The sequence below is a fragment of the Triticum aestivum genome, chromosome 2B (genome assembly GCF_018294505.1).
Source record: "Triticum aestivum cultivar Chinese Spring chromosome 2B, IWGSC CS RefSeq v2.1, whole genome shotgun sequence".
Classification (NCBI taxonomy): Eukaryota; Viridiplantae; Streptophyta; class Magnoliopsida; order Poales; family Poaceae; genus Triticum; species Triticum aestivum.
This window is the reverse complement of record NC_057798.1, coordinates 353112997-353257175: the sequence shown is the minus strand read 5'-3', so window position 1 is coordinate 353257175 and position 144179 is coordinate 353112997. Positions and strand designations below refer to the sequence as shown.

Sequence of the window (144179 nt, the reverse complement as noted above, 5' to 3'; positions counted from 1 at the left end):
TACATTTGTTCCCCTAACTTGATCCCACTACTCAGATTTGCCCCTAATTTCGAAGGGTGCTCAAATTTTCCCCTCTACCGTTAGGTGTCCTTATAGAAATGCCCTTCTGCGTTGTTACTGTCTGGCCAAAGGGCTTTGACCGTCTCGAAAAAAATAGCAAAAACAATTTTAAAAATCTAAAATTTTGTGGGATCAAAGATAGTTAGGTGCGCAAGGCGCATGCAAATTTTTGTGATGTTTAGACATACCAGGAGCTCATGCCAAAAGAAAACAATAAATATGTACACCTATGAATAGTAAATTCAAATAAAATACCAAGAAAACTCAAAAAATATGAATTTTTTTGGCATGCAAGATGATGAGTTGCACAAGGTGTGTGCAAAATTTTGTTATCAAATGGCATGCGAGGAGCTCTAGCCAAAAAAAAACAAAATACTATATTTTTTTAAAGTTTTTTCCGAGCCATATTCTATTTTTTCCCCACGAGCTCCTACAATGTCCAAACACAACAAAATTTTGCACACACCTTGCACAGCCGAGCATCTTGTATGCCAAAAAATTTCATATTTTTTTGAATTTTCTTGCTATTTTTTTTTGAATTTACTGTTCACGGACGTACATATATACTGTTTTTCCTTTGCCATGGGCTCCTAGAGTGTCCAAACAGCATGAAAATTTGCACGCACCTTGCACACTTGAGTAGCATCGTTCCCACAAAATTTCAGATTTTTTTGATATTTTTTTGCTATTTTTTTCGAGACGGTCAAAGCCCTTTGACACCCTTTGACCAGACGATAACACCGCGGAAGGGCATTTCTATAAGGGCAACTAACGGCAGGGGGGCGAATTTGAGCACCCTTGAAAATTAGGGGCAAATCTGAGTAGTGGGATCAAGTTAGGGGGATAGATGTAAATGTCCCATAAATATTTACTAACTAGCAGCATCTCTTCCTCCTCATCATGCCTAATGGGTATCTCAAAATGTTTAGCAAGGCGGGAGGCATAATTACCTCCATAGGTATCCCCCTTCAAATGGTTCATGTTCAACCGTCGAGCAAAAATAGCGCCCAAACTAAAAGTTCTATTAGAATATAAAACATGGCGCAAAATAGCAAGTTTACGGGCACTAAGGCCTCCACTTTCCCCATGACCAATCAAACATCTCCTAGCAAATAATGAATAATAGCATAAAATAGGAAAATGTAAACTAGCCACTCTCGCTTCTGACACCCCTCTCTCTTCCCCTACAGTAGTTTCAGCAGTGAAGTCCTCCACATCTCTTGGACGTGGTTCACTGACGCTGCCCTCATAATGTATTTTGCAAACATTGGAAAAAACACAAAGTGACATTCGCTTAGGCACATCATATAAGTAAAATTCTACCATAGGAGAATCCTTCCTTGATGAAAGTAAACATTTTGCATGAAGGTGTTAGTGAGAAGGAGGTATTGGTCACACTTATCGTTTAGGAAGTCGGTGAGGCTGGCATTCTCCGCCAAGAAATAGAAATCATCAGAATTCTGGACGCCCTCAAGAATGTACCACTTCGCCATTCACCTGGCCAAACCTCCGCGGTGCAAGGAAGATTGTACTTGGGCTTCTTCTTCTCCTCATTCTCATTTTCATCTGAATTCTGGCTTGAGTAGCCTCTTAACCACCTCTTCATCATGTCTTCTATTTCCTCTGAAAATTTCTGAAATTTTTAGTGACTCAAAATAAAAGTGAACAAAACTCAACAAGATTGATAGCAACTACTCCCACAAGTGTTTAGAGGCTATATCATGCAACAAAACTACTTTGAACCAAATAAATTTGACATGCAAGGTCAAGAACATGGTAACCACATTAGCAACAATTTGCAATACATAAAGTAATAGAACAAAAACTAATTGGACCATTGGACGAGTCACATACCAAAGAACAATCCCCTAAAACAGTTTTGTGAATGGAGCTTTGAGCAAGGAGATTGAAAATGGCAGCAAAATGAGCTAGAATACGGGTTTGAGCAATGGTGGGATTTTTTCTGTAGGAAGACGAAGTGGATGTGAGCTGACATAAGAGAGGGGGACCAATGTGGGACCCACAAGCCCTATAGGCATGCCCTGTGGGCTTGTGGCCCACTGGTGCACCCCCCTAATGTGTTTTTCTTGCCAACTTTTTTTTAAATATTCTGGAAAAAATCATACTAAATTTTCAAGGCATTTGGAGAACTTTTGTTTTCTAGTCATTTTTTATTGCATGGACAATTCAAAAAACAGAAAAATAATAACATTTCTACTTTATTAATTCTAAATTGCAGAGAGTAAAGAGTGGGTACAGAGAGTTGTGTTTACTAAATTCATCCACCTGATGCCCGCTAAAAGGAATCCATTAATAAGGTTGATCAAGTCTTATTAACAAACTTTTTCTGAATGACATGAAACCAGAGAATCTTCATATAACTCTATCTAACCTCAACGGGGATATGCATGTCCCCAATAATAAGAATATCATATTTCTTTTTGATAGTAGGATTAGGGAATTTAAAACCTCCAATAACAATTGTTGGAATTTCTCTAATAGAGTTGATACTATTCACTTGAGGTTGTTTCTTCGGAAAGTGTATCGTATGGTCATTACCATTAGGATGAAAAGTGACATTGCCCTTGTTGCAATCAATAATAGCCCTACTGCATTCAAAAAGAGTCTACCAAGGATGATCGACATATTGCCGTCCTCGGGTATATCATGAATAAAAAAGTCCATTAAAATAGTAAGATTTGCAACTACGACAGGTACATCCTCACAAACACCGATGGGTATAGCGGTTGATTTATTGGCCATTTTAAAAGTGCAACTATCCCTGGGTTGTTTTGGTAATGATTAACAACATATAGCTCATTGAACTAATGCTATTTCAAGATGAATATCTCAGGAAAGTTCAATGATTGGCATGGCATGGATTAGGAATGTGGACACCTCAAAATGCTAAGGACAAAGGATTGGATCAAGCTCCAAAGTTCAAGACTCTACATTTTCTATTTCAGTGATCCAAGATCACAGTGAGTCCATAGGAAAGCCTATACTATTAAAAGGGGATGTGGTGTTGCTTAATGGCTTGCTTGCTCAAAATGCTTAGTGATATGCTCCAAAAGCCCTCAACCACTTTCTCATATCCACATATGTCCCAAACCAAAAGTCAAACTCGGCCCCACCAATTTGATCCATCCGACACCACCGAGTTCATTTGACATAGCCACTGCCAGAAACCCTAGTCACTTTGGTCTAACCGCTAGGGATCTGGGTCTCACCGAGATGGGATTGCAAACTCCCTGTTTCCCTTCATAACGTTTTAGTCTAACCAAGATGAGCGATCGCTTCCATCGAGTTTGCAATGCAAACTCCCTGTTTCCTTTTTGTAATGTTTCAGTCCCACCAAGACGAGCGAATTGGTCCAACCGAGTTTGCCTGACCAACTCCCTGGTTTGCTTATTACCAAAGTCGGTCCAACCGAGTTTATGTAATCGGTCGAACCGAGATTACGTTATGATATCGGTCCCATCGAGTTGACGTGTCTGTCCCATCGAAAGGCCTAACGGTCACATTATGAACTAAATCGGTCCGACCGAGTTTTCTGATTCAGTCCCACCGAGTATGGTAAATTGTGTGTAACAGTTAGATTTTGTGTGGAGGCTATATATACCCCTCCACCCTCTCCTCATTCGTGAGGGAAGCCATCAGAACGTGCCTACACTTCTAGCATTCATTTTCTGAGAGAGAACCACCTACTCATGTGTTGAGGCCAAGATATTCCAATCCAACCATATGAATCTTGATCTCTAGCCTTCTCCTAGTTGCTTTCCACTCAAATCATATTTCCACCAAAACCAATCCTATGAGAGGGAGTTGAGTGTTGGGGAGACTATCATTCACTACTAGGGAAAAGCTTATACACAGAATGTTACCAGTAGCATTGTACAAAATCATACGCTACTGCTAATTAGTAGCAACACGCGTAAATAAACCGCGCTACTGCTATGACTTTAGCAGTAGCGCGTACTAGCAAAAAGCGATGCTGCTTTGTTTGAACTGGGCGCACATGCTAGCCCAACCTAGCAGTAGCGCGTATAATGGCCCAGCGCTACTGCTACTCTCCTTAGATGTAGCACGCTTACGTGTAAGGCGCTACTGCTAATAGAAATAAAATAAAGTTAAAAAACAAGTAGAAAAGTAAATGAAAATGAAAGAAATAGAAAAAGGAGAAATGAAAAAAAATGTAAAGAAAAATAAAAGAAAAAAGGAAAAAGGAGAAAGGAATAGCAGTAGCGGGTTCAGGAAACGCTCTGTAGCTAACTTAGCTATAGCGTGTTTTCAGAAACGCGCTACCGTTATGTTTCACTTAAACAGTGGTCCCCCCCCCGCCCCCCCGGCCACCACACTTCTTCCCCAAATCCCTCGCCCTCGCTGCCGTCTCCCCAATTCGCCGTCGGCCCACTTCGCCGTCGTCTCCTGGCGGCGTGGACACCCGCAACCTCACCGTCTCCCCTCGAGGCCGCCGTCATCCTCACCGCCGCGGCCCGCGGCCGCCCTCAGCCTCACCGCCGCCGCCCGAGGCCGCCCTCGACGTCACCGTCGGCGCCCTCCACCTCACCGCCGCCCGAGCCCGCTCAAACCGCCATTGCCCGTGCCCGAGCCCGCCCTCTCCTCCCCTGCCTCCGTCACCGAGCACCTCCCCGCCACCGTCTCTCCCCTCTCTGTAAGTCCCCCACCCCTACCCCACACTCCTCTCTGTCAACATTTTAGAGAAAAAATTAGTAGATAAAAAGTTTGTTTATAGCAAAAAAATTAGTTTAGAGCAAAGGATGTTAAGTAGTAGATGTTAGAGCAAAAAATTAGTTTTGATGTTAATTAGATTAGGGCAATAGTAGTACTAGTAGTTGTTAATTAGATGTTTTTCAGTTAGGGCACTAGAGTTTTGCTAGGTTAATTAGGTTAGTAGTGCTGCTAGTAGTAGTGGTACAGTAGGTTAATTAGGTGATGTTAAATGAATAACCTATATGAATGAAATTAGTAGGTTAATTAGTAGTTAAATGAAATTAGTAGTTAACTGAAATTAGTATGTTAATTAGGTCTATTAGTAGTTAAATGAATTTTCTTCTACACTTTGTTTTTGAATTAGCTTGTGAAATTTGGACATGTGGTTGCTCGTGTATATTTGGACATGTGTTGTGGTGTCGAATAGGGATATTTGAACACTGTTTCCAGGGAATGATGCTGAGTGGCCTATGTTTTGCCGGAATGTTGATTCATTTACGTTCCGGCAAATTTCAGGTTCTCGATTTGTCCACTTTTTAGCAAAGGTCATGCCAAAATTTTCCGTGAATTTCGGCATGACTTGTGCTACAAACTAGGACATATCGAGTGCCCGGGATTTGCCGCACCAGGAAGGAGTCAACATTCCTGCAAAACAATAGGCCTTTTTATGTCATTATTCCTTTTATTAGGTCTAGAGTTAATTGACTAGATTTAATCATAGGAAACATGGCTAGCAACGATGAAGGACAGGATTCTGGTGATTGCGACGACGTCTACCGGGCGGCAGACGAATTTTTTAGCCTTACCGACAATCAACCGATGTTGTTGTTGGGCCCACCGGTGGCATCAGAGTCTGAGACCGACACGCAGACCGGTGGTGAGACTGAGACCAGCGCTATGTTTTACTACCAAGCAAGGGGTGGAGAGGTTAGGGACAAGAAGAGAACGGGCGGAAGGGGTCGCCTTCAGCCATAAGACCGACTTCTGCTGCATCCAGCAACCGAACGATTCTCCTAATGATGGATTTTATGTCCTACACCACATGCTGGAGTACAGACGGGATCACCAGAACCTTCGCATGTCACCTAGATATCGAGGATCATCGACTTCGAGCTGAGTTCTATCACATCCAGCGCGAACTTGCCCAAATCATCATGAAGGAGGTCGTCGGAAAAACAGGGATGTTCTACGGAGAAGGACAAATGTCGCGGGAAGACGTCCGAACATGGATAGCCTCTCAGTGTCTCGACATGAAGCCTTTCACTAAGCTTGGGGACTATCTCCCTGACATGGATGGATGGCACGACATGTTGGAGTGATTGTTGATATATGACAATGTGTCCGTTTAGTCCATACTTTCTGTGTGACAAAACTTTGAGTTATGCACAGTGAAACTTTATTTTGATGTAATTAAACCGTCCTCCTCCTCGACTAGCGAAAATCACTCTAGTTAGGGCATTTTGGGTACGATGAACTTTGTTATTTATGCTTATGATATGTTGTTTCTATTTTTGCCAAGTCAGCATCATTCTGTTGCTCAACTATATATGTTGCATATTATCGACTCAAGTGACGATGCAGGTGCATAGATCATAGATGGCGAAGAAGTGCTACTCCAGGAGTATATATACGACAAGTGGTCGGAGTATCAGGCCCAGGTGTACCGGTTTTCAGTTTCCGAGCGACAGGCAGTAGTTAGTTTAGGTTCACGCTAATGCGAGAGAGGGATACGAACTCATGTACTCAAAGTGATAGCTCTTCTCGCGTATATCATTGTTTAGATGGATGACGATGAATTTGCAAGTAATCGAGACTTGTATCGCAATTTTCGAGATTGATGACGAGAGACCACTTTGTGTTGGATGATGATTATGATGATTACATGATTTGATGAGACTAATTGTATGTATATGCTATGATTATAGTTGTATGTGTATGATATGCTAAAGATTATTGTATAAAGCCTATTCAAATACAAAACAAATATGCAGGAAAAAAATAATAAAACTAGTAGTAGCGAGGGGGGGAAATTTAGCAGTAGCGCCGCCTTACCAGTAGCGCTTCCCTGTAAACAGCGCTGCAGATAATATCAAGAGCGCCCTTTTCTAAAGATTGTTGCAGCTATTCATGTATAGCAGTAGCGTGGGACAACAGGCGCTACTGCTATACGTTAGCTGTAGCGCCTTATTAGTAGCACCTGTCCCCGCGCTACTGAGAGGCTCAAAACCCGCGCTGCTGCTAGACTTTTCCCTAGTAGTGATTTGAAGCACAAGAGCAAGGAGTTCATCAACAACAAACCATCTATTACCTTTTCAAGAGTGGTGTCTCCTAGATTGGTTAGGTGTCACTTGGGAGCCTCCGCCAAGATTGTGGAGTTGAACCAAGGAGTTTGTAAGGGCAAGGAGATCGCCTACTTCGTGAAGATCTACCCTACTGAGGCAAGTCCTTCGTGGGCGATGGCCATGGTGGAATAGACAAGGTTGCTTCTTCGTGGACCCTTCGTGGGTGGAGCCCTTCGTGGACTCGCACAACCGTTACCCTTCGTGGGTTGAAGTCTCCATCAACATGGATGTCTGATAGCACCACCTATCAGAACCACACCAAAAACATCCGTGTCTCCAATTGCGTTTGCACACTCCAATCACATCCCTTTACTTTCTTGCAAGTTGCATGCTTTACTTTCCGCTTCTCATATACTCTTTGCATGCTTGCTTGAATTGTATTGAGATTGCTTGACTTGTGCTAAGTTGCTAAAATCTGCCAAGAACTAAAATTGGGAAAAGGTTATGTTTTATTTGGCAAGTAGTCTAATAACCCCCCCTCTAGACATACTTTCGATCCTACAATTGGTATCAGATCTACGGTCTCCATTTGCCTTGATTTCCATAGCTTTTGGCGATCATAGCCTTGGTTTCACAACCTAGGAGAGTATGGCGTCTAGCGAGGGAAATTACCATCGTAGAGGTCCTTACTTTGATGGTACTAATTTTGCTAGTTGGAAGCATAAGATGAAAATGCATATTCTTGGACATAACCCCGCCGTTTTGGCTATTGTGTGTATTGGCTTGCAAGGTGAATTCTTCGATGGGAGAGAACCGAATCGTGAAGCTACCGCAGAAGAGTTGAAGATGCTGCAATACAATGCTCGAGCTTGTGATATCCTCTTCAATGGATTGTGCCCCGAAGAATTCAACAAAATCGTCCACTGATACATCTCCAACGTATGTATAATTTATGAAGCATTCATGCTATTTTAATATCTATTTTGAATGATTACAGGCTTTATTATACAATTTTATATTACTTTTGGGACTAACCTATTAACCGGAGGCCCAGCCCATATTGCTGTTTTATTGCCTGTTTCAGTATTTCGAAGAAACGGAATATCAAACGGAGTCCAAACGGAATGAAACCTTCGACAACGTGATTTTTGGGAAGAATATTATCCTGGAGACTTGGAGTTCATGTCAGAAGATCCTCGAGGAGGCCAGGATATAGGCCCCCCCTACTGGGCGTGCCCCCTGTCTCGTGGGCCCCTCGAGCACCTCCCGACTGACTTCTTTCGCCTATATAGTCCCACGTACCCTAAAAACATCCACGGGGAAGATAGATCAGGAGTTCCGCCGCCGCAAGCTTCTGTAGCCACTAAAATTCTCTTGGGAGCCCGTTTCGGCACCTTGACGAAGGGGGAACCCATCACCGGTGGCCATCTTCATCATCCCGGCGCTCTCCTTGACGAGGAGGGAGTAGTTCACCCTCTGGGCTAATGGTATGTACCAGTAGCTATGTGCTTGATCTCTCTCTCGTGTTCTCTCTATGGCATGATCTTGACGTATCGCGAGCTTTGCTATTATAGTTGGATCTTATAATGTTTCTCCCCCCACTACTCTCTTGTGATTAATTGAGTTTCCCTCTTGAAGTTATCTTATCAGATTGAGTCTTTGATTTGAGAACACTTGATGTATGTCTTGCCATGTTTATCTGTGGTGACAATTTGATATCACGTTCCACTTGATGTATGTATTGGTGACCAACTTGCGGGTTCCACCCATGAACCTATGCATAGGGGTTGGCACATGTTTTCATGACTCTCCGGTAGAAACTTTGGGGCACTCTTTGAAGTACTTTGTGTTGGTTGGATGAATCTGAGATTGTGTGATGCATATCGTATAATCATGCCCACGGATACTTGAGGTGAGAATGGAGTATCTAGGTGACATTTGGGTTTTGGTTGATTTGTGTCTTAAGGTGTTATTCTAGTATGAACTCTCGAATAGATTGATCCGAAAGAATAACTTTGAGGTGGTCTCGTACCCTACCATAATCTCTTTGTTTGTTCTCCGCTAATAGTGGCTTTGGAGTGACTCTTTGTTGCATGTTGAGGGATTGTTATATGATCTATCTATGTTATTATTGTTGAGAGAACTTGCACTAGTGAAAGTATGAACCCTAGGCCTTGTTTCCTATCATTGCAATACCGTTTACACTCACTTTTATCATAAGTTACCTTGCTGTTTTTATAATTTCAGATTACAAATACTCGTATCTACTATCCATATTGCGTTTGTATCACCATATCTTCGTCGAACTAGTGCACCTATACAATTTACCATTGTATTGGGTGTGTTGGAGACACAAGAGACTCTTTGTTATTTGGTTGCAGGGTTGTTTGAGAGAGACCATCTTCGTCCTATGCCTCCCATGGATTGATAAACCTTAGGTCATCCACTTGATGGAAATTTGCTACTGTCCTACAAACCTGTGAACTTGCAGGCCCAACAACATCTACAAGAATAAGGTTATGTAATAGACATCAAGCTCTTTTCTGGCGCCGTTGCCGGGGAGGTGAGTCATTGAAGGTATATCTTTAGATCTTGCAATCGAATCTTTTTGTTTCTTGTTTTATCACTAGTTTAGTTTATAAAAGAAAACTACAAAAAAATGGAGTTAAGTTTATCTCATACGCTTCGTCTTTTTAATATCTTTCGTGAGTTAGATGGAAAGGAAAATTGTGCTCAAGTGCTAGAAGAAGAATGCATTAAAATTCTTTGTACTAAATCTTTGAATGATGAGCATGATTGCAATGTTGTTAGTATGAACTCCTTGAATATCCATAGTACTAATGATGATTGCTCTAGTCATGATGAAAATATCTCTTATAAGCATGTCAACTTTTGTGGAGTGCATGTTTGCATGAACATACCAAATAGAGAATATATATATTGCAACAGGCATAAGCATTTAGAAACTAAATGGTTGCAAGAAAGGCTAAATGTGAGTGCTGAAAGTTTAAATTTCCTTTGCCGTACTTGTGAACTTTGCAATGAACGTCGTCATTTACATCTCCGGTGCAAATTGTTTCATGATCGAATCGTGTCCAAAAATTGTGATTATTTGATCTCCCTTGCTCATTACAATGAACTTAGTTTGCTTTTGGGTTATGAAGAATTGAAACATTTAATTAAGGATCTTCCAGAATTTGCCCATAAGAAATTCCTTGATATTGATCTAGAGAAGATTTATTTGTATTGTGCGGTGAATTGCATCGAAAATCCTTATATTGCCAATTACCTAAAGAAAAGGAAGCAAATAGAAGATGATGAGAATACTAATGAAAGGGAAGAGACTCCCTAATATCCTTCTATTATTTCTTATGATGAATCAGGTAACGAGGAGGAGCTTTCTATTCAACCAATCTCATCTATAAGGAGCTCAAAGAAGAAGGTTGAACCCACACATAATGTGAAGAAGAAAAGGAAAAGAAGGGGCAACAAAGGTAAAAAGGAATCCCTCCCAAATGATGTTGCTCCTACTACTCATTGTGATGATAATAATTGCTATACTATTGGTGCTATCCAAACTATTAATTATGAGAGTGATTATGCTTATGATATGAAAAGGCCCAAGCTTGGGGAAGCTATGTTTGATGAGAATGAAATATTCGAGAATATATTTTCTGAAATTAATCTTTCTCCCAAGCTTGGGGATGCTATGTTTAATGAAGATGATACTTTTAGCATCCCAAGTTTTGATATGCAAAGTTGTTATGATGATAGCATGCCTCTTACCTATGATGATTGTATTGATGAAAGTGGGTTTGGAAGAGTGTCAACTTTAGGAAGTAGTTATCCCAGTATTTTGGAGGATGTTGAATTTTATTGTGATGAATACGAAAGTGGATTTGGAAGAGTGTCAACTTTATTTAGTGATTCCACTATCTTGGGAGAGGTTTCAATCGATTATGATGAGAACGAAGTTGCTACTTATGATGATTATTGTGATGAAACTTATGCTATAAAAAGTAGTTATGATTATATTTATAAAACTTGTCATGATTATGATTACCTTTTTTCTGAATATTACTCTTTTAATGTGGAAACAATTTTTAGTGTTCAAGTCTGTTATGATACTCCCACTATTCCGAATGAGAAGAATTTTACTTATGTGGAGAGTAGTAAATTTTCTATGCTTGTAGATCATGAAAAGAATGCTTTAGGTGCTGGTTATATTTTCAAATTCATTCATGATGCTACTGAAAATTATTATGAGGGAGGAACATATGCTTGTAGGAATTGCAATAATGTCAAGTTTCCTCTCTATGTGCTTAAAATCTTGAAGCTATGCTTGTTTTGCCTTCCTATGCTAGTTGATTATTGTTCCCATAAGTTGTTTGCTCACAAAATCCCTATGCATAGGAAGTGGGTTAGACTTAAATGTGCTAGGAATATGCTTCATGATGCTCCCGTTATGTTTCAATTCTTATCTTTTATGTGAGCATCATTGTCATCATCATGCCTAGCTAGAAAGGCATTAAAGAAAAGTGCTTGTTGGGAGACAACCCAATATTTATCCTTACTGTTTTTGTGTGTCCACATGATGATGCTTGTGTGGTAATCATGTTTTATAGCTTTTGTTTCAATAAAGTGCCAAGTAAGACCTTTAGGATAGCTTACGGTGATAGTTGTGTTAATCTTGCTGAAAATCAGAAACTTTTGCGCCCAGTAAATTAGTTTTGTTAATTCATCTAAACGTGATCTTGATCTGATTCTTTTTGCTATGGATTGGTACACGAATTGCTTATGCCTTCTTAATTGGGTAGGATTTGTGGAGTTCCAGAAGTATACGTTTGGTACAAATTACTACAGACTGTTCTGTTTTTGACAGATTCTATTTTCTATGTGTTGTTTGCTTATTTTGATGAATCTATGAGTAGCATCAGAGGGTATGAACCATCGATAAGTTGGAGTACAGTAGATATTACACTAATATATATTAATAAGTATTTCATTACAGTACCTAAGTGGTGGTTTATTTTCTTATACTAATGGAGCTTACGAGTTTTCTGTTGAGTTTTGTGTTGCGGAGTTTTCAAGTTTTGCATAAAGATTCGATGTACTATGGAATAAGGAGTGGAAAGAGCCTAATCTTGGGGATTCCCAAGGTACCCCAAGATAACATTCAAGTATAGCCAAAAGCCTAAGCTTGGGGATGCCCCGGATGGCATCCCCTCTTTCGTCTTCGTTCATCGGTAACTTTACTTGGAGCTATATTTTATTCACCACATGATATGTGTTTTGCTTGGAGTGTCATTTTATTTTGTTAGTATTTTCTTACTGTTATTTATAATAGTGTTTTGCATCTTTAGTGTCAATAAGAATGTCAAGGATGGCCTTTAACATGCTTATTTTGCTAGTATACATGTTGCTGTTTGAAAACAGAAAGTTTACCGCTGTTGCAAAAATTCCCTAGAAAAGTCAGATCATGATATAATGTTTAAACCTTTTGCATAATGATCTATGATAAATTTATTACAGTGGGAATTTTATTTCATAATTTTTGCAGTTAGGGAAGTATGATGAATCTTGCATTCTTTATAGACTGTACTGTTTTGACAGATTGCTGTTATGTTTGCATTGTTTGCATATGTTTGCTTGTTTAATGATTCTATTTGAGGATAGGAGTATTAAATATGCAGAGGCATTTAGGATGCAATGTTGAACAAAATTTTTAGTGATTTGTTACAGTAGAAAATGATAAGGTTTTGCATTGGTTTATACTAACCTATCTCACGAGTTCTTGTTGAGTTTGTTGTGGATGAAGCTTTTGATAAAAAGAGAAACCATGATATGAGAGGAATTAAGGAGACACAAAAGTTCAAGATTGGGGATGCCCAAGGCACCCCAAGATAATATTTCAAGAAGTCTCAAGCATCTAAGCTTGGGGATGCCCCGGTAGGCACCCCACCTTTCTTCTTCAACAATTATCGGATAGTACTGGTTGAGCCTAAGTTTTTGCTTCTTCACATGAGTTGTGCTATCCTTGCAATGTCATTTTATTCGTTTTGCTTGATGTTTGATTAGAGTACCAAGAAATTCGCATAGTTACATAATTATTTAGCTACTCATTGATCTTCACTTTTATCTTTTTGGAGTAGTTTGTCATTTACTCATGTGCTTCACTTATATCCTATGAGTAAATTGTTGAATGAGTTCAATGTCATAAATCTGAAATTATATATGCCTCATTTGCTTATCCCACGGGGAGTAATGACTTCACATCTAAGAAGTAGAGGTTGTAAATTTATTGAAGGTTAGCAAGGTCATTTGAACAATTTCATGAAAGAATAATGAAGGAAGAGAGATTTCACACATAAATACACTATCCTAGACATCTTTTATAATTGGGAGCACTCATTAAATATGACATGCTAAAGAGTTGATGTTGGACAAGGAAGACAACATAATGGGTTATGTTTTCCGACATCTTAGTTAAAGTATATTGTCATGGATCATTCAAACATGTTGAGCTTGCCTTTCCCCCTCACGATAGCCAAAATTCCTTGCACCAAGTAGAGATACTACTTGTGCTTACAAATATCCTTAAACCCAGTTTTTCCATGAGAGTCCACCGTACCTACCTATGGATTGAGTAAGATCCTTCAAGTAAGTTGTCATCGGTGCAAGGAAAAAAATTGCTCTCTAAGTATGTATGATGTTTTGGTGTGAAGAAAATATCTTTATACGATATTGTTATGGAAGCAATAAAAGCGACGGACTGCATAATAAAGGTCCATAAAGTGGCAATATAAAGTGACGTTCATTCGCATTAAATTTTGTGCATCTAACCCTAAAAGCGCACGAGAACCTCTGCTTCCCTCTGCGTAGGGCCTATCTTTTACTTTATGTCTTTTACTTTATGCAAGAGTCAAGGTGATCTTCACCTTTCCCTTTTTTTATCCTTTGGCAAGCACCACGTGTTGGGTAGATCCTGATATATATATCCAATTGGATGTAAGTTATCATGAACTATTATTGTTGACATCACCCAAAGGTGAATACATTGGGAGGCAACACTATAAGCCCGTACCTTTCTCACTGTCCGATTGAAACTCCGTAACCATTAGTATTGCGTGAGTGTTAGCAATTGTAAAAGACTATATGATAGTTGAGTATGTGGAGTTTTCTATTCTTGAAAATAAGATGAATTGCAATTGTTTGATGACTGAGAATGAAGTTTGCTAGTTTTCAAGAAAGTTTATGGTCTATGCTTTGATATGTGAATTTCTTGTTACTTTATCGTGAGAAATTTTATGAGATGAACTACTGTTATGACATATTATCATGCTAGAAAAGGTGATTGAAATTATCATTGATCAAACCTGTGCACCCTCTAACATTCACACTTCATAAGTTCTTTCTTTTATCATTTACCTACTCGAGGACGAGCAGGAATTAAGCTCGGGGATGCTGGTACGTCTCCAATGTATCTATAATTTATGAAGCATTCATGCTATTTTATTATCTGTTTTGAATGATTATGGGCTTTATTATACACTTTTATATTACTTTTGGGACTAACCTATTAACCGGAGGCCCAATCCATATTGTTGTTTTATTGCATGTTTCAGTATTTCAAAGAAAATGAATATCAAACGGAGTCCAAACGGAATGAAGCCTTCGACAACGTGATTTTTGGGAAGAATATGATCCTCGAGACTTGGAGTTCACGTCAGAAGATCCTCGAGGAGGCCAGGAGATAGGGCGCCCCCCCTCCTGGGCATGCCCAACTGCCTCGTGGGCCCCTCGAGCACCTCCCGACCGACTTATTTCGCCTATATAGTCCCACATACCCTAAAAACATCCACGGGGGAAGATAGATCGGGAGTTCCGCCGCCGCAAGCCTCTGTAGCCACCAAAAACCTCTCGGGAGCCCATTCCGGCACCCTGCCGGAGGGGGAACCCATCACCGGTGGCCATCTTCATCATCCCGGCGCTCTCCATGACAAGCAGGGATTAGTTCACCCTCGGGGCTGAGGGTATGTACCAGTAGCTATGTATTTGGTTTCTCTCTCTCTCTCGTGTTCTCTCTATGGCACAATCTTAATGTATCGCGAGCTTTGCTATTATAGTTGGATCTTATAATGTTTCTCCCCCCTCTACTCTATTGTGATGAATTGAGTTTCCCTCTTGAAGTTATCTTATCGGATTGAGTCTTTGATTTGAGAACACTTGATGTATGTCTTGCCGTGTTTATCTGTGGTGACAATGGGATATCACGTGCCACTTGATGTATGTTTTGGTGACCAACTTGCGGGTTCCGCCCATGAACCTATGCATAGGGGTTGGCACACTTTTCTTGACTCTCCAGTAGAAACTTTGGGGCACTCTTTGAAGTACTTTGTGTTGGTTGGATGAATCTGAGATTGTGTGATGCATATTGTATAATCATGCCCACAGATACTTGAGGTGACAATGGAGTATCTAGGTGACATTAGGGTTTTTGTTGATTTGTGTCTTAAGGTGTTATTCTAGTACGAACTCGCGAATAGATTGATCCGAAAGAATAACTTTGAGGTGGTTTCGTACCCTACCATAATCTCTTCGTCTGTTCTCCGCTATTAGTCACTTTGGAGTGACTCTTTGTTGCATGTTGATGCATTGTTATATGATCTATCTATGTTATTATTGTTGAGAGAACTTGCACTAGTGAAAGTATGAACCCTAGGCCTTGTTTCCTATCATTGCAATACCATTTACGCTCACTTTTATCATTAGTTACCCTACTGTCTTTATAATTTCAGATTACAAATACTCGTATCTACTATCCATATTGCACTTGTATCACCATCTCTTCGCCGAACTAGTGCACCTATACAATTTACCATTGTATTGGGTGTGTTGGGGACACAAGCGACTCTTTGTTATTTGGTTGCAGGGTTGTTTGAGAGAGACCATCTTCATCCTACGCCACCCATGGATTGATAAACCTTAGGTCATCCACTTGAGGGAAATTTGCTACTGTCCTACAAACATGTGCATTTGCAGGCCCAACAACGTCTACAAGAAGAAGGTTGTGTAGTAGACATCAGCCGCCTTGAGAATGCAAAGGAAATTTGGGATACTTTGATTGGTATGCACGAAGGTACCATCTCCGTCAAGGAATCCAAATTGGATGTGATTCAAAGTCAACTTGACAAGTTCAAAATGAAGGACGGTGAAGGTGTCGCTGAAATGTACTCTAGGCTTGCTCTCATCACAAATGAGATTGCCGGCCTAGGAAGTGAAGAGATGACTGGTGGATTCATCATCAAGAAGATCCTAAGAGCCTTGGATGGAAAATATGATACTGTGTGCACATTGATACAACCATTGTTCAAAAAATCTTCCGATTCAGCGATTTATCATCGGATTTGCCGGTACTCTTTGGGTGACCGATAAGATTATGCCTTATCTTCACCATTAATCGTTTGGGCCAATTTATCACTATGAGAAGCGATTTATCAGGAATTTACCGATAAATCATGCCTATTCGTAGCACTATTTTTGCAAAAACTATGTTTATTTGCGTTTTGTGGACCTTGTTATGCTATATGTACTATTGTCCTATTTAGTTTTTCATTATATGAGGATTCAAAGGCTAGGAATCAAGGTAAAACTTCTTTTCAATATTGTTTTGGTGTTGAATATAGTATATTTTAGTGTTCGAAACTTGGGATTTGCAAAAAAATGGCCTATTAATAGTCGACCCATAAAATTGATTAATCGGTCGATTTCCGATTACTCTCTGATTCCCAGCCGACCGAGACGATAACGATAAGCGATATCCTCAACATTGGATCCAACACAAAGATCTCAAGCCAACGAAGGTCATTGGAAGAATTGTTGCTCATGAGATGTCACTCAAGGATAAGGAAGAGCTTCACAACAAGTCAAGTGGTGCTTACAAAGCCTCATGTGATACTCCTACATCATCAAGTGAGAAACAAACCTTCAATGACGAACTGATCCTAATGGTGAAAAACTTCAACAAGTTCTACAAGAGTAGAAGCAAGGAAAGAAGTTCCAAGTCAAGGTCCAACAATGACAAAAGATCTTCGAGTCGTGAACGTAATTTCTACAATTGTGGAAGACCCGGACACTAGTCCAATGAGTGTACGACTCCCTACAAAAGAAGAGAAGATTCACCTAAAAGAAGAAGTAGAAGAGAAGAATCACCACCAAGAGAGAGAAGGAGTAGAGATGATCGTTATGAACAAAGAACCTCCCGGAGAAGCAAGGATTCAGAAAGAAAGGACAAATCATCAAAGAGCTAGACAAAGCAAAGACATCAAGCTCATGTTGGTGAATGGGTATCCGGCTCCGACTCCGACCATCACTCCAAGAGAAGTTATCACTCTAACTCCGAATATATTCAAGATGAAGGTGTTGCCGATCTAGCACTTGTGTCAACCAACTCCTACGACATATTTGACTCACCAAATCAAGGAATTGGAAGATTCTTCATGGCTAAAGGCCCAAAGGTATCACACCCTGAGTATGTTGATTTCAATAGTGATGAAGATGACTTGTTAGGTGATGATGATTTACTTGTTGACAACTATAGTGATTAATACTATGATTAAACGTCAATTAATCATGCTAATCAAGATAAAATGAATGACAATGATAAGGAGAAGATTGAGCATCTAACTAAAGAACTAAACACTCTTAAGTTAGCTCATGAAACTACCTTGGAAGATCATCGAGAACTTTTAAATACTCATGAGAAGTTACGCTTTGAAAAGCTCAACCTAGAGCAAGAGCATGAATTTTTAAAGGCAATCAGTGATGATCTTCGCAAGAAAAGTTCTTCTTACATTGCCAAGCATTTACTCTTGTCTACTTACATGCCACAAGTAAAATCTAGCAACAAGAGTAAGAAAAATTCTTCTTCTAGCAGTAACAGTAATCATACTAAATCCAATGTTGTTGCTTCTAGTAGTTCTCTTGATTCCACTAATGATTCTCTTAGCCAAGTTACACTTGAGCAAGAAAATAGCTTATTGAAGGGAATTATAGAGAAAGGTGTTTACAAGAGCCTTGCCGGAAGCAAGCAATTTGAGGAAATTGTACGCAAGCAAGGAAGGCACTGGAAAGAATCAAGGTGTTGGTTTTGAACGAAAGTTCAATGCCGATGCAGTTGCGTGGGAAGAAGATCAATACCGCAAGACGAAGTTTGTTCCACAACAAGAGAAGTATGATCCTACTTCTTTTCAAGGGACACAAGCTCAAGATGATCTTCCACCACAAGACCACAAGCAAAAAGGCAAGGACAAGCTTCAAGAGGAAATTGATGCATTTGAAGAAGCTCCTAAGGCCTTGGTCAAGTGGGTTCCCAAGACTACATCAAGTTCTACTTCATCAAGTTCTACTACAATCCCAAGGATTCCCATCAAGATGATGTGGATCCCAAAGAAGAAGAACTAGAGAGTTCTTGAGGGTGACTCCGCCAACACACTTCACTCATATCATTTTGGCAAGGACAAGTGCAATCAACTTCCACATCTTGCACTAGTTCAAGGAGTCACAAACCCTCTTGTTGGTAAGACAAGGGACAAGGTAACCTAATGCTTTCATGGAAATCATCTTGTGTGTGCATCACTCTATGTCTATGGATATCCTTGTTTGTTCCTTGTGGGACTAACCCGTGTAGGTATTGAAATTGCAACTCACTCCAATGGATAGCTCCAAAAGATCTACATCAACATTGAGCATCCACACCTTCAACACCTACATGAAGTCATCATCAACAAAACCCAAGGTTAGTTCATCCCTCTTAGGGGGGATATCACATCTAGGGGGAGCTTTACTCTAAGAATTGAACTAAAGCAACTCTAATGGTGTGAACACAACAATGCTTTATGTAAAAGTGGTAACCCCACTTGTGCTTAAACGATGAGTATGACCTATGCTCAAATGTTCTCATTTGACTCCTAAGTCAATATACTCATATATAAATGACCTAGTCATCACAAATTGCTTGATAGATGCTAGAATGATTGTGCATGCTTTGCCACATATTTCATTTGCCATTTTATTGTGTGAGCATGTTGGTTGCATATTTTACTCATTCGAGGACATCCACTTGTTGTTTTGATTGTTTGGATATTTTTCTCTTGCCAAGTGGATGGACAAGAATGCCTCAGAACCTTCTCTAGCTATCTATGCTTTTCTCGTCTCAAACTCCATTCATGCTACATCACAAAGTTTGATCAAGTCAGATTCGAACCACTTTGTGTGAGGAGCACTCGGAGTCCCCGATTTGTCATAGACTTAAACTGCCAAAACCTCTTTGTGCATTTCGGTCTGACCGATACATCCATTTCGGTCAAATCGAGTTCACTAAGTTGATCTAGGTTTTCATCCCGGTGCAACCAATTTGAACACTTCGGTCGCACCGACTTGCAGCAACCGCTTTCCAAGGGTGAGATTTTGGAAAATTCTGTCCTGCTCTGCCTCCTCGGGTCTCCGGATCGCCTCGTCGCCGCCAGCGACCTCCAGCCGGTGGTTTCTGCCGCCATCGACGGAATCTGCTCTGCCGTCGCCGCCATAGCGAACACCCGTGGAACTAGGGTATGTGTTCGACCCCTTGTGCTGTCTACTTAACTCCGATTCCTAGCACGAGGACAATGCCAAGATTCTTGCCATGAATGAAATCGATCTATCCAGCTAAATCTTCCTTAGGCCTAGTTTGATTCGAAAATTTTAGGGTTAGCTCTCCGCAGAACTCATCTCGGATCGACCGAATCATAGAAATGGTCTCACCGATTTGGCTTAGGCCATTTCACATGCGCTTTTCGGTCTGACCGAAAACTGCAAATCGGTGTGGCCGAGTTCAATACTCTGTGAAACCCAAGCAATCTCGGTGCCACCAAACTGTGACTCGGTCTGACCGACATCACTAGTTTAGGTTCCAAGTGTTGCTTCGGTATCACCGAGTTTGTCAATTCAGCAGCTCCGAGATCATTTCGGTAGAGAACTAAAACTAAGTTTTTGACTCATTTGTTTTGCAAAACCTCTGTACTTTGTGATGCTCATCTACTCTACCTCATCTATAATCTATTCACATGGTTTGCTGTTAGTTTGCCCGCCAAGATGTCTGACCAGAGTGACAGCCAAAACAGATCTGAACAGCAAGAGCATATGAGTGAGGGCACTAGTCCCTCAAGCAGCTATGATGAGGGCAGCAGGAGCACACCTAGTAAATTGCCCAAGGTAGCCACTAGAGCAAGGAAGAAGAGAAGAACTCAGATTGTGAAGATGAAGATTATGTTGCACCTGAGGATGAGGCCATCTCAAGGAGGAAAGTAGTGAATAAGGAGTTTGTCACTGCTGCATCTACAAAGCCAGGCATGAACAAGAAGGCACCTGCTAGGAGAATCCCAACATCCAAGCCAAGAAAGATTGTGATACGTCTCCAACATATCTATAATTTTTGACTGTTCCATGCTATTATATTACCCCTTTTGGATGTTTATGGGCTTTATTTTACACATTTGTATCATTTTTGGGACTAACCTACTAATCGGAGGCCCAGCCCGTATTGCTGTTTTTTGCCTATTTCAGTATTTCGAAGAAAAGGAATATCAAACGGAGTCCAAATGGAATGAAACCTTTGGGAGCGTCACTTTTGGAACGAACATGATCCAGAGGACTTGGAGTGCAAGTCAAGAAGCAATCGAGGCGGCCAGGAGATAGGAGGGCGCACCCCCTGTCTCCTGGGCCGCTCGAGCGGCCACCGACGTACTTCTTCCTCCTATATATACCCACATACCCCAAAAACATCCAGGGAGCCAACGAAAAACAATTTCCACCGTCGTAACCTTATGTATCCGTGAGATCCCATGTTGGAGCCTTCACCGGCGCTCCGCCGGGGGGGGGGGAGGAGGAATCAACCACGGAGGGCTTCTACATCAACACCATAGCCCTTCTGATGAGTTGTGAGTAGTTTACCACAGACCTTCAGGTCCATAGTTATTAGCTAGATGGCTTCTTCTTTCTTTTTGGATCTCAATACAATGTTCTCCCCCTCTCTTTTGGAGATCTATTCGATGTAAACTCTTTTTGCGGTGTGTTTGTCGAGATCCGATGAATTGTGGGTTTATGATCAAGTCTATATATGAGAAATATTTGAATCTTCTCTGAATTCTTTTATGTATGATTGAATTATCTTTGCAAGTCTCTTCGAATTTTCAGTTCGGTTTGGCCTACTAGATTGATCTTTCTTTCCATGGGATAAGTGCTTAGCTTTGGGTTCAATCTTGCGGTGTCCTTACCAAGTGACAGCAGGGGTTGCAAGGCACGTATTGTATTGTTGCCATCAAGGATAAAAAGATGGGGTTTATATCATATTGCTTGAGTTTATCCCTCTACATCATGTCATCTTTCTTAATGCGTTACTCTGTTCTTATGACCTTAATACTTTAGATACATGCTGGATAGCGGTCGATGTGTGGACTAATAGTAGTAGATGGAGGCAGGAGTCGGTCTACTTGTCACGGACGTGATGCCTATGTACATGATCATGCCTAGATAATCTCATAATTATTCGCTTTTCAATCAATTGCTCGACAGTAATTTGTTCACCCACCGTAATACTCATGCTCTCTTGACAGAAGACACTAGTGAAACCTATGGCCCCCGGGTCTATCTTTTATCATATAAGCTTTCAATCTACTTTTATTTGCATCTTTACTTTTCTTATCTATATTATAAAATACCAAAAAAATATTTATCTTATCATACTATCTCTATCAGATCTCACTTACGCAAGTGGCCGTGAAGGGATTGACAACCCCTTTATTGTGTTGGTTGTGAGTTCTTTGTTTGTTTGTGTAGGTGCGTGGGACTTTTGAGGAGCCTCCTACTAGATTGATACCTTAGTTCTCAAAAACTGAGGGAAATACTTACGCTACTATTCCTGCATCACCCTTTCCTCTTCAAGGAAAACCAACGCAAGCTCAAGACGTAACAAGAAGGATTTCTGGAGCCGTTGCCAGGGAGGTCTTCGCTCAAGTCAAGACATACCAAGTACCCATCACCAACTCATCTCCCTCGCATTTACATTATTTTCCATTTGCCTCTTGTTTTTCTCTCCCCCACTTCACTCTTGCCGTTTTATTTGCCCTCTCTTTCCCAATCTCTCTCTCGCTCTCTCTTTCGCTTGCCTTTTTCCGTTTGCTTGTGTGTTGGATTACTTGTTGCAATGGCGCAAGATAATACCAAATTGTGTGATTTCTCCAATACAAATAATAATTATTTCCTTAGTACTCCGATTGCTCCTCTTAATGATGTTGAGTCTTGTGAAATCAATACTGCTTTGCTGAATCTTGTTATGAAAGATCAATTCACCGACTTCCTAGTGAAGACGCCGCTACTCATCTAAACAACTTGGTTGATTTGTGTGATATGCAAAATAAGAAAGATACGGATAATGATATTGTTAAATTGAAGTTATTTCCGTTTTCACTTAGAGATCGAGCTAAAGGTTAGTTTTCGTCTTTGCCTAAAAATAGTATTGATTCTTGGAACAAGTGCAAAGACGCTTTTATCTCTCAGTATTTTCCTCCAGCTAAGATCATCACTCTTAGGAACGATATTATGAATTTTAAACAACTTGATCATGAGCATGTTGCCCAATCTTGGGAAAGAATGAAATTTATGATTCGCAATTGCCCTACTCATGGTTTGAATTTATGGATGATCATACAAAAAATTTATGCCGGTTTGAACTTTGCTTCTAGAAATCTTTTAGATTCGGCCTCGAGAGGCACGTTTATGGAAATCATCGTAGGAGATGCTAAAAAACCTCTTGATAATATTATGGCTAATTATTCTCAATGGCACACCAAAAGATCTTCTAGTAAAAAAGTGCCTGCTATAGAAGAAATCAATGTTTTGAGTGGAAAGATGGATGAACTTATGAAGTTTTTTGCTACTAAAAATACTCCTCTTGATCCCAATGGTATGCCTTTGTCTACTTTGATTGAGAATAAAAATGAATCTATGGATGTGAATTTTGTTGGTAGGAATAGTTTTGGAAACAATGCTTTTAGAGGAAACTTTAATTCTAGACCATCCCCTAGTAATTCCTCTAATAATTATGGAAATTCCTACAATGATTCTTATGGTAATTTTAATAAGATGCCCTCTGATTTTGAGAATAGTGTGAAAGAATTTATGATTTCTCAAAAGAATTTTAATGCTTTGCTTGAAGAAAAATTGCTCAAGGTTGATGATTTGGCTAGGAACTTGATAGACTTTCACTTGATATTGATTCTCTTAAACTTAGATCTACTCCTCCTAACCATGATATCAATGAGTCTCTCAAAGCCATGAGAATTTCCATTAATGAGTGAAAGTAAGGAACCGCTAGATTGTGTGCTAAGAAAGATTGCTTTGTAAAGGCATGTTCTTCTAGTTTCCATGAAAATAATGATGAAGATCTTAAAGTTATTGATGTGTTTCCTATTAGATCTTTGTTTTGAAATATGAATCTTGATAATAATGGGACTGGAGATGAGTCAACTTTAGTTAGAAGGCGTCCCAATAATTCGAAGTTTCTAGATCTTGATGCTAAATTTGGTAAAAGTGGGATTCGAGAGGTCATGACTTTAAATAGCATTGAACCCACTATCTCGGATTTCAAGGAGTTTGATTTTGATAATTGTTCTTTAGAAGGTTGTATTTCCTTGTTTCAATCCGTTGTTAATTCTCCTCATGCTTATAGTCAAAATAAAGCTTTTACCAAACATATCGTTGATGCCTTGATGCAATCTTATGATGAAAAACTTAATTTGGAAGTTTCTATACCTAGAAAACTTAATGATGAGTGGGAACCTACTATAAAGATTAGAATTAAAGATCATGAGTGTTATGTTTTGTGTGATTTGGGTGCTAGTGTTTCCACAATTCTGAAAACTTTATGTGATATTCTAGGTTTCCATGATCTTGATGATTGCTCTTTAAATTTGCACCTTGCGGATTCCACCTTTAAAAAGCCAATGAGAAGGATCAATGGTGTTCTCATTGTTGCAAATAGAAATTTGGTGCCCATAGATTTTATCGTTCTTGATATAGATTGCAATCTTTCTTGCCCTATTATTCTTTGTAGACCTTTCCTTAGAATGATTGGCGTGGTTATTGATATGAAGGAAGGGAATATTAGATACCAATTTCCATTAAGGAAAGGCATGGAGCACTTTCCAAGAAAGAAAGTTAAATTACCTTATGAATCTATCATGCGGGCTACTTATGAATTGAGTGCCAAAGATGGCACTACTTAGATCTATCTTCACTTTTATGCCTAGCTAGGGGCGTTAAACGATAACGCTAGTTGGGAGGCAACCCAATTTTATTTGTGTTTTTTGTTTTTGTTTCTGTTTAGTAATAAATTTTGCATCTACCTTATTTTTAGATGTGTTTTCATGTTTTAATTAGTGTTTGTGCCAAGTAGAACCTATAGGATAACCTACGGTGATAGTTAATTTGATTCTGCTGGAAAACAGAAACTTTGCACGCACAAAATTAGTTTTGTTAAATCACAGAAACATGCTTTTGCGTTGCTTATTTTTGCTTCTGATCAATAGACAAATTTTCCAGGACTTCCTATTTTGGTAGGATTTTTAGAGTTCCAGAAGTTTGCGTTAGTTACAGATTGCTACAGACTGTTCTGTTTTTGACAGATTCTGTTTTTCGTGTGTTGTTTGCTTATTCTGATGCATCTATGGCTAGTATTAAGTGGTATGAACCATAGAGAACTTGGAATACAGTAGGTTTAACACCAAAATAAATAAATAATGAGTTCATTAGAGTACCTTATGTGGTGGTTTTGTTTTCTTTCACTAACAGAGCTTATAAGATTTCCTGTTGAGTTTTGTGTTGTGAAGTTTTCAAGTTTTGGGTAAAGATTTGATGGACTATGGAATAAGGAGTGGCAAAAGCCTAAGCTTGGGGATGCCCATGGGACCCCAAGATATTCAAGAATAGCCAAAAGCCTAAGCTTGGGGATGCCCCCGGAAGGCATCCCCTCTTTCGTCTTTGTTCATTGGTAACTTTACTTGGATCTATATTTTTATTCGCCACATGATATGTGTTTTGCTTGGAGTGTCGTGTATGATATTAGTCTTTGCTTTTTAATTTACCACAATCATACTTGCTGTACACACCTTTTGGGAGAAGCCTACTTGATTAGAACTTATTATAATACTCTATGTGCTTCACTTATATCTTTTGAGCTTGATAGTTTTTGCTCTAGTACTTCACTTATATTTTTTAGAGCACGAAAGTGGCCTAATTTTGAAGAAATTGCTAGTCTCTCTTGATTCACTTATATTATTTTGAGAGTCTTTTAGAACAGCATGGTATTTGCTATGGTTATAAATTGGTCCTAGAATGGTAGGCATCCAAGTTTGGTATAATAAAAACTATCATAGAAAGTGCATAAAACACTAGGATCAATTTGTTTCTTGATAATTGTTTTGAGATATAGAGCTAGTAATGTTAGAGTCATGCTACTAGGTAATTATGAAATTGAGAAATACTTGTGTTGAAGTTGGCAAGTCCCGTAGCATGCACGTATGGTAAAGTTGTCTGACAAATTTGTTGCATGAGGTGCTCTTTTGATTGTCTTCCTTATGAGTGGCAGTCGGGGACGAGCGATGGTCTTTTCCTACCAATCTATCCCTCTAGGGGCATGCGTAGTAGTACTTTGCTTTAAGGGCTAAGTAGACTTTTGCAATAAGTATATGAGTTCTTTATGACTAATGTGAGTCCATGGATATGCGCACACTCACCCTTCCACTTTGCTAGCCTCTATTGTGCCACGCAACTTTCGCCGGTATCATGCACCCATTATTTACCTTCCTCAAAACAGCCACCATACCTACCTATTATGGCATTCCCATAGACAATCCGAGATATATTGCCATGCAACTTTCCACTGTTCCATTTATTATGACACGCTTCATCATTGTCATATTGCTCTTTGCATGATCATGTAGTTGACATCGTATTTGTGGCAAAGCCACCTTCATAATTTTCATACATGTCACTCTTGATTCATTGCGTATCCCGGTACACCGCCAGAGGCATTCATATAGAGTCATATCTTGTTCTAGATTTGAGTTGTAATTCTTGAGTTGTAAATCAATAAAAGTGTGATGATCTTCATTATTAGAGCATTGTCCCAGTGAGGAAAAGGATGATGAAGACTATGATTCCCCCACAAGTCAGGATGAGACCTCGGACTTTAAAAATAAAAAGAAAAAGAAAAAAAGAAAAAGAAAGGAAAAAAAGAAAGGCCAAAAAGAAAAGAAAGAAAAGAAAGGCCAAAGAAAAAAAAGAAAAAGAAAAAAATAAATGAGAGAAAAAGAGAAAAGGGACAATGCTACTATCTCTTTTTCCACACTTGTGCTTCAAAGTAGCACCATGATCTTCATGATTCTCCTATGTTGTCACTTTCATATACTAAGTGGGAATTTTTCATTATAGAACTTGGCTTGTATATTCCAATGATGGGCTTCCTCAAAATGCCCTAGGTCTTCGTGAGCAAGCAAGTTGGATGCACACCCACTTAGTTTCTTTTGTTGAGTTTTCATATATTTATAGCTCTAGTGCATCCGTTGCTTGGCAATCCCTAGTCACTCACATTGATATCTATTGATGGGCATCTCCATAGCCCATTAATACGCCTAGTTGATGTGAGACTATCTTCTCCCTTTTTGTCCTCACAACAACCACCAAATACCACCATAGTGCTATGTCCATGGCTTACCCTCATGTATTGCGTAAGAGTTGAAAAAGCTGAAGCGCGTTAAAAAGTATGAACCAATTGCTCGGCTCGTCATCGGGGTTGTTCATGATGGGAGTATGTTGTGTAATGAAAATGAAGCATGTCCTAACTATATAATTTTGTAGGGATAAGCTTTCTTTGGCTATGCTATTTTGATAGGACATAATTATTTGTTAGTATGCTTCGAAGCATTATTATTTTTATGTTTCATAAGCTTTTATCTTGAATCATTTGGATCTGAACAATCATGCCACAATAAAGAAAATTACATTGAGAATTATGCTAGGTAGCATTCCACATCAAAAATTCTGTTTTTATCATTTACCTACTCGAGGACGAGCAAGAATTAAGCTTGGGGATGCTTGATACGTCTCCAATGTATCTATAATTTTTTATTGTTCCGTGCTATTATATTACCCCATTTGGATGTTTATGGGCTTTAATTTACACATTTATATCATTTTTGGGACTAACCTACTAATCGGAGGCCCAGCCCGTATTGCTGTTTTTTTGCCTATTTCAGTATTTCGAAGAAAAGTAATATCAAAGGGAGTCCAAACGGAATGAAACCTTCAGGAGCGTGATTTTTGGAACGAACGTGATCCAGAGGACTTGGAGTGCAAGTCAAGAAGCAATCGAGGCGGCCAGGAGATAGGAGGGCGCGCCCACCCCTCCTGGGCCCCTCAAGCATCCACCGACGTACTTCTTCCTCCTATATATACCCACGTACCCCAAAAACATCCAGGGAGCCAACGAAAAACAATTTCCACCGCCGTAACCTTCTATATCCGTGAGATCCCATCTTGGAGCCTTCGTCGGCGCTCCGCCGGAGGGGGAATCGACCACGGAGGGCTTCTACATCAACACCATAGCCCTTCCGATGAGTTGTGAGTAGTTTACCACGGACCTTCGGGTCCATAGTTATTAGCTAGATGGCTTCTTCTCTCTTTTTGGATCTCAATACAATGTTCTCCCCCTCTCTTGTGGAGATCTATTCGATGTAAACTCTTTTTGCGGTGTGTTTGTCGAGATCCGATGGATTGTGGGTTTATGATCAAGTTTATGTATGAGAAATATTTGAATCTTCTCTGAATTCTTTTATGTATGATTGAGTTATCTTTGCAAGTCTCTTCGAATTATCAGTTTGGTTTGGCCTACTAGATTGATCTTTCTTGCCATGGCAGAAGTGCTTAGCTTTGGGTTCAATCTTGCGGTGTCCTTACCCAGTGACAGCAGGGGTTGCAAGGCACATATTGTATTGTTGCCATCGAGGATAAAAAGATGGGGTTTATATCATATTGCTTGAGTTTATCCCTCTACATCATGTCATCTTTCTTAATGCGTTACTCTGTTCTTATGAACTTAATACTCTAGATGCATGTTGGATAGCGGTCGATGTGTGGAGTAATAGTAGTAGATGGAGGCAGGAGTCGGTCTACTTGTCACGGACGTGATGCCTATATACATGATCATGCCTAAATAATCTCATAATTATTCGCTTTTCTATCAATTGCTCGACAGTATTTTGTTCCACCACCATAATACTTATGCTATCTTGAGAGAAGACACTAGTGAAACCTATGGCCCCCGGGTCTATCTTTTATCATATAAGCTTTTAATCTACTTTTATTTGCATCTTTACTTTTCTTATCTATATTATAAAATACCAAAAATATATTTATCTTATCATACTATCTCTATCAGATCTCACTTTTGCAAGTGGCCGTGAAGGGATTGACAACCCCTTTGTTGTGTTGGTTGTGAGTTCTTTGTTTGTTACCCTGGTTCTCAAAAACAGAGGGAAATACTTACGCTACTATTGCTGCATCACCCTTTCCTCTTCAAGGAAAACAAACGCAAGCTCAAGATGTAGCAGGTTGCCACAGGACAAACTATGAAATTCACAATAGAATCTGATGAAGGAGAGGAAGCTGGTGATGACAAGAAGAAGAAGAGTGCAAGAACCACTAGAACTAAAGTTCTTGGAAAGTCAACTATGGTGAGAGATCCATCTGATGATGAAGAGGAAGAGGAAGAGGATGCTGCTCCAGCACCTAAGGTACAAAAGCTTATGGGAGATGCAATCAAGTCAGGGGATGCTCCTAAGCCCAAACCTGCTCCCAAAGCTGCTGCTCCAGCCACCAAGTCTGTACCCAAGAGAAGCACAAGAAACATCCCTACTGAAGAGAATAACAAGGCCCTAGTGCCTGAAGCTGAAGAAGAAGAAGCTGAAGTCCAAGTGCTGAGAAAGCTCAAACCAAAGATCCCAGACCACAATGACACTCATCCATTGGCAGAGGACATGAGAATTAGGAAGGATGCAAGTCTAAGACTTTGGAGGAAAAGTGACCCTTATGCTATGAGAAGGAGAACCGTTGTGGATTATAGGTTAAACATTAAGGAACAACAAGACTTTTATGAGACCATTCTGCTTGACAAGAAGCAAATTGTCTGTGACATGAGATGGGTTGACTGGACATACATCAGAGAGAATGAAGATCATTTCCCAGGTGTGTTTGATAGCTTCAAGGCTTGTGGAGTTGACAAGTTTGTTGGCCATAAGCTCAATAAGTGGAATGATGAGCTGATCATGCAATTCTACTACACTGCTCACTTGTATCCAGATGGTAGCATTGTATGGATGTTAGAAGGTACAAGGTACCAATCAACTGTTGATGAATGGGCCAAGTTGATAAATGCCCCAGCAGCTCATGAGGAGGACTTGGATGTGTATGCCAAGAAGACGAAAGACCACAACTCTATGGCAAGTATGTACAAGGAAATTCCTCATGATGCCCTCGAAACTCATAAGTTGGGCTCAGTGAAGTTTCTGTTATCTGGTATGCCTACAATCAACACCATCCTGAGGCATACCCTTTTGCCCAAGTCTAGAGATCACAGAATGATAAGAGGACATTCCATCAACTTGCTGCCCATTTTTTATGTCCCTCAGAAGTTCAAAGTGATGAGTCTGATTGTGGAAACAATCAAGAGCACAGCAGCAGATCAGAAGAGGTCTTGTGGGTATGCCCACAAATTGATGTGATCGTCAACTCAAAGCTGGGCACATGCACTTATTTGTTCGACAAGGAGCACTTACCTCTCAAGCCAGATTTTGAGGATAACACTATGGTCATGGATGAGAATGATCCTTCATCAGTGCAAGCACATGAGAAGAGAGCAAAAGCAAGGGCAGAGAAAGTTGCAAAGATGCTAAGTGTAGAAGAGGCATCTCAGGTGTTCCTAAAGAGCAAACAACATCAACTTGGATTTCTGATTCAATCCACCTTGAGGATTGAGAAGGGCTTGCCCACCCTGACTCGGAATCAGGAGAGTTTGGAGAGAATCATTGAGCAAAAGTTCTATGATCATGATGTCAAAGTAAGTGAGATTCACGATGAGTCTCGATGAGTCCCGAGCGCTCCCCTCTCCCTTTCCTCTTGCTGGCTTCCTCCTCCGTCACCCGCAGAACCCTAGCCGCCTCATCTCCTCTCCCCAGCCGCCACCGGACACCTCCCAGCCCTCCTCCTCCGCCTCATCTCCCTTGCCACCTTGAGCTCGCAGCGAGCGCTCTGCTCTGGCGGCGGCGGAGGCCTCTTGTGACGGAGCAGGAGGGGGCCTCTTGTGGCGGAGCAGGAGGGGGAAGGCGGTGGCGGGGGCACCCTCTAGTGGCGGAGGAGGAGGAGGGGGGAGATGGTGGCGGTGGCACTTGTTCGAGGACTCGCTCAAGGTGCTCGAGCCCGACATCCAGCACGCCAACAACCTATGAGTGCCCTCCCCTCCCCCCTCCCTCCCACCGAAATAATCCCCTTCCTCAATTTCTTCAATCTAGGGTGTGATGTTTTCGACTGAATCTGTCTGTCTCCTGCACTGCCGTCGCGTGCCTCTTCCTCTTCCTCCTGCAGCGGACCGACAACAGCCTCGCCGGCGCCCTCAGCCTCCTCAGGATCCCCATCTACGAGGTACTTCTCTTCTGTCTCCGGTTCTGTGGTTTTTTTGCAGAACTTGTGCCATATATATTGTGTTGACAGTGCTTGTTGTGGCTGTGTTCTTGCCGAATCATCACTCTGCTTCCATTGTCTCTGCAGGTTTATGAAACAATGTGGTGCTATTGTTATTATTGAGCAATGATGCTCTATTTCTTTTCTGAAGTAGGAAGTGATGAATCAAGCAAGGAGGAAGGACGCTGTGTTTAATATTCGACCTTTTCTTAACTCTAAAACCTAGATTAGGATTGTCCCGTGTTAAGTATATGTAGTAATACCTGTTGCTAAATTAATCACGCACGACGACACAATGATGTTTGATACTTGACTGTTTCTTGCCTCTAAAACACCAAGGGTTGTTTTAGATGTTATGTTGAACACACTATAGCTTCCAAAAGTTGTGTACTACACCCAGCCTACAGGAGACAATGGTATAGAGACTGATTGAGTATTATCCATCTCCGCAGCACTTTCCAAAGAGCAATGTCAAGAGATTTGTTTGTCAGTCTGACTCATCTTGCTACTTTTGCAGGTTTATTTGCATATGAAATCACCAAAATTTTTGCCATGGCTCTGGTTCGTGACATGGTGCTTAAAAGCACTCATCCCATCCTGATTATTCACATACAGTTTTACGTTTTTGTTTTTACTGATTCACTTATATCAACATTTTTTTGTATGTCCCTTTTTATGGCCAGCTTGGCCATTTGTTCTGGAAGGAGTCACTCAACTCGGAGAGAAATAAGAATTTGAGATAGTGGTTGTTCTTTGTGTTTTTTATTGGTTCATTTTCTTGCAATGTATAGTTGAGAGATAATTCACTTCACCTCTGGAGCCCTGTTTTTTCCATGCAAGACTAGGAGCAGCAACTCTCTTTTTTTGGTTATTTCTCCCTCACTTCAGGATGTTTGTTGTTCTTCTTACCTGCATTTCTTTCTCACTCCAACAAGACAATGGGACTGTTGACAGGATGCAAGAGCTTCTTCAAAAAATCCATGCTGATTTCTGGAATCGCAATTTTGTTCAAGGTAAAACTAGCCAAGCCGGAGACTGCTACAACCCTAATTTTTTTGCAATGTATAGTTGAGAGAATTCTACCCTGTTGTTGTTACTATGGTTGCTATTGTCAATTATAATTTTTTTTGTCATTGGTGTGCAGGATATGTCAGCAACAGAAGCCGCAAAGAATAGGGATGCATACACAAGGGGAAGGAGGCAAATTTTTACGGTACTACAGGGGCTAGGGGTCGACTGGTAAGCATATGGATGTGTTTTTCCTCACTTTGCTATATGTGTTCTTATTCAAAATTCTCAGATTATCCCCGGGGTTGAAATTGCTGAAAACTCTTTATTTCGCTTAGTTGGATCCTACAGTTTAAATAATGTACGAAACTAGGTTGTATTTGCAAGACTATTGGATTCTTTAGCACTGCATACACTAAAATGTGTTCTGGTATTGCAACTGTTGTTTTGAAGGAGAAACTTCTAGCCCTGTCTTCATCCAGAATTTTAGTAGAGCACCAACTCCAGACATAGTTTCAAGAGCAGTATTTGAGGGGTAGAATTTGGTATTTCCATCTACTACGTTACCATACTTTCTTCGTTGCACACAATATCTATCAATGGTTGGACTTCATGTTTTTCTTTTGGTTTTTTCAGCCAGAACAAGCTATAAGCTTACCTATCTCAGATATTGCAAGGAAGGCTTTCCTTCACAAAGTATGTGCCTCTTTTTGATAGCTTTCAGCTTGTACTATGTCCTTACATGTATTAAACCTGGAAAAATATGCATTCATCTGCATTTATGTTATTTTTTTTGCTGGTGAGCATTTATGTTATTGCTGTGTTTTTATTTGCCTCTTTTGTGATATTTTAAGGCGAAAACAGAATATTTATAATTATGACATGGACTACATACTTTCCCTATGTTTTTAGGTGTGACGGTTGGTGTCATGACCACTGATATATGTGTCTGGATTTAGTTGATATACGCCTATTGTGTTTCAGGCGTGGTGTTCTTTCTTAAATAAATTGGCAGATGCTTGCTTCTATTAATTAAAGCTTCTACATTAGGAGGTACTGCGTTGAGCTTGAATGCAATGTCTTGGTTTAGACAGCAACCGAGCCCGGTCAAAAATTAGTAGAAGTAGTTATGAGATAAGGCAGCGGAAAACAGAGAGAGCCAGCCGTTGTATATGCAATGCATGAAAGTGGTTGTTGATTCCATTCAAGTCACGAATAAATAGTACTCCCTCCGTCCCATAATATAAGATTTTATAAGAGAACTTGGGCAATGGGACTGTTGACCGGGTGCAAGAGCTTCTTCAGAAAATCCATGCTGCTTTTCGAAATTGCAATTTTGCTCAAGGTAAAACCAGCCAAACTAGATGCCAGTCCATTCCTGCATTGTTGTTGACACAATTAGGTTCAAACCTGTCTGATCATCTCCTATAATTTGAAAATAATATTAGCTCTTAGATCAATTCAGTTCTTGCAGTACATCATTCAAACACTTGATGATTTTCCTCTTTGTGCGGCCTTGTTTGAGGCTTTCCTAATTTTAGATCATTCACCTTTGGAGCCCTGTTTTTTTCCATGCAAGACTAGGAGCAACAACTCTCTTCTTTTATTTGTTGTTCCAACATACAATTGACTTATGCCTAGGTATCATGTTGCATTAATAGCCATCTTAGAGGATGGGTCCAGTTATTGCTTAATATGTTGGTTCTATGCTTGAGAGTCTCTTTAGAACTGAAAATTCCATTGGAAATATTTCTGTTTGTGATACATCGACATGCAACTAGAATGGGAAATTGAGTTAAGATACAGTGGACAAGGGATCAGAAATGCTGTTAGTATGACTGATGCCAGCCTGGACTCCCTGTAACCTATTTTCATCTGCTATTTATGCTTCCATGGTACTAAAATCAGTTAATAATGTTAGACATAAATTTATTTTGTCGATTGTGCCTCACTCTCTTTTTATGCATGCTCCTGATGTACTGATTAGTTGTTACAGTGCATATATTTGAGGCTATCATCAGGTCAGTGGTTATATGTTGGAAATTTTTCATGGTACTGTTGTAAATTTTTCTTTTGCCTTGCTCCTTTCCTGTCTGTTTTTTAGGAAACTATTTGAACTCTTCCACATGTCAGTGGTTATATGTTGTTTTTATTTAGAAGTTTTCTTGCTATGCTAAAGCACATCCTAGGCCCTCGAACTATTTTAGAGGTGTCATGTAGCTTGTCTATGGCAGCTACTGATGAGAATACACATCTATTTATTCCACTGATGAGACCTGTCAAATTTCAGTGCTTTTGCGTTTTAGTCCATGGAAGCTTGTTCTTTAATTAAATGTCCATTATTGTTTTTACCCCAAGACATAAATTTCATTTCATAATTTCTATAAACTTGACTGGGAATGTTAATTATCAAATATTAATTACTCTAGAGTTCTCATACTGAAAATAGGCACATGAATCCAAAATCTGAAGCAATAGTTACCACCTTAATTCTTGCGGGTCTATACGCTAGTTATGTTAGTAATCACCCCAAAAATAGGTTCTTGGATATTATTTTGCTGACAAATCTGATGTTGTTTCCTTCAACTATCATTAGGTAACACAGACAGCAATAATTGTTTCCGCCAATTAAAGTATTACAGAACTTTTGTCAGTTTACATGCTTTGATTATAAGCTTGATTACATAATTAGTTCTTTAATTAAATGTCCATGCTGCAGATGGTATGCCAGCTTCTTTGTCATATGAGCCTAGGAAGCAGGCTTCTTTGTCATATGAACCCCATGCTACTGATGCTTTATGTTTGTTGTGTTCTTTTCTTAGGGTCCGCCGCTCTTGGGTTCCCTTTTGGTTAATGGTCTAGGTGTTTCCTTGCATAATTACTCCTGCAGGGTTGTAGTCATACCCGTGGCCATGGTTATTACTCATCAACTTGGTCGTGCTCATGTGGAATATTTATTTCCAACAACGCCATCAAACCTTCAGAGGTACCGTCCCGCTCACCATGGTCTGGTTTTGTATCAGTTCACCACCCATAGAAATCATCAATTTTTTTCATTGCAGGTTCCTCTCCGGTTTCCTGCGTCTGTATGCTGATTTGGTCATGGATTTCGAGCCTCATTTACTGCACCTCTGGTTTGTCTATTTTCATGGAATGCCACTCTCAAATTAGTCGGGGGTACTGAGCTTTGACCTAAATCCCCAATCAAAACAGAGTCCCCATTCCTCAGTCCTCTCTCTGCCCAGCGTCAGTTCCTCTGTCGACTCTGACAAGCGTTCATTGACAGCTGCCGCAAAAAAGGCGATTCAAAGCCTAGCTTGTTGTCTCCTTCATTGTCTCCTTCCGCCTCACTGCAATTTCACTCTTCAAACTCAGATCCAAGGCCGTGCTTATGGAGAACATGGACATTGGTGTAACCGACGGTGAGTGGTCGAGCAAACCACCTGGACAGGTAAGGAAACAAAAAAAGAACAATGATTTAGCCCATTATCAAACAAGACAAGAGCAAGAAAATATGTAACCTCGCAGGTTGGTGGAACTTTATCTGCACAAGTTTTCTCACTCATTGCGCATGCGCAAGTTCTGTTCCTCTGCATTTTAGTTCTACCATTCGCTGTACAATAACATTATTCACCCTGCAAAAATATGTATTTGTTCATAAGCCTCTTAGAACACTTTGTATTGTAGCTACTCATTTCCATATGCTCTAATCGGTATCTACCTATTTTTATACTCACTCTATTAGTGCTTGGTTTGAATTCGCTCTTTGCGCCATCGGCGCAATGGGTCATCTAGTGATCCTATCATATTGTGCATTTGCAGTCCAAAGCAAATGTTAAATAATGCACAAATTTAGGGGGAGCTCTTGCTTATCACATAGTTCTCAAAGCGACGACGTATTTCAATCTTATTATCATTTGTCGAAGCTTTGATCTATATGTTGTCATCAATTACCAAAAAGGGGGCGATTGAAAGTGCAACTATCCCTGGGTGGTTTCGGTAATGATTAACAACATATACCTCATTGAACTAATGATATTTCAAGATGAATATTTCAGGAAAGTTCAATGATTGGCATGGCATGGATTAGGAATGTGGACCCCTCAAAATGCTAAGAACAAGGGATTGGCTCAAGCTCTAAAGTTCAAGACTCTACATTTTCTATTTCAGTGATCCAAGATCATATTGAGTCCATAGGAAAGCCAATACTATTAAATGGGGATGAGGTGTTGCTTAATGGCTTGCTTTCTCAAAATGCTCAGTGATATGCTCCAAATGCCCAAACCAAAGTCAAACTCGGCCCCACCGATTTGATCCATCCGGCACCACCGAGTTCATTCGACATAGCCACTGCCAGAAACCCTAGTCACTTCTGTCTAACCGATAGGGATCTCGGTCTCACCGAGATGGGATTGTGAACTCCCTGTTTCCCTTTGTGACGTTTCGGTCTAACCGAGATGAGCGATCGGTTCCAGCGAGTTTGCAATGCAAACTCCCTGTTTCCTTGTTGTAACATTTCGGTCCCACCGAGACGAGCGAATCGGTCCCACCGAGTTTGCCAGACCAACTCCCTGTTTCGATTATTACCAAAGTCGGTCCAACAAAGTTTGTGTAATCGGTCAAACTGAGATTACGTTATGCCCTAACCCTAATGATATTGGTCCCACTGAGTTAACGTGTCGGTCCCACCGAAATGCCTAATGGTCACATTATGAATTAAATCGGTCCAACCAAGTTTTCTGAGTCGGTCCCACCAAGTTTGGTAAATTGTGTGTAATGGTTAGATTTTGTGTGGAGGCTATATATACCCCTACACCCTCTCCTCATTCGTGAGGGAAGCCATTAGAACGTACCTACACTTCCAGCCTTCATTTTCTGAGAGAGAACCACATACTCATGTGTTTAGGCCAAGATATTCCAATCCAACCATATGATGTCCGATTTAGGGTTCCGGCAACCCTAGAGAGGTTTGGAAACTGCGGTGCGTCTGAAGATCTCAACCTACCCATCCTGCCTACTCGGGATCCTCCTAGCCTAGCGCGTCGAGCTCAAAGAGACACAAAGACACAGAGATTTATACTGGTTCGGGCCACCATTTTGGTGTAATACCCTACTCCAGTGTGGTGTGGTGGATTGCCTCGAGGGGCTATGGTTGAACTAGTATAGTGGATGAACAAGCCTGAGGAGGTGAGGTGTTCTTGAGCTGGTGTGGTGCTCTACTTGTTCTGATTTCGGTCCCCCTATATGGTGGTGGCTAGGTCCTATGTATAGTGGCCTTGGTCCTCTTCCCAAATATGAACAGGAAGGGATTCCACAATTACGGGATTTGAAAGGGGACAAGTAGTATAGTCTATCCTGACAAAAGTAGTCTTTGCCTGCGAAAAGCCTCTGGTCGTGACGTTGCGGTGGGCTCGTTGATGACCTCCGTCCTGCCGTCCTGGCGGTCTTGGTCTTGTTGCACAAAAATGGAAACCTTTGGCTGATTCCTCGGGAATCCGCGCATGTGGCTTGCCTCCCTTGCACCGAAGAGGAAACCTATGCTCTGCATCCGCCTGGCGCCTACCTGGCCTTGGTCGTCATGGCTCACGTCCAACCGAGCCTCGTGAGGTAGCTTGTATAGAACTCTCCGCCCCTCAGGAGCCCTCCTAAGGAGGCCACTTCCTTCGGGGGTCTTGGCACCGTCTTCCTCGCGAGAGTCTTGCGGTGTTGAAGTTGGGCCATACCAGGCCATCGATGAAGCCACGTGGTGGGCCGCAGGCAGGCACGATTGGATAACCCCATGTCCAGGATGCTGACAGTAGCCCCTGGGCCCAAGGCGTGCTTGGACTTGGCTTCTAGGCGAAGCCAAAGGGCAAGTGCGGAGCGCCGTGGTTCCTAACCGCCTGCGGCCTTGATGACGCATAGCGATTGATTAGACATGGGCGACTCCGTTTCCCCACGCTACCTCGGCAACTGCTCGACTTGACAACTGCATGCTGCATGCAGAGAGGATCATCATTACTGGAAATCGCGGTAGGCCGACGATTTACCTTCTCTCGGCTATAAATGTGCGAGCGGGTGGAGCCCCTGCCCATCTCTCTTTCGTCTTGCTCCCGCCTGCTTCTTCTCCTCCCCATCTTGCTTCCATGGCGTCGCCGAAGAGGTTTTCAGCGGCCGAGAAGGGGAAGGCCTCCAAGGAGGGGCCAGCCTCTCCTCCTCCCAAGAGGGGCCGTGGCTGTCCCTGCAAGCACCCTGCGGTCCCTCCGGCAGCATCCAGGGGGCGCGGCGCGCGCCCCCTAGAGGTAGCGTTGCTCTAGGCGCCCGCGTTGACACCTCCTCTCACGGTGGGGCCACTGGTTTCGGAGCAGCCCCCATGATGAAGGGAGGTGCACCGTGATCGTGCGCCCGCCATGGCCGTGCTTTTCCTCGCTGGAGGTGCTCCCTGAGTTCGTGGTGTGGTTGGAGAGCCCGGCTGGCACTTAGCTCCGGCTCCCACGCTTCTTCTCCGGCGAGGTTCCTTCTTCAGGGCTTAATGGCCTCTAGCTGCAGGCTGACGGGTGCTGCAGCAGAGCTTCGTGGGTTGGTACTGAGGTCTCCGCCTCTGGCAGCGTGGTGTTGGCCCGCAGCTGGCAAACCTTCGCCCGTGCACGTGGCCTGGGCGGAAGGTTCACCCTCCACTTCAAGTACGATGGCCTGGCAACCCTCTATGTGAGGGTGTTCAGGAGGGACGGCCGCCGCGTGGGGTGCTGCCCGGAGAACAACAGCGAGGACGAGAGTGGCGACAGCGATCTTGGCCTTGGCGACATGCGCTCCTCCTCCCGTGACGGCGGCTCTTCTTCAGACAAGAACTCGAGCAGCGATGGCTACGACCGGCCTCCGCGTCGTCGTGCTCGTGTCGAGGACGCCAGTGGTTCTTCCTGCCGTAGCGCTCCAGTGAAGCTGGAGAAGAGCCCGGCGTGAAGCTAGGGGCTGGCGAACTTGGACACAAGGCCGGTGGCCCCAGATCTCCTATGGATGAACTGGCGAAGCGTCGGGCTACCTTGAGGCACTGCTTGAGGATGCGGCGCTGGTGGCAAGCTTGTAGGCTTTCGGGACCTCTTTGTTTAGCTTTTCCTTTCTCCTGCAATCTGAAAAAAGAAGAATGTACCCTACGGGGGCGTGTAATGATCAATTGTTGCTATGCCTTTTTATGTTATAATTGCCATCTTGATGTCGTGCTATAGTGTTTGCAATTTGAGCGGGTTAAGGTAGGAAGGCTTAGCTTGGGACGTGCAGTCGTCCTCTGCCTCATGAGAGCCTGACCTTAGGTACTTGACAGGGTCCCCAGGAGACACACCATGTGCCCTCAGGAGGTACACCTTGCGCCCTCAGGAGCCGCGGCAGGGCAGAGCTATCCTTTGAAGGAAGATAAAATTTGTCAAGTGACTTGCTCCCCCTTACGCGAGCCCCCTGCCATAGGTTAGCTTAGACCTGATGCACCGCATCGCGCTGCCCGAGGGGCATGGACATGAGGGGTGCTCACACCAGTGGACTCGATCGAGGGTTCCTTGCAAGGATGAAGCCGAAACAATGGGGTTCGGCATGGTGTGTGCGCGCAAAGGCAAGCCTTGGGCGCACACACCTACCTTACCCCACGCGCGAGGAGCGCGAGGAGGAGTGGCGGGCGACTGCCACCTCTCTCTTGTCCTTAGGCCAAAACAGCTTAGGGGAAAACACAACTCGAGGAACCAGCATTCAAGAATACCAAATCCATTGTAAGACTACTAAAAAATTGCAAGCAACTTCAGAAAGCAAATGAACAGCCGCGTCCGGCACCTAATCTAGCCTTCTCACCAGCGCGGAGCTAAGTGCTGCTACTAGGACATGGGAGGGAGCCCCCATGAGGCCCCAGGGCGACTCTCAGGAGACTCCGGGGCGTGTACAGCCCCACTCATTATTACCTGAGAGTGCCACAAGCAGAGACCTTCATAGGCTGGAGCCTTGCTTCACAGACCGGAGCCTTTCTTCAGGGGTAAAACTTCCGGAGGTGCTGGATGTTCCAAGCGTTCTGGATGGGGACCGCGTCATGTGTCTCGAGGCGCGCGGCGTCAGGCCTAGAGACATGGGCAATCCTAAACGGGCCCTCCCACATGGGAGAGAGCTTATGCAGCCCCTCCCTGGAGAGCACCCGCCTCAGGACGAGATCGCCCACCTCTAACGTCCTGGAGAGGATGCTGCGGCAGTGGTACCACTGCAGTGCCTACTGGTACCTCGGTGCTCGAAGCGAGGCTTGATGGCGGCATTCCTCCCCAGCACGAGATCCATCCTCCGCGTGGTGTCCTGCTACTTTCATCAAACGCCAGGACCCGCGTGGAGCAATGCTTGACCTCGTCAGGGAGAACCGCTTCTGCTCCGTAGACGAGGAAGAACGGCGTTTCTCCTGTTGGCTTGGTCGCGGTGGTTCAGATGGACCACAGCACGGACTGAAGCTCGTCGAGCCAGCCCCTGCCACAGGCCTCGAGCTTCTTCTTGAAGGTGCGGGTCTTGAGGCCCCTCAGGACATCTGCATTGGCCCTCTCAGCCAGTCCATTGCTCCGTGGGTGTGCTACTGAGGCATAGCAGATCTGCGTTCCAAGGTTAGCATAGTATGTTTTGAAAAGGTTGCTTCTGAACTGCGAGCCGTTGTCGGTGATGATGCGATTGGGGACCCCAAATCGACTCACGATTCCCTTGATGAACTTGACAACTGATCTAGCTGGGATGCTGCACATAGCTTCTACCTCCGCCCACTTGGTGAACTTGTCGATAGCAACGTAGAGGTATCGGTTGCCCCCTAGCTCCCGAGGTTACGGTCCCAAGATGTCCATCCCACGGACCGCAAACGACCACGTGAGCGGTATCATCTGGAGACCTTGCGTGGGCTGATGGATCTACTTGGCATGAAACTGGCATGCTTCACAAGTGCGCACCAGCTCTGTAGCGTCATTGAGCGCGGTGGGCCAGTAGAAGCCACTGCGGAATGCCTTGCCCACCAGGGTGCGCGACGAGGACTGGTGCCCGCAGTCCCCACCATGTATGTCCGCCAGCAGCTCAAGCCCCTGTTCCATGGAGATGCACCGCAACGAAACGTCATTGGGCCTCCTTGATGCAGTACGTGGTGGCCTGACGGGCCACGCGCTCAGCGTCTTCCTCCTTCTCTGGCAGGGTCCCTTGAAGCAAGTACGCCTTGAACTCTTCAGACAAACACCCCTCCTGTGGCTCAAGCGCGAGCAGCAGGCGGGCTCCTGAGTAGTGACCACATGCTAGAGCGCCCATCTCGGGTGCTTGTGGCAAGTCCTCCTAAGGTGGTGCTGGAGTCGTGATGTGCGGGGTCGCAGATGGCTTGAAGAGCCGCTCCTCAAACACCCCTGGCTCCTGAGGGAGCCTACGAGAGGTTCTTTTGGCGATGTCGTCTGCTTCCTTGTTCGTCCCACGCAGCATGTGCTACAGATCCAAGCCCATGAACCGCTTCTCCAATTTGTGCATTTACTCTAGGTACGCCTCCATGTGCTCGTCCTTAGGCATGTACTCCTTGTTGGAGAAATTGACGAGAAGCTGAGTGTCGTCCTTGATGGTGAGGCACTTTACTCCCAGGGCAGCCGCGGCCCTGTGTCTGGCGAGCAAGCCTTCGAATTCTGCGATGTTGTTGGAGACCTTCTCGCCCCGCTGAAAGCAAAGTTGTACTGCATAATAAAGCTTGTCCTTGGTGGGTGAGATGAGGATGGCCCCCACTCATGCGCCTTGTCGAGCAAACGCCCCGTCGAAGTACATGATCCATCCATCCGGCTTTTCATCTCCTGGCAGGAGGGAGCAGTCCTCGCCTTCCCTGTGGTATGGAGCGTTAGTCCACTCATTCACGAAGTCCACGAGGGCCGCACCCTTGATGACCTTGGTGGTAATGAACTCGACATTGAATGCTTGAAGCTCAATGTTCCATTTGGCGACTCGCCCGGCTGTGTTTGGGCTCCGGAGCACCCTCTCTAGCTGGTACGCTAATACAACCTTGATGGGGTGTCCTTGAAAGTAGTGGCGCAATTTCCTGGAGGTGAGTAGAAGTGCGAGCAAGAGCTTCTATGGCATGGGGTAGCGTGCCTGGGCCTCCCTCAATATTATGCTGACGAAGTAGGCAGGGTGCTCGACGAGGGAGGAAGCATCAACGGAGTGTTTTTCCTCACAAGGGCACAAGTCTCTTAAGGCCTCATGAGGCCCGTCCTCCGGAGCCTTGGCAGCCACGGTGTCAATCGTGGCTTCAGGAGGAATGTCGACCACTGCGTCGGCCGTGACTTCAGATGCCTCACCTTGGGGGTGCTGCGCCTTGCTTGCCGGTTGTTTGTCCTGCTGTGGCTTCTTGGTCAGGCGCTCCTTCCTTAGCACCATCGGGGCGGGGCCGGCTGAGTGAGGGGTTGCTGCCAGATAGAGCACCTAGGGTTCGAGAGAGCGCGGTGCCACCATCACGGGCGGACTGGTCAGATATCTCCCAAGGTCTTGGAAGGCCGCGTCTGCTTCGGGGTCCACTCGAATGGCTCCTTCCTTTCCATCAACTTGAAAAATGGGAGAGCGTGCTCCCCTAGCTTGGAAATGAAGCGCCCAAGTGAGGTTGCGCAGCCAGCCAGCTTCTGCATCTCCTTCAGGGTCTGTGGGGGGGGGGGTTCATATCCTCTATCGCCTTGACCTTTTCTGAGTAAGCCCCGATCCCTCTGAGTCACACCAAGAAGCCCAGCAGCTTGCCGGAAGGGACCCCGAACACACACTTCTCAGGTTTAAGCCGAAGATCCACCGTGCGCAGGCTAGTGAACGCCTCCTCCAGATCTTCTATCAGAGTTCTGGCCTCCCGATACTTCACCACTATATCATCATCGTAGGCCTCTGCGTTCCTCCCGAGCTGCAAACCCAGGGCGATATGCATCAATCGCTGGAAGGTTGCTCCGGTGTTGCGCAGCCCGAAGGGCATGCAGGTGTAGCAGTACACCCCGCACAGGGTGAGGAAGGCTGTATTCTCCACGTCCTCCACGGCCATCTTGATCTGGTGGTAACCGAAGAAGGCATCTAGGAAGCACAACAGGTCGCACTCGGTGGTGGAGTCAACGATCTAGTCGATGCGAGGGAGCGGGAAGGGATCTTGCAGGCAGTCCTTGTTGAGGTTGGTGAAGTCGACACACATGCGCTCCTTCCCTCCTTTCTTGGGGACGATGACGTGGTTCGCCAGCCATTCTGGGTACTGCACCTCTCTGATGACCCCTGCGGCTTGTAGCTTACGGGTTTCTTGGACAATGAAGGCATGATTCTCAATGGACTGGCGGTGAGCCTTCTGCTTCATGCCGCACATTTGAGCATACCCTCAGGTGGTGCTCGATTACCCCCCTTGGGACCCCAGCCCGGTGCTTGGGTTCCCAAGCGAATACATCCTTGTTGGCTCGCAAAAAGTTGATCAACGCCTCCTAGTTTGGAAAAGTAGATACGACAGAGACGTATCATTCTGCTATAGTTTAGTGCCTTTGGAAATATAGAAATTGTATTTGATGGGGTCCTGAAATCAGGGTACCTTATGTAAGAGAGCTCGACTTCGAGCTCGACCAGGGCATACTCGGCCCAAGGTGAATCGGGAAACCCTAAGAAGGCGATGGCAACGAGCATGTTCCCCAAGATAGAGGGCAGCGGCCAAATAGATCTGACCTACCCCCTTGTGTAAACCCTAGGCCCCTCCTATCTATATAAAGGGAGGCCTAGGTTCTCATTAGGGATCCAATCTAAAACTCAACTCTCGGTAGACATCTCAAACAGCATTTTAATCCTCTGCACGAGGAATCCCCTCACCATTAATAGCAAGACAAAATAGGATGTAGGGAATTACTCTTCGAAGGTCGGAACCTGGGTAAATTATCTGTGCAGACTCCGTCCCGATACTTCCTATCTCGTCATGAACCCTACGGATGGATCTAATGGAATTTGCTCTGTCAGTTGGCGTGCCTGGTAGAGGTGACATTGACCGGAGAATTAACCAAGCATGGATAATCGTTAGAGACCAGTGATCCCTCACCAGGCCATTGCCTCATGTTCGGCTCTTTCCAGCTGGTTGTTGATGGGTCAGGGCAATTCATTGACATCTCCAAGAAGCAGAGCTCCTTACTTTTCGACATGCTAGGAGTTCCAGTGAAGATGGCCGAACACTTCCTCAAAGTCAGCAAGGATGCGAGGCCGGTAAAGCAAGCCCTACGATGCTTTGTCACAGGAAAACAGATGGCAATAGGGGCATAGATAGCGCACCTACTTGCAGTCAAATTCATAAGAGAGGTCCCGCACCCGGAGTGGTTGGCAAACCCGGTGATGGTACTGAAGAAGAACAACATGTGGCGCATGTGTGTAGACTACACTGACCTCAATAAAGCGTGCCCCAAAAACCCGTCCTATCTACCTAGGATCAATCAGATAATCAACTCCATCGTAGGGTGTAAACGCCTAAGCTTACTGGATGCGTACTCCGGATACCACCAGATATGAATGAAAGAGTCTGACCAGGAGATGACCTCCTTCATCATGCTATATGGACCCTTCTGCAACTTCAAGATGTTGTTCGGCCTAAAAAATGCGGGGGCTACGTACCAGCAGACGATGCAGAAGTGTTTTAACAAATAGATTGGAGAAAATGTAAAGGTCTACATGACAACATCGTAGTAAAATCCAAGCAAGGCTCAAGCCTCCTTGCCGACCTATAGAATACCTTCAACAACCTCCACAATTTCAGCATGAAGTTAAACCCTGACAAATGTGTCTTTGTGGTCCCTGCTGGATAGTTGCTTGGGTTCTTTGTGTCCTTATACGTCTCCATCGCATATACATTTCCAAACACTTTTGCTCTTGTTTTGGACTCTAATTTGCACAATTTGAATGAAACTAACCCAAACTGACGTTGTTTTTAGCAGAACTAAAAATAAAAGTTCTCGAAATTGAAAGGAACATTGCAGAAATTTTTAATGGAATAAATAAAAAATACTGGACGAAGTTCCATCGGAGGGGGCCCACTAGTTGCTCACAAGGCAACAGGGCACACCTGGATGCCTTGTGGGTCCCATTGGCGGCCATCTGCCCTAATTCCAACTCTATAAATTCCGTTTCCCTGAGAGAAAAAATAATAGAAGAAGTTCTATTTTGTTTTACGATACAAAGCCGCCGCCACCTCATATTCTTCACCGGGAGGGCTATTCTGGAGTCTGTTTGGCACTCCGGAGAGGGGTATTCATCGCCATCATCATCATCAACCCTTCTTCCTCAATAACATCATAATGCTCACCATCGGGAGTGAGTAATTCCTTCATAGGCTTGCTGGAAGTTGATGGAGTTGGATGAGATTTTTCATGTAATTGAGTCAATTTGTTAGGGCTTGATCCCTAGTATCCATTATGTTCAAAGATTTATGTTTCTATGACTAGGGCCCGAATGCCGTGATTTCATATCTGAACCTATATATTATGTTTTCATGAATATAAGTGTGTTTTGAATCCTATCTTTCAAGTTACATGCACCTGATAACCCACAAGTATAGGGGATCGCAACTGTTTTTAAGGGTAGAGTATTCATCCCAAATTTATTGATTCGACACAAGGGGAGCCAAAGAATACTTCTAAGTATTACCAGTTGAGTTTTCAATTCAACCATACCTGGAGACTAAATATCTACAGTAGAGTGATCATTAGCATAGTAGTATGATAATTTGATAGCAGTAGTAGCGATAGCAATGGTAACGGTAATAGAAGTAGCACTAGTTTTATAGTAGTTGTAACAGCAGCAACTGTAGCAGTAGTGACAGTAACTTAGCAAGAACAATATGTGAAAATCTCGAAAGCATTTGATCAGTTATAACATTGGATAATATTCATCATATAACAATCATAACCAAGGGCAACAGAGAACTAGCTCCAATTCATCAATGTAACGTAGGCATGTATTCCGCAAATAGTCATACATGCTAGTGGAAAAGAACTTGAATGACATCTTTTGTATTACCCTCCCGTGATAGTGGGGTCCATAAGGAAACTAAGGGATATTAAGGCTTGTTTTAATGGAGAATCGGAACAAAGCATTAACACATAGTGAATACATGAACTCCTCAAACTACAGTAATCACCGAAAAGAATCCCAATTATTGTCACCTTAGGGTATGCTAATCATAACACATAATAAGTGCATATAACTTGCAAGATTGGATCAAGAACACAAATATGTTGGTGAAAACATAAATGGTTCAAATATGAAATCATGGCACTCGGGCCCTAGTGACAAGTATTAAGCATAGCAAAGTCATAGCAACATCAATCTCGAAACATATTGGATACTAGGGATCAAGCCCTAACAAAACTAACTCTATTACATGATGAATCTCATCCAACCCATCACTGTTCAGCAAGCCTACGAAGAAATTACTCACTCCCGGCGGTGAGCATCATGAAATTGGTGATGGAGGATGGTTGATGATGACGAAGACGGAAGATCCCCCTATGTGGAGCCCCGATCGGACTCTAGAACTAGCCTCCCACTGAAGAATAGGAGGTGGCGGGGGCTCCATAACGTAAAACATGATGAAACTTCATGTCCTATTTTTTCTCGGGCAATAGGAATTTAGAGTATCCATATTAGGGTCAGTGGAGCCTCATGGGGCCCACTACCCACCAGGGCGCGCCAGAGGGGTGTGGGGCGCCCAGGTGCCTAGTGGGTAGCAGCTCCCCTCTAGTAGGTCTTTACTCCATTATTTTTCTTTTATTACAAATAATTCTCGAAAAAGTTCCATCCAGTTCCGTGAACTTTTAATTCTGCAGAAAAACTACACCATGGTAGGTCTCCTGAAAACAACGTTAGTCCGGGTTAGTTTCATTCAAATCATGAAAATTAGTGTCAGCAAAAGTGTTTGGAGAAGTAGGTACAACGGAGACATATCAACTCCCTCAAGCTTAACTCATTGCTTGTCCTCAAGCAATTCAGTTGACAACTGAAAGTGACAAAGAAAAAAACTTTTATGAACTCTTTAGTTCTTGTGTCCATATATATGCTTAAATAATACCTGGGTTTTCAGCAAAGATCATGACTTACCATGCAAATGATAAATATTAAAAATTATATTCACTCATATCAATGTCATATCAACTAGCGAGCAATAATAAAATATTTCAAATGCCGACACTTTGTCAAAACAATCATGATATAATATGACAATAATGGTATCTCGCTAGCCCTTTCTGAGACCGCAAAACATAAATGCAGATCACCTCCAAAGTTCAAGTAGGGACTAAACATTGTAATTCATGGTATAAGAGATCCAGTCATGATGCACACAATGTTAACTATACACAATGCATGAGAATGACAATAGTGCTCTCAGGACATGTGCTTATTTTAGAAGGTGATGACTCAACAAAAAAAGTAAAATAACATAAAAGTAAATAGTTAGGCCCTCCATAGAGGGAAGCAGGGATTTGCAGAGGTGCGGGAGCTCAAAGTTTAAATCGGAGAGAAATATAATTTTGGGAGGTATACCTTTCATATTAATGTTATGACCGAGAGTTTTCAATATCTTCCATGCTAAACAAATTAGCGGTGGTTCCCATGCGGTAAAAGTAAAGTTTACTCCCCTCCACCAACAAACACAAGCCATGGCTAGCCGAGTCCTCGGGTTCCCTCCATACCAACAACAGTCTGGGGGAGTTTGTTTCATTATTATTGCAATTTTGATCATGGGACATGGCATCTCGATTACCGGCCTCTCTCGTGCAATGATGAGGGAATAAACACTCATCATGAGAATAACCCGCTTAGCATGGAAGATACTGACCGCCCCCTATCGCTTATGAGCGGTACGGGCACACTAATCAAATGTTTATTTGAATATTTAGAGGTGGCACATGCAAATTTACTTGGACCAGCAAGGTAATACTGTATATAGGTAGATATAGTGGACTCATCTGGAATAACTTTTGTTTATGGAATTTGATGCACAAGCAGTATTCCCGCTTAAGGCAAAGGCTAGAAAATAGATTGAGAAGCGGCCGACTAGAGAGCCAAAACGGTCATAACCATGCATTATGAATAATTAACATTGAGTACTAACATGAGTAGTATACAAATTCCATGAACATAAATATCATGGAGGCTATGTTGGTTTTTAATCATCTACATGTGTGAATATGTACCAAGTCAAGCCACTTGAAATATTCAGAGGAGGACACCATATCATCATACTACATCATAATCATTTTAATGCATGTTGACACCCAAGATAAATCATTAACCAGTCCTAGCTACTTAAGCATGGCATGAGCAACTATAATCTCAAATTGTCATCATAAACATGTTTGATCATAATATGATGAATCATGGATACATGGTTAAACATATTTACGAAAAAAACAAGTTGAGTTCATACCCGCTTTTCTTGGCATAGTCACTTCATCAAATATCATCATTATTGCCTTTCACTTGCATGACCAAATGATATGAAAATAATAATAGTGCAAGAGTGTTGTGGACTATGCTAGAATCTGCAAACATTTTGTTCAAATGAGGAGACAAGGTAAAATGGGCTATTTGTCAGATCAACAATAATGCATATGAGAGCCACTTAACATTTTCATCGTAGATTTTTTCTCATAATGACTCACCGAAAGAAAAGGACAAAGAAACACACTAAAATATTTTTGGAGTTTTTGATTTTTCTTAAAGAAAGAAAATTGAAGAAGGAGAAAAAAATGAGAAAAACTATTTACACGGGAAAGCTACCAACAAGGAAAAGAAGAACAGGAAATATTTTTGGGTTTTCTTTTAATACTAAAACTAATATAAACTAGAAAGAAAAACCGAAAAGAAGCAAGCAATATTTTTGGATTTTCTCAAAGTTTTTCAAACACACAAAAAATAAGGAAGCGATAAAATAAATCTAGCATGGATTATACAATGACAACCCAAAAATGCAATGTGTGAACATGAATGTAATGTCGGTGGGAAATACGTACTCCCCCAAGCTTAGGCTTTCTCCTAGCTTGGTAATCACCATCTGTAGTAACCATCCCGTCCCATGTGAAAGTGCTGAGGTGGTGGTACTTGAGTGTCCCACTCCTAGGGCTCCTCCTCTGCCGCTGCCTGTGCATTTCGGTAGGCGACAATGCCCTCTGGTAGAATGGTGTATCCATTGGCATAAGAGTCAAACAAAGCAGGTGCAGGCAACAGAATAATATCACGAGTATCCTCACTAAAAACCAAATTATAACGAATGTGGTGAGGAGGCTTAGGGTTATCAACTAAATGGTGGTCGATCATAGACTGGTGATCTAAGTAGACCCTAGGCAATACATAATCATGGGGGCATATTTTCACGCCCAATATGCGAGCCTCTCCGAGAGGAACTTGAGGGTCCCACCAAGGATAGAGTCGCTTATTAATGACGCTTTTGCAAGGTGGATATCATTACATCGTACCATTACATAATAGATGGGGATACATACAAAAGGCATACAATGCCACAGGATTACAGCAACATCATACATAAGAGCAACATCCAACTACGGATGAAACACAAATAGAAACTTAAACGACATCCACCCTACTAGCCTGGGTTGCCGACCAGGAACCTATCCCCCGATCAAAGAAGAAGAAGCAGAAGAACTCCAAAACAAGCAAATGTCACTCGCACGTCATGATCATCGCATTACATGTACCTGCAATTGTTGTTGTAGTAATCTGTGAGCCACAAGGACTCAGCAATCCCATTACCATGGGTATCAAGACTAGCAAAGCTTAATGGGTATGGAAAAGGTAAGTGGTGAGGTTGCAGCAAGCGACTAAGCATTGTATGGTGGCTAACTTATGAGTACAAGAGTAAGATGAGAAGCTACACAAACAATCGAAGACTAGTAATGATCAAGAACTACTTGTGTTCAAACATAACCACACCGTGTTCTCTTCTCGACTCACTCGAAAAGAGACAGTTGAGGGAGTCCTGGATTAGGGGGTATCCGGACAGCCGGACTATATACTTTAGCCGGACTGTTGGACCGTGAAGATACAAGACTCAAGACTTCGTCTTCTGTCAGGATGAGACTCTCCTTTGCGTGGAAGACAAGCTTAGCGATCCGGATATTAGATCACCTTCTTTGTAACCGACTTTGTGTAAACCCTAGCCCCCTCCGGTGTCTATATAAACCGGAGGGTTTAGTCCATGGACAAACAATCATAATCATCATAGGCTAGCTTCTAGGGTTTAGCCTCTACGATCTCGTGGTAGATCAACTCTTGTAATACTCATATCATCAAGATCAATCAAGCAGGAAGTAGGGTTTTACCTCCATCGAGAGGGCCCGAACCTGGGTAAAACATCGTGTCCCTTGCCTCCTGTTACCATTAGCCTTAGACGCACAGATCGGGACCCCCTACCCGAGATCCGCCGGTTTTGACACCAACGTTGGTGCTTTCATTGAGAGTTCCCCTGTATCGTCGCTTCAAGGCTTGATGGCTCCTTCAATCATCAATAACAACACGGTCCAGGGTGAGACTTTTCTCCCCGGACAGATCTTCGTGTTCGGTGGCTTCGCACTGCGAGCCAATTCGCTTGACCATCTGGAGAAGATCGACAGCTACGCCCCTGGCCATCAGGTCAGGTTCGGAAACTTGAACTACACGGCTGATATCCACGGAGACTTGATCTTTGACAGATTCGGGCCTACGCCAGGAGCGTCGGACAGTCACGACGAGCACGGCTTAGACCTGCTGTCGGAAAATACTCGGGATATCGCACCTGCATGAGCTCCAGACCTAAATCCGGGGCAGATTGCGTCGTCCGGGGACGGGTGGATAGACCCTGCCTTTGAGGCCGCACACTCATCGGCGGTAGAGCCAAACGCAGACTCCACCCCAAGGAAGCCTGTGTTACCGGACCCCCCGACTCGTGTCCGGCTATAGGTTCCAGATTGCATGCCCCCGAGCCTGCCGAATCTGGTTGCGCTCCGGTAATGGAGTTTACCCTGCGGATATCTTCCAGCACTCGCCCTTTGGCAACATGCTGAACTCATTAAAATTTCTCTCTTTGTCAGGAGACTCCTGGCCGAACTATGTCCGGCTCGAGTGGGAAGCAGGCGACGAGGAAATTCGTTGCCCACCCACCACCCACTTCATTGTCACTGTCGATGATTTGACCGATGTGCTTGACTTCGACTCTGAAGACATTGACGGTGTGGACGACGATGTAGAAGAAGAACGGGAACCAACACCCACGGGGCGCTGGATAGCCACCTCCTCATATGATATATATATATATATATGGTGGACACACCCAAAGAAATCAATGGAGATGATGCAATGGAGGATAGCCCCTCAAGGAAGAAGGCGAAGTATGAACATCATTAGCGTTGCTCCAAGCCCCGCCACAACAATACCGGCACAGGAGTCAAAATCAATCCGGATGGTGCCGAAGATGAATACAATCCCGATTAGCCTACCTTCGAGCAAGCCGGACAAGCGACGGACGGATACTTGGAGGAGGACAACTTCATGCCCCCCTCCGAAGACGAGGTGAGCCTCGGCGACGATGAATTCGGCGTGCCTGAGGATCCCGTAGGGCAAGTTCGCTTTAAGCAACGGCTTATGGCCACAGCAAAAATCTTGAAAAAGAAGCAACAATGGCTCAAAGCTGATGAAGATTTGCTCACAGACAGATGGACCAAGGTCCTGGCAATTGAGGAATACGAACTCGACCACCCCGCCAAAAGGTACACAAAGCACAATTTGCTACCTTAACCTAAGAAGGAGGCCCTAAAGCCCACACCCCGATGCCAATACACCACGGTCCAGGGCAATACGCAGGAAACGAGAGGCAACATCCATAAACCTCGATGCAACAGACATAAGCATCACAAAAATAATGATGACGACCAAGATAAGGGAGTTGGTACCGAATTCTGCGACCCCCTGTCCGGCCAGCTGAAACAAAACAGCTCAGGCCCATCCGGCGCGAGCAACATACTCGACCAACCATGTCAAATTCATGGTACCCCTAGAGTGGCGGCCAAGCATACCAATAGAGAATGTCGGATCCTCAAAACAAAATGACCGGTCGGGTGCGAGAAACAATGAAAGGAGGTCTCAAACAACGAGAAGCCCAGACCACCAAACATGGCGAGGTCAAAGGAAGATCCTCTGCAGTACAAAAATACGGCCAACCATCCTCGATCACATCGATCGTCCGGACAATATCAACCATAGCAATTTAATTGCACTTACTATCAACCCAATAGTTTTTGGGTTCCATCCCACACGAGCCCCTATAGGCATAAACAGCGGCCCAAACTCGCTGCACCAAGAAAAAATTTCCAGATAGGTATTGACCGCTCGAGGATCAAACCCATTAATAACATCTTCTAAAAGATGTTGTCTCAGGTGCAAAGGCCAAGTTTTACAGGCCCACCACCCTAGAGGTTGTCTTCGGATCACCAAACAAATACCATGCGGAAGAATAAGTCTTCGGCATTGTCCCCTTATATAGTAACTACCATATACTATCGGGACGAACCGCGTTGGCTAGAATCAACGCGGTACAACATCAGGCCAAATCCACGTGACATGGTCACAATTATGGGCAAGGCCGCACTCCACCCTAAGAGTGGAAATTATACCGCCGCTGATATAGCGAGTTGTGCCCGTTTATCGAACTTCGATTCAGTAGCCAACCACCCGGACACCAATTGAGGAGTCCGAGCTACTTTACGGCATGATAGCCTGGCTCGACCAGGCCCCGATCAGGCATCCGCGGTTCAACCACCATATGGCATGCAACTACCTCTAAGCATTTGTCTTTACAGACTGACTTTTACGCAGAACAGGACTGGCGACATGGAATCAGCTCAGATGCACAAGGCGGGAACACATAAGTACCCCCCAAGGAGACAGTCCGGATACACTTCGGATCCACACTCAGCCTCCTCTAGTCCGGCCACGACAGGTTCCGCCAGCACACCTCTTTTCATAAGCATAAACCGTACTCATACGCATAAACATGTCACTCTACTACAATACGTAGACTAAAATAACACTCACCGGCCGTCGTTCCTCATTGACGCTCTTTTCTTCGTCATAACGGCACCCGCACATAGTGTCATTCCCCACTATGCCATGGGCTTCATAGTACTCATAATATGGCAACAAAGTCCGGCCACCTTTTTGGTCGCTCGGCACCCCGAACTTATAGCACTATATGCATCAACTCTGAATCATGTCTTGGGTCATTAGTTGGGTTTGCCCGGCTCCCATGTTTTGGTACCTTACGTTCCGCTCCATCGGCTAAGGTAGCGCCGGGAGAACTACTGTGATTGTGTCCCGGTTCTTCCGGACGACCACCTCAGTAGAGAAAGCCGAAAACTGACTGTCATGATACGGCGAGAGCTGGTCAGCTGTTCGAGAGGTTGTAATATCTTTAAAGATTTATTCCGCACAATGCCATAATAAATACAGAGTGCGACGGATCGGTTTTCCGATAAGGCGCCGTTAGAGCCCCTCGTACGGTCTTCCGAACACCAGGGGCTGCGCCTACCATACTCGAATTCCTATGGCTAAGTGAGAGTGATAAAGCCCTATAGTCTGATTGCCTGGTTCGTGGTGATGAACACCTCCTTAAAGGACCCAACAATGGGATAAAGAGTGTTCAGGTATGTCCCGAACACCCCCGTACTTTTTACGGTGGGGCAGAAGCCGACGACTGACCAACTCTCAGGATTTACACATACTAAACGGCCGCATAGGAAGGAAAAAACTCTCATATAACAGGCAATAAATAAGAACAGTGCCATTATCCCGCATTACAAAGGACGGCATGACTGCATTCATGGAAATATAGTGTCTTTGGTACACTATTCCGCCACAAGGCGAGCTCCTTTTAGGACACTCTCATAATACAATTCGGGCTTGTGATGGTCCTTACTCTCCGGTGGTCCCTCAGTCATCATCTTTTCAGCATCAAGTTTCCCCCAGTGCACCTTCGCGCGGGCAAATGCCATGGGTGCACCTTCTATATAGACCGACCGCTTAATGACTTCGAGCCGAGGGCAAGCACCAACAATCCGCTTTGCGAGTCCGAACTAACTGCTTGGAATCGGCTCAGCGGGCCACAGCTGGACAACTAAGTCCTTCATGGGTAGTTTGGCTGCCTAATGCAGTTCAACCAGCTGCTTTAGCTGATCGATAAAGGGCATCGGATAATTCGACGCCAAATACTGCGACCAGAAATGCTTCTCCGCAGACTTCTTCTCTTCAGTCTGGTAGAATTGGGCAGCATCAGATATGCTGTGCGGCAGGTCCGCAAACGCCCCTGGAGAAACAAGAATTCAGTTTGTTGCTTAGAGTTCCTCCCATTACTATGCCAAAAATGCTTTGAGTACAAAAAAGCCTTACCATCCGCAACCCTCCGTGCCTCCTGAATGTCCTTCAGAGCACCTCGGGCTTCTTCCTGAGCATCATTTGCGGCTTGGAGAGCTTGGGCGAGTTCGGACTCTTTCCCTTCTAGACTCTGCTCTAAGATCTCGCTCTTCTTCACGGCATCCTGGAGCTCACGCTCAGCTTCAATGACCCTGGCCTCGTGCGTCTCGTGAAGAGCCTGCTCTGCGGCGGCCTTCTTGTTGGCTTTGGCCACATCCTTCTTTAGTGTGTCAATTTCGGCACTCGCTCTAAAGCATACAATACAAATATTTTCATCAGGCACAACTACTCATTCGTGCTGAACTTAGGACAAGGTTTCGACATGCCTTGCTTGTCCACCAACTGCTTCTTCACGCGTTCAAGTTCTTCTTCGGCCCGTTCCAGACTCTGCTTTAGTCCGGACACCTCCGCATTATGAGAGGCGGTCGTCGCTACAGACTCCTGTTTTCAAACAAAGGGATATATGTCATTAACTGAGTCTCCTACGAAGTAGAAATTTGATCCCCTGTTCGGCTCTCTCTCTCTTTCACCGGAATGTGCATTAGGGGCTACTACTCATATTATGACAATCTTCAAAGGTTTCTAAAAACATACCTCAAAGCCTTTTATAAGGCTAAGGCATGATTCATTCAGTCCTCTTTTAGCGGACTGAATCTTTTCAATCACCACGCCCATGAGGGCGCGATGTTCATCGATGATGGACACACTCTTTAGCACTGTCGATAGGCTGCCCGACAACTCTGCTTGGACAGAGGTTGCTGGCGGAGCGGGCTTGCCTCCCTCCGTCAAGGGGGGCTGCTTGCCCGATCCTGGAGCTTTAAAGGTCTCCATGACTATGTCCGGCTACACGCCGAATCTAAGATCACCCCCACCGTCGACGAGCATGGGAACCGCTGCTCCCGTGTATCCGGCCCCAGAGATATGCCCTCCCTGGTCCGGGTCCCGCTGATACGACACCTCGGTGTCACACCTAGTGTCGGTGTCAAAACCGGCGGATCTCGGGTAGGGGGTCCCGAACTGTGCGTCTAGGCGGATGGTAACAGGATACAAGGGACATGATGTTTTACCCAGGTTCGGGCCCTCTTGATGGAGGTAAAACCCTATGTCCTACTTGATTGATATTGATGATGTGGGTATTACAAGAGTAGATCTAGCACGAGATCAAGGAGGCTAAACCCTAGAAGCTAGCCTATGGTATGATTGTTGTCCGTCCTATGGACTAAAACCATCCAGTTTATATAGACATCGGAGAGGGCTAGGGTTACACAGAGTCGGTTACAATGGTAGGAGATCTACATATCCGTATCGCCAAGCTTGCCTTCCACACCAAGGAAAGTCCCATCCGGACACGGGACGAAGTCTTCAATCTTGTATCTTCATAGTCTTGGAGTCCGGCCGATGATGATAGTTCAGCTATCCGGACACCCCCTAGTCCAGGACTCCCTCAGTAGCCCCTGAACCAGGCTTCAATGACGACGAGTCCGGCACGCATATTGTCTTCGACATTGCAAGGCGGGTTCCTCCTCCGAATAATTTATAGAAGATTGTGAACACCAGGATAGTGTCTGGCTCTGCAAAATAAATTCCACATACCACCATAGAGAGAATAATATTTACACAAGTTCAATCTGCTGACGTATTTTGTGGCGTGACGTCATAGCACAACCAAGCCTTTACTCGAATTGTTTTAGTTGTACCACCTCAGCGCGTTTAGCGAAGCGGTTTCCTTGGCACGTCTTGTCTAAGCAGAGATCATGTTCCCCTTATTCCGGGATTCTCATCAATATGGACGTGGGTAACCCAACCGCGCCATTGATTGCGGCGCTTGAGAGATAAGCGAGTTTTATCTGGCCGGTGGGGACGCATGGTTTCGTCCGCCCATATAAGGGGATAAAGATCCACCCTTTTACCTATGCCTTCTTCCTCCTTTGCTTATCCATCTCCAGGAACTCGAGCTCCAACGCCCAAGTCCGCACATCTCACCTCAACCTTCTCCAACTATGTCCGGAGCGGGAGGCAAGTGGATGGCCTCCTCCGTTACGGAGAGGCACATCCAGAAGCTGCGCAGCGCCAGATATCTGTCCAGCGACATTGCACACCGGCTCCCTGACGAGGGGGAGCTCATCCCCACCCCCAGGCCCCATGAAAGGGTAGTATTCCTTTCTCATTTCCTCTGCAGACTGGGCTTCCCACTCCATCCCTTTGTCCGGGGGCTCATGTTCTACTACGGCCTGGATTTCCATGATCTGGCCCCGAATTTCATCCTCAACATCTCGGCGTTTATCCTCGTGTGTGAGGCCTTCCTCTACATCCAGCCCCACTTCGGCTTGTGGCTCAAGACCTTCAGTGTCAAGCCGAAGGTTGTGAAGGGCAGCCAAGCGGAGTGCGGAGGCGCCATGGTGGGCAAGATGCCCAACGTTACTTTGGTCGAGGGCACCTTCGTGGAAACCATTAAGGGGTGGCAATCGGGGTGGTTCTACATCACCGAGCCGCGTGACCCTGAATGGGCAGCGGCCCCTGAATTCAGATCTAGCATCCCCATACGGCTCACCTCCTGGAAAGAGAGTGGCCAGACATGGGGTGATTCGGAGGAGCTGACCGGACTCCAAGCCTGCATCCAAAATCTAGTGAACAAGAATCTCAAGCTTGTCAACGTAGTCCAGGTCATGCTCATCTGCCGGATTCTCCCGTGCCAACAACGGGACTTCAATATGTGGGAGTTTGATTCGGTGCAGCACCAGACTTTGAGCAGGCTCTTCGACACTACGTACGAAGAGGCCTGGAGGGTGCTGTTTAAGGGCACCGAGGCTCCCGCATCCGCTACCGAAGATCACGGATTCAGCTCGCAGCGTCCGACTAGCGAGGTAAGCAATTTTACCCTTTACGGGACACTTGTTTTCCATAGTTTGACTCTATGCGGGATCTAAACTCCCTCTCCTTTGACAGGACTGGCTGAAGAAGGCCGAGCAGACTAACTGTCCGGCCCCTTTGCCAGAAGACCCAGCGGACGCCCGCTTAACGGGACTGCTGGTTCCGGCACCCCACGTGGTGCCGGAGAAGAAGGCCAAGAAGAAGGCCATGAGCACTCGAAAGAGTTCCCGTTTTCAGGTGTCATCGGACATATCGTCCGGTGACTCCGAGGCAGACTTCTCCCACGAAGGTGAGGAGGAGAAGAAAGAGGCCTCTCCCCCAGCGAGGGGAGGGAAGAAAAGGAAGGCCTCCCCAGCGAGGGAGGCCGAAGGGTCCAAGAAGGGAAGGACTCTTCCCCCGGACTGCTCTACCAATGCCGGCGATGACGACGAGGACTGGCCTTCAAGGGCCAAGCCCCCGGCGAGATCGTAAGTATCCGGACTCCCGAATAACTTCATGATTTTTCTTTTCGCCACATGGTGTCTATCTAATGCCGCATACAACCCTGCAGTCCGCCCAAGGATGATCTCCCCGCTTCGTCGAGCAGGGTCCTTGGGTGCGTCGGATATGGATTCCCTTCCAACCGCCTCCACCCCCCGTGATGCGGACGATGCAGAGGTGGGATCCCGGGAAGGGACCCGCCAGGAGGAGAAGGCCCCGGAGGTGCCGCAAGGCAACCTCCCGGACTTTGCACCGGACTCCGCACCAGAACCTGTAGCGGCCCGGAGTCCGGCGGGTGGCCCCTTCGTAAGAAGGGCAAGACCATGACGCCAGTGGCCTCCGTCCAACCGGAGGCGCCGGATAGCTTGCTGGAGGCGCTCAACGGCGCTTCCATCAAAGAGGAACACCACACCGTCATGAGTGCGGTGATTCAGAAGGTTCAGCTCGCCAAGAGCGGGCTGACCGAAGCCTGCAGCAGCCTTCTAATAGGCTTTGAGGTAAGAATTTTGATATATGTAAAATAGTACCGCATAGACAGTAGCCCCTGATGCTCGGTTCGGTGTTCGGAAAGAAAAGCCAGACTGAGGATCTAAAAAGATATACGCAGGAGTCATAAAAAATATGTCAATATGGGATGGCAGGCTGTGCTGCTGACCTCTGCCGCACTGACTGCGGAGGTCAATACTTTGAAGCAAAGCCTCGAGCGGTCCGAGAACGAGCTCGGCCATGCCAAGAAGCTGCTCGAGGACAAGGAAGGTGAGTAACACCTTATTAAAATTGTACCTTATAGAAAAGGATTTGGTTGCAAGAAGAATGACAAGGATAACATGGGTATTGCAGGGCTACAGACGAGGTGGTGACCTTGAAAGAGGCGGTCTCCGCGGCCGAACGTAATGCGGCCGCGGAGTGCACCAAGCAAGAGAAGCAGGAGGCGCGGGTGGCGGAGGTACAGCAAGAGCTCCAGGCTCTCGTGGAAAAACATGAGAGTTTGGAGCGCGACTCGAAGACTCGAGAGTCCGAGCTTGCATCGGCTCTTGAGAGTGCCAAAGCCGCTAAGGCCAAAGCCTATGAGGCCCTCCAGGAAATCGAGGCGTTGAAGAAAATAGTGGCGGGTAAGGCATTTTTCATGCAAAGCAAGCATGTGAGTGTGAATTACCTATCACTTACTCGAATTCAGAGCTCTCCAGGAGCGTTCGCATATCTGCCCCGCAGCGTGTCCGATGCTGCCGCTTTCTACAGGGCCGAGGAGGGGAGCTTGATGGAGAAGGTCTTCTGGTCTCAGTATGCTGAGGCCGGACATCCGGTGCCCCTTAGCGACCAGCTGAAGCAGCTGGTCGAGCTCCACAAGGTGGCTGAACAGGCCATGAAGGGCCTCATTGTTCGGCTGTGGCCCAGGGAGGCCATGCCTGGGAGCTACTTCGGCCTAGTGCGGCGGCTGGTGGATGCATGTACATGGGTTGAAGTCATCAAGCACTCCGCCTGTATTGAAGGTGCCCGTCGGGCCCTTGCCCGCTCAAAGGTGCAATGGGGCAAGATGGATGCTGAGAAGCTTGTGACGGACGCGCCACCGCCGGGCAAGGAGTATCGCACGCCCGAGATGTATTATAAGAGTGTCCTGAAGGGTGCCCGCATTATTGCAGGTGAGTGCTCCAAAGATGTAATATTTGAGTAGACTCGCATTTTGCTATCATGTGCGCTGAAAACTTTGTTCATATGCGCTAAGCAACGCTTGTTAATTTAAAATATTACCTTCTGTGCGGCCGTTTATCAAATCTGAGAGATGGCAAGTCATCGGCTTCAGCCCCCATGCCACGAGTGCTGGGGTGTTCGGGATAAATTTGAGCACTCTTGTTCCCATTTTTGGGTCCATCTAGGGAGGCGCTGAACACAACGAACGAGGCAACCGGACTTATAATGCTTGAACACTCTCACTTAGCCATAGAATTCTATAATTTTAAATTTCGGCGAAGCCCCTAGTGTTCGGAAGGCCGAATTTGGGGCGCTATCCACGCCTGGGCCGGACAAAGCCGGTTCCTCGCTCTAAGCGGCATAAGTCTTTAGGGACTCGAAAAAAACCTCTCGAACAGCGACCGGCTCTCGCCTCATCATGACGGTTAGTTTTAGCTTTCTCCACTGAGGCGCTCGCCCAGCTCAACTGGGGCGCAATCGCAGTGGTTCTCCCAGTGCTACCTTAGCCGATACAACGGAACGTAAGGTACCAAAACATGGGAGCTGGGCAAACCCAACTATTGACCCAAGACATGATTCGGAGCCGATGCATATAATGCTATAAGTTCGGGGTGCCGCACTTGTGAAAGTGTTCGGACTTATCACTCCATGATGCGGGAAACATAAGCCCCTGGTGTATTTAGCCGTACCAAAGTGTATGGATGCACCATGTCATAAATGAACATATGTATAAGAAAGAAATGCAATTATAAGCAAAAAGGTGTTGCATTGTTTATTCAAGAAATACTGCCGTGAATGAAGAACGATACAAATAGTGCGGTAAGCAAGGGATGGGACTATTAAACATGTCCCCCTCCAGGGGTAGGCTGTGGAATGGTGTATAAAACAGATTTAATGCTCGTAATGGAGACCACCTGGATATTCGTCGTAGCCTTTCTCCTTCCCTGGCTGTTGCATCGTGAGTTCGGCAGGTCTACTGCCGGACAGGGCCTCTGATGAACGGAGTCCTGTGGGTAAAAAAAGAAAAAGAGAGAAAAAAAGAACGACACACTTGAGAGCCCTTAGTGAGGTTAAGCCGCATTCTGGGCCTATCGTGGTCGTGCCCCTCCCCCTATGCCTATGGTATCTCTAGAGCGTAATGATGTACGCGAAGGACCAGTCTTGCAATTTTGCAGGGGCTGGGGTTGGGGCCGCATTGCTACGTGTGCTTGGAATGTGCCAGGTGGTCTTGTTGTAGGTTACTCCGGGCGCGTTTAGCCGTGTCCGGTCGCTTAACGGCCGGACTCGAGAATTTCCTTAATAGGCTGCACTGTACTTCTTCTACGAGAGCCGCTGTATGTTCCTCCGTTCGGAGAGAGCGTTCAGTGTTTCCGTTGACCGTGATGACTCCTCGAGGGCCTGGCATCTTGAGCTTGAGGTATTCGTAGTGCGGCACCGCGCTGAACTTTGCAAACGCGGTACGTCCGAGCAGAGCATGATAGCCGCTGCGGAACGGAACTATCTCGAAGATTAACTCCTCGCTTCGGAAGTTATCCGGGGATCCGAAGACCACTTCCAGTGTAACTGAGCCTGTACAATTGGCCTCTACACCTGGTATGACGCCTTTAAAGGTCGTCTTTGTGGGTTTAATCCTTGAGGGGTCTATGCCCATTTTGCGCACTGTGTCCTGATAAAGCAGGTCCAGGCTGCTGCCGCCGTCCATCAGGACTCTGGTGAGGTGAAATCCATCGACGATTGGGTCTAAAACCAATGCGGTGAATCCGCCGTGGCGGATGCTGGTGGGGTGGTCCCTTCGATCAAAAGTGATCGAGCAGGAGGACCTTGGGTTGAACTTTGGGGCGACTGGCTCCATCGCGCATACATCCCTGAGTGCACGCTTCCGCTCCCTTTTGGGTATGTGGGTTGCGTATATCATGTTCACTGTCCGCACTTGTGGGGGGAAACCCTTCTGTCCTCTATTGTTCGGTGGTCGGGTCTCTTTCTCGTCATCACTATGCAGCCCCTTGTCGTTGTTTTGGGCAATTAGCTTGCCTGCCTGCTTGAATACCCAACAGTCCCTGTTGGTGTGGTTAGCTGGCTTTTCGGGGTGCCATGTATCTGGCACGAGTGATCGAGTATTCGGTCCAAATTGGACGGACCTGGAGTAGTTCTTTTGAATGGCTTTTTCCGCTGACCGGGTTTAGAGCCTCTGAATCCGGCATTGACTATCGTATCCTCATTATTGTCGCCGTTAATGCGGCGTTTGTTCTTGTTGTGACGCGACCTGCCATTGCGGTCCTTGATATCCGGACTGCCAGAATTTTTGCTGAGGTTGTTGCTGCGGGCTAGCCAGCTGTCCTCTCCCGCGCAGAAGCGGGTCATGAGTGATGTGAGGGCTGCCATGGATTTCGGCTTTTCCTGTCCCAGGTGTCGGGCAAGCCACTTGTTGCGGATGTTATGTTTGAAGTCCGCGAGGGCCTCCGCATCCGGACAGTCGACGATTTGTTTTTTCTTAGTTAAGAACCGTGTCTAGAATTGTCTGGCCGATTCGTCTGGCTGCTGAATTATATGGCTTAGGTCGTCAGCGTCTGGTGGTCGCACATACGTGCCCTAGAAGTTATCAAGGAATGCGGCTTCTAGGTCCTCCCAACACCCAATTGATTCTGCTGGCAAGCTGTTGAGCCAATGCCGAGCTGGTCCTTTAAGCTTGAGTGGGAGGTATTTGATGGTGTGAAGATCATCACCGCGGGCCATGTGGATATGAAGGAGATAGTCTTTGATCCAAACCGCAAGGTCTATTGTGCCATCATAAGATTCAATATTCATGGGTTTAAACCCTTCGGGGATTTGATGATCCATTACTTCATCTGTGAAGCATAGTGGGTGTGCGGCGCCACTGTATTGGGCTATATCACGACGGAGCTCAAAAGAGCTTTGTCTACTGTGTTCGGCCCGGCCAGACTTGCTGTGTCCGGCGCGACGGTTGTTGTCACGTATCATGGGGCACCCACGCGATCCGTAGATCGATCTTGATTGTCTTGCCTTATCCTCCAATATATCTCGCAAGTCCAGAGCGTTCCCTTGTGGCCTTGTGCTTTTCGAGCGATGCCGGGGTACGGTTCTAGTGGAGGGCCTAGAGGCCTCTCTGTCGCGGCCACGGGGTGGTCGGTCAGCCGTATTGTGCGCTGGTGATGCAGGTTCATATGCCTCCTCCTCTAATCGGGGGAGCAACTTGCGTTTGGGGTAGCTTTTGGAGGGGCGTTTGAGCTCATGCTCTTCGGCCGCAAGGACTTCAGTCCATCTATCGGCTAGCAAATCTTGATCAGCTCTAAGTTGTTGCTGCTTTTTCTTGAGGCTGTTTGCCGTGGCCATAACCCGGCGTTTAAAACGCTCTTGTTCGACGGGATCCTCAGGCGCGACAAATTCGTCATCGTCGAGGCTTGCCTCGTCTCCGGAGGGAGGCATGTAATTATCATCCTCTACCTCTTCGTCTGCCGCTCTCTCATGAGGGCTGGCTTCTCTGTCCTCCTGTGTTGAATCTTGCTAGAGGGGGTTGTCTTCGGCACTGTCTGGGGTATTATTATCTCCGGTGCCGAAATCTCCATTCTTGCTGTGGCGGGATTTAGAGCGGCGCCGCTAACGCCGGCGCTTGGGCTGTTTCTTGGAGGGGTCATCCTCCGCTGTTCCTTCGCCATTCCCATCCTTTGGGATATCCACCATGTATATGTCATATGATGAGGTGGCTTTCCAGTGCCCAGTAGGCGCTGGTTCTTGGTCGTCTCCGGCATCGTCGTCCATACCGTCGATGTCTTCAAAGTCGAAGTCTAGCATGTCGGTTAGATCGTCGACAGTGGCTACTAAGTGGGTGGTGGGTGGGCTTTGAATTTCTTTGCCGTCCGCATCCCAACCATCCTGACCGCAGTCCGGCCAGGGCTCTCCTGATAACGAGAGATACTTTAGCGAACTCAGGATGTCGCCGAAAGGTGCGTGTTGAAAGATGTCCGCAGCAGTGAACTCCATGATCGGCGCCCAATCGGATTCGATTGGAGGGGTCGCGGGAGGTTCAGAGTCCGGCGAGGAGTCCGGCACCTCGGAGTCACGAGCTTCACAAGGGACAAGGCCAGTATTCGGCTCCATCGCCGTAGAGGTTGCAGCCCCCGAGGCGGTGTCTAGCCACCCATCCTCGATCTGCGCAGCCGGCTCCGAATCGTGGGTCGGAGCGGGCTCGTGTGCGGCCTCCAGGGCACTGTCCGGCTGCAGAGCTAAATCATGCCCACCGTGATAGTGCGGCGCGCTCGGCTGTGGCTCGAATCCATCGAAGATCAAGTCTCCGCGGATGTCAGCCATGAAGTTCAAACTTCCAAATCTGACCTAACAGCCAGGGGCGTAGCTTTCGATCTGCTCTAGATGGCCAAGCGAATTTGCCCGCAGTGCAAAGCCGCCGAATACGAAGATCTGTCCGGGGAGAAAAGTCTCACCCTGGACTGCGTCGTGTTGATGATCGAAGAAGCCATCGAACCTATCGGTGACGACACAGAGGAACTCTCAATGAAAGCACCAATATCAGTGTCAAAACCGGCGGATCTCGGGTAGGGGGTCCCGAACTGTGCGTCTAGGCGGATGGTAACAGGAGACAAGGGACACGATGTTTTACCCAGGTTTAGGCCCTCTTGATGGAGGTAAAACCCTACGTCCTGCTTGATTGATATTGATGATGTGGGTATTACAAGAGTAGATCTACCACGAGATCAAGGAGGCTAAACCCTAGAAGCTAGCCTATGGTATGATTGTTGTTCGTCCTATGGACTAAAACCATCCGGTTTCTATAGACACCGGAGAGGGATAGGGTTACACAGAGTCGGTTACAATGGTAGGAGATCTACATATCCGTATCGCCAAGCTTGCCTTCCACGCCAAGGAAAGTCCCATCCAGACACGGGACGAAGTCTTCAATCTTTTATCTTCATAGTCTTGAAGTCCGGCCGATGATGATAGTTCGGCTATCTGGACACCCACTAGTCCAGGACTCCCTCACCTAGGCTTTGGGGAAGGGGCCTCTGGAGGCGTCTCGCTCTCCAGGGCATCTGAGCTCAGCAAATCCTCCGATGAGGACTGTCTGGCGTGGGACCTCGTCGGGCTGCACAAAGTATGGCGACAATTAAACTACTACATCCTAATAACCCCGAGCACGTAGGCGTGTTCGGATTTCGTGTACTTACGACTTTACCAGGGGCTGGGCCCTAGGATCCCACTCCGGGCTGCTACTAGAAGCCGTGGTGGACGCCTCCGGGAGGGAACTTTTCCCCCTCTTTGGCAATTCGGCTCCAGGGATGAGGAAGCCGTCCTTTTCTTCCCCCCCCCCCCCCCGTGGAGGACTCGTCTTCTTCCACCTCCTCTTCGTCTTCGTAGGAGGGATGGGCGCTGGAGTCTTTGGATTTTGTGTCTGAAGCATCGCGGCGACGGAGGCCGCTCCGAGTTTCCTTGACCTTCTTGGAGGCCTCTTTCTTCGGCACCTCGTAAGGCGCTGGGACCAGCATCTTCGTCAGAAGAGGTCCCGTAGGTTCCTCCGGCAGCGGGGCCGGACAGTGTATCCGTCCCACCTTCTTCGTCCATTCCTGGGATTATTGTAGAAAGCATGATGAAGGCGTCTCCCTCGGGATATGCCGGCTAAACATAACAGTGACTTACCGGACTTGTGGAGCGGGACAGTTGATACCCGCGGTCCTCGGCGGAGCCCGACCATGGTTTGCCGGACTTGAAGAGCACCTTCCAGATGTCCTTGTGGGACGAACCGTAGAGCTCCCGTAGGGTCTGGTGCTCGGCTGGGTCGTATTCCCACAAGTTGAAGGCTCAATGCTGGCAAGGGAGAACCAGGCGAACTAACATCACCTGGACTACATTGACGAGTTTGACATCCTTATCTACCATGCTCTGGACGCGCGTTTGGAGCACTGACAACTCGTCGGATGAGGACCAGTTCAGGCCCTTCTTGGGCCAGGACGTGAGCCCCAGTGGGGCTCCGGATCTGAATTCAGGAGCAGCGGCCCACTTTTTACCATGCGGCTCGGTGATATAGAACCACTGCTGCTGCCACTCCTTGACGGAATCATTGAAGGTGCCTGTCGGCCATGTGACCTTGGGCATCTTGCTCACCATGGCGCCGCCGCACTCGGCGTGCTCGCCATTCATCACCTTGGGCTTCACGTTGAAGATCTTCAACCATAAGCCGAAGTGGGGCGAAATACGGAGAAAGGCCTCACACACGACGATAAACGTCGAGATATTAATGAAAGAAACAGGGGATAGATCATGAAAATCAATCCCGTAATAATACATGATGTCACGATCAAATGGGTGAAGGGGAAAACCGAGCCTGCAGATAAAATGAGGAACAAACACGACCCTCTCGTGTGGCTCCAGAGTGGGGACGATCTGTCCCGCCGTCGGATGGCGGTGGCCGATTTTCTTGGCCAGGTACCCAGCCTCTCGGAGCTTTTTGATATCCTTCTCCCGGACGGTAGAGGCCATCCATTTGCCTCCTGCTCCGGATCCGGACATCCTTGGTGAACTTCTCTTCGGCGGAGAAGATGAGTGCTTGGGTGCTAGGGCTTGAGCAAAGGGGAATGGACGAGCGGAAGGGAAAGGCGTGGGTAAAGAAGAAGAGACCTTATCTCTTTATAGAAGCAACAAAAGCTTTTGCGCCTCCCTACTTGCCTGGTGGAACCCTCTCATTCCCCACTCGCCACGATTGGGAGAGCGATTGGGCTACCCGTGCCCGTATTGATGAAAGCCCCGCAATAAGGGGAACATGATCTCTGCTTTGACAGGACGTGCCGAGGATGTCGCCTCGCAATATGTGCGGTGGTTGGTTGTGGAAAGACGGTTCAATAATGACTCGACCATGATGCTATGTCATGTTGTCTAAATATGTCAGCGGATTACATTTGTGGAACATCGATCTCTCCATGACGGCATGTGAAAATCATCTTGCAGATCCGGGCACGATTTAAGTGTTCGGTAATTACTTTGGAGTATTCGGAAATGGAACCCGCCTTGCAATGCCGAAGACACTCTACACGCCGGACTCATCGTCATTGAAGCCTGGTTCAGGGGCTACTGAGGGAGTCCTGGATTAGGGGGTATCCGGACAACCGGACTATATACTTTGGCCAGACTGTTGGACCGTGAAGATACAAGACTGAAGACTTCATCCCGTGTCCGGATGGGACTCTCCTGTGCGTGGAAGACAAGCTTGCTGATCCGGATATTAGATCTCCTTCTTTGTAACCGACTCTGTGTAAACCCTAGCCCCCTCTGGTGTATATATAAACCGGAGGGTTTAGTCCATGGATAGACTATCATAATCATCATAGGCTAGCTTCTAGGGTTTAGCCTCTATGATCTCGTGGTAGATCAACTCTTGTAATACTCATATCATCAAGATCAATCAAGCAGGAAGTTGGGTTTTACCTCCATCGAGAGGGCCCGAACCTGTGTAAAACATCGTGTCCCTTTCCTCCTGTTACCATTAGCCTTAGACGCACAGATCGGGTAAAACATCGTGTCCCTTGCCTACCCGAGATCCGCCGGTTTTGACACCAACAACAGTCACGGTTACACACACAGTTGGTGTATTTTAATATGAATATGGTGTCAAGTTCTCTACAACCGGATATTAAAAATTCCCATATGCCACATAACCACGGGCACGGATGCACCAACCTAGCCTGATAGGAGTCGCACGTACCTCGTTCTCAGGGTACACCGGATGAGCATAGCATACAACAACTAAGACTCGATTTGCCCCGGGGGAAGCCGCACACGACTCTAGTTTGGGACCAACACCATCAACACTACCCCCCCTGTATTATGTTCAATTAAGAACCCTCGGGGACATGACCCCTATGGATATTAACTAATTAATTAATTCGATGTTATTATGTTGGCAAAAGGTAAAACCAATGTTGGGCCATACTGTCAAGAGGGGCATGTTGGGGATATAACTATTAGGTATGACCCGCCCAGGAGGGGCTGGGTTATACCCACAAGTATTCTTGAAGCACAAGACCAAGGTTGAGGGTGGCGGTTCAGTAAGGGCCGAAAGCCCAGAGGCAAATTAAGGCCCGTAGTGATAAACTGCCATATGTATGTGACTTGTATTGTAAGGCAAGAATAGTTAAGAGACCGAGTTGGACACTATTTATGAGCCCGCAGGGACTCTGTGAGCCGCTAGGCGTCGACCTCTGTATAAAAAGGGACGACCCGGCGGTGGTTCAGGGCAAGTAACATCAGATCGAGAGCTAGTTCAAGCGATTCCGCTCCCTAGTAATCGAGTGATAAGCAATCCCACTCAAAACTGGATCGTAGGCTTTTACCTTCACCGTAAGGGGTCCAACCAATATAAACCCCATGTCCTTTGTCCCGATTAACCCCTTTAAGCTTCCTAGTTGTGATGGCTCCACGACTAAGTCCTTTCACTAGGACATCTAACGTGGCAATTCCACGACAGTTGGCGCCCACCATGGGGCCAGCGCACGGTGGATTTGAGTTCTTGAAGGGCAGTTTCGAAGGGCTCAAGGGATACGCTGTGGGTTGGATGACCAAGAGTCATCGCGACAAGATCTACATCGACGATGTGGGCTGGGGCCCCGACGCCGGCTCAATTGAGTATGGGTATCGGGTCCCCTTCGGCGGAATCCATGTCTTCATCGGCAAGATCGGTGAGCCGTGCCCTGAGCCGGACATCTGCACCGACCTCGTCGAGACGGCTCAGCGTGCGAGACCCACCAGGGCTCTGCCTGCTATGAAGTGTGACTTCGTGGGATGCATCCATGGAGGACTCTTTGAAGGATCTGCATCTGGCGGTGAGACGACCATCTATTATGATGGTGAGTCGTCCACCGACGAGACGGATTCGTTGTATCAACTACAAGACGGTGGGCTTGGGGGCTGTTCCAATGGTAGCAGTATTCTGGATCGGCTTGAGCCGCTGAGTAGGGTCGGAATCTTCATGGCTGGCACACAACCTATCCAACACTCCACAACTATGGCAGCAATAACCTCCGGGTCAGCAATAGCCAGGGCAGGAGGCCCTATGCGCTCGCCGGCTTAGGTGTTGATGGATCTCACGGATAAGATGACCCCTCTGTTAACCGCCGCGGTCAACCCGGTTGATAAAGCTCAACATGATGCGGAAGTGGCACAGTTAAAACTAGATATAGTGCAGGCTAAAGAAGATCTGGCAGCAGAAGATGTCTGGATGACTACAGAGCGGACGGCTCTGGACACTCAGGCTCAACGGATTCAGGCACAGACTTTCTGGCTCATGATGGATTAGAACGCATCCAATGAGGTCATGAGGAGAAGATACCAGAAGACTCCGTCTCGGCTCCCTCCGGTTTATGATCCTCGAAACCTCTTCCATACACCCGATGCAGGGCCCAGCAACCCGCCGGAGATAGATCGGGTTGCAGCGCCCGGGGTTGGAATGCCGGTTCAACCATAGGTGATGGGGCCTCCCCGTATGAATACTGCTCCACCTCAGTATGTACCAACACCACCGGGTCATTATTCTAACCCGTTGGAGAACATGATCACTGCGGCGGCATGACTGGCGGCTCTCCCGATGGAGGGCGACTCTCCAACGGTTGTTGAAACCCACAGGGTCAGAGAACTTCTTCAGACGGATTTAGCACAACAGGAGGGGTACTCGTATAGCCGGGACAAAATTCATTCAGCCCCTCGTCCAAGCCGGAGCCTGAGTTATAGCAGGCACATGGACACAGCAGCCGTTTCAAGCAACGCCCAGCGCCGTAACCAGCCAGGCGGGCATGACCTGACACGCAATGGAGCCTTTAACTTGGTGGATCAGGACAAAATACGTCAAGAACTTGAGCGGGCGGCTCAGCAGGCGGCTCAGCTGACGGCTTACCAGCATTTTCCGATTTATCCGACGACTTTTATTGAGGCAGGTGTGGCCACCAGGACCACAGGTGTCCCCTGTCTGCTGTCCGCTCTGCGTAATGAGCGTTTTCCCAAGGATTTCAAAGGACCTAGGAAGGTGCCTAATTATATGGCTGACTTACAGCCTGGGGCATGGATTGAAAGCTACGAGATAGCTATGGAGTTACTGGAGGTTAGTGACGATGTGATGGCCAAGTACTTCACCATGATGTTGGATGGGACCGCCCGCACTTGGTTGAAGGGGCTACCGCCTAATTCCATCAGTTCACGGGCAGAGTTAAAAGCCCAGTTCATTCAGAACTTCAAGGATACATGCAAACAACCCATGTCGATTGTGGATTTGACTAGTTGCAAGCAGGAGGAGGGCGAGTCCACAACCCATTGGGTGCGCCGAGTCAAGTCCATAATACATTCGTCTGATAAGATGGATGCAGGCTCTGCAGTCTTAGTGTTGGAGAAAAATTGCCATTTTCAGCCTCTGAAGATGAAGCTTGGGCGGCTCAAGCGCGATTGTAATGATATGGGTACGCTGATGGCGGCTCTGGTTAAGTATGCTGAGTCTGACAGTACCAAGGATCCTGAGTTCGATGATGAAAAGACAGGGAAGGGAAAGAAGAATGGCAACGGCAAGGGCCCTCAGCATAACCCAGCAAATCAAGGAGGTAATAAACGTAAGGCTGATGGTAGCTTGGAATTTGTGGCTAACACCAATGCACAGGGTAACAATCAACGACGTAAGGGGAGACCACCTCCCCGGTCCGGTGGGTCAAGCCCAACGCTTGAGCAGTTACTATATGAGCCCTGTCCAAGGCATGGCACTCAGCAGAAGCCAGCCACTCATCTATGGAAGGACTGTACAATCATGAAGGCTTTCAAGAATTCCAACATGTTTGACGGTAATCATGGGCAGGGCGGCGGCTGATACATCTCAAACGTATCTATAATTTTTGATTGTTCCATGCTATTATATTACCCCTTTTGGATGTTTATGGGCTTTATTTTACACATTTATATCATTTTTGGGACTAACCTACTAACCGGAGGCCCAGCCCGTATTGCTGTTTTTTTTTGCCTATTTCAGTATGTTGAAGAAAAGGAATGGGCATGATTTTTTGAACAAACGTGATCCAGAGGACTTGGAGTGCAAGCCAAGAAGCAGCCGAGGTGGCCACGAGGGTGGAGGGCGCGCCCACCCCTACAGGACGCGCCTCCTGTCTCGTGGGCCCCTCGGGCGGCCACCGACCTACTTCTTCCTCCTATATATACCCACGTACCTGATAACCCACAAGTGTAGGGGATCGCAACATCTTTCGAGGGTAAAGTATTCCACCCAAATTTATTGATTCGACACAAGGGGAGCCAAAGAATATTCTTGAGTATTAGAAGTTGGGTTGTCAATTCAACCACACCTGGATAACATAGTATCTGCAACAAAGTTTTTAGTAGCAAAAGTGGTATGATAATAAAAGTAACGGTAGCAAAATTAAAGATAAATGTTTTTGGGGTTTTGTAGTAGTTGTAATAGTAGCAACGAAAAAGTAAATAAGCGAAGAACAATATATGAAAAGCTCATAGGCAATGGATCAGTGATGGATAATTATGCAGGATGCGATTCCTCATGTAATAGCTATAACATAGGGTGACATAGAACTAGCTCCAGTTCATCAATATAATGTAGGCATGTGTTTCGTAAATAGTCATACGTGCTTATGGAAAAGAACTTGCATGACATCTTTTGTCCTACCCTCTCGTGGTAGCGGGGTCCTAGCGGAAACTAAGGGATATTAAGGCCTCCTTTTAATAGAGAGCTGAAACAAAGCATTAGCACATAGTGAATACATGAACTCCTCAAACTATGGTCATCATCGAGAAGTATCCCGATTATTGTCACTTCGGGGTTGTCGGATCATAACACATAATAGGTGACTATAGACTTGCAAGATAGGATCAAGAACACACATGTATTCATGAAAACATAATAGGTTCAGATCAGAAATCATGGCACTCGGGCCCGAGTGACAAGCATTAAGCATAGCAAAGTCATAGCAACATCAATCTCAGAACATAGTGGATACTAGGGATCAAACCCTAACAAAACTAACTTGATTACATGGTAAATCTCATCCAACCCATCACCGTCCAGCAAGCCTACGATGGAATTACTCATGGACGGCGGTGAGCATCATGAAATCGGTGATGGAGGATGGTTGATGATGACGACGGCGACGAATCTCCCTCTCCGGAGCCCCGAACGGACTCCAGATCAGCCCTCCCGAGGGAGATTAGGGCTTGGCGGCGGCTCTTTGTCGTAAAACGTGATGAAACTTTCTCTCTGATTTTTTTCTCCCCGAACGTGAATATATGGAGTTGGAGTTGAGGTTGGTGGAGGTCCAGGGGGCCCACGAGATAGGGGGCACGCCCTATAGGGGGGCGCCCCCCTGTCTCATGGACATGCCCTGGGCCCCCTGGTGTATTTCTTTCGCCCAGAAATTCTTATTAATTCCAAAAGGCGCCTCCGTGGATTTTCAGGACATTCCAAGAACTTTTCTTTTCTACACATAAAACAACATCATGGCAGTTCTGCTGAAAACAATGTCAGTCCGGGTTTGTTTCATTCAAATCATGCAAGTTAGAGTCCAAAACAAGGGAAAAAGTGTTTGGAAAAGTAGATACGTTGGAGACGTATCGGTACCCCGAAAACATCCAGGGAGCCAACGAAAAACAATTTCCACCGCCGTAACCTTCTGTATCCGCGAGATCCCATGTTGGAGCCTTTGCTGGCGCTCCGCCAGAGGGGGAATCGACCACGGAGGGCTTCTACATCAACACCATAGCCCCTCCGGTGAGTTGTGAGTAGTTTACCACAGACCTTCGGGTCCATAGTTCTTAGCTAGATGGCTTCTTCTCTCTTTTTGGATCTCAATACCATGTTCTTCCCCTCCCTTGTGGATATCTATTTGATGTAACTCTTTTTGCGGTTTGTTTGTCGAGATCCGATGAATTGTGGGTTTATTATCAAGTTTATCTATGAGAAATATTTGAATCTTCTCTGAATTCTTTTATGTATGATTGAGTTATCTTTGCAAGTCTCTTCGAATTATCAGTTTGGTTTGGCCTACTAGATTGATCTTTCTTGCCATGGGAGAAGTGCTTAGCTTTGGGTTCAATCTTGCGGTGTCCTTACCCAGTGACAATAAGGGTTGCAAGGCACGTATTGTATTGTTGCCATCGACGATAAAAGATGGGGTTTATATCATATCGCATTACTTTATCCCTCTACATCATGTCATCTTTCTTAATGCGTTACTCTGTTCTTGTGAACTTAATACTCTAGATGCATGCTGGATAGCGGTCGATGTGTGGAGTAATAGTAGTAGATGTAGGCAGGATTCGGTCTACTTGTTGCGGACGTGATGCCTATATACATGATCGTGCCTAGATAATCTCATAATTATTCGCTTTTATATCAATTACTCGACAGTAATTTGTTCACCCACCGTGATACTAATGCTATCTTGAGAGAAGCCACTAGTGAAACCTATGGCCCCGGGTCTATCTTTTATCATATAAGCTTTCAATCTACTTTTATTTGCATCTTTACTTTTCCAATCTATATTATAAAATACCAGAAATATATTCATCTTAACATACTATCTCTATCAGATCTCACTTTTGCAAGTGGCCGTGAAGGGATTGACAACCCCTTTATTGCGTTGGTTGCGAGTTCTTTTGTTTGTTTGTGTAGGTGCGTGGGACTTTTGGGGAGCCTCCTACTGGAGTGATACCTTGGTTCTCAAAAACTGAGGGAAATACTTATGCTACTATTGCTGTATCACCCTTTCCTCTTCAAGGAAAACCAACGCAAGCTCAAGACGTAGCAAGAAACACTGAAATAGGTGGCCAGGAGATAGGAGGGCGCGCCCACCCCTCCTGGGCCCATCGAGCGGCCACCGACGTACTTTTTCCTCCTATATATACCCACGTACCCCGAAAACATCCAGGGAGCCAACGAAAAACAATTTCCACTGCCGTAACCTTATGTATTCGCGAGATCCCATCTTGGAGCCTTTGTCGGCGCTCTACCGGAGGGGGAATCGACCACGGAGGGCTTCTACATCAACACCATAGCCCCTCCAATGAGTTGTGAGTAGTTTACCACAGACCTTCGGGTCCATAGTTATTAGCTAGATGGCTTCTTCTCACTTTTTGGATCTCAATACCATTTTCTCCCCCTCTCTTGTGGAGATCTATTTGATGTAACTCTTTTTGCGTTGTGCTTGTCGAGATCCGATGAATTGTGGGTTTATGATCAAGTTTATCTATGAGAAATATTTGAATCTTCTCCGAGTTCTTTTATATATGATTGAGTTATCTTTGCAAGTCTCTTCGAATCATCAGTTTGGTTTGGCCTACTAGATGATGTTTCTTGCCATGGTAGAAGTGCTTAGCTTTGGGTTCAATCTTGCGGTGTCCTTACCAAGTGACAATAAGGGTTACAAGGCACGTATTGTATTGTTGCCATCGAGGATAAAAAGATGGGGTTTATATCATATTGCATGAGTTTATCCCTATACATCATGTCATCTTTCTTAATGCGTTACTCTCTTCTTATGAACTTAATACTCTAGATGCATGCTGGATAGCGGTCGATGTGTGGAGTAATAGTAGTAGATGCAGGCAGGAGTTGGTCTACTTGTCGCGGACGTGATGCCTATATACATGATCATGCCTAGATAATCTCATAATTATTCGCTTTTCTATCAATTGCTTGACAGTAATTTGTTCACCCACCGTAATACTTATGCTATCTTGAGGGAAGCCACTAGTGAAACCTATGGCCCCCAGGTCTATCTTTTATCATATAAGCTTTCAATCTACTTTTATTTGCATCTTTACTTTTCCAATTATATTATAAAATACCAATAATATATTTATCTTATCATACTATCTCTATCAGATCTCACTTTCGCAAGTGGCCGTGAAGGGATTGACAACCCCTTTATTGCATTGGTTGCGAGTTCTTTGTTTGTTTGTGTAGGTGTGTGGGACTTTTGAGGAGCCTCCTACTGGATTGATACCTTGGTTCTCAAAAACTGAGGGAAATACTTACGCTACTATTGCTGCATCACCCTTTCCTCTTCAAGGAAAACTAACGCTAGCTCAAGACGTAGCAGCGGCTCAGGTGGCGGCGGTTTTCATGGCCCGGGCGGCGGTTCAAATTCCAATTTTCACAATTCTCAGGGTAATCAAGGGGGTCATAACCAGCAATCTGGCCAGGGTGGTCAGCAGCAGCAACGGCAGGGTGGATACCAGAGCCATCCAAAGCAGCTAAACAGTGGGCAATATCATGTGTTCATCACCAGTTTGTGTAAACGAGACCAGAAGCTTCATAAGAGGGTTGTGAACGTTGTTGAGCCAGCAGTTCTTCGTTATTTGAGATGGTCTGAGCAGCCTATTCTATGGAGTAGGGAGGATCGCCCTCCCCGGGTTGATAATCCGGGTCACTTGGCCTTGGTGGTAGCACCTCAGGTTGGTGGATACAAGTTCACTAAGGTGCTCATGGACGGAGGCAACATCATTAATATCTTCTTTTATGAGACCTTTCGCTGCATGGGTTTGACTGACAAAAATCTCAAGACTTCCAACACTGTCTTTCACGGAGTGGTTCCTCGTAAGTCGGCATACCTAGTGGGTAAGATTGAGCTAGAAGTGGCCTTTGGAGATGAACATGATTCTAGGGCGGGGAAGTTAACCTTTGAGGTGGTAAAAACCAGAAGCCCGTATCGCGCCCTCTTTGGGCGGCCGGCTTATGCCAAGTTCATGGCGAGGACGTGTTATCTTTATTTACAACTCAAGATGTCGGGTAGTAAAGGCACCACCACAGTGCATGGGAGCCGGAAGATAGCCTTGGAATGTGAGGAAGGCGATGCCACTTATGCTGAATTTATTTGTGCGACAGAAGAGTTGAAGTTCTACAAGGACAATATTGACCCGACAGATATGACGTCTTTGAAAAAGCCAACCACAAAGCATGAACCGGTAATGAAGTTTAAGTCGCCCGATGATACTAAGCTTGTTGACTTTGTTCCAAGCGACTCATCTAAGCTGTTCAGTATCAGTGCCAATCTGGATCCCAAATAGGAAAGCGCGCTCATCAAGTTCATCCGTGAGAACAGGGACATCTTTGCATGGAAACCTTCTGACATGCCGGGTGTACTGAGAGAACTCGCTGACACACTCTTAATATTGATCCAAAATTTAAGCCGGTCAAGAAGTTTCTTCGGTGGTTCAATGAGGAGAGGCCTAAGGCCATTGGTGAGGAAATAGCCCGGCTCTTGGCGGTTGGGTTCATTGTTGAAGTTTTTCATCCAGAGTGGTTGGCTGACCCGGTGCTTGTTCTTAAAAAGAACGGCACTTGGCGTATGTGTGTGGATTACACGGACCTAAACAAAGCTTGTCCGGCTGATCCCTTCGCTCTCCCTTGTATTGATAAAATTATTTATGCTACGGCGGGTGGTGAGCATTTGAGCTTTTTGGATGCTTATTCTGGTTATCATCAGATCAAGATGGCAGTTAAGGACTAGGAGAAGATGGTGTTCATTACTCCGTTTGGATCCTTCTGCTATGTATCTATGCCTTTTGGGCTCAAGAGTGCCCAGGCGGCGTACCAGTGGTGTGTGCAGAATTGTCTTCATAATCAGATTGGGCGCAATGTTCATGCTTATGTAGACGACATCGTAGTGAAATCCAGAGAGAAGGAGATCTTGATAGATGATCTGAAGGAGACCTTTGAAAATCTTCGGGTCTACAAGATGATGCTTAACCCGACCAAGTGTGTTTTTGGCATGCCTACAAGCAAGCTTTTGGGTTTTCTGGTTTCTAACAGGGGCATCGAGGCTAACCCGGAGAAGATCAAGGCAATCACCTCTCTGTCTAAGCCGGCGTGCATCAATGATGTTCCGCGTTTGGCGGGTCAGATCGCTGCTTTAAGCCGGTTCATAAGCCGGTTAGGTGAGAAGGCCATACCACTGTATCAAATGCTGAAGAAGACAGATGACTTTATCTGGAGTGACGCTGCCAACACTGCCTTTGAAGATTTGAAGAGACAGCTAGTTGAGCCGCCGGTCCTTGCTGCTCCCTTTGATAAGGAGCCATTATTATTATATGTGGCTGCTAACACATGGGCTGTCAGTGTGGCCATCATGGTGGAGCGCAAAGAGGCTGGCAAAGAGCATCCGGTTCAATAACCGGTTTATTATATCAGTGAGGTACTTATTGAGTCCATGCAAAGGTCATTGGTAGAAACTCGTTTATGGGGTATTCATGGCAAGCCGGAAGCTTAAGCAATATTTCCAGTGTCATCCCATCACTGTGGTCAGTTCTGCTCCTTTAGGAGATATCATTCAAAAGAGAGAAGCCACATGACGAGTCGCCAAGTGGGCCATTGAGCTTGGGCCTCATGGTTTAAAGTACGTGCCACATACTGCTATCAAATCTCAAGCACTGTGGACTTCATCAATGATTGGACCAGTTGTGATGATGCAGAGGACCTGGTCAGTAAATGTGACGGCTATCAGAAGTTCTCAAGACGTGCTCACATGCCGGCTCAAGAGTTGAGGATGATTCCAATTACTTGGCCGTTTGAAGTCTGGGAGCTTGACATGGTTGGGCCTTTCAAAAGGTCCAAAGATAAAAGACCCACCTTTTGGTGAAGGTTGACAAATTTACAAAGTGGGTTGAGGCAGAGCCAGTTAGTAAATGTGATGCAGCCACGGCGGTTCAGTTCATGAAGAAGGTGATATTTCGCTTTGGTTTTCCACACAGCATTATAACTGACAATGGTACTAATCTGTCTAAAGGTGCCATGGAGGAATTTTGTCAACGTGAGCATATTCGGCTTGATGTTTCATCAGTGGCTCACCTCCAATCCAATGGTCAAGCTGAGAGAGCCAGTCAGGAAATCTTGAAAGGCATCAAACCTTGGCTTTTGGTCCCCTTGCAACGGACGCTGGGTTGTTGGGTTGAGGAGTTACCCTCTGTGATATGGAGCATCAACACTACTCCCAACAGGTCTACGGGTTATACGCCTTTCTTCATGGTCTACGGAGCTGAGGCGGTTCTCCCTAGTGACATACGTCATGACTCGCCCCATGTAGCGGCTTATGTTGAGGCAAAAAATGAACAAGCGCGTCAGGATGCACTTGACTTGTTGGATGAAAAGCGTGACTTGGCAGCAGCTCGCTCGGCAATTTACCAACAGGACCTGCACCGCTATCATAGCCGTCGGGTTAGGTCCAGAACCATTCAGGAAGGTGATTTGGTGCTCCGGCTCATCCAGGATCAAACTGATGCACACAAGTTATCCCCACCTTGGGAAGGGCCCTTTGCGGTCAGCAAGAACTTGAACAACGGGTCATACTACCTTATCGATGTTCGAGAGCACAAAGAGTCACGTATGTCAGAGGAGGAGACCCGTCGGCCGTGGAATATCACTCATCTTCGGCCTTACTACACTTGAGCCACCGGCTCTCATGATGTACATATTTTGACGAGGTATATATTATGATAAATAACAAAGCAGGACCTCTGTCCTTTTTTTCATCCTTAAAGGTAATATGTTATTGTCATTATCATTGTCATTTCACATGATCACTTGTGGGCTGATCGTATCCAAATCTAGCTTGACCCGTTTGATCCGGCTGATGATCGTATTCAAATCTAGCCGTTAAACCTTATGATCACTAGGGGTCAAGCTAGATTCGGATAGATTCGAATATTTGAACATGAAGCCCCCTAGTGATCATAAGGTTTAACGGCTAGATTCGAATATGATCATAAGCCGGAGGAAACAAGTCAAGCTAGATTCGGATACGATCAGCCCCCAAGTGATCATGTGAAATGATAATGATAATGACAATAACATATTACCTTTAACAATGAAAAAAGGACAGAGGTCCTGCTTTATTATTTATCATAATATATACATCGTCAAAATATGTACATCATGAGAGTCGGTGGCTCAAGTGTAGTAAGGCCGAAGATGAGCGATATTCCACGGCCGACGGGTCTCCTCCTCCTACTTACGTGAGCCTTTGTGCTCTCGAACATCGATAAGGTAGTATGACCCATTGTTCAAGTTCTTGCTGACCACAAAGGGCCCTTCCCAAGGTGGGGATAACTTGTGTGCATCAGTTTGATCCTGGATGAGCCGGAGCACCAAATCACCTTCCTGAAAGGTTCTGGACCAAACCCGGCGGCTATGATAGCGGCGCAGGTCCTGTTGGTAAATCGTCAAGCGAGCTGTTGCCAAGTCACGCTTTTCATCCAACAAGTCAAGTGCATCCTGACGCGCTTGGTAGTTGTCCGCCTCTACATAAGCCGCCACACAGGGCGAGTCATGATTTATGTCACTAGGGAGAACCGCCTCAGCTCCGTAGACAATGAAGAAAGGCGTATAACCCGTAGACCTGTTGGGAGTAGTGTTGATGCTCCATATCATAGAGGGTAACTCCTCAACCCAACAACCCGCGTCCGTTGCAAGGGGAACAAAAGCCAGGGTTTGATGCCTTTCAAGATTTCTTGATTGGCTCTCTCAGCTTGACCATTGGATTGGGGGTGAGCCACTGATGAAACATCAAACCGAATGTGCTCACGTTGACAAAATTCTTCCATGGCGCCTTTAGATAGATTAGTGCCATTGTCAGTTATAATGCTGTGTGGAAAACCAAAGGAAATATCACCTTCTTCATGAACTGAACCGCCGTGGCTGCATCACACTTACTAACTGGCTCTGCCTCAACCCACTTTGTAAATTTGTCAAGGGCCACCAAAAGGTGGGTATTTTTATCTTTGGACCTTTTGAAAGGCCCAGCCATGTCAAGCCCCCAGACTGCAAACGGCCAAGTAATTGGAATCATCCTCAACTCTTGAGCCGGCACATGAGCACATCTTGAGAACTTCTGACAGCCATCACATTTATTGACCAGGTTATCAACACTGGTGGACTTCACCAACGATTGCCCATAAACCCTCATCATGTTAGGGACGCAAAATCAAGGAACATAACACCGGTATGACGGAAACTAAGGCGGAAAGAGTGGAACAAAACACCAGGCATAAGGCCGAGCCTTCCACCCTTTACCAAGTATATAGATGCATTAACTAAATATAAGAGATATTGTGATATCCCAAAATATCCATGTCCCAACATGGAACAACCTGAAACTTCACCTGCAACTAGCAATGATGTAAGAGGGGCAGAGCAAAGCGGTAACATAGCCAAACAATGGTTTGCTTGGATGGTGGAAAAGGTTAGAGGATGTTTCATAGCATATAGGGAGGCTTGATAAACAAGTGGTAGGAAGGCAACATAGCGATAGCATCGAGGCAACCAGCATAACAATGATAGTAGTGAGATCCAGGGTAATGGTAATCTTGCCTGAAATCCCGCTAGGAAGAAGAACGAGTCCATGAAGAAGATGAATGGGCGTAGACGAACCAAGCGTAGATGTATGAATCCTCATGCTCGCAACGAAACATGAACTATCAAGGAGAAGCACAACCGGAAAGAAGCAAACAACATGGTAAACACACAACACATAAACATGGCATGATGCTCAAGCAAGGATGATGCATGACAAGGCTATATGATGCTACTCATGGCAAGAGTGATGCGTACAAGAACATCACATCAAAGCAAGTTTAAATGAGGCTAGAAATAACATATAACAATTCCGGTAAGTCCTCATATGCAAATTTCAAAATTGTTCCAGATCTGAATAACACATTATATTGAAGTTGTTAAACAAAAAGTTAAAGTGCACCAGGATGATCTACATGTATTTCTAGTCAAGTTACATATAAGGTTCATTTAATTCGGAGCTACGGCCTAGAAGATATGAACAACACAAGTTAAAAATGGCATTGATGCAAAATGCATTCAAATATCAAACAAACACTCTCAAAACATGGATGCAACAAGATATTATGAAATTCCTCACAAAAAAAAACAAAATATTATGAAACTATATGCAATTCTAAGCAAGTTTCATATAGAGCATGCTCAAAACGGAGCAACGATTCAACACAAACACCCAAAACAAGTTATAACAACAATCTGCCCAAAATAGCAAGTAGGCACTTTGCAATCATCAAAAGAACATGCTACAGGAATCATATGAGCACAAACTTGATATGCACTTGAAGTACAGATAACATGCTTCAAATGTCATTAAGGTTCAGGTTCATAGGCATGAATATTAAACCAAAAAGATCAATGCAAAAAGAAACTTGATAACATGGATTAAGACGGTGAAAATAGGGCATATGCATGAGCAGAGTTAATATGATTACATGTTGGAGGCACGAAACAAAGATGCTACAGCAACTATACATAGAAACAAAGGGCATGGAGGCAAAGTACACATAACAAAGAGCAAATAACATCAAGACATCATATGCATATGACTCATGAATTAGTGGGAACCAACAAGACAAGATTGAATGTTGAAACAGTTTCAGCAAGTGTAAAACAACAACATTATTATAGCATATTTGCAAGCATGAAACAGAGGTCATATGAAGTCCAAAATTATCCAACATGGTATGCGATCAGATTATGCATAGTATACTTCAATTCATGTAATTGGAGCATCTCCAAAAGAGGCAAATATTAATTAATATCAAGCCCACAACATAGCATCATGAAGTTAACAGAAAGCTGGAACATCATATAGGCATGTTCATGGCAATGAAAACATATGCTACAGACATATATATGGCATCAAATGCCATGGCATGAAAGAAAATAACATGGAAATCAGAATATGTAAACTTAGAATCTCCAGATTATGCATGGATTTGATGGTAGCCTCAAGCAAACATAGCAACATGTTATTACGGATTCGGCTAGACAGAACATTAACAGCAAGTAGCCCACTTCACAAGCTTGTTTCACTCACCACATGGCATACCGAAACAAATGGAATGCCTCACTGTAAATATGGCATGATTATGCTCTTAAAACATGCAAACATGATGCTCAAGAAAACCACACAAAAAGATATAAAAAGACAAAAGGGCAAGTTATAACAGTTTTCAACAGTTAACAGCAACATGCATTTTTGCAACAGGGACTAAGATATCTATATGAACAGAAACAAGCAATATAATGACACCAGCCTATAGAGCATGAAGAGTAGCACATGTTCATATCAAGATCATCTTCATAGGATCAACAAAGACAAATTTATAGCACTCACAAGATACCCAAATGATGTTAACATGCTGCAGTTTTCAACAGTTTATATCACCTAGCTGTTTTGCAACGAATATTAAGACATCAATATAAACCGTAACACGAATACAAACTGCTCCGTCATTAAGAGCATCCAGAGATGAACATTTTGATATATTATGCATGCAAAACGGAGTAACATGCATGAAGTTACAAGCAACCAAAGATGCATACATGATGATAAAATCTCAGGGACTTGGACGAAAATATACCCACGGAGTGGATCGGGACAAGGTGGCACGGGACGAGGAGATCCGAGGATGGGGCGAGGTCATTTGGTTGGTGGTGGTGGTGGATCTGGTCCACCTTTCGGTGGATCCGGCGACGAGAGCTCCAGCGAGCTCCTACCAGCGCAGAACGGCGGCGAGGAGGCGGATCCGGCCGGCGGCGCGGTGCACGGGCCGGCGGCAAGCTCCTGCGGCGGCGAGGTGGCGGCAGACGAGGGCGAGGCGGTGGGAGCGCGCGGGGCGGCGACGCGGTAAGGTGAGGCGGTGGCTGGCGTGGGTGGCTCATGAATAAGTGGGGAACCATCAAGACAAGTTTGAATGTTGTAACAGTTTCAGCAAATATAAAACAACAACATTATCATAGAATGTTTAAAATCTTTGAACAGAGGTCATATGACGTCCAAAATTATTAACCATTGCATGTGGACACAGTACTCATAGCATACTTCAATTCATGTAATTGGAGAATCTCCAAAAGAGGCACACGTTATCAAACTCACAACATGGCATCATGAACTTAACACAAAACTAGAACATCATTTAGGAAAGTTCATAGCAATGAAAACATATGCTACAAGACTTATATGAGGCATAAGATGGCATGGAATGATATAGCATCACATGGACATGAAAACATGTCAACAAAGCATGTACAGATATTGCATGGATTTGATGATAGCATCAAGCAAACATAGTAACATGATATAACAGATTCAGATTTAACAGAACATTAACATCAAGTAGCCCACTTCACAAGCTTGTTCCAAACATCACAGGGCATATCATGGAAAATGGAATACACAAAAGCAAAGATGACATGATTGTGCTCCTAAAGCATGTTCACATGATGCTCAAAATAATCACATAAAAGATATAAAACTGACAAAATGACAATTTATAACAGTTTTCGGCAGTTTATATCACTTTGCACTTTTTCAACGATGATTACGGCATCAAGATGAAAAGTAACATGAATGAAAATACAACCAACATGTAGATCATCAAGAAATGAATACTTTGACATATCACACACACAAAACGAGCAACATGCACAAAGTTATAGCAGGTCAAACATGAACAAATAATGTTTAGATTCAGTGACGGGCGAATTATACCCTCACGAAAATGTGGACGGAGTGGTGCGGGACGAGGATATCCGGGACGTATCGGGGCATTTGGATAGGGGGACAGGTGGATCTCGTCCACCTTCCCGGATCCGTCGACGAGGTGGCTGCGAGCGGCGGAGGACGGGGACGGTGGCGAGAAGGCGGGGCGGCACGCGGCAACGAGATGTGGAGCTCGGGCGGCGCATGAGGAGGTGAACAGCGACAAGGACGGCGGGGTTCGTCGGGGAATAGGCGATAGGTGAGGACGGGCACGGTGGTACGGTGCGGGCACGGCGAGCGGCCCGGCAGTGATGGAGCGGTGGCGGCGGCGTGGGACCCGGCGCGGGAGGCGCGTGACTCGGGCGCGGGGCGGCGGCGCTCGGGCCGAGAGGGCCTGCCGTGGGCCCTTGCGGGCCTGGCGGCGGGGCGTGGTGGACATATGTGGTCGGGTGACGTGGCGCCCTCTGATTGGCTAAGGTCGGCGGCGCGGACGCGTCCCGTGGAGGAGGAGGAGGGAGGCTAGTGTTTTACCCGAGATAAGTGGAGGGGGAGGCTTATTTATAGGTGGAGGGATCTAGGAGAGGGCTATGGAGGTGCAGTTTTTGCACACACGATCATCATCCAATGGCGAGGAACTGGAGGGGGTTTAGATGGGCTAGGGGGCTGTTGTTGAGGGTGCTGGGCTGCAAAGAGAAAGGGGTTCCGTGGTTAATGCAGTTAACCGTTGGGGCATCAAACGACCTCCAAATGGAACAAAAATTGATAGGCGGTCTGCCGGTAATGTACCAAGACCATGCATCAACTCTCGGCCCATTCCAAGAACATTTTTCTCCCGCTCACGAAACAAGATCTGGGAGGTGCGACGTGCGAGTGCGAGTGTGGTTGGGCTCAGAACAGACAACGGAGAGAACTCGGTGACTCGAACGGATGCAAGTTTTGGAAAACATGCAGATGAAATGCACATGATGACATGGCAAAGTGCAACACGCAAGCGAATGACATGGCAATGACGGCGAATAAGTGAAAGACATCTGGCGCATCGGTCTCGGGCTTTACACATATGGCAACATGGAAATGCCTAGCCAAGCGAGTAGCACAAATACCACCCTAAGTTTTACCCTTAGTTTTATTTTTGTGCAAGCTGCTTGCAATGATAGCCCCTATGTTATAGTTGTGATCATTATGAAGTGCACGACATAAAATTGCTAGGTCAGGATCACTGAGTATACTACAGTCTTGTTTGCCTACGATGCATTTAACATTAAAAAGTGTGAAGTAACGAATGGAGGGGAATTGTATACTTTTTATTTCTAGCTTGTTTAACTCCTCTATCATCACGACATCACAAGCTACACTGGAACATCTCATAATCAGATTTTGGTGGTTCCTCTAGCGATATATGGAATTTTGCATGCACCACATAATTCTTCTAAAGGAATAGCATAGGCTCTATCGTAGAGGCAAAATGTGACTCTAGAATCACGAGAATGGTACTTAAATTTTTTGGTGAACGATTGGGTGAGATTTTGATGTTGAATACACTCATCTGCGATCAAGGGAGCGAGCTCAGTATTATGAACGTACTGAACAATTTTTCTTTAATACCTACACCTATCATGAACACATCACACAGCCAGAGGCACGAATTGGTATCAACATCCCGTACTGAGCTTGCCCTTGGTTCAACATAGGCTTGTCGAATTAAGCCCTCACTCGACGATGCTTCCGAGGACCTCCGCCTCAAAGAGCTCCTCAGAGATTCATTCTATCTGTGAATAATTTCACAGAATTGATAGCAACTACTCATATGGATTTCTAGAGGCTATATCAAGCATTCAAACTACTTAGAACTCAAAGAATCCAACATGCAAGCTCATTTTCAGCAGCACCAAGGGTAGCTAATTACTCAAAATATAAACCACTAAAACAAAAACTAATTAGAGCAATGGAGGAGTCACATACCAAGTTGCAATACCCCAAAATAGTTTCAGAAACGGAGCTGTGAGCAAAGAGATCTAAAATCTCAGGTTTGGGAGCAAGAACACGAGAGAGAGAGCTACAAAGATTTTTTTTCTGGAGGTTAGTGACAATGTGAGCTGAGAGAATAAGTGAGGGGGTTCTCGTGGGGCCCACTACCCACCAGGGCGCACTCTGGTGCCTAGTGGGCACCTGGGGCAACCCTTGTGGTGTATTGAGTACCCAAAATTCACAAAAATTCATAAAAACATGTTAAAATTTCATGTCATTCTGAGCACTTCTATTTTTTGGGATACTTTTTATCGCATGGATAATTCAAAAAACAGGATACTCATGGCATTTTATTGTTTTTAACTAAGAATAACAAAAATCAAAAGGTGGGTACAGAAGGTTGTGCTTACTAAATTAATCGACCACATGTCTCTCAAAAATAATACATCAATAAGGTCGATCAAGTTTTATTAACAAACTACTTTCAATTAACAAGAAACCGGAGAATCTTTGTATAACACTAGGTTACCACAACAGGAATATGCATGTCCCCTACAATAAGTGTTTCATATTTCTTTTTGATAGTAGGAAGAGGGAGTTGAAAACTTCCAATACGAATTGTCGGAGTCTTTTCAATAACATTAACACCATTCACATGAAATTGTTTCTTCAGAAAGTACATCGTAAGCCTCTCGTTTTCCTCTCCCCCACTTCACAAAAATTTGCCTTTTTATTTGCCCTCTTTTCCGTTCGCCATTTTCTCGTCAGATCTATTTTTCAGTGCAATCTTCTTGTGAAGTCACCATGAGTGATTTTGGTATGGCAGAAACAGACGATGGCCTAACTCCTAAAATGGAGCATACGGGTAATCTGGATGCCAAAACTTTTGTCTTGGGGCAAGGGAATTTTATGGGAAAAGAACATATCCAAGAATTTTTGAATTGTGTTAGAAAATTAAGTCTATATGATATTCCTATAATTAAAAGTCCTAAATCTTATGAGGAAGCTATTTCGGCACTAGTTCTGAAACATGAAACTAGATTTATCTGTACTCATCCTACCTTGCAAAGATTGTTCTATGAGTTGCCCGTTATAAAGAATCCTAAAGCTAAAAAGTTAGCCACTCTTGTTCTAATGAATGAATTTGACTACATAATACAGGAATCTGGGGAAATCTTTGATTTTTATGGTATGAATCGTGAACAACCCGTGATTGATGAAATTCTTTATAATAGTGATTACGCATTGAGACATTTGCTTCGAGATAACCAAATCTTTGATGAGAATCTTAAAAAGCAAGTCCCCTATTTTAGACATGATTCAACAAGTTTTCAATGATGTTAATCAACAATACTCTTGGATTGCTGCCGGAAATCAAAAGGGTTGTGATAAAAAGCAAGTTGATAGTGCTAAGGTTTCCATGGATAATGTGTTTTATGTTTTATTTGCAAAAAACCCTAACACAAATACCTCCAAGGGAAACAAGGCTAAAGATGACAAAACTTAGATCCTACGCGTTATGCCTAGCTAGGGGCGTAAAACGATAGCACTTGTTGGGAGGCAACCCAACTTGTATCTTTTTGCTTTTTGGTTTTCTTGTTGTTTTCAATAAAAAGTCAATTATGCCTCTGATTAGATGTGTTTTCATGGTTTAAATTAGCGTTTGTGCCAAGCAAGGCATTTGGGATGATATGGGTGAGAGTAGATTTGATCTTGCAGAAAAACAGAAACTTTTGCGCTCACGAAATTATTTTCCATTTTTATCAGAAGAGTGATTTTGAGTTGATTATTTTTCTAGAAGATTAATAAACAAATTGTTCATGTCGTCCCAATTTTTCATAATTTTTGGAGTTGCACAAGTATTCGAAGTAGTCAGATTGCTACAAACTGTTCTGGTTTTTGACAGATTCTGTTTTTTTTTGCGTTGTGTGCTTGTTTTGATGATTTTATGGTTTCTTTGAAGAGTTTTTGCCATAGAAAAGTTAGAATACAGTAGATATAATGCAAAAATAAAATATGAATGTGTTTGCAACAGTATTTGTAGTAGCGGCTTGCTTTCTTATAGGATCGGATCTCATGAAGGTTTTGATGTGTTTTGTGTGATTGAAATTTTCAAGTTCTGGGTGATCTTACGATGGATGAAGGAATAAGGATTAGCAAAAGGCTAAGCGTGGGAATGGCCGAGGCACCCCAAGTTAATATTCAAGAAGTAGCAAGCAACTAAAAGCTTGGGGATGCCCCTGAGTAGAATCCCCTCTTTCTTCTAACAACCATTCGTATTTTGCTTGGAGCTATATCTTTATTCGTCACATATTATGAGTTTTGCTCGGAGCCTCTTGTGTGATATGAGTCTTTGCTTGTTTTGCTTTTTTTAAGACATGAATCCTTGTTGGACACACCTTTTGGGGAGAGCCAAAAATTATGCTATGCTTGCTCCTATGCTTCACTTAAATTTTTAGAGCCATGGAAATATTCTAGTGCTTCACTTATATCTTTTTGAGCACGGTATGCTTAGTTATTTTTTGAAGAAATGCTCTCATGCTTCACTTAGATTTATTTGGGCATTAGTACATTTTTTAATAAATTCTCTCTTGCTTCACCTAGATTATTTTGAGAGAAAGAAATATTATGCTCATGTTCTTCACTTAAATTTGTTTGAGCTTATTAAAAGAAACATATGAAATTAGTCCCAAAGTGATACATATCCAAGGAGGATATAATAAAAACTTTCAAGAAGATCATTGCAAAAAATAAACTTGGTTCTTAGTTATGGTTTTGAGATATGACGATAAGATATGTGAGTCATGTTGATGAGTAATTATGCTTTAGTAAGAATATTGGCGTTAAGGTTTGTGATTCCCTATGCAAGCACGAAAGTCAACAGTTATGCAATGAAATTACATCCTACTTGTGGCGCATTATTCGGTGTTACTTATGCTTAATGCTTGGGTACGAGATTTTTCGTTCCTTGGTTGGGCGCTTCTCAATCTTTTTGATAGCCATCATTTTGCACTAAGTATGATCACAACTTGTGCATCCAAAACCCTGTTTTGCCATATGAGTCCACTATACCTACCTATATGCGTTATTTCCATGTCGTTCTAAGAAAATTTGCATGTGACATCTCTAATTTTCAAAATAAATTTCTCTTTTGTGTGCTCGTACCGCTCGCGAGGCGGTGAGGAGTGGTCGATGTTTTCCATGCTAGATGTGTTATTCTCACGAGGAGTGTTTATTCACTTGTCATTACATGAGAGTACGGAAAAGGTATTAGGGATGCCTAGTCCCGAAATCAAAAATGAGTTTACTTTATGTTGTCAAATAATAAATTCCTGGGAAATTGTTGGTGTGGAGGGCACCCGTGGATACGGTTGGCCATGGAAAGTGAAAGTAGGGTTGAAAAAGGAATAAACTTTATTTTCTGTGTGGGAACCGCCTAGGATGTATCTAGCATGGAAAGTATTGGGAACTCTAATTCGTTTTCGTAGGTGGGAAAAGTTTGCCTCCCAAAAATTTTTATCTCTCAATTTTCGCTTTGAGCTTTGGCACCTCTACAAATCCCTACTTCCCTCTGTGAAGGGCATTTCTTTTGATTTATGCAATTTTTATGTTGAACTTGAGTCTCCATCTTCTCTTACAACGCACCAACTAAGGGGCACTATGATCGTATTTGAGCATTGAGTGTGTTTCATGAATGGATCAATGATTGAGCATTATGGGCTAGGGATAACTTCCTTTAGTGTTGATATTTTGAAAGACATTGTTGCTTGTTGATATGCTTGAGTATTAAAGTGTTCATGTCAAAACTAGACTATTGCTTTGAACCATATAAAAGTTCAAATGTCCATGCTACAAAGAAAAGAATATGTGACGAACATGTTAGGCAACATTCCACATCAAAAATTCTGTTTTTATCATTTACCTACTCAAGGACGAGCGGGAATTAAGCTTGGGGATGCTAACACGTCTCCAACGTATCTATAATTTTTGATTGTTCCATGCTGTTATATTATCATTCTTGGATGTCTTACAATCATTTATAGTCATTTTATATCATTTTTGATACTAACCTATTGATGTGCCCAGTGCCAGTTGTTGTTTTCTTCTTGTTTTTTACACCGAAGGAAATCAATACCAAAGAAGACATCAAGTGAGTCCAAATGCAATGAAACTTTTTGTGGATTTTTTTGGACCAGGAGACATCCAGTGGGCCGAAGAAGTACCGAAGACGGAGCCCAAGGTGGGCACAAGACACCAGGGCGCGCCTGGGCCCCCAGGCGCGCCCAGGTGGGTTGTGCCCACCTCGGTGGCCTCCCGCAATGCCTCTTTGCTCTATAAATGCCCCAATATTCCAGAAATCCTAGGGAAGTCGACGAAAATCAATTCCAGTCGCCGCAAGTTCCAGAAACACCAGATCCATTCAGACACCATCTCGGAGGGGTTCATCATGTCCATTGGTACTTCTCCGATGATGCCTGAGTACTTCTTTGTAGACCTACGTGTAACGCTCAATATGCGACTATACTCCACATGTGTCGAGGCATGACTTGGGGCATAAGCGCATATTGGTATGGTCGCAAGAGTGGTTGTAGCTTCGCGCATCTCATGTACTGAGTAGATAGAATACGAACTTTGGCTCATAATCACCACAATGTCACACAATTATCATCAAGTAATACAATCATTCAAGATGAACACAGAGTCCAGCTATGGACGAAATCAAACGAATAAAAGACAACCACCCAAGAAAAGTCCCGATCGACCCTACTAGGCACCACTACTGATCGTCTGGAAAGGAAACATAGTAACGACCATGGTCTTCGTTGAACTCCCACTTGAGCTTAGTGGCATCACCTGCATCAGTCTCATCGGCACCTGCAACTGTGTTTGTAATATTCAGTGAGCCACGGGGACTCAGCAATCATATCACCCATGGTATCAAGACTAACAAAGCTTAAATGGGTAAGGTATGGTCAAGTGGTGGAGTTGCAGCCAGCGCTAAGCATATGTATGGTGGCTAACTTACGAATACCAGATTAAGATGAGAAGCAACGCAACGATCGCACACTAGTAATGAAAAAGAAGTGATCCTGAACTACTTACGTTCAAACATAACCCCACCATGTTCTCTTCCCGAACCTCGTCGAAAAGAGACCATCATGGTTACACACGCGGTTGGTGTATTTTAAAGAGTTTAGTGTCAAGTTCACTACAACCAGATACTAAAAACTCCCATCTGCCACATAACCGTGGGCACGACTCTCAAAAGTTTAAACCCTGTAGGGGTGTCCCTGTTGGGGAACGTTGCAGAAAATTAAAATTTTTCCTACGGTTTCACCAAGATCCATCTATGAGTTCATCTAAGCAACGATTCAAGGGAGAGAGTTTGCATCTACATACCACTTGTAGATCATGAGCGGAAGCTAGCCAAGGGGATGGTGATGATGGAGTCGTACTCGAACGTGATTCGGATCACCGATGTCCAAGTGCTGAACGGACAGCACCTCCGCGTTCAACACACGTACGGGACGGGAGACGTATCCTCCTTCTTGATCCAGCAAGGGGGAAGGAGAGGTTGAGGAAGATTGCTCCAACGGCAGCACGACGGCGTGGTGTAGTTGGTGCAGCAGTACTCCGACAGGGCTTCGCCAAGCATATACGGAGGAGGAGAGGTGTTGGGGAGGGGAGGGGCTGCGCCTTGGCTTGTGTTAAGCTCCCATGCGCCTCCCCACTATATATAGGGGTGGAGGGGCTGGTTTCTTTCCCTCCAAGTCCATTGGGGCGTTGGCCAAGGTGGGAGGAAAGAAATCTCATCATTTCCTTCCCCACCGATTGTTATCCCCCCTTTTTGGGGATCTTGATCTTATCCCTTCGGGATATGATCTTATTCCTTCTAAGGGGGGATCTTGGTGCGCCTTGACCAGGGGTGTGGGGCCTTTCCCCCACTACTCACGTTCATGTGGGTCCCCCCATGCAGGTGGGCCCCACTCCGGAACCTTCTAGAACCTTCCCGGTACAATACCGAAAAATCCCGAACATTTTCCGGTGGCCAAAATAGGACTTCCCATATATAAATCTTTACCTCCGGACCATTCCGGAACTCCTCGTGACATCCGAGATCTCATCCGGGACTCCGAACAACATTCGGTAACCACATACAAACTTCCTTTATAACCCTAGCGTCATCGAACCTTAAGTGTGTAGACCCTACGGGTTCGGGAGACATGAAGACATGACCGAGACGTTCTCCGGTCAATAACCAACAGCGGGATCTGGATACCCATGTTGGCTCCCACATGCTTCTCGATGTTGTCATCGGATGAACCACGATGTCGAGGATTCGATCAAACCCTGTATACAATTCCCTTTGTCAATCGGTACGTTACTTGCCCGAGACTCGATCGTCGGTATCCCAATACCTTGTTCAGTCTCGTTACCGGCAAGTCACTTTACTCGTACCGTAATGCATGATCTCGTGGCCAACACTTTGGTCACCTTGAGCTCATTATGATGATGCATTACCGAGTGGGCCCAGAGATACCTCTCCGTCATACGGAGTGGCAAATCCCAGTCTCGATCCGTGTCAACCCAACAGCTACTTTCGGAGATACCTGTAATGCACCTTTATAGTCACCCAGTTACGTTGTGACGTTTGATACACCCAAGGCACTCCTACGGTATCCGGGAGTTACACGATCTCATGGTCTAAGGAAGAGATACTTGACATTGGCAAAGCTCTAGCAAACGAACTAAACAACCTTTGTGCTATGCTTAGGATTGGGTCTTGTCCATCACATCATTCTCCTAATGATGTGATCCCGTTATCAACGACATCCAATGTCCATAGCCAGGAAATCATGACTATCTGTTGATCACAATGAGCTAGTCAACTAGAGGCTCACTAGGGACATATTGAGGTCTATGTATTCACACGTGTATTACGATTTCCGGATAATACAGTTATAGCATGAATAAAAGACAATTATCATGAACAATGAAATATAATAATACTTTTATTATTGCCTCTAGGGCATATTTCCAACAGTCTCCCACTTGCACTAGAGTCACCAATCTAGTTACATTGTGATGAATCGAACACCCATAGAGTTCTGGTGTTGATCATGTTTAGCTCGCGAGAGAGGTTTAGTCAACGGATCTGCGACATTCAGATCCGTATGTACTTTGCAAATTTCTATGTCTCCATCTTGAACGTTTTCACGGATGGAGTTGAAACGACGCTTGATGTGCCTGGTCTTCTTGTGAAACCTGGGCTCCTTGGCAAGGGCAATAGCTCCAGTGTTGTCACAGAAGAGTTTGATTGGCCCCGACGCATTGGGTATGACTCCTAGGTCGGTGATGAACTCCTTCACCCAAATCGCTTCATGCGCTGCCTCCGAGGCTGCCATGTACTCCGCTTCACACGTAGATCCCGCCACGACGCTCTGCTTGCAGCTGCACCAGCTTACTGCTCCACCATTCAACATATACACGTATCCGGTTTGTGACTTAGAGTCATCCGGATCTGAGTCGAAGCTAGCGTCGACGTAACCCTTTACGACAAGCTCTTCGTCTCCTCCATAAACGAGAAACATGTCCTTTGTCCTTTTCAGGTACTTCAGGATATTCTTGACTGCTGTCTAGTGTTCCTTGCCGGGATTACTTTGGTATCTAGCTACCAAACTCACGGCAAGGTTTACATCAGGTATGGTACACAGCATGGCATACATAATAGATCCTATGGCTGAAGCATAGGGGATGACACTCATCTCTTCTTTATCTTTTGCCGTGCTCGGTGACTGAGCCGAGCTCAATCTCACACCTTGTAAAATAGGCAAGAACCCCTTCTTGGACTGATCCATTTTGAACCTCTTCAAAATCTTATCAAGGTATGTGCTTTGTGAAAGACCTATGAGGCGTCTCGATCTATCTCTATAGATCTTGATGCCTAATATGTAAGCAGCTTCTCCAAGGTCCTTCATTAAAAAACACTTATTCAAGTAGGCCTTAATGCTGTCCAGAAATTCTATATTATTTCCCATCAAGAGTATGTCATCTACATATAATATGAGAAATGCTACAGAGCTCCCACTCACTTTCTTGTAAATGCAGGCTTCTCCATAAGTCTGCATAAACCCAAACGCTTTGATCATCTCATCAAAGCGAATATTCCAACTCCGAGATGCTTGCACCAGCCCATAAATGGATCGCTGGAGCTTGCATACTTTGTTTGCGTTCTTAGGATCGACAAAACCTTCCGGCTGCATCATATACAGTTCTTCCTTAAGATGCACGTTAAGGAATGCTGTTTTGACGTCCATCTGCCATATCTCATAATCATAGTATGCGGCAATTGCTAACATGATTCGGACGGACTTTAGCTTCGCTACGGGAGAGAATGTCTCATCGTAGTCAATCCCTTGAACCTGTCGATAACCCTTAGCGACAAGTCGAGCTTTATAGATGGTGACATTACCATCCGCGTCTGTCTTCTTCTTAAAGATCCATTTGTTTTCTATCGCTCGCCGATCATCGGGCAAGTCTGTCAAAGTCCATACTTTGTTTTCATACATGGATTCTATCTCGGATTTCATGGCTTCAAGCCATTTGTTGGAATCTGGGCCCGCCATCGCTTCTTCATAGTTTGAAGGTTCACCGTTGTCTAACAACATGATTTCCAGGACGGGGTTGCCGTACCACTCTGGTGCGGAACGTGTCCTTGTGGACCTACGAAGTTCAGTAGCAACTTGATCCGAAGTACCTTGATCATCATCATTGGTTTCCTCTTCAGTTGGTGTGGGCATCACAGGAACATTTTCCTGAGCCGCACCACTTTCCCGTTCGAGAGGTAGTACTTCATCGAGTTCTACTTTCCTCCCACTTACTTCTTTCGAGAGAAACTCTTTTTCCAGAAAGCATCCGTTCTTGGCAACAAAGATTTTGCCCTCGGATCTTAAGTAGAAGGTATACCCGACAGTTTCCTTAGGGTATCCTATGAAGACGCATTTTTCCGACTTGGGTTCGAGCTTTTTAGGTTGGAGTTTCTTGACATAAGCATCGCATCCCCAAACTTTTAGAAACGACAGCTTAGGTTTCTTCCCAAACCATAATTCATACGGTGTCGTCTCAACGGATTTAGACGGTGCCCTATTTAAAGTGAATGTAGGTGTCTCTAGAGCGTATCCCCAAAATGATAGCGGTAAATCAGTAAGAGACATCATAGACCGCACCATATCCAATAGAGTGCGATTACGATGTTCGGACACACCGTTTCGCTGAGGTGTTCCAGGCGGCGTGAGTTGTGAAACGATTCCACATTTCCTTAAGTGTGTGCCAAATTCGTGACTTAAATATTCTCCTCCACGATCTGATCGTAGGCACTTTATCTTTTGGTCACATTGATTCTCCACCTCATTCTGAAATTCCTTGAACTTTTCAAAGGTCTCAGACTTGTGTTTCATTAAGTAGACATACCCATATCTACTTAAGTCAGAAGTGAGAGTGAGAACATAACGATATCCTCCGCGAGCCTCAACGCTCATTGGACCGCACACATCGGTATGTATGATTTCCAATAAGTTGGTTGCTCGCTCCATTGTTCCGGAGAACGGAGTCTTGGTCATCTTGCCCATGAGGCATGGTTCGCACGTGTCAAACGATTCATAATCAAGAGACTCTAAAAGTCCATCGGCATGGAGCTTCTTCATGCGCTTGACACCAATGTGACCAAGGCGGCAGTGCCACAAGTATGTGGGACTATCGTTATCAACTTTACATCTTTTGGCATCTACACTATGAACATGTGTAATATTACGCTCGAGATTCATTAAGAATAAACCATTGACCATCGGAGCATGACCATAAAACATATCTCTCATATAAATCGAACAACCATTATTCTCAGACTTAAATGAGTAGCCATCTCGTATTAAACGAGATCCAGATACAATGTTCATGCTCAAACTTGGCACTAAATAACAATTATTAAGGTTCAAAACTAATCCCGTAGGTAAATGTAGAGGCAGCGTGCCGACGGCGATCACATCGACTCTGGAACCATTCCCGACGCGCATCGTCACCTCGTCCTTCGCCAGTCTCCGTTTATTCTGCAGCTCCTGTTGTGAGTTACAAATATGAGCAACGGCACCGGTATCAAATACCCAGGAGTTACTACGAGTACTGATAAGGTACACATCAATTACATGTATATCAAATATACCTTTGGTTTTGCCGGCCTTCTTATCTGCTAAGTATTTGGGGCAGTTCCGCTTCCAGTGACCCTTCCCCTTGCAATAAAAGCACTCAGTCTCAGGCTTAGGTCCATTCTTTGACTTCTTCCCGGTAACTGGCTTACCAGGCGCGGCAACCTCCTTGCCGTCCTTCTTTAAGTTCTTCTTACCCTTGCCCTTCTTGAACTTAGTGGTCTTATTGACCATCAACACTTGATGTTCTTTCTTGATTTCAGCCTCTGCTGATTTCAGCATCGAGAACACTTCAGGAATGGTCTTTTCCATCCCCTGCATGTTGTAGTTCATCACAAAGCTCTTGTAGCTTGGTCGGAGCGACTGGAGGATTCTGTCAATGACCGCCTCATCTGGGAGGTTAATGTTCAGCTGGGTCATACGGTTGTGCAACCCAGACATCTTCAGGATGTGCTTACTGATAGAACTGTTTTCCTCCATCTTACAACTATAGAACTTGTCGGAGACATCATATCTCTCGACCCGGGCATGAGCTTGGAAAACTAGTTTCAGCTCTTCGAACATCTCATATGCTCCGTGATGCTCAAAACGCTTTTGGAGCCCCGGTTCTAAGCTGTAAAGCATGCCGCACTGAACGAGGGAGTAATCATCAGCGCGAGTTTGCCAAGCATTAATGTCTTGGTTCTCTGGGACGGGAGCGTCACCTAGCGGTCCTTCTAGGACATATTGTTTCCTGGAAGCTATGAGGATGATCCTCAGGTTCTGGACCCAGTCCGTATAGTTGCTGCCATCATCTTTCAGCTTGGTTTTCTCTAGGAACGCGTTGAAGTTCATGTTGACATGAGCGTTGGCCATTTGATCTACAAGACATATTTGCAAAGGTTTTAGACTAAGTTCATGATAATTAAGTTCTAATCAAATTATGAACTCCCACTCAGATTAGACATCCCTTTAGTCATCTAAGTGTTACACGATCCGAGTCGACTAGGCCATGTCCGATCATCACGTGAGACGGACTAGTCATCGTCGGTGAACATTCTCATGTTGATCGTATCTTCCATACGACTCGTGTTCGACCTTTCGGTCTCCGTGTTCCGAGGCCATGTCTGCACATGCTAGGCTCGTCAAGTTAACCCTAAGTGTTTTCGCTGTGTAAAACTGTCTTACACCCATTGTATGTGAACGTAAGAATCCATCACACCCGATCATCACGTGGTGCTTAGAAGCGACGAACTGTAGCAACGGTGCACAGTTAGGGGAGAACACTTCTTGAAATTTTTGTAAGGGATCATCTTATTTACTACCGTCGTCCTAAGTAAACAAGATGCATAAACATAATAAACATCACATGCAATTATATAGTTGTGACATGATATGGCCAATATCATATAGCTCCATTGATCTTCATCTTCGGGGCTCCATGATCATCTTGTCACCGGCTTGACACCATGATCTACATCATCATGATCTCCATCATCGTGTCTTCATGAAGTTGTCACGCCAACGACTACTTCTACTTCTATGGCTAACGCGTTTAGCAATAAAGTAAAGTGAGTTACATGGCGTTCTTCAATGACACGCAGGTCATACAAAAAATAAAGACAACTCCTATGGCTCCTGCCGGTTGTCATACTCATCGACATGCAAGTCGTGAATCCTATTACAAAGAACATGATCTCATACATCACAATTCATCATTCATCACAACTTCTGGCCATATCACATCACATGATCAATCGCCGCAAAAACAAGTTAGACGTCCTCTAATTGTTGTTGCATCTTTTACGTGGCTGCAATTGGGTTCTAGCAAGAACGTTTTCTTACCTATGAATAACCACAACGTGATTTTGTCAACTTCTATTTACCCTTCATAAGGGCCCTTTTCATCGAATCCGCTCCAACTAAAGTGGGAGAGACAGACACCCGCCAGCCACCTAATGCAACTAGTGCATGTCAGTCGGTGGAACCGGTCTCACGTAAGCGTACGTGTAAGGTTGGTCCGGGCCGCTTCATCCCACAATACCGCCGAAGCAAGAAAAGACTAGTAGAGGCAAGTAAGATGACAAAATCCACGCCCACAACAAAATGGTGTTCTACTCGTGCAAAGAGAACTACGCATAGACCTAGCTCATGATGCCACTGTTGGGGAACGTTGCAGAAAATTAAAATTTTTCCTACGGTTTCACCAAGATCCATCTATGAGTTCATCTAAGCAACGAGTCAAGGGAGAGAGTTTGCATCTACATACCACTTGTAGATCACGAGCGGAAGCTAGCCAAGGGGATGGTGATGATGGAGTCGTACTCGAACGTGATTCGGATCACCGATGTCCAAGTGCTGAACGGACAGCACCTCCGCGTTCAACACACGTACGGGACGGGAGACGTATCCTCCTTCTTGATCCAGCAAGGGGGAAGGAGAGGTTGAGGAAGATTGCTCCAACGGCAGCACGACGGCGTGGTGTAGTTCGTGCAGCAGTACTCCGACAGGGCTTCGCCAAGTATATACGGAGGAGGAGAGGTGTTGGGGAGGGGAGGGGCTGCGCCTTGGCTTGTGTTAAGCTCCCATGCGCCTCCCCACTATATATAGGGGTGGAGGGGCTGGTTTCTTTCCCTCCAAGTCCATTGGGGCGTTGGCCAAGGTGGGAGGAAAGAAATCCCATCATTTCCTTCCCTACCGATTGTTATCCCCCCTTTTTAGGGATCTTGATCTTATCCCTTCGGGATATGATCTTATTCCTTCTAAGGGGGGATCTTGGTGCGCCTTGACCAGGGGTGTGGGGCCTTTCCCCCACTACTCACGTTCATCTGGGTCCCCCCATGCAGGTGGGCCCCACTCCGGAACCTTCTAGAACCTTCCCGGTACAATACCGAAAAATCCCGAACATTTTCCAGTGGCCAAAATAGGACTTCCCATATATAAATCTTTACCTCTGGACCATTCCGGAACTCCTCGTGACGTCCGGGATCTCATCCGGAACTCCGAACAACATTCGGTAACCACATACAAACTTCCTTTATAACCCTAGCGTCATCGAAGCTTAAGTGTGTAGACCCTACGGGTTCGGGAGACATGAAGACATGACCGAGACGTTCTCCGGTCAATAACCAACAGCGGGATCTGGATACCCATGTTGGCTCCCACATGCTTCTCGATGTTGTCATCGGATGAACCACGATGTCGAGGATTCGATCAAACCCTGTATACAATTCCCTTCGTCAATCGGTACGTTACTTGCCCGAGACTCGATCGTCGGTATCCTAATACCTTGTTCAGTCTCGTTACCGGCAAGTCACTTTACTCGTACCATAATGCATGATCTCGTGGCCAACACTTTGGTCACCTTGAGCTCATTATGATGATGCATTACCGAGTGGGCCCAGAGATACCTCTCCGTCATACGGAGTGACAAATCCCAGTCTCGATCCGTGTCAACCCAACAGCTACTTTTGGAGATACCTGTAATGCACCTTTATAGTCACCCAGTTACGTTGTGACGTTTGATACACCCAAGGCACTCCTACGGTATCCGGGAGTTACACGATCTCATGGTCTAAGGAAGAGATACTTGACATTGGCAAAGCTCTAGCAAACGAACTAAACGACCTTTGTGCTATGCTTAGGATTGGGTCTTGTCCATCACATCATTCTCCTAATGATGTGATCCCGTTATCAACGACATCCAATGTCCATAGCCAGGAAATCATGACTATCTGTTGATCACAACGAGCTAGTCAACTAGAGGCTCACTAGGGACATATTGAGGTCTATGTATTCACACGTGTATTACGATTTCCGGATAATACAGTTATAGCATGAATAAAAGACAATTATCATGAACAATGAAATATAATAATACTTTTATTATTGCCTCTAGGGCATATTTCCAACAGTCCCAACTTAGCCCATGACAAGGTCACGATCGACGGAGACAATCCTCCATCCAGAACACCCCGATCAGACTTAGGATCCATGTGCACAAGACATTTCGACAATGCTAAAACTAAACCAGCAAGACCTCCCGATGTGCCGACACCCCGATAGGAGCCGCGCGTATCTCGTCTCAGGCCATGATCGGATGAGCACGGCGTACAGCAACTGAGACCCAAGTTTCTGCAGGGGAAGCCGCAAACGACTCTATTTTTGGACCAACACTCATGAGGAGCACTAACCCTGGTTGTTGATTAAGAATCTTCAGGTTAATTACTCCCTATGCAAATTTTAGTTGTTATTAGGCAAATGGTAAATCCAATGTTCGGCCTTGCTGGAAGAGTTTTATTCAAAGTGAACTGTCAGGAGGGGCCCATGAACCCTCACTGTTTTAGGGACGCAAAATCAAGGAACACAACACCGGTATGACGGAAACTAAGGCGGCAAGAGTGGAACAAAACACCAAGCAAAAGGCCAAGCCTTCCACCCTTTACCAAGTATATAGGTGCATTAATTAAATAAGAGATATTGTGATATCCCAACATATCCATGTTCCAACAAGGAACAACCTACGCTGCACCTGCAACTAGCAACGCTATAAGAGGGGCTGAGCAAAAGCGGTAACATAGCCAAACAACGGTTTGCTAGGAAGGGAGGTTAGAGGCTTTCATGGCAACATGGGAGGCAATATAAACAAGTGGTAGGTAGCACGACATAGCGAAAGAAAGTACAACTAGCAAGCAAAGATAGAAGTGATATCGGGGGTAATGATCATCTTGCCAGAAATGTCCTCAGTGGGATCGGTAACTTGCTCCTCATAACTGTTCTCAACGGGTGCCTCGACCTCAGACTCGAACTCATCTCCCTGAACTACCCAAAGAAAGACAACATACAATAAACAACCACTCATAGCATGGCAAGAACATGTTCTACATGCAAAACTATCAAGGATGCATAAGAAGAACAGTATGCACAAAGCTACGATTCTACCAGAACGAAGGGGTACGATAACGGGAAAGAAATGATGGAGAAAGGAAAGATATGGGAAAAATCTTGGTAATCAAAGCATGCACTGGAAAGGTTGGAAGATTTCGGTTGAAATCTATATAAAGATCACCAAAAATGGATGCACACAACTCAAACGATGAGCAAAACAATAACAATGCAAAACTGACATTAACAGCAACATGGCATCTTACATGCAAAGTTTAGTTATGCTACAGCACCTTAACATGAAAACCAAAGGCCTGGCACTGAACTACATATCAAGCACTACAAAACATGATTACTGAGCTACTACTAAAACTCAACAGAACATGTTTAAAATAGCATGGCAAAAATGCAAATGATAACAGTTTTACAGATTTAGTGAAAATTACTGCACATGTCAAAACAGCATCGGGTTGCAATGTTTAGAGCTAGCAAACTACATGCTACATGAGCTGATCATGGCAAACAAAAGCATGGCATGCTAGTACTGTTTGCACTTAACAAAACTACCTCGGTGCACTTGCTCCAAAGATCTAGAGAAATGATGATAGCATCAATGCAAACATGGCAAGTGACATAACAGTTTCAGACGGTGAAGATGTCTAGCATGGCAAAAACAGATTCATGATAGCATGTTTACAAGCTTATCAACTCACTACAATGCATCGCATGGCATGAAACAAAATCTAGCAGTAAGATGGCATGAAAATCAGCATGTTTACATACAAAGTTACCACATGGCATATTTGAATTTAACCATACAAAGAAGACAAAACAGCAACATGGTGTAAAATGGCAGGCATGCAAACTTGCTCAAATGAAGAAACCAATGCCACCATTAGATTCATTGGATTTATCTAGCCCAAAAACATATATAATATGCATATGTTATTCAAGAAAAATGCTCACAAAATGCACTAATTCATATAGTTCCTTAAATAGAAATAGACAAAAATGGCAGCTGCCTGAATTGGAATACCCAGATTTGGGATGCGGTCAGATTTGGAAAGTCAGCCCTTTCCAGAAATGGATTTTTGGGAAAAATATGAAAAACAATAAAGAAAAGGTTGTGTGTTTACATACAAAGTTACCACATGGCATATTTGAATTTAATCATACAAAGAAGACAAAACAGCAACATGGTGTAAAATGGCAGGCATGCAAACTTGCTCAAATGAAGAAACCAATGCCACCATTAGATTCATTGGATTTATCTAGCCCAAAAACAAATATAATATGCATATGTTATTCAAGAAAAATGCTCACAAAATGCACTAATTCATATAGTTCCTTAAATAGAAATAGACAAAAATGGCAGCTGCCTGAATTGGAATACCCAGATTTGGGATGCGGTCAGATTTGGAAAGTCAGCCCTTTCCAGAAATGGATTTTTGGGAAAAATATGAAAAACAATAAAGAAAAGGTTGTGTGTTTACATACAAAGTTACCACATGGCATATTTGAATTTAATCATACAAAGAAGACAAAACAGCAACGTGGTGTAAAATGGCAGGCATGCAAACTTGCTCAAATGAAGAAACCAATGCCACCATTAGATTCATTGGATTTATCTAGCCCAAAAACATATATAATATGCATATGTTATTCAAGAAAAATGCTCACAAAATGCACTAATTCATATAGTTCCTTAAATAGAAATAGACAAAAATGGCAGCTGCCTGAATTGGAATACCCAGATTTGGGATGCGGTCAGATTTGGAAAGTCAGCCCTTTCCAGAAATGGATTTTTGGGAAAAATATGAAAAACAATAAAGAAAAGGTTGTGTGTGTGTGTGCGTATGACAGTGGGTCCAAGGCGTCATAGTCACAGTAAAAAAAATAAAAGGCCACAACAAAATACATGGATCCTTGGACTCGAACCCAGTTCCTCCTAGGTTGGAGAGAGAGGCGCTGATCACTGAGCTAGAGGAAGATGTTTGAATGCAAAGGGCGCCTGTTTCTTTTTAACCAGTGCCAGAAGGCCGAGCCTTTGGCTATGGCGGCAGGGAGATCACCGGCGCCGGCGGTGACGAACTAGGAGGCGACGGCTCACGATGCAGAGTAGCGGCGGGGCTGCGAGAATGGGGTAAGGACGCACGTGTGCAAGCAAGGGAACATGCGCGCGCAGGACCTCCCAAGGACGAGCTCATGCTTGCCTCGGTGGCTATGCATTGGGCTAGGCGAGGTCTGGTGCTCGCGTGGGGCTGATGCACTGTGGGAGTGCATCGCGTGTGGAGAGGCTACACAAGCTTGCATGTGGCCTGCGTGCAAAAAGGAGGCTGCATTGCGACCCAAGGTGGGAGCTTTGAGCTTGCTTCTGAGGTCGACCGTGGCGGACGAGGATGGAGCTCTCGGACCGGCGACCTACAACGATGAAACCTCGGGATATGAGAGAAGGGAGGTGTGGGCCGTCACCGTCGGTCTATAGGCGATGCTGATGTGGTCGGGGCAGCGGCGGAGATGACGACGAGAGGCGCTGGCTTCCGTGGTGGAGCGACCTAAGGATGAAGTCAACGAAGATGACGTCGGGGAAGGAGCCGCGGGGACCGTGTGGCCACGGGCGAGGTTGTGTAAGAAGATGAATACAGCTGCAACACTCCCGTGGACGAAGAAGGCGGCTACAGCACCGATCAAGGCAGGGAGGAGCTTGAGCTCTCCATGGTCCTGGAGCGGGTGACGGCGGTGGAGGATTTGGTACGGTGGGGCTTACCTTGGCGGCGGCAGGAGGAAGAGAAGGGTGGAATGGAGGGAGGAGGGGGTCTAGGGCACCAGGGCATATTTTATAGGGTGTAGGGAGCTACTTCGACCGTCAAATCACCAAGGCTGTCGACATGGCTCTGGTGGATGCTCTGCCGTATGAGAGGAAGGGGACGACCCTGTGCGTGCGAGCTAGTTTGGCCGGCTGGGAGGAAGGAGGCCCAAGGGGAAGCTGGCGCTAGGAGGAAGAGGCCCAAAGGGGCGCTATTAGGTTGCTGGGCTGCACTGCTTCTTCGTTCTTTTCTTTTCCTCACACAGAAAAATAAAGACAGAAAAGCCTAGAAATAAAGGAGAGGTGTATGAGAAATATAAAAACATCCTCATGATCCTGGATTTATGCTATATTTGCATAAACTGGTTTGGGCATTTTTAAAGGTAGAAAAATAAAACAAGTTTGAATATAATTCAAGCTTGAGGTATTTTTGAACCCAACCAAAACAACTTCAAATGAACTAAAATTTTGTAGAGAGGTTAAGGACAAGATGCTTGAATACTGGGGAAAAGATGAACATCAATGGAGTAGGTAAAAGGCGCACTTGCAAAAATGAAAGAAAGGAAAGGAAGGAGAAGTGGTGATGATGCAAGATTCATGCATGGAACATGCAACAACATAATATGTATGAAATCACACCATGCATATGATTGGGATGGAATGCAAAATGACAAGAGGCACAAATGCAATATGACAAGGTGAGCATGGCAATGAAAAGAGTAAAACAACATAACAAAACAAGATGAGACAAAACATGATAGAACCCACAAGAGTTGGATGAAGGTCAAGTTGATATATTGCCAAATTGGGACATGTTACATCTGGGGTGTTACACGATGGGTCCGTAGTTAGTAGCTAGATGGCTTCCTCTCTCTCTCTCTCTCTCTCTCTCTCTCTCTCTCTCTCTATTATCAATACAATGGTCTCTTGGAGGTCCATATGATGTAAGTCTTTTGTGGTGTGTTTGTTGGGATTCGATGCATGATTGATTATAGCCTCGTATTTCTTTGATATTTGAGTTTTCTTTGGCCAACTTGATCCATTTATCTTGTAATGGGAAGAGGTGCTTTGTGATGGGTTCGATCTTACGGTGCTTGATCCCAGTGACAGAAGGGGAAACGACACGTATGTATCGTTGCTATTAAGGATAACAAGATGGGGCCTATTTCTACATAAATAGATCTTGTCTACATCATGTCATCGTTCTTATTGCATTATGCCATTTTTCCATGAACTTAATACAGTAGATGCATGCTGGATAGTGGTCGATGTGTGGAGTAATAGTAGTAGATACAGGCTGGAGTCGGTCTACTAATCCGTGATGCCTATATAATGATCATTGTTTGGATATCGTCATGATTATTTGAAGTTCTATCAATTGCCCAACAGTAATTGTTTTCCCACCATTTGCTATTTTTTTCGAGAGAGGCCACTAGTGAAACCTACGCCCCACGGGTCTCTTCTTATCATATTTGCCTTTGCGATCTATTTTCATTTGCTTCTATTTTCAGTTCTACTAAACCAAAAATACAAAAATACCTTGCTGCACTTTATTTTATTTGCAATCTATCTATCCAATCTATTACAAGTTTATCTCGTCCACTCGCCAATTTCTGGCGTCGTTACCCGAAAGGGATTGACAACCCCTTTAACACGTCGGGTTGCGAATATTTGTTATTTGTGTGCAGGGGTTGTTTACGTTGTGTTGTGTGGTTCTCCTACTAGTTCGATAACCTTGGGCTCATCACTGAGGGAAATACCTACCATTGCTGTGCTGCATCATCCCTTCCTCTTTGGGGAAATACCGACGTAGTTCTAGCAAACATCAATCACACACGTTGTGCTTTATAGACCGTGTGCGCCGTAATGACCTGTAGAGCGTAATTTCACCCTAATTTAATTGCTGCTATTTAAAATTGTACCTAATTTGAATTTGAAAGTAGGCTATAGCTTTATTCATATCCATCAGGTTCAAACAACCAATGCATTATTTGACTCACAGGTACATATGTTCAAGAATTACATAAGCACCAAATAAAGAATGATGAACCAGGGTTGTATACTTGTACTATTACAGATGGTAAAGAAAGAGGCGAGAGACATTATGGTTGCTGAACAAGGTGAAGCGAAATGGCCCTGTTGTGCTCTCCTCTATGCAGAAGGCACGCACGACTCTAGTCCAACCCCCTGTGATGGTCGGCAGCCAATCATGTAGTTTGAGAGGTAATCTTGAGTAAACTGCTTCAGGATCCACTGCAAAGGAAAAAAGATTCAGACATAGTCATCTGACACAACTCAGTATGGGCAGTAAAGAAAGGCTACAGAGTTCTTACTTACCATCCCGCAGTTCACTCTTGTCTTGCATAAAGTGTAGACAAATAGTTCGATTGACATCTTTTGACCCATTTTAATAATAATATTTATCAGTTTCTTCACTTGATGCTGGTTTTCATGAATATCTCATTGCCCCGTATGCAGAAAGGGTCGAAGTATGGATCTTTGGCAATGATATATGTACCTAAAAGCACAAAGTTAATATTAGAAGCTAAACAACAAGTGCAAAATGATGTAGTACAACACTCCCTCCATCCCATTATATAAGATCTTAGTACATGTATATCTAGACATCATCAGAACATTAAGGTAACACTCTTCCTTGTTGCTATGTAGCCTGGGATTGCATATTTAGTCATTCAGTACAATGCATGTTGCTATGTAGCCCCAGATATATTAAATATGGCCCTAGTTCACCTACTAATAAATGGGTTACAGATATATAGAGTGAAATGTCTGATTTGACGATAAATCCCTTATCAGCCGCCAGGCTATATGGTACCAGCTACCGACATCCTGAACAGTGAGTATATAAGCAAATCGATGAAACTAACCTTGATGGAAAACAATAATTGTTCTCAATATTGTCCTGTATAAGTACATGTAAAGGCATGTTAAGCACAACAGGCTAAACATCAACCAAATATATCCAAGGTAGACAACATAATCTAGAAATGATAGCTTCAGTGTGCAGGTTGAAGCACGCTAGTTAAGCAAAACAAGAAGTGGAAAGGTGTATTAACTGCAACAGGCATAACATTTTAAAACAAGCAAGAATAGTCATTCAAACTGGTATTGTGAAGGTCTAAAGTACACTAGTTATTGTTAAAAAAATTGAAAAGGCATGTTAACTACAACAACCTTAACAACAACCATATATCGTAATTCATAGTGGTATTATTGGAATTGTTATTGATGAAATTGAACTGCACGACAAATAGTTGCACATATAGAGCATCACATTGTGAAGAACTGAAATAAACAAGGTATAAGGCCTTCTCTAGCCGACCCTTTAAATGTTAATAGACAAAAACCCTTAGTGGATATATATATATATATATATATATATATATATACTCCAACAATTTTTGGATGTTTCTAGTCGATCCCCTAAATTTAACATTGTAAACTTCAATTTGATCAAGTTCAAAGCAGGTTGAACTAAAAATAGCATGCATTCAAACATAAACATAGATAGTTTTGCGTAAACGAACATAAAACATAAATTTGAACTAAATTAAACTACTTTCGGTTCAACTGTAGGTCGAGACAATCCTTCCCCGTCAGGTATGGTGTGCCATGAGCGGGGTCTGGGCCGGTGCCATTGTCGGGGTCGTTGGGGAAGACAATCCTCCACTCGTCAATGTTGATCTCCTTGTCCTTGCCGTCCACCTCGATGCTCTCTGTTCCGTCGTCCTTGCCTCCTTCGACCTCGTCACCAGAGGAGAACACGATAACCTCGCTGCCTTCCACGCCGGCAAAGATCAGCCTCTCCGCCTCCACGAGCTTCGGGTGCTGCCAGCGCTCTTGCATGTGGGCCTCAACGGCGGCCTCGGCCTCGAGGCACTCCCATGCCTCGCGGTCCTCTCGCGCCATAGCCGAGCTCACCACCCTGGCTACAGCTGAACGAGGTTGACCAGACATGTGCCAAAGGGGAAATTGAGCCTAGTCGCCGCGCCGTGGTAGTGGATCTTCCAGTGGTCGTACTCCATGGCCATGAGCTCGGCTGTGTGGAAGCTACCGAGCAACCGACGGGTGTGGGTCTCCTGATCTGTAATCTCGACGACCCACATCCCCCACCGCCGCTGCCAGACCCTGGTGTAGGATCTCGTCAGCAACCAGCCCTGAGGGAGGATAGGGAAGTCCTCGAACCGGCGTAGGGGTGCGGCGGCGGGCGGATTGGGTGACCCGTGATGGTGAATCGATAAAGAGCCCGCGGAGGACGACAGGGACACCTCGCCGGCATCGGGAAAAGAGGCCGCAATAAACCTCTTTTGGGCCATTGGCTCCTCAAGCTCCCTGGCACACAGGTAGAGGTTAAGGATGGAGGCGATACCGGTGACCTACCAATGGTTTCGAGTGAGGGAGGGGTGGTGTGTGTCTGTGTGAGCGGAGGTTTTGCAGAGTGTGTGGTGTGTGTGTAGGGGGGGCAAGGTAGTGTTTATGGAAGTACTGCAGCAACTGAAAATTTTACTAGGCGGGAGTAAAATGCGGGGCTACTGAAAATTTGGATTAAGGGTGAGCAGATATTTTTGAGATTGCGAGGGATGCAAAGGCGGGAGTAACAAGGAAGGGCAACTAAAAATTTGAACCAAGGGCGAGGATATATTTTTGAGATTGCGAGGGATGCAGAGGCAGGAGTAACAAGGCGAGGCTACTGAAAATTTGAATCAAGGCAAGCAGATATTTTTGAGATTGCTAAGAGGTGGGAGTAACAAGGCAGGGCTACTGAAAATTTGAATCAAGGGATTGAAGCACAGCGGGAGTAACAGACATCGCATACGGTCCGCACATACTAATCGTGTGCTATCAAACATAAAACCCTTCTAGGCAGTAGATATTTTTGAGATTACATGGCAGTAGATATTTTCAAGAGCGCGAGGCAAGCCTCGTGGAGCCCATTCTACTGTGCTGATGTGAGTCACTGCAGGGTCACGGGTGTGTCACAGAGGTAGTTTGGTCGAACCGTGTCTGTTGCGTACCCAATCGCAGACGGTTTTTGCATCCAACTCGTGTGCTATTATAAATTTGGCAAAAAAGAATAACGCGGGAAAGGGTGAGAAGATGAAACACTTGCATGTGGACCAAATATATGTATGAAAAGGGTGGTTTGATGTTCCAATACCAAATGCACAACTTTGCTTTGGCACCTATCACACAAAGCGCACAATATTGCTAGTGAGCCACCCGCTACGAACCCCACTTAGTGTCGGCGGTAAGGGAATCCTAGCTATGAATGCATGACCGCAGATAGTTAGGTTTGAAATCGTAACAGAAAACCTATAGGAGTCCATCATATATATGGTCAAACTTCCCCTTTCGCTTCTAGACAAAGGTGGACCGTGTGCCGACCCACAAATGTGTGTTTGTGGCGGGAGATGGGTGAGACCACATACGAACCACCTGAGGGTGGCCCTATACTATATATATGTATGAAAAGGGTGTGGTGTGATATTTAACTACCATTCACAACTTCGATGTGGCCCGTGTGCCTCGAAAAATAACTGGACTTCCCCGACCCCATGGAGGTTGCGGGTAGTGCGAAGTAGCCCCCCCCCCACACACACACATGTGTCGGAGGGTGAGCATCTCACCAAGACGTATTGTAACACGGACCAGATAGAATCCAACTTGACCGTATAACCTCTCTCACTCATTGTTGGTCAAAGTGATGGACGTCCACACAGCCCTGCAAAATTGGCTAGCTTGTCGCCGATAAACTCGCGAGGGAGTATTGTCTGAAGACAAAACCCACTCTGTCCATGTGGCCCAATTATGTATATGGAAGTGGTGTGTGTGGTGTTTGAATACACAATGTGCAAATTTGATGTGGCACCATGCTTTGGAACCACAAAATCCCCACACTAATCGAGGGTTCATGATGCATAGCATGTATGCGCTCAAACTTAATTAGGCCTAGAATAATCGACCTAGTATACGATAAAATGAACCAACGAAGAAGAATCCACCCTAGTAACCTTTCTCATCGTCGATCTAAATGATGGGCGTCCACGCGGGCCCACGAATATATATAGGCTTGCCACCCATAATCAAGCGAGTGGGAGTGTACAAAGACAACCATTGCATGCATGTGTCCCAAACATATTCATGGAGGTGCGCGATGCATGCATATGTGTTGAATACCTAATGAACAACGTTGATGGGGTGCATGCATTCAAAATCGCACAGGTCCCCACATAAAGCAAGAGGTTCAGGACGTGTCGCGTGCTCGCCCCCCCCTTGATCCAGCGGGATGGGTTCATGTGTACACATGCGCTATTACATATGTAATCTCACATCATGACCTATATCACAAGACAAAACAAAAAATTTATCCCCTCCTAAGTCAAAATAATTAACATCTCTCGTTGTCAGTGAAAGTGATGGACCAAGCAGGCCGATAGATGGAAGCATCACCAATAACCACGTGAGTGAGTGCCACAGGACAACCACCATCACTTGTATGTGTGCCAAGACATATATATGGAGAGGTATGTGGTGGTGATGTTTTGAATACCTAATGCACAACCATTGATGTGGCATTTGCCTCAAAAATCACAAAGTCCCCACACAGACTGAGGTTCATGTGTGCCACCTAGTATATGTTGGTCCCATCGCCCCTTCAATGCGTACTATATATACTCCTACCCTAACACAGCTCTAAAAGAATTAAGCCTCCTTGTTTGTCAAATATGCCTCTCTCTCGTTGGGTCAAAGTGATGGAGGATGACCTCGCCGGCCCATAGATGGAAGCGCTGCATGTGAGTGAGTTCCTATAGGGAAACCACCGCCTGCATGGTATTGTGTGATGTTTCAATACCAATGCATAACTTTGATGTGGCACCTGCGTTGGGAACCAGAAAGTCCCCACATGGAGCGAGGTTATGACATATATATAGTATACATGTTGCCCCCTCTTTGACATGTACTACATACTCCTACTGTCCATATACATAACACAAAAAAAGAACCATCCTTGTTGGTCAAATTAACCTCTCTCTCGATGTACGTTCAATTGATCGATGAAGACCTCGCGGGCCCACAGAGAGTCACATGTGAGAGAGTGTCATAGGAAAACCACCATGTGCATGTGGTCATGTGTTGTGTGATGTTTGAATAGCCAATGCACAACTTGACGTGGCACATGCTTCGCAAGCCGAAAACGCCCTACACAAAGGTTCACGATGCGTAGCCCCCTCACTTCGAGCCAGTGGGAGGGACTCAGTGTACGCACGTGCCCGAACTTTGATATGGAATCTCACCATGATCCACACCGTACACACATGCCAAAGATGAATCCACCTTCGATCTGATGCCTCTCATTGTCAGTGGAAACTGGAAACCTTTGCGGGATACCGAATGGGCACGTTGCTGCTAACCGCACGAGGGAGCGTCTGAGAGGACCACCAATGCATGGATGTGACCCGAACATGTATGTATGAACGGGTTGTGTAATGCTTTAAATAACCAATTCAAAACTTTGATGTGGCATAGATACATGACTCACAAAATGATCAGATTGACCCCACCCCCAACACACACAGAGACACACATCCTGCACCACCACCTCCACTATGAGGCATGTCAAACTTTTTTTGCAGTGAACATGTGACCAAAGGAGTGTCGTGGTAAATTTTAAAAAATAGAGATCATTCGACCCATTTTATATATTGATGGATTTCCTAGGGATTTAATGTGCAAAAATCAAATTTGAGCTAAATGTGCACCAAAATGGATTGCAAAATCATATGTATGTCCCTGGGTGCATGTTTTCTCATGAAAGAAATTTCAAAACAATGAGAATGTTGATATTTAAAATTCAGTAAATCCAAAACTTAGTTGAAATTCATGAAACTTATCATGGTGTCATATATGGACACCAGTAGACAGTGATATTGTATTTTTTCATCAAATTTGAGACAAGTTTTGATATACTCTACTTACAAACGGGAGACTGCTCATAACTGGCAACCAATATCAGACGGAGTATTTACTCGGGCCGTGGGGGTTAGACCATGCCATGCTTCGGTTAACGAGTAAAACGACAGAATGAATCATCAAAAAACAAAAAATGTGCCGCCACGCGCCCCATGTGGCGTACGAGCAGGCATGACCGGGAGGCGTGTGTGCACATGTGTGAATTGATGGGAGGCATTTTTGCTACGCAGTGTCACCGGGAGGCGTATGTGTAGCTGTGTGAAATGATGGTATAGGAATGCCAGAAGTCCGCCGCGCAGGCTCACTAGGAGGTGAGAAAGCCTTTGACCATCACCCGCCTCACTCCCACTGGTCTGTATTAATGGCGCGCCCGAGAGGCCGCATCCCCCATCCTCGCCACACACCCATTTTTCTCTCTCCGCCTGCATCCTCGACGCCGCTCTTAGTCTTCAAAGCCGTCAGTGTATGAGGATGCTGCTGAAGTGCCCCATTGGAGGGAGTGGTAATGTTGGGGCTGCTGAAGCACTGGAGCACGGCATGAATATGGAGATAGAGATTGTCGTCGCCACTGACGAGGTGGAGAACAAGGCTGCCAACAAGCGGAGGTGGGTCGAGAAAGAACCATAAGAGACTCCAACAAGCCTAGACTTCATCAGCAGCCTCCCCGATGATATGTTGATAGTCATCATATCCCTCCTCCCAATCAAATATGGTGCAAGGACAACCGTCCTGTCCCGACAGTGGCGCCCCCTATGGCTCTCCACCCCTCTTGACCTCCTCGATGCCCACAAGCTCTGCCATGCCTATCACAAAAGCTCGGATGCGTTCTCCCAGATCCTTGGCAGTCACCATGGCCCAATCAGAGGCCTTATGACAGGCAAGTTCCATTCCAATGGCAACGACCCAGCCAAGATTGACGAGTGGTTCCAATCCCCCGCCCTCGATCAACTCGAGGAGCTAAATTTTAATGTTGGGCATATTCGCTGGCTACAAGCGTCCGTGCTTCCCTTTGTGCCCACGCTACACCTCGCTAGGTTCATGAACTGCCATTTCCCCCTCTTAATGACGCGCCCGCTCTTTTTCTACTACGACTGAAGCACCTCGAGCTCATCACCATTTGCATCCAAAAGGATGACATGGAGCACCTGTCCGCGGTTGTACTGCACTCGAGTTCCTTCATCTTCAGGTGATGAATTGGTCGAGTAGCTTCCAGATCACCTCCCTGACTCTCTGGACTATTTATGTGTGTTGTTGGTGCTGCAACAAGACATCACAAAAGGTGGACCACAATATGGTCACTGAGGACACACCTTCACTAGAGATTACTTGTAGTTGACCAACAAGGTTCAACCAGAACCAATGTCATTTCTGCACCAAAATTGACAATGGTGGGCTACTCGTTTGTCAAATACTCTGAACTTATTATTGGATCCACATCCGTCCAGGTACAACAGACGCCTTCTACCTCTCCTTCCTGATATCAATATTATTTCTAATTTTAAAGATGTATGTCCGTTTTTCATCCAGAAAATCTTGACCTAGATTCTGCGCACAGTGAAGGTCTTGGCACTAGAATCTATTGGCCCCAACCTGCACGAAGTTGTCAGTTTCCTGAGATGCTTTCCGCGCTTGAAGAAGCTGTATATCGAGGTGATGTTCCTTTCCTATTAAATGTTAACCATAAGGGAGTTCAATATTTGGCACCTTTTCCCAAGTTTACAATGACAATGTACTACAATTTCTGAAGGAATTTTGGACGATTTCAGGACATACATCCCCCCACCCCATATTGGTTGCTTGATTCATATGGTTACAGTCCATAAGCATTTCTCCATTGGATTCATCTATACTAGTTTTCTTAGGGAATTTTTCATCCACTCCAACCTCTTGTGAAGAAGGCTACATTTTTCTAGATTGTATTCAAATGCCCATGTTAATCATGTCAGATAGAAGATGGCATGTTGGAGCATTTTACAAATCCTGTAAACCAAATAGGCCTGTAGTAGGGTTCAAAACTGCATGTAGGCACTAACACATTCTCTTCTTTTGCAGATAATAATAGGCCCAGTGGTGGATAATGTGATACAATATAACAACAATCACATCGAATGCCTAGATCTGCATCTCTCAAAAACTACTTTCAACTCCAACCGAGGGACCTCACCAGAGATTATATTCACCAGGTTCTTTGTTGTCAAAGAAAGGGTGCTGAAGGTAATGAGGTTGAACATGCATTTACATGGAAAAAATGAATGGTTTGTTGATTAGCGCCGATAGCTACTCTAGAATGGAAAAGGCTCCAAAAAAGCTAAACTTCGTATTGAAACTGCATATGACAGAGTAATCAGAAGTCATTGTGTCAACCCTGTACATGACTTGTCAGCGTCTGATCCCTTTGCAAAAATGCCGAGGTTTCGAAACCAGCCTTACTATTTGTCTTTTTCGTTTGAACCTCTCTTATATCCATGTTCAGCTGATCAGCATGTGCATTTGCAGTTGAATTAGCCGAATTTTATTTCTAATATTAGTTTGAACCTTGTAATCTTCGAATTAGAGCCATGTAACTATCGAATTTGAACCTTGTAATATTTCAGACTTTTGTGGTACAATCATTAAAATGGCATCGTATGAGACTCGTATATTGGTACTATTTTGATCTTAATATGCAATAGACATAGATTTTATTAACCATTCATGACCAGGGATCCAGCCAGAAGCATAGCAATGTCAAGCATCGTTGCAACAAGATATACATGATTAGATGCTCGTTTCTCCTAGTTTAGTATGCATGTAATTGCTTACTTTGGTGTGTGGAAACGTTATGTGTGTAGTCACTTATGCAATTTTATGCTTAATTTGGTTATGCAATGCTGTTCTTATAAGTACATATGTTGATGTTCTATAGACAGAGCAAATCACATCGCACACGGAGTAAACAATGGAACCCGTCGGTGACGATTTCATCAATCACTCACAATTGTATACCAGCAATCGTTTGCTCACAACACACACCGGCTTATTAACAGGAATCATCTGTGTTGTTATTGATCTTCCCACACATTTCCAATTACAGACCTGTTTGCCGCATATCACACACATCTTGTCAAGTTGATCTGTTTCTGTTCTCTTGGCTCAATGCAAATAGTTCATCCAAGTGAACTGTATGCCGTATATCGCACATACCTTCACCTGGCTGACCATTTCTTTTGTGTTGCCTAGTCACAAACAGTTCATCTGAGTTAATTGTATACCGTATATCGCACACACCTTCATCTGGCTGCCCGTTTCTGTTCTTCTGCCTCATCCCAAACAGTTCGTTGAACTGAACAGTATGCACAACATCGCACACACAACTAAAATCTGAACCGTGTTTGATGTATCCGCTATCGCAAATGTTTTGCATCTTTTTTGATGGTTTTTATACATCAGCATTAGCGATTAATGCATCACGCAAAGTTTCGTCCAAGGGTCTCTGATCGTAGTGCCGCGTTAGCAACATCCTGTAGTAGTGTTGGCGCACTCTTTGAAGTTCTTTGTGTTGTCTTGAGTATGATGAATCTGAAGTTGTATGATACATATCGTATAATCAACTCACGGATACTCATGGTGACATTGGAGTGTCTAGGTGGCATTAGAGTTGGTTGATGTGTATCATATAGTGTTATTTTAGTACGAACACTTGGGTTGTTTGTGACACTTATAGGAATAGCTCGATAGATCAATTAGAAAGGATAACTTTGAGGTGGTTTCATACCCTACAAACAATTTCGGCTGATGTTCTCCACTAGATAAAAACCTTTGGAGTGATTGTTTATGCATATTGAGGGATTGCCATATGATCTAAGTATGTTAGCATCGTTGACAGATCGCACTAGTGAAAGTATGAACCCTAGGACTGATTTTCAAGCATTGCAATACTATTTGTGCTCACTTTTGTTACTTGCTACCTTGTTGTTTTTATTGTTCCTATTACAAAAATCAATATCTACTATCATTACTACAATTGTATCACCATCTCTTCGCTGAACTAGAGCACCTATACAATTTACCATTGTATTTGGTATGTTAGGGACACAAGAGACTCTTTGTTATTTGATTGTCGGGTTGTTTGAGAGAGACTATTTTCCTCATGTGCCTCCCACGAATTGATAAACCTTAGGTCATCCACTTGAGGGAAATTTGCTACTGGCCTACAAAACTATGTGCTTGGAGGCCCAACACGAGTCTACAAGAACAAGTTGTGTAGTAGACATAATGTGCTCAGGGGCCTTCGCAGTCATCTCCCCCACCGGTGGCGTCGGAGCATGCCCGGGCTCGTCGTGGCCACCCCTAGAGTCTTGCGCACCAACAAGCATGCGAGGCTGGTCATGTCCATCTCGCCGTTGTGGGCCTCACTGGTGGGCACAGTGGGCTGTGGGGGAATCGGCTTTTCATCCCCTTCCATTCCTGTATCGCCGCCTACGTTAGGTGCCTTAGGGGGCACCATCTCACCCCGACAGGCCCCTTCGCGAGGCTCGTCCTCTTCAGCCTCGGGAGGCGCCTCCTCGTGCAGCTTGGGCAAAGCCGCACATTCCTCCTCGATCGCCACACGCCCTGTCTTGGTGTCTGGGCAGCGGGTGGTCTTCTCGCACCCCTCGTCGCTTGCTGGGGGCGCGTGGGTCCCTTCAATTTGCGCCGCCTGTGACGGCGTGGCGGATGTTATGGCCCCCTTCTTGGCAGGGTCCCCTTCTACTTCTTCACGGCGGCTACCTTCAGGTCGTAGGGGGCTCAACCAAGCTTCAGGAGGCAGAAGCCAGGAACAAAAAAGCGAACAAAGGAAAACCAAGAGCATGGATCGGGCACTTACTCGTCTATAGGAATGCATCGCTTCTTCCTTAGCCTTCGGAAGAGCCCGCGGCTACCGCCATCACTCCCTCAGGCCCTGCTCGAGCTTCCTCTTCGGCCTCCGGCACGAGGCATGCCGACGTCCTCGTCAGCCTCCGGTGTGGTGCGGGTCTCCTCCTCATGAAGCATGCTCGTCCCGTGTCAGCGTCTCCTTCGCCCCCGCGCCCGTTCGCTGGGCGGGCACGACCATGAACTGGTTGTCCTCGTCCCCACCATTGTCATCATCGTCGAAGGCTTCTAGCAACAACTTGAGGTTAACCCACGAGGGCATCTCCTTGGCGCTATCCTCCCTGTCCTAGCTCTCCGAGGCCTCGGGATCATCACTGCCTGCTACATGTTGAGCTTGCGTTGGTTTTCCTTGAAGAGGAAAGGGTGATGCAGCAATAGTAGCATAAGTATTTCCCTCAGTTTTTGAGAACCAAGGTATCAATCCAGTAGGAGGCTCCTTAAAAGTTCCACGCACCTACACAAACAAACAAAGAACCCGCCACCAACGCAATAAAGGGGTTGTCAATCCCTTCATGGCCACTTGCGAAAGTGAGATCTGATAGAGATAGTATGATAAGATAAATATATTTTTGGTATTTTATAACATAGATGCGAAAAGTAAAGATGCAAATAAAAGTAGATCGAAAGCTTATATGATAAAAGATAGACCCAGGGGCCATAGGTTTCACTAGTGGCTTCTCTCAAGATAGCATAAGTATTACAGTGGGTGAACAAATTCTTGTCGAGCAATTGATAGAAAAGCGAATAATTATGAGATTATCTAGGCATGATCATGTATATAGGCATCACGTCCGTGACAAGTAGACCGACTCATGCCTGCATCTACTACTATAACTGCACACATCGACCGCTATCCAGCATGCATCTAAAGTATTAAGTTCATAAGAACAAAGTAACGCATTAAGAAAGATGACATGATGTAGAGGGATAAACTCAAGCAATATGATATAAACCCCATATTTTTATCCTCGATGGCAACAAGACATGATGAATGCAACAAAGCAACTGAAATACATGGCGAAACTCGGAATACATGGAAGGCATCTGGAGCGTCGGTCTCGGGTCGTTACAATATCAAATTCCACAAATGCTCTTCCTTGCAAGATTAACCCATGTAGGTAGACGAACTCCATCTAGAAGTAGTGCTCCCAACTCTTGATGAGCTACATCAACCTTGAGCATTCCACACAAGTTGAACTACATGATCAAGATCAACACCACCACCCAAGGTATGTTATTCCATCTTAGAGAAGCTTTACCCCAACTCATGGGTCAAAGCAACTCAACAAGATGTGAATACATCAAAATGCTTAAAGAAAAAATGGCAACCCCATTTTGAGCTTAAAGATGAGTATGACCTATGATCAAATGTCTTTACTTGACTCCTTAGTCAATATACTCTAACATAGGTGCCTTTGTCGCCGACCAATTCTAGATTAAGTTCTCTTGTGTTTCTCCGTGTTCTTGCATTTGTCTCCTGCATGCTTGTTCCCCTTTTAAAAAAACTTCGTCCAGATTTCTTTTGTTTTCTCTATTATGTTCTGCATTAACTGCATCTGATTCATTGCAAATCTTTGTGAGAACTTGTTTGCCAAAGTGAGTTGAGATGACAATTGTTTTCTCTCTGTATTGAAATCAGCCTCACCAGTTTGTTTCTTTCGGCTAAACCAAACCACCTTGGTGCCACCGAAGATAACAACTCGGTGTTACTGATTTCAATGCTGAGAAAACAATTTTCCATTTGCGTCCTGCATATTTGTTCCAGCTCCACTCAATGATTTTTGTCCTCTACCAGCATCCTGTATTACATGTTGCTTTGAAATGTGACTCAAGGACCAAACCTAATTGACTCATGCTCCAGAAGATCCCTTCTTCAAAATTGATGTCAAAGGGGGGGAGAGAGCACATCAAAGCTTATCACATAAGAGAGAATGCACACCTAAAGCTTCTCCCGATGCATGTTATCCATAAGAGGAGAGATGTCTCATGTCTTCAATAGGGGAAAGGCATGTTAGTATGTGTTATGATTGTTATGACTGTTTTGTTCTGATTTTCGTGTTTTCTCTAATTTCTTTTCCCTATCCTCTCCCATTACCCAATATCATATTCAGGGGGAGAGAGCTCAGTTCTAAGGGAAGGAAATTTCCTTGAATTCATTGCATATTTGTACTCTCTGGGGACATGTCTATAACCAACTAGAGTACTAAGTGCTCACTATGTACATGTCATCCCAGTCTTGGTACTCTTGTGATCTCTTGTTCTTTCTCTGTCTAGTAGATGTTCTTGTGTTATCTGACCTTGTTTACTCAGGTTCATCTCTTCCAAAGCTAGTTCAAGACCACATGGTAAGTATATGCATCACAATCATGTGCATGAAGATCTCTTGCTTAGGTATATATGCTTTGCAAGAAGGACTCATGAAAATGAAGGTATATTTCCAGTATCTACACCATTTGCTCTGATGCATATAGCCATGATACATGTAACTCATTGCTTGCTCTGTCATGCTTATACATTCTCATGCTCTCATATTCCACAATCACATGATTGCATACATGTAGGGGGGGCATATGAATGTTACATGTCTTTCCAAAGCTTTACCTGCCATTTCCTTATGGGTTTTTTATTTCTGTGCCCCTAGTTCATTAGCTCTACTCATTAATCCCCACTCTGTTAACTTTTGCTCACTTTTCCCCACTCCCTTGGCCGAAATCCTCAGAACATGTTATAACGGACGTTGTCGTCGGGTCAATGCCTATACCATTAAATCTGACGAGTGGGGCCGCGTATACAAGGGTGCATGCAAGACCGCGGGCGTGGGGTAGCACGTGTCCATGGACATGCCCAAAACGTCCAATCATATAAAAAGGGGCAACCACCTCCATCGCCCTACCATTTCCCCCCAAATACACTCCCTGCCCCATCGTCTTCCTCTCCCCCACCAGCGTCATCTCGCTCTCCTCTATAGTTGTCGGCGTTCTAGGAACGGGGGTCCCTAGACTTGCCTGCCTGCGGCCTACAGCGTGGCTCAGCAGTGGCCTAGTGCGGCCCGTTTTCATCAACCCAAGTTCAAGACCCTTGCGAGGGGCCAATCCTCGTGGGGCGGACGACATAAGGCCTCCTCAGGGGCGGCCTCACCAGGCAGGCTCGCGAGGAGGTAGAGAGATCAAGGCGAGGGGTACCTCGCGAGGTGCTCATGATGCAAGCCATGACGATCAAGACCAGGCGGGCGCCAGCCTGTGCAGTGTCCTCGTTTCCTCTTTGGTAAAAAGGGGGCAAGCGCAGCCGTGGAGTACAGAGGCATCAAGCAAAGGTTTCCATATCGGTGCAATGAGACCAAGACCAGCAGAGCGGCAGGACGGAGGTCACCATGGAGCCCAAGACGGCGTCATCGCTAGTGCCTTTGGCAGTCGAAGACCACCTTTAGTCAGGATAGCTTGTACTAGTTGTCCCCTTTCGAAATGGCCGTTGTTGGTTCCCTTCCCGCTCAATATTTGGGAAGAGGACCACGTACTCTATATATAGAGATAGCCACCACAGTAGAAGGGAATCCGATCGAACCCTTCCCAAGTAGATCACCACCGCCACAAGAACACCTCTCCTCGCGAGGCTGTTGCTCCTCTATACTGTTCATCATAAGCCCAAGAGGCAATCCACCACACCACACACAGGAGTAGGGTATTACACCACAACGGTGGCCCAAACCTGTATAAACCTTGTGTCTCTTGTGTTGTTCATCGTATTAGCTTAGATTCGCGGCGAGGTTGTGGGTGTGCTTTGGTAGGGAGAAGATCTTCGTGCACACCCCAGAGTTTGAACCTTAAGGGTTTTGCTGGAACCCGATATCCGACATTTGGCGCGCTAGGTAGGTGTCACAGCCCCAGATCAGCCCTTGTTTGTTTTTGCTTTAGCATCCATGCAACATGTTTAAATTTTATGAAACTTGAAATGGGGATGACAAACCCTAGCACTAAATAAAATGCAATTAGGATCAAAATAAAAATATTTTCAATAAACCCAGAATGCCCTTTAGAAAAGTTCATTATTTTTGTTTAAGGTGAAAACCCCTGCCATCAATGATGTACATATTTCTAGGCCATTCTGGATTTTTGAATTAAATCCTATTGTATTTGACCTTGGGCATTTAAATACTATAAATAATTTAAATGTTCAAATAAATGTTGGAAATTGTTAAGGGTCACTGAAATAATTCAGAAAGCACCCACAATTGTTTCCAGGATTTTATAAAATGATTTGGTATTTTAAATCAAATCAAAAACAAAATAACAGAAATAGAAAAGAAATAAAAGAGAGAGAGAGAAGGAAGTTACCTGGCGCCACTTACCTGGCCCAGCACGGCCCAGCCCATCTCCACTCCCCCTGTCGTCTTCCTCCTCGCCAGAAGGACCGAGGCGTGGCGCGCGCCCGAGAGGCCTCGGCCACCTCCTGCTTCCCTGGCCACCTCCTGCTTCTTCTCGTCGCCCTGGACCCCGTCCGCGACGCCACGCACCCTCCCAGGCCTCGCACTCTCCCCGTGCCTTCTCCCCCCCTTCTCTGGCTCCCTCTCTCTTCCACCGAGCGGAGCCCCGTCGCCACCGACGCCGTTCGCCGCGGCCACAACCACCGCCTCGTCTCCCCGACGCCTCCCAAAGCTCTGCCTCGACCTACTCTTCCTCCCCACCACTCCAAGCAACACCAGGAGCCCTGCAGTGACGCCATTGCCGCCATCTTCACCGACGGGCATCGAAGATCCCCGGCCGATTCGCCGTCTCCGTTGCCTCCCCGAGCACGCCGACCCTCTCTTCGAACTCACCGTGAGCCCCTGAGCATTTCCCCTCTGCCCCCTGCTTGCTCCCGCCCTCTAGCCGTAGCCCCGAGGTCACCCGAGGCCGCCGTCCGCCATGGCCGGCGAGCCCGCGTTCCCGAGCCTCTCCTGCTCGCACCAGGGGCACTGACACGCTCCTGGCGCCTCCAGGAGGATGCCTCTCCACTCCGTTTGCTCGCTCGAGCGCTGCAGCCGCGTCCCTGCCCCAGCCCGAACTCCGGCCACCGCGGAAGTGCTCGCCGCCGTCGTCTCCGGCCACCCCGCGGCCCCTCGTGCAGCCAGCTAGGTGCGGCCGTGTACGGGCTACCTTCTGGTGGCCTTCGCGCGTCCAGCCGCCGCCCGTAGCGCAACCCCGGTGAACATCCGCCGCGTTTCGGGTCGCCGCCGGCCGAACTCCAGTGGCCAGTGACGTGGCGCTGTCATTAGCCACTAATGACGCACTAACCAACCCCCTAGGCCACTGACTGTGGCCCCACCCCTGGTCAAACCCCAGTCAGCGCTGGGTTTGACCGGGATTAGGTCCTGTGTCACTGACGTGTGGCCCCCACACGTCAGGTTTGACCCGAGCCAGCCCAGTTGACCCTGCTGACGTCACAGTGACGTGGTGCTGACGCCATAATTCATTTCTGGATTTATTATTATTCAGGAAGTTTCAGAAAATGCCCTAAACTTCAATAAATCATAGAAAATTAACCGTAACTCCAAATTAAATAATTTATATATGAAAAATTATCAGAAAAATTCAAGGAATCCATCTGTACCATTTTCATGCATGTTAGAACAACTTATAGCTGCTGTTTAGCACAAATCAATTAAATGGCATTTGAATAATCACATATGGAGTTTGAATTTGAATCTTGTATTCAAACCAACTTCATTTAATCTGTTGCTAGTTGCATTAGCCCAAAACACATTCATTTTGCCATGTCATGATCATGCATCATATTGTGCATTGCATTGATTGTGTTCCCTTCTGTGTTGCCGGTATTTGTCCCCTCCCGGTAGACGATGTTCCGACGTTGTGATCGTTGACACTGATGAAGACTCAATGTTATCTTCAGAAGTGCCAGGCAAGCAAAACCCCCTTGTTCATTCCGATAAAATCCCACTCTCTCGCTCCTGCTCTCTTTTAATGCATTAGGACAACATCGATTCATCTGTTACTTGCTGCGGTAGCTGAACCCCTTTATCCTTTGCATGACCTGTCATTGCCACAGTAAATAGATGAAACCCACTAGCATGAATAGGAATTGTTTGAGCCCTGTTGTGCCTACTCATTCATGCTGGTTTGTCCTGCCTGCTACTGCTTAGAGTTGAGTCAGGTCTGATTCATCGGGGATGAATCAGAGGTGTGTGAACATGTCCTACTGTGTGTGAGCTAAGTGTGTGAATACGATTTGGTAAAGGTAGCGGTGAGAGGCCATGTAGGAGTACATGGTGGGTTGTCTCATTGCAGCCGTCCTCAGGAACTGAGTTCTGTGTTTGTGATCCATGATTCAGCTACTACCACGCATTGGGCCCGAAACCAATGGACCCTCTCGGCTTCTTAATCACCTTGTCCTCTGTCCAGGAGTTGCAAGTAGTTTCTGGTGTTTGTAGTATGCTGGAGGCCGTGGGCAGCGCTGACCGTAGGGGTGGGCTGTGATGCGGTAGGCACGTGGCCGGGTAAACCGGGCGCCCGTTTGGTGTCACGGAACCCTGTTCACATCGTTTGGGGCTGTGAGCGAAACTCCGGCCGGATCTCCTCATGGATGGAACACGAATAGGCGATAAACCTGGACTAGAGACTTGAGTGTTTAGGTAGGCCGTGGCCGACACCCATGTTGGGCTTCCGCTTGAAGGTTGCCGAGTACATGTCGTGTAAACGGCGGTAAGTGGTGAGAGCGTGTGTGAAGAAGTACACCCCTGCAGGGTTAATATGATCTATTCGAATAGCCGTGTCCGCGGAAAAGGACTTCTGGGTTGCTTGTATCAGTTCATAGACAAGTGAAAGTGGATACTCTAAAATACGCAAGATAAGCGTGAGTGCTATGGATGGCGTTCTCGTAGGGAGACGGGAGCGGATCCATAGTGGTGTATTGATATGGTGAATATGTGGACTCGTGTGCGCCACCTCAAAAGAGTTACTTGCAGTCGTAGTTCAGGATAGCCTCCGAGTCAAAGCTGGCTTGCTGCAGTTAAACCCCACCATCCCCTTTGTTGATAATGATGCATATGTAGTTAGTCCTAATGTAAGTCTTGCTGGGTACATTTGTACTCACGTTTGCCTATTTTATGTTTTTCCAGAGAGACTTCGGTCTCGCTAGTAGTTCCGCGTGGACTTCGACGTTTAGCTTGTTACCTCAGCTACGATCTTGTGCCTCGGCAGGATCTGGTAGATAGTCAGGCTTCTCAGCCTTTCTCATTTATAGATGTATGTACTCAGACATGATAGCTTCCGCTTGTGCTTTTATTTGTATGCTCTGAATGTTGGGTCATGAGACTCATGTTTGTAATATCTCGCTCCTCGGAGCCTATTGGATAAATACTTGAGTCATAGAGTCATGTTGTGATGCCATGTTGTGTTTGCACATATCGAGCATATTGTGTGTATGTTATTGAAATGCTTGGTATGTGTGGGATCTGACTATCTAGTTGTTTATCTTTAATAGCCTCTCTTACCGGGAAATGTCTCCTAGTGTTTCCACCGAGCCATGGTAGCTTGCTACTGCTCCGGAACACTTAGGCTGGCCGGCATGTGTCCTTCTTCGTTCCTGTGTCTGTCCCTTCGGGGAAATGTCACGCGATGAATACCGGAGTCCTGTTAGCCTGCTACAGCCCGGTTCACCGGAGTCCTGCTAGCCCAGTGCTACAGCCTGGATTCACCCGCTGATGACCGACACGTTCGATGCTGGGTCATGGATGCCTGTCCCTGTAAGTCTGTGCCACTTTGGGTTTACGACTAGCCATGTCAGCCCGGGCTCCTTATCATATGGATGCTAGCGACACTGTCATATACGTGTGCCAAAAGGCGCAAACGGTCCCGGGCTAAGGTAAGGCGACACCCGTGGGAATACCGTGCGTGAGGCCGCAAAGTGATATGAGGTGTTACATGCTAGATCGATGTGGCATTGAGTCGGGGTCCTGACAGTAGGGGTGCGCTGAAATCCTCTTTCCGCCGATCTGCGTTCCACTGCTTCATCGCGTCCATGTCCGGTGACCCGACGGCCAATGCCAACCGCTGGTGGCATGGCCTGCCCATGCCGCGTTGCCTGCCCAAGGTGACCTCAACCCCGCGCCTCAGGCAGCCCGCGCTCCGTAGAATGCTGCGGGGCGCGGGCGACGCGGTTAAGCGCCACCTGCCCTCACTCCACGGCAAGTGCGATCAGCAGCAAGGGCCTCAAACCATGCCGCGACCATGGAGCCGCACACCCGGCAGGAACAAGTGAACACGAGGGCCGCGCTCACGGTGGCTCGGGAGCTGCTGCGGTGCAGGTTGCAGGACAGCGGCAGCGATGCGCTATTGGAGCGTGTTGCCGAGCTCTTGGATGCTGCAGCTTTGGGATGCCTCCCTTCTACGTCCAGCTTCCGCCCCAAGCCCTGGGCGGACCATGCGATGGGCCCATCTGTGCCCCCACGCCCCCAGTCATTCCCCAAGGCTTCATCAACACCGGCTCAACCATCAGCGATGGGCGTCAGACTGTACCAGCACCACCCCCGGTGAGCGAGGGCATGCGCATCGCCGCCTACAGCCCGGGCGGGCCGCTGCCCTATCACCCCCAAGACGGCGTGTTGGGCCAAGCCGCATGGAGCGTGGGGCACTATGGCGAAGCCTTCGGGGCGGCGACCTCGGAGGCTTACGTGCCCCATATGATGGACCGGGAATACGCACTGGAAGACGACCATGGCTCATTTCTCGGGCCAGGCTGGGAGGAAGAGACGCCAGATGTCGAGCCTTTTCAGGAGCCTCAAGGAAGCCTCACCAACCGCGCTGGCGGAAACAGCTATCGGGTACTGCTAATTCCTCAGGAGCAAGCTTATGCTAACCATGGGTCACAGGAAGTTCAGGTCACTACAGCGGAAGGCTGCCCCTGCTCGGCAGCCTCCATTCTGCCAGGAGGAGCGCACTGGGGACTGCAGGAGAGGGGTCGGGAGCCAGGACCCTTCCCACAACACACGGAGCAAGGTGTTTCCTGGAAGTAGGCCCTCTCGCGGGAAGGTGCTGCCAAGCCTTCCCCCGGCAGAGGAGCCATGGTCGTCGGGGGAACCATTGGTGTCCCCTTTACCCCATTGGCGTCGTCCATGGTTTCCGGTCACCGTCGATGGTGGTCGAGGGTGGCGCAAGGCGGGGCCCTCATCTGGTGTTATGAAGCAAGGCTGGTACCTGCGAAGAAGGCCTAGTGCCTGTGAAGCTCGCCGCCCGTGACACTCTCACGTAATAATGTGTTGGGGCTGTACACGCCACGAGTCTCCGGAGAGCCGCCCTCGGGCCTCGGGGGCTCCCTCCCATGCCCAGTGGGAGCACTTAGCTCCACGCTGGTGAGAAGACGTCGAAAACTAGACTAGGTGCCGGACGCGGCCTTTTTCTTTTTGCCTCCCTTTCAGTGGTCGAGCTTCCTTGCTTCGGATTTAAGTTTAAATCGAATTTGCATTTGCGTATGTGCGGGGAGGGGGGTGTCTTGTCTCGTTCATGTGTTTTCTCGTGTTCTGGTTTCTGCCCTAGTTTGAAGTTCGCATCAACTGGCTCCCCTTCGCAAGCCTCTCGCGGGGTGGGTTGGGCCAAGCGCATGCATGCATGCTATCCCGCGGCCAGCACTCGCTCTCGCGAGGCTCTCACCACATGGTCAACAGGTCCCCCAGAGGACCCTCGGAGGATCACAGCCCCGCAAGCCTACTCAAGGCTTGTCCGGGCTAAAGGTAAACCGCAGCAACTAACTCATCACGGGGCCCGTAACATCATGCAGGCGCACATTCAGCGTCACCCCTAGAAGCATGTGGATAAAAATCTTTTTACATAGGGGGCTTCCCCTCCCAAAATGCTCTTACAACCTTCAGGGCCGCGTCCGAGCTTTTTGTATGCAGGATAAAACAGCAGGGATACACAAGATTAGTCAGATATATCGCTCACCGCATCCTCTTGGTCGCCTCCAGAGGCGTCGTTGGCGCCGCTATCGCCGTCACTGGCATCACCATCGCCGTAATTGGCACCATCTTCGCCCCCATTCACCACGTCACCTTCTTCCGCGGCGACTATCACCCCGTCATCATCAGAAGCGAAGGCCCTAACAAGTGCATCCATGTTGTCCTCCATCCATCACGCCAGGTTGCCTCGAATGGCCTCGGGCATCGAGGCAATGACGGCGTTGAAGTCGAAGTGGGGGTCCGTATCCTGAAGGTGGCTGAAGACGCGGGAGAATGCACGCCCGAGCAGGTTGCGGCTCCTCTCCTCGATAAGCTGTCAAGCTCTTTCGAAGCGATTCTCAAGATGCGTCACCACGTCAGTGAAGAACTGAAGATGGCCAGCATAGTTGGTCATGTGAGGGTGCAGAGCATTCGCGTCGCAGATATTGCCTAGGGCCGTGTTGGCCCTGTCCTTGAGCTCTTGGAGCATGGGGCCATGCATGTGCTGCAGCGTCTGCCGCTGGAGAATTTCTTCTCTGTTCTGTTGCGCATAGGACTCGGCGTCGTTAACCCGCCGTTGAAGAAGAAGCAGCTCAGCACGGGAGGAGGCCAACTCAGTCTGCGCCGAGACCAGGGCAGCTGCGGTCGCCTCCACGCGCTGCGTCGCTTCAGTCAGCTTGGACCTGAGGGCGGCAGTCCTGCCCGCAGCCTTAGCTTCAATCAGCTCCAGCCTCTGGTCATAATCGCGCACAAGATCCGCGTGAACTTCCGCCATGCGGCGGTCAACATCTTCTTGGATTCGAGCCTCCCGCGCGCCAACATTGTCCTCCGCCTGGGTAACCTGGCGCTCCCTCGTCTCCAACCGCGCAAGGTCGAGATTGCGCTCGGCGGCCTCCAACGTCAGCGCTCCCTCATGCCTCCGGAGCTCCTCCTCTTTGACAGGCGTCCCCTTCAGCGATGCAAGGGCGGCCTGGCACAACTCCACTTGCTGCTCCAGGGAAGTGCTCCAGGCTTGGATCTCCCACGCGCGCTTCTCCGCAACCTCGCGATGATGATCTGCTTCCCGAGCCTCCTCCAGAGCTCGGGAGCAGGCCTTTTGCGAGGCCGCAAGGGATGCCTCAGCCTTCGCGTTGTCAAGCTCGTGCCGATAGCGTGCGAGGTTGACTTCCACCTTCAGCTTGCGCCACTCCTCAACCAGCCGCAGGCCCTCAGCTTCAAGATACGCATCCACGTCTGCGAGCTCTCCACCAAGCTGGCCCGTCGCGTCCATCGCCTTCCGGAGGAACTCTTGGAGAATGACGTTGCACTCCCGCGCTCGCCTAAGCATGTCGTTGATGTCATCCTCTGCCGCCGACGTTGGCGGTGGGCCCTGAAGCGGTACGCCCCCTCTCGGTAGAGGGATAGGGGCTGGCGCCCCCACGATCGTCGGACGGGCTCCACAAGGGACCCTGGCCAGCGCAGATCCATCCCCAAAAGAAGAGCCAAGGACTGACTTCAACCATTCGCCGTCCACGACCAGAGAAGGAGCCCTGGGCAGGCTGATCACACCCCGGGAGAGGTCGCGAAGGAAAGGCGGCAAGGGCGCAGGCTCAAGGCACCCTGCGGGCCGGCTTACTTCTCCGGCCAAACTCGCGGCAGGGGCAGCATGCAAGCTAAGGACGCTCAAGGCCAGTGATGGAGGCGAGGCTGGCGGAAGTTGCTTCTTGGCAGACTCCGCAGGCTTGGCAGGAGGGATCCTGAAGGGCCAAAGTCAGAAAAGGGAGTAGTGATTGAGGAATTACAAGAATGAGGTACTTACTCATCTATGGTGAAGTACTTCCTATGCTTCAACGGTCGGAAGGGGCGCCCACCGCCACTCAAAGACTCCTTCCTCTTGCGGAGGGCGTTGAAGTCCATGCGGAACCGACCCAAGCGCTCAACATGAGGACCAGCACGCGGTGCGGATGAAGAAGCACTCAGTCACCCAACCTCAGGGGCGCCAAGCTAGGAGGAGCGATCAGGCACCACTTCCTGATGACCTGCCGAGGCCTCGGGGGCTCCGGCCTCGGGAGTCGCGGGTCACATGACGCCTCAAGGCAGGCTTCACAAGCTCTAGAGGATCACGCCTTGGGATCCCCGTGCGATGTCAGCACCACGATACCAGAGCCTCTAGCTTCAAGCGATGCTTGCCTCCCTGCACCCACTCCTGGGGCAAGATCGGTGTTGGCGATGGGGAAGGCAGCCACAGCGACGGGATTCTTGCAAGGCCCCACAAGGCCAGCCGGGCGCAACCCCCATTCGTCGAAGTGAGGCAACTGTCTCGCGAACTCAGCCCCGCCCGAGCAGAGATACAGGAGGCGCCCCCGTGTCGGATATCACCCGGCGAGGGGTCGCCAGTCAAGACCTCCAACACCTTCTTCAGCGTTTCGGGCGCCAGCTCCGTTTCTTGGAGTCTCATGCGGTCCTGGTATCCGGTCAGGGCCCACATCGGTCGGGAGTGGCGCTGGAGAGGAGCAATGTGACACGGGAGGAACTCCCTCACCACCCGATGCGTAGTCACACTGAGCTCTCTCAACCTCTCTAGTCGGCGCCAAACAAAGGAGAGCCGGGGGCTCACGAGCCTCTCGTGGCCCCAACCCAGATTGGGGATAGCAGGCAATGTCGGATGCGAGAGCAGGGGGCTGGGCACTCCGACATCCACATACATCCACCGCGTCCGGAACCTGCTCGTGGAAGGTGGAAGGCCAAAATCAATCCCCATGGCGGCTGTCTCTGCCACAGCCTGGAAGCTCACGCACCCCGAGCACTTCAAGGGGTCAGTCAGGCGCAAGGAGAAGAAGTTGCGCAAGAGGGAAATGGAAGGAGCAATGCCCACCATGGCTTCGTAGACAAAGGCGAAGACAGCAAGAAGGGTAACAGATTGAGGATCGAGATGCATCATATGGATCTGATAGTGGGAAAGCACCGCATTGAAAAAAGTGGAGAAAGTTGGAACCAGGCCAGCCCACAGGGCGTCAACGAAGAATCGAACCTCCGTGACGATCCTGTCGATGGAGGCATGGGACGCAGGCCACGCCGTCGTCTTTCCGCACTCGTTGAAGCTGGAGGCGAGTGCGGAGCGCACCTTGTCCAAGTGAAAGTGCAACTATCCCTAGGTGGTTTTGGTAATTCATAACAACATATAGCTCATTGAGCTCATGCTATTCCAAGACTATTATTTCAGGAAAGCTCAATGAATGGCATGGCATGGATGATGAAAGTGGATCCCTCAAAATATCAAGGACAAAGGATTGGCTCAAGCTCAAAAGCTCAAGACTCTTCATTTTACATTTTAGTGATCCAAGATCACATTGAGTCTATAGGAAAAGCCAATACTATCAAGGAGGGATGAGGTGTTGCTTAATGAGCCTCTTGCTTCAAGTGCTTAGTGATATGCTCCAAATACCCTCAACTACTTTCTCACATCCTCATATGACCTAAATCCAAAGTCAAAATCGGTCACACCGATTCTTTCTATCCGGCGCCACCGAGTTCAAATGTCATAGCCACTGCCACAAACCCTAGGCAAATCGGTCTCACCGATAGGGATCTCGGTCTCACCGAGATGGGATTGTAATCTCTCTATTTCCCTTCGTAACGTTTCGGTCTAACCAAAGTGAGCGATCGGTCCCGCCGAGATTGCAATGTAAACTCCCTGTTTCCCTTTCGTAACATTTCGGTCTCACCGAAATGAGCGAATCGGTCCCACCGAGTTTACTTGACCAACTTTCTGGAAGGCTTATTACCAAAATCGGTCTCATCGAGTTTGTGTAATCGGTCTTACCGAGATTACGTTATGCCCTAACACTAACCATATCGGTCCTACCGAGTTGCATGTCGGTTCCACCGAAAATCCTAACGGGCACTAGGTTTACTAAATCGGTTCGACCGAGTTTGTTGATTCGGTCCCACCGAGTTTGGTAAATTGTGTGTAACGGTTAGATTTTGTGTGGAGGCTATATATACCCCTCCACCTCCTCTTCATTCGTGGAGAGAGCCATCAGAACAAACCTACACTTCCAACTTACCATTTCTTTGAGAGAACCACCTATTCATGTGTTGAGGCCAAGATATTCCATTCCTACCATATGAATCTTGATCTCTAGCCTTCCCCAAGTTGCTTTCCACTCAAATCTTCTTTCCACCTGATCCAAATCCCATGAGAGAGAGTTGAGTGTTGGGGAGACTATCATTTGAAGCAAAAGAGCAAGGAGTTCATCATCAACGCACCATTTGCTACTTCTTGGAGAGTGGTGTCTCCTAGATTGGCTAGGTGTCACTTGGGAGCCTCCGACAAGATTGTGGAGTTGAACCAAGGAGTTTGTAAGGGCAAGGACATCGCCTACTTCGTGAAGATCTACTGCTAGTGAGGCAAGTCCTTCGTGGGCGAAGGCCATGGTGGGATAGACAAGGTTGCTTCTTCGTGGACCCTTTGTGGGTGGAGTCCTCCGTGGACTCGTGCAACCGTTACCCTTCGTGGGTTGAAGTCTCCATCAACGTGGATGTACGATAGCACCACCTATTGGAACCACGCCAAAAACATCCGTGTCTCCAATTGCGTTTGAATCCTCCAAACCCTTCCCTTTACTTTCTTGCAAGTTGCATGCTTTAGTTCCCGCTGCTCATATACTCTTTGCATGCTTGCTTGAATTGTGTGATGATTGCTTGACTTGTCCAAAGATTGCTAAAATCTGCCAAACTCTAAAATTGGAAAAAGGTTAAGTTTTTAATTGGTCAAGTAGTCTAATCACCCCCTCTAGACATACTTCAAGGTCCTACAAGTGGTATCAGAGCTTTGGTCTCCATTTGCTTTGATTTCCATAGCTTTTGGTGTTCATAGCCTTGGTTTCACAACCTAGGAGAGTATGGTGTCTAGCGAGGGAAATTATGACCGTACAGGTCCTTACTTTGATGGTACTAATTTTGCTAGTTGGAAACATAAGATGAAAATTCATATTCTCGGACATAACCCCGCCGTTTGGGCTATTGTTTGTATTGGCTTGCAAGGTGAATTCTTTGATGGGAGAGAGCCGAACCGTGAAGCTAATGCGGATGAATTGAAGATGCTGCAATACAACGCTCAAGCTTGTGATATCCTCTTCAATGGCTTGTGCCCCGAAGAATTCAACAAAATCAGCCGTCTTGAGAATGCAAAGGAAATTTGGGATACTTTGATTGATATGCATGAAGGTACCGACTCCGTCAAGGAATCCAAGCTGGATGTGCTCCAAATTCAGCTTGACAAGTTCAAAATGAAGGATGGTGAAGGTGTCCCTGAAATGTACTCTAGGCTTGCTCTTATCACAAATGAGATTGCCGGCTTAGGGAGTGAAGAGATGACCGACAGATTCATCATCAAGAAGATCCTAAGAGCATTGGATGGAAAGTATGATACCATATGCACATTGATCCAAATGATGCCAAACTACAAAGATCTCAAGCCAACGGCGGTCATTGGAAGAATTGTTGCTCATGAGATGTCACTCATGGATCAGGAGGAACTTCACAACAAGTCAAGTGGTGCTTACAAAGCCTCATGTGAAGCCCCCACATCATCAAGTGAGAAACAAACCTTCAATGAAGAATTGAGCTTAATGGTGAAGAACTTCAACAAATTCTACAAGAGTAGAAGCAAAGAAAGAAGCTCTAAGTCAAGGTCCTACAATGACAAAAGATCTTCTAGTCGAGAGCGCAATTGCTACAATTGTGGGAGACCCGGACACTATTCTAATGAGTGTACGGCACCTGTCGGTGTCAAAACCGGCGGATCTCAGGTAGGGGGTCCCGAACTGTGCATCTAGGCGGATGGTAACAGGAGACAACGGACACGATGTTTTACCCAGGTTCGGGCCCTCTTGATGGAGGTAAAACCCTACGTCCTGCTTGATTGATATTGATGATGTGGGTATTACAAGAGTAGATCTACCACGAGATCAAGGAGGCTAAACCCTAGAAGCTAGCCTATGGTATGATTGTTGTTCGTCCTATGGACTAAAGCCATCCGGTTTATATAGACACCGGAGAGGGATAGGGTTACACAGAGTCGGTTACAATGGTAAGAGATCTACATATTCGTATCGCCAAGCTTTCCTTCCACGCCAAGGAAAGTCCCATCCGGACATGGGACGAAGTCTTCAATCTTGTATCTTCGTAGTCTTGGAGTCCGGCCGATGATGATAGTTCGGCTATCCGGACACCCCCTAGTCCAGGACTCCCTCAGTAGCCCCTGAACCAGGGCTTCAATGATCACGAGTCCGGCGCGCATATTGTCTTCGGCATTGCTAGGCGGGTTCCTCCTCCGAATAATTTATAGAAGATTGTGAACACCAGGATAGTGTCCGGCTCTGCAAAATAAATTCCACATACCACCGTAGAGAGAATAATATTTACACAAGTTCAATCTGCTGACGTGTTTTGTGGCATGACGTCACACCACCACCAAGCCTTTACTCAAATCGTTTTTATTATACCACCTCCGCGCGTTTAGCGAAGCGGTTTCCTTGGCACGTCTTGTCGAAGCAGAGATCATGTTCCCCTTATTCCGGGATTCCCGTCAATACGGACGTGGGTAACCTAAACGCGCCATTGATTGCGGTGCTTGGGAGATAAGCGAGTTTTATCAGGCCGGTGGGGACGCATGGTTTCGTCCGCCCATATAAGGGGATAAAGATCCACCCTTTTACCTACGCCTTCTTCCTCCTTTGCTTATCCATCTCCGTGAACTCGAGCTCCAGCGCCCAAGTCCGCACATCTCACCTCAACCTTCTCCAACTATGTCCGGAGCAGGAGGCAAGTGGATGGCCTCCTCCATTACGGAGGGGCACATCCCGAAGCTGTGCAGTGCCGGATATCTGTCCAGCGACATCGCGCACCGGCTCCCCGACGAGAGGGAGCTCATCCCCACCTCGAGGCCCCATGAGAGGGTAGTATTCCTTTCACATTTCCTCCACGGACTGGGCTTCCCACTCCATCTCTTTGTCCGGGGGCTCATGTTCTACTACGGCCTGGATTTCCATGATCTGGCCCCGAATTTCATCCTCAACATCTCGGCGTTTATCGTCATGTGTGAGGCCTTCCTCTATATCCAGCCCCACTTCGGCTTGTGGCTCAAGATCTTCAGTGTCAAGCCAAAGGTTGTGAAGGGCAGCCAAGCGGAGTGCGGCGGCGCCATGGTGGGCAAGATGCCCAACGTTACTTGGCTCGAGGGCACCTTCGTGGAAACCATTAAGGGGTGGCAATCGGGGTGGTTCTACATCACTGAGCCGCGTGACCCTAAATGGACAGCGGCCCCCGAATTCAGATCCGGCATCCCCATACGGCTCACCTCCTGGAAGGAGAGTGGCCTGACATGGGATGATTCGGAGGAGCTGACCGGACTCCAAGCCTGCGTCCAAAAGCTAGTGAACAAGAAGCTCAAGCTTGTCAAGGTAGTCCAGGTCATGCTCATCGGCCGAATTCTCCCGTGCCAACAACAGGACTTCAATATTTGGGAGTTCGATTCAGCGCAGCACCAGACTTTGAGCAGGCTCTTCGACACTACGTACGAAGAGGCCTGGAGGGTGCTGTTTAAGGGCGCCGAGGCTCCTGCATCCGCTACCGAAGATCGCGGATTCAGCTCGCAGCGTCCGGCTAGCGAGGTAAGCGATTTTACCCTTTACGGGACACTTGTTTTCCATAGTTTGACACTATGCGGGATCTAAACTCCCTCTCCTTTGACAGGACTGGTTGAAGAAGGCCGAGCAGACTAACTGTCTGGCCCCTTTGCCAGAAGACCCAGCGGACGCCCGCTTAACGGGGCTGCTGGTTCCAGCACCCCACATGGTGCCGGAGAAGAAGGCCAAGAAGAAGGCCACGGGCACTCGAAAGAGTTCCCGTTTTCAGGTGTCATCGGACTTATTGTCCAGTGACTCCGAGGTGGACTCCTCCCATGAAGGCGAGGAGGAGAAGAAAGAGGCCTCTCCCCCAGCGGGGGGAGGGAAGAAAAGGAAGGCCTCCCCAACGAGGGAGGCTGAAGGGTCCAACAAGGGTAGGACTCTTCACCCGGACTGCTCTGCCAACGCCGGCGACGACGACGAGGACTGGCGTTCAAGGGCCAAGCCCCTGGCAAGATCGTAAGTATCCGGACTCCCGAATAACTTCATGATTTTTATTTTCGCCACGTGGTGTCTTTCTAATGCCGCATACAACCCTGCAGTCCGCCCAAGGATGATCTTCCCGCTTCGTCGAGCGGGTCCTTGGGTGCGTCGGATATGGATTCCCTTCCGACCGCCTCCACCCCCCGTGATGCGGACGATGCTGAGGTGGGATCCCGGGAAGGGACCCGCCAGGAGGAGGAGGCCCTGGAGGTCCCGCAGGGCAACCTCCCGGACTTTGCACCGGACTCCGCACCAGAACCTGTAGTGGCTCTGGAGTCCGGCAGGCGGCCCCTTCGTAAGAAGGGCAAGACCATGACGCCGGTGGCCTCCGTCCAACCGGAGGCACCGGATAGCTTGCAGGAGGCGCTCAACGGCGCTTCCATCGAAGAGGAACACCGCACCATCATGAGTGCGGTGATTCAGAAGGTTCAGCTTGCCAAAAGCGGGCTGACCGAAGCCTGCAGCAGCCTTCTAACAGGCTTTGAGGTAAGAATTTTGATATATGTAAAATAGTAACGCATAGACAGTAGCCCCTGATGCTCGGTTCGGTGTTCGGAAAGAAAAGCCGGACTGAGGATCTAAAAAGATATACGCAGGAGTCATAAAAAATATGTCAATGTGGGATCGCAGGTTGTGCTGCTGACCTCTGCCGCACTGACTACGGAGGTCAATACTTTGAAGCAAAGCCTCGAGCGGTCCGAGAACGAGCTCGGCCGTGCCAAGAAGCAGCTCGAGGACAAGGAAGGTGAGTAAGACCTTATTAAAATTGTTCCTTACAAAAAAGGATTTGGTTGCAAGAAGAATGACAAGGATAACGTGGGTATTGCAGGGGCCACGGACTAGGTGGCGACTCTGAAGGAGGCGGTGTCCGCGGCCGAACGTAATGCGGTCACGGAGCGCACCGAGCGAGAGAAGCAGGAGGCGCGGGTGGCGGAGGTACAGCAAGAGCTCCAGGCTCTCGTGGAAAAACATGAGAGTTTGGAGCGCGACTCGAAGACTCGAGTGTCCGAGCTTGCATCGGCTCTTGAGAGTGCCAAAGCCGCTAAGGCCGAAGCCTACAAGGCCCTCCAGGAAATCGAGCCGTTGAAGAAAATAGCGGCGGGTAAGGCATTTTTCATGCAAAGCAAGCATGTGAGTGTGAATTACCTATCACTTACCCGAATTCGGAGCTCTCCAGGAGCGTTCGCAGATCTGCCCTGCAGCGTGTCCGATGATGCCGCTTTCTACAGGGCCGAGGAGGGGAGCTCGACGGAGAAGGTCTTGTGGTCTCAGTATGCTGAGGCCGGACATTCAGTGCCCCTTAGCGACCAGCTGAAGCAGCTGGTCGAGCTCCACAAGGTGGCCAAACAGGCCATTAAGGGCCTCATAGTTCGGCTGTGGCCTAGGGAGGCCATGCCTGGGAGCTACTTCGGCCTGGTGCGGCGGCTGGTGGATGCGTGTCCATGGGTTGAAGTCATTAAGCACTCTGCCTGTATTGAAGGTGCCCGTCGGGCCCTTGCCCACGCAAAGGTGCAATGGGGCAAGATGGATGCTGAGAAGCTTGTGACGGACGCGCCACCGCCGGGCAAGGAGTATCGCACGCCCGAGATGTATTATAAGAGTGTCTTGAAGGGTGCCCGCATTATTGCGGGTGAGTGCTCCAAAGATGTAATATTTGAGTAGACTCGCATTTTGTTATCCTGTGCGCTGAAAACTTTGTTCATATGCGCTAAGCAACGCTTGTTAATTTAAAATATTACCTTTGTGCGGCCGTTTATCAAATCTGAGAGATGGCAAGTCATCGGCTTCAGCCCCCATGCCACGAGTGTTGGGGCGTTCGGGATAAATTTGAGCACTCTTGTTCCCATTTTTGGGTCCATCTAGGGAGGCGCTCAACACAACGAATGAGGCAACCGGACTTATAATGCTCGAACACTCTCACTTAGCCATAGGATTCTATAATTTTAAATTTCAATGAAGCCCCTAGTGTTCGGAAGGCCGAATTTGGGGCGTTATCCACGCCTGGGCCGGACAAAGCCAGTTCCTCGCTCTAAGCGGCATAAGTCTTTAGGGACTCGAAAAAAACCTCTCGAACAGCGACCGGCTCTCGCCTCATCATGACGGTCAGTTTTAGCTTTCTCCACTGAGGCGCTCGCCCAGCTCAACTGGGGCGCAATCGCAGTGGTTCTCCCAGTGCTACCTTAGGCGATACAATGAAACGTAAGGTACCAAAACATGGGAGCCGGGCAAACCCAACTATTGACCCAAGACATGATTCGGAGCCGATGCATATAATGCTATAAGTTCGGGGTGCCGCACTTGTGAAAGTGTTCGGACTTATCACACCATGATGCGGGAAACATAAGCCCCTGGTGTATTTAGCCATACCAAAGTGTACGGATGCAACATGTCATAAATGAACATATGTATAAGAAAGAAATGCAATTATAAGCAAAAAGGTGCTGCATTATTTATTCAAGAAATACTGCCGTGAATGCAGAATGATACAAATAGTGCGGTAAGCAAGGGATGGGACTATTAAACATGTCCCCCTCCAGGGGTAGGCTGCGGAATGGTGTATAAAACAGATTTAATGCTCGTAATGGAGACCACCTAGATATTCGTCGTAGCCTTTCTCCTTCCCTGGCTATTGCATCGTGAGTTCGACAGGTCTACTACCGGACAGGGCCTCTGATGAACGGAGTCCTGTGGGTAAAAAAAGAAAAAGAGAGAAAAAAAAAAGAATGACACACTTGAGAGCCCCTGGTGTGGTTAAGCCGCATTCTGGGCCTGTCGTGGTCGTGCCCCTCCCCCTATGCCCATGGTATCTCTAGAGCGTAATGATGTACGCGAAGGACCAGTCTTGCAATTTTGCAGGGGCTGGGGTTGGGGCCGCATTGCTACGTGTGCTCGAAATGTGCCAGGTGGTCTTGTTGTAGGTTACTCCGGGCGCGTTTAGCCGTGTCCGGTCGCTTAACAGCCGGACTCGAGAATTGCCTTAAGAGGCTGCACCATACTTCTGCCGCGAGAGCCGCTGTATGTTCCTCCGTTCGGAGAGAGCGTTCAGTGTTTCCGTTGACCGTGATGACTCCTCGAGGGTCTAGCATCTTGAGCTTGAGGTGTGCGTAGTGCGGCACCGCGTTGAACTTTGCAAACGCGGTACGTCCAAGCAGAGCATGATAGCCGCTGCGGAACGGAACTATGTCGAAGATTAACTCCTCGCTTCGGAAGTTATCCGGGGATCCGAAGACCACTTCCAGTGTAACTGAGCCTGTACAATTGGCCTCTACACCTGGTATGACGCCTTTAAAGGTTGTCTTTGTGGGTTTAATCCTTGAGGGGTCTATGCCCATTTTGCGCACTATGTCCAGATAAAGCAGGTTCAGGCTGCTGCCGCCGTCCATCAGGACTCTGGTGAGGTGAAATCCATCGATGATTGGGTCTAAAACCAATGCGGCGAATCCGCCGTGGCGGATGTTGGTGGGGTGGTCCCTTCGATCAAAAGTGATCGGCAGGAGGACCATGGGTTGAACTTCGGGGCGACTGGCTCCATCGCGTATACATCCCTGAGTGCACGCTTCCGCTCCCTTTTGGGTATGTGGGTTGCGTATATCATGTTCATCGTCCGCACTTGTGGGGGGAAACCCTTCTGTCCTCTATTTTTCGGCGGTCGGGTCTCTTCCTCGTCATCACTATGCAGCCCCTTGTCGTTGTTTTCGACAATTAGCTTGCCTGCCTGCTTGAATACCCAACAGTCCCTGTTGGTGTGGTTAGTTGGCTTTTTGGGGGTGTCGTGTATCTGGCACGAGTGATCGAGTATTCGGTCCAAATTGGACGGACCCGGAGTAGTTCTTTTGAATGGCTTTTTCCGCTGACCGGGTTTAGAGCCTCTGAATCCGGCATTGACTGTCGTATCCTCATTATTATCGCTGTTAATGCGGCGTTTGTTCTTGTTGCGACGCGACCTGCCATTACGGTCCTTGATATCCAGACTGCCAGAATTTTTGCTGAGGTTGTTGCTGCGGGCTAGCCAGCTGTCCTCTCCCGTGCAGAAGCGGGTCATGAGTGATGTGAGGGCTGCCATGGATTTCGGCTTTTCCTATCCCAGGTGCCAGGCAAGCCACTCGTCGCAGATGTTATGTTTGAAGGCCGCGAGGTCCTCCGCATCCGGACAGTCGACGATTTGATTTTTCTTAGTTAAGAACCATGTCCAGAATTGTCTGGCCGATTCGTCTGGCTACTGAATTATATGGCTTAGGTCGTCAGCGTCTGGTGGTCGCACATACGTGCCCTGGAAGTTATCAAGGAATGCGGCTTCCAGGTCCTCCCAACACCCAATTGATTCTGCTGGCAAACTGTTGAGCCAATGTCGAGCTGGTCCTTTAAGCTTGAGTGGGAGGTATTTGATGGCGTGAAGATCATCACCACGGGCCATGTGGATATGAAGGAGATAGTCTTTGATCCAAACCGCGGGGTCTGTTGTGCCATCATAAGATTCAATATTCACGGGTTTAAACCCTTCGGGGATTTGATGATCCATTACTTCATCTGTGAAGCATAGTGGGTGTGCGGCGCCTCTGTATTGGGATATATCACGACGGAGCTCAAAAGAGCTTTGTCTACTGTGTTCGGCCCGGCCGGACTTGCTATGTCCGGCGCGACGGTTGTCGTCACGTATCATGGGGCGCCCACGCGATCCGTAGATCGATCTTGATTGTCTTCCCTTATCCTCCAATATATCTCGCAAGTCCAGAGCGTTCCCCTGTGGCCTTGTGCTTTTCGAGTGATGCTGGGGTACGGTTCTAGTGGAGGGCCTAGAGGCCTCTCTGTCGCGGCCACGGGGTGGTCGGTCAGCCATATTATGCGCTGGTGATGCAGGTTTATATGCCTCCTCCTCTAATCGAGGGAGCAGCTTGCGTTTGGGGTAGCTTTTGGAGGGGCGTTCGAGCTCATGCTCTTCGGCCGCCAGGACTTCAGTCCATCTGTCGGCTAGCAGATCTTGATCAGCTCTAAGCTATTGCTGCTTTTTCTTGAGACTGTTTGCCGTGGCCATAAGCCTGCGTTTAAAATGCTCTTGTTTGACGGGATCCTCAGGCACGACAAATTCGTCGTCGTCGAGGCTTGCCTCGTCTCCAAAGGGAGGCATGTAATTATCATCCTCTACCTCTTCGTCTGCCGCTCTCTTATGAGGGCTAGCTTCTCCGTCCTCCTGTGTTGAATCTTGCTGGAGGGGGTTGTCTTTGGCACTGTCTGGGGTATTATTATCTCCGGTGCCGGAATCTCCATTCTTGCTGTGGCAGGATTTAGAGCGGGGCCGCTGATACCGGCGCTTGGGCTGTTTCTTGGAGGGGTCATCCTCCGCTGTTCCTTCGCCATTCCCATCCTTTGGGATATCCACCATGTATATGTCATATGATGAGGTGGCTTTCCAGTGCCCAGTAGGCGATTGTTCTTGGTCGTCTCCGGCATCGTCGTCCATACCGTCGATGTCTTCGGAGTCGAAGTCTAGCATGTCGGTTAGATTGTCGACAGTGGCTACTAAGTGGGTGGTGGGTGGGCTTTGAATTTCTTTGTCATCCGCATCCCAACCGTCCTGACCGCAGTCCCGCCAGGGCTCTCCTGATAACGAGAGATACTTTACCGAACTCAAGATGTCGCCGAAAGGTGCGTGTTGAAAGATGTCCGCAGCGGTGAACTCCATGATCGGCGCCCAATCGGATTCGATTGGAGGGGTCGCGGGAGGTACGGAGTCCGGCGAGGAGTCCGGCACCTCGGAGTCACGAGCTTTACAAGGGACAAGGCCAGTATTCGGCTCCATTGCCATAGAGGTTGCAGCCCCCGAGGCGGTGTCTAGCCACCCGTCCTCGATCTGCGCAGCCGGCTCCGAATCAAGGGTCGGAGCGGGCTCGTGTGTGGCCTCCAGGGCACTGTCCGGCTGAAGAGCTAAATCATTCCCATCGTGATAGTGCGGCGCGCTCGGCTGTGGCTCGAATCCATCGAAGATCAAGTCTCCGCGGATGTCAGCCGTGAAGTTCAAACTTGCAAATCTGACCTGACGGCCAGGGGTGTAGCTTTCGATCTGCTCCAGATGGCCAAGTGAATTGGCCCGCAGTGCAAAGCTGCTGAATACGAAGATCTGTCCGGGGAGAAAAGTCTGACCCTAGACTACGTCGTTGTTGATGATCGAAGAAGCCATCGAGCCTATCGGTGTCAAAACCGGCGGATCTCGGGTAGGGAGTCCCGAACTGTGCGTCTAGGCGGATGGTAATAGGAGACAAGGGACACGATGTTTTACCCAGGTTCGGGCCCTCTTGATGGAGGTAAAACCCTACATCCTGCTTGATTGATATTGATGATGTGGGTATTACAAGAGTAGATCTACCACGAGATCAAGGAGGCTAAACCCTAGAAGCTAGCCTATGGTATGATTGTTGTTCGTCCTATGGACTAAAGCCATCCAGTTTATATAGACACCGGAGAGGGCTAGGGTTACACAGAGTCGTTTCCAATGGTAAGAGATCTACATATCTGTATCGCCAAGCATGCCTTCCACGCCAAGGAAAGTCCCATCCGGACACGGGACGAAGTCTTCAATCTTGTATCTTCATAGTCTTGGAGTCCGGCCGGTGATGATAGTTCGGCTATCCGGACGCCCCCTAGTCCAGGACTCCCTCAGCACCCTACAAAAGAAGAGAAGATTCTCCAAAAAGAAGAAGGAAAAGAGAAGAATCACCACCAAGAGAGAGGAGGAGTAGAGATGATCGTTATGAACGAAGACCCTCACGGAGAAGCAAGGATTCAGAAAGGAAGGACAAGTCATCAAGGAGCTACACAAAACAAAGACATCAAGCTCATGTTGGTGAATGGGTATCCGGCTCCGACTCCGACAATCACTCCGAGAGAAGCTATCACTCTGACTCCGAATATACTCAAGATGAAGGTGTTGCCGGTCTAGGACTTGTGTCAACCAACTCCTACGACATATTTGACTCACCAAATGAAGGAATTGGATGATGCTTCATGGCCAAAGGTCCAAAGGTAACACATCCCGAGTATGTTGATTTCAATAGTGATGAAGATGACTTGCTAGGTTATGATGATTTACTTGTTGACAACTCTAGTGATGAATACTATGATGAAACGTCAATTAATCATGCTAATCAAGATAAAACGAATGACAATGATAAGGAGAAGATTGAGCTTCTAACTAAAGAACTAAACACTCTTAAGTTAGCTCATGAAACTATCTTCGAAGATCATCGAGAACTTTTAAGGGCTCATGAGAAGTTACGCTTTGAAAAGCTCAATCTTGAGCAAGAGCATGAGTTCCTAAAAGCAATCAATGATGACCTCCATAAGAAAAGTTCTTCTTACATTGCCAAGCGTTTACTCTTATCTACTTACATGCCTCAAGTCAAATCTAGTAACAAGTACAAGAAAGATCCTTCCTCTAGTAGTAACAATAATAATGCCAAATCCAATATTGTTGCTTCTAGTAGTTCTCTTGATTCCACTAATGATTCTCTTAGCCAAGTTACACTTGAGCAAGAAAATAGCTTATTGAAGGGAATTATAGAGCAAGGTGTATACAAGAGCCTTGCCGGGAGTAAGCAATTTGAGGAAATTGTATGCAAGCAAGGAAGGCACCGGAAGAATCAAGGTGTTGGTTTTGAACAAAAGTTCAATCCCAATGGAGTTGAGTGGGAAGAAGATCAATACCCCAAGACGAAGTTTGTTCCTTAACAAGAGAAGTATGATCCTACTTCCTTCAAGGGAACACTAGCATAAGATGATCTTCCACCACAAGACCACAAGAACAAAGGCAAGGACAAGCTTCAAGAGGAGATTGAAGCATTTGAAGAAGCACCTAAGGCTTTGGTCAAGTGGGTTCCCAAGACTACGTCAAGTTCTACTTCATCAAGTAAAACTACAACTCCAAGGATTCCCAACAAGATGATGTGGATCCCGAAGAAGAAGAACTAGAGAGTTCTTGAGGGTGACTCCGCCAACATTCTTCACTCATATCATTATGGCAAGGACAAGTGCAATCAACTTCCACATCTTGCACTAGTTCAAGGAGTCACAAACCCTCATGTTGGTAAGGCAAGGGACAAGGTAACCTAATGACTTCATGGACATCATCTTGTGTGTGCATCACTCTATGTCTATGGATATTCTTGTTTGTTCCTTATGGGACTAACCCATGTAGGTATGTTGAAAGTGTAACTCACTCCAAAGAATTGCTCCAAATGATCTACATCAACGTTGAGCATCCACATCTTCAACACCTACATGAAGTCATCATCGACAAAACCTAGGGTTAGTTCATCCCTCTAAAAGGGGATCTCACATCTGGGGGAGCTTAACTCTAAGAATTGAGTCAAAGCAACTCTAATGGTGTAAAAGTGGTAACCCCACTTGAGCTTAAACGATGAGTATGAACTATGATCAAATGTTCTCATTTGACTCCTAAGTCAATATACTCATATCTAGATGACTTAGTCATCGCCAATTGTTTGATAGATGCTAGAATTGGTTGTGCATTCTTTGACACATATTTCATTTGCCATTCTATAGTGTGAGCTTGTTGGTTGCATATTTTTCTCATTCGAGGACATCCACTTGTTGCTTTGATTGTTTGGGTTCTTTTTCTTTTTGCCAAGTGGATGGACAAGAATGCCTAAGAACCTTCTCTAGCTATCTATGCTTTTCTTGTCTCAAACTCTATTCATGCTACATCACAAAATTTGATCAAGTCAGATTTGAACCACTCTGTGTGAGGAGCAATCGGAGTCCTCGATTCGTCATAGACTTAAACTTCCAAAACTTCTTTGTGATTCTCGGTCTGACCGATTCATCCATTTCGGTCCTACCGAGATCACTAAGTCGATCTAGGTTTTCAATCTCGGTGCAACCGATTTGAACATTTCAGTCACACCAAGTTGCTGTAACTATATACAGTTATGCATCTCGGTGCCACCGATTTTTTCCACTCGGTCACACCAACAGGGTCGGGCTATATATACTCACGGGCAAAAATTTGGAAATTTCTCCAAACCCCTTCTCCCGCGCAGAGCTCACTCTCTCTCCAGGGTATCCGGATCATCTCCTCATCGCCAGCCGCCTCCTGTCGCTGGTCTCCGCCGCCGTCAACGGAATTCACCCCCGCCATTGCCGCCGTAGCGAGAGTTCATCGCCAAACTAGGGTATGGACTCGATCACAGTGCTATCCTCGCCTAGCACATTGTGTTCATTATGATTCTTGCCACGATTGAATCACTCCTATCCAGTCAATACAATCCTTAGAATAGATGCGATTTGAAAATTTAGGGTTAGGTTTCCGCCGAAACCATCTCGGACCCACCGAGTTGAAAAACTCGGTCCCACCGATTTGGCTAACGCCATTGCACTAGTAACTCTTGGTCTGATCGAGAATTGCTAATCGGTGTGACCGATTTTAAAACTTTGTGAAACCCTAGCAGTCTTGGTGCCACCGAACTGTGACTCAGTTCAACCGAGTTCACCAGTTTAGGTTCCAAAACTGCTTCGGTATCACCGAGTTTGAAAATCGGTTGATCCGAAATGCTTTCTGTGGAAAAGTAAAACTGAGTTTTTGAATCATTCTTTTGCAAAAATCTCTGCATTTTGTGATCCTCATTCATTCTATCTCATCTATAACTATTCACAGGGTCAGCGTTCAATGATTTTCAGCATGTCAGACCAAAGTGATAGTCAGAACAAGTCAGAAGAGAAGATTCACATGAGTGAGGACACTAGTCCCTCAAGTTCTTCAGATGATGGCAGCAGGAGCACCCCAAGAAATCCGCCTAAAGCTGCCACCAGGACAAGGAAGAGGAGAACCTCAGAATCTGAGGATGAGGATTATACGGCAGAAGAAGATGAGGCTACTTCCAAGAAGGTAGTGCTCAAAAAGGAGTATGGCTCAACAAGGACCACAAAGCCTGGACTTAATAGGAAGGTTCCTGCCAAGAGGACACCTATGCTAAAGGTCAGAGGATCAACACAAATACCTGAAAAGCCTGATCCCAAAGAGCCTGTTGCAGAAGGAAAGAAAAGGAAGGAAAGGGTCAAAAAGACCATGGCCAGAGTTGTTGGTCAACCTTCCATGATGGAAGAGGAAGAAGAGGTTGCTGCACCAGCACCCAAGGCACCAGCACCGAGTTTGAATAATCGGTCCAACCGATTTTGCCTGACCAACTATGTGGTTAGCTAATTACCAAAATCGGTCTCACCGAGTTTGTGTAATCGGTCTCACCGAGATTACGTTATGCCCTAACCTTAACCATATCAGTCCTACCGAGTTGCATGTCGGTCCCACTGAAAATCCTAACGGTCACTAGGTTTACTAAATCAGTTCGACCGAGTTTGTTGATTCGGTCCCACCGAGTTTGGTAAATTGTGAGTAACGGTTAGATTT

At 46.1% G+C, this 144179-nt stretch overlaps 1 protein-coding gene across 1 annotated transcript; it reads left to right on the top strand.

The window, feature by feature from the left end:
- Positions 1 to 28798: 28798 nt before the first annotated feature.
- On the top strand, positions 28799 to 76564 carry LOC123041234 (uncharacterized; the record flags this gene model as incomplete). Its single annotated transcript, XM_044463896.1, has 4 exons — positions 28799 to 29555; positions 65172 to 65181; positions 76192 to 76341; positions 76405 to 76564. Coding segments are annotated over exons 1-4 (1077 nt in total), but the record flags the coding sequence as incomplete, so codon positions are not given.
- Positions 76565 to 144179: the final 67615 nt, after the last annotated feature.